This window comes from Phyllostomus hastatus, unplaced genomic scaffold (assembly GCF_019186645.2).
Source record: "Phyllostomus hastatus isolate PE091 unplaced genomic scaffold, TTU_PhHast_1.1 phas_contig_1048, whole genome shotgun sequence".
Taxonomy (NCBI): domain Eukaryota; kingdom Metazoa; phylum Chordata; class Mammalia; order Chiroptera; family Phyllostomidae; genus Phyllostomus; species Phyllostomus hastatus.
In genome coordinates, this window is record NW_025333513.1 from 2,181,774 (window position 1) to 2,319,570 (window position 137,797).

Below are 137,797 nucleotides of genomic sequence, written 5' to 3' on the forward strand. Positions count from 1 at the left end.
GCTGGTCTGTGATGCTGTATGTGGGGAAGGGGTTGAGAGGGAACAATGTTGCTTGCTCTGCTCTCAGCTGGATTTCAGTCACTTCCCCACTACCCACAAACAAAATGGGCTTTTCTGGTGCTGATTCCTGTGTGGGTGGGTTTGTGTACATTCTAGGATGCTGTGGGTCTCTCCAATGAACTCTCCTGTGAGGCTGGGAGTTCCTCCCACCACTGCCTCAACCCCCACAGGTGTTTTCAATCAGTAGTTTGAGGCTTTATTTCCCCACCCTGGGACCCCAGGTTGTGCAATCTGTTTTGTTCCCCAGGTGTTCCTCCCAATTTATCCGCACATGAATGTGGGACCTCCGCTGCCTTGCTGGTCCACCAGCTGCTGCCTTACCGGCCACCTGCAGCTTTGAATGCCCCACTCCACAATCCACTGCTTCACTGGGTCCACCAGCCGCCACCTTGCTGGCTTTGGTCCTCCACTGCCGCTTTGCTGCGAGTCCTCTCTACCCAGCTGCCTGTCTCTGCACCTCCTATGGATCTGGATGGATGTTTCTTCTTTAACTCCTTGGTTGTCAGACTTCCATACAGTTTGATTTTCTATCAGTTCTGTTTCTTTTTTAATTGTTGTTGTCCTTCTTTTCGTTGTGTGAGGAGGCACCGTGTGTATGTTTATGCCACCATCTTGGCCGGAAGTCCTGATTTTTTTGTATTGGTAAGTGGGTGGACATTGAATATTAGATTATGAATAATTTGATTTCTATAAAAATATTTTATAAAAAATTAAAAGTTAGCAAACCACCCAGATTTATTTAACTTTGATTAGTTTTAAATATAAATATTTATTAAGTATAATTTGTATTTACTTTTTCAATAGACAATTTTGAATACTTTAGAAGAAAATAAATTTGGTAAACATATCTAAATTTTTTTACATGTATATGTACCTACTTTGGTGGAACTACATTTAAATTTTATAAACTTTGGGTAAAGTTATATTTTATTTTTAATCCTTGATTGTTGAGAATGAGCACACATTGAGATCATGACAGAAACAGAAATTATGAGGGGGAATTCAAAGAAACAAGACTGAAAATAAAAAAGAAATAGAATATTTTCAAGGAAGTAGTCTACTTAAATTTTTAAAAACTGGGAAAAGAATACATATCAGAGCTCCATATATCTTCATTATTTTGATCAGTAATTAAACTGATAAAGGATATGAAATTATAACTTCCAGCCAAGATGAAGGCATAGGTAGATATACTTGCCTCCTTGCATAACCAAAAGAAGGACAACAACAAATTTAAAAACAAAAAACAACCAGAACTGCCAGAAAACCGAACTGTATTGAAATCCAACAACCAAGGAAATAAAGAAGAAACATTCATCCAGACTGCACCACAACACAGCAAAGTGGGTTGTTCCACCCTGGAGAATACCTAAGGCTCCACCCCTTACAACATAACAGGTGCACCGAGACAAAGAAAAATGGTCCAAATGAAAGAACAGATCAAAACTCCAGGAAAAGAACTAAGTGATGAAGAGAGAGCCAACCTATCACATGCAGAGTTTAAAACACTGGTAATCAAGGTGCTCACAGAAATGAGTGAGTATGGTTGCAAAATTGAGGAAAAAGTGAAGGCTATGCAAAGTGAAATGAAGAAAAATATACATGGAACTGACAGTGAAGGGAAGGAAACTGGGATTCAAATCAAGAATTTGGAGCAGGAGAAAGAAATAAACATTTAACCAGAACAGAAAGAAGAAAGAATTAAAAAAAAAGGGCAGGCTTGGAAACCTCTGGGACAATTTTAAATGTTCCAATATCCTAATTAAAGGGGTGCCAGAAGGAGAAGAAAAAGATCAAGAAATTGAAAACTTATTTGAAAAAATAATGAAGGAGAACTTGCCCAATCTGGCAAAGAAAATAGACTTTCAGGAAGTCCAGGAAGCTCAGAGAGTCCCAAAGAAGTTGGACCCAAAGAAGCACACACCAAGGCCCTTCCTAATTACACTAATTAAGATCAAAATAAGGATAGTGTCTTAAAAGCAGCAAGAGGAAAGGAGACAGTTACCTACAAAGGAGTTCCCATCACACTATCAGCTGATTTCTCAAAAGAAACCTTGCAGGCAATAAGGGATTGGAAAGAAGTATTCCAAGCCATGAAAGGCAAGGACATACATCCAAGATTACTCTATCCAGCAAAGCTATCATTTAGAATGGAAGGGCAGATAAAGTGCTTCTCAGATAAGGTCAAGTTAAAGGAGTTCATCATCACCAAGCCCTTATTATATGAAATGTTAAAGAGATTTACCTAAAAAAAGATCAAAACTATGAACAGTAAAATGACAATAAACTCACAACTATCAACAACTCAACCTAAAAAAATCCCAAAACAAAAAGAGTAAGCAAACAACTAGAATAAGAAGAGAATCATAGAAGTGGAGATCACATGGAGAGTTATCAGTGGGGAGGTGGAGGGGGGAGAATGGGGATAAAGGTACAGGGAATAAGTAGCATAGATGGTAGGTATAAAATAGACAGGGGGAGGTTAAGAACAGTGTAAGAAATGGAGTGGCCAAAGAACTTATATATGTATGACCCATGGACATGAACTCTAAGGGTGGGGAATGCTGGTGGGAGGGGGGGTGCAGGGAGGAAGGGAATAAAGGGGAGAAAAAAATGGGACAACTATAATAGCATAATCAATACAATTTGCTTAAAAAAAAAAAAAAGAGCCCTGGCTAGTGTGGCTCAGTAGACTGAGCACCATCCTGTGAACCAAGAGGTTGCTGGTTTGATTCTGGTCAAGGCACAGGCCTGGGTTGCGGGCCAGGTTCCCAGTTGGGGATGTGCAGGAGGCAACCAATCAATATATCTCTTGCACATGATGTTCCTCTCCCTCTCTTTCTTTCCCTCTTTCCCTCTTTCTAAAAATAAATAAATAAAATCTTTCAAAAAAAGAAAAAAAAAGAAAATTAAAAATTCCCAATAAGTTACTGAAAAAAAAAAAGAATATGAAATTATATGGATTTTATGCGACCTGTTCAAGTTGTAGAATATACATTTCTGCTTGTTTTAGAAAATCTACAACCCAAGCATGCAGAATAAATCCCTGTCACTTCATATTCTTTATTTGTACTCTTGTCTTTGGCCCCTCAAATATCAGGGTTCTCTCTCTTCCCCTCAGGAGGCTGCCCCCCACAGGAACTCAGCCTTCATGTTTACAGGGGTAACAGCCTACAGTCTCAGTAAGGGCCCGCTGCAGACACTCAGGTGAAGAAGCTTTCAGGTGATTCCAGCTTTTAGCCATCGAGTCACTTCCAACTCAGTCCCCAGACACTGCCGAGCAGAGACAAGAGGTCCCAGCTGTGCCCTGCCCAAATACCTACTCCTCAGAGCTTGTGGGAGTTAATGTATACTTATTGCTGCTGTAAGCCACTAAGGTTTGGGGCAGTGTGTCCTACACAATGGGTAAGTAATGCACCTCCTCGTCCGCAGTCACCTCCCACTGCACCAGGTAACCTCAGCTGGACCTTCTCATTGCCAAATCGAATGGGCATTTTCATCTTCATTCTGTTTTTCTTCTCTGGAGCATTTGACCCTACTGACTATCCTTTGAAGTTCTTTGCTGGTTTTTGTGAAAGCACTCTTTCCTTCTCATCCTTCTTGCCTGCCCCTGTGGCTGATCTTTCCGAGGTCACTTTCCAAGGCTTACTTGCTGCAGGCTCCCTTCTCTCCTCATGCACATGCTTTTCTTGGGTTCTCTCATCCCATCACTATGCTGGTGACTCCCAAACATGTACTCTAGCCCAGATTTTTCTCCCGACCTTTACTGCCAGACACTTCTGCTGTGAATCTCTCTATCTCAATATCCATGCTGCTTTAAAAAGTGATGTTTCCATTTAAATTTACCAAGCAAACATTGAGTATTCCCAAATTTGAATTCATCTTTTCTCCTAAACCTTCTCCTTTTCTGTTGTTCCTGGTTTCAGTAAATAGAATTACCAACCACCCAGCTGCCCACACAGAAACCTGGAAGCTCCCCCAGGTCACACCCTTGCTATTCCCCCTGGGTCTATGACCAGTGTTGCAGTTTTACTCACCAGCTCATCACCACACCTGAATCTCCCCTCTCTACCTGCCTCTGGCCTCTTCCTCAGCCCTTGGCACCCTATGCCCACCTGCTTCACAGAGGTGAGTCACAGCACTCCCTGGAGCAGGGGTGTCAAACTTGTTTTCACTGGAGCCCACATCAGCCTTTTGGTTGCCTTCAAAGGGCCAAAATAACTTTGGGACTGTATAAATGCAATTACTTAACTGTTAAGGAGTTGAAATTACATTCGGCCCTTTGAAGGCAACTGCCAGGCTAATGTGGCTCCTGGTGAAAATGAGTTTGACACCCCTGCCCTAGAGTTTCCAGCCACTTCTCAGGACCTTTGTTGGTTCTTGGCCTACTCCCCTCATCCTGCCTCTTTCCAGCTCCTAACTTGGCCGTATGACCCCAGCCCAAGTCTCCTCTCTGGACTGTTGGACTCAGGGTTTGGACCCAGTTTTCCCTGCCACATTGTGACATGGCTTGCCGTGTTCATTGTGCCTCAGAGAGAACCTTTATCCTGGTTCTGCCCCGAACCTAACTCACAGTGTCAGCCACTTGGCCTGTGCCAATCCCCACGAGGGGCAGTGTAGCACTGCTCAGGTGTCCCCACCTAGACCTTCACAAATGTCTCCATACTTGCTTGTTTCTAGTTTTGTCAAGCTGCCAGAGGGATGTTTCTGATGTGAAAATCGGAACATCTCACTCCCCAACTTGCTCCTTAGTGGCTGCCTCTCCCCTTCAGGTACAATCCTCACCTGTTTACCTGGAGCACAGCCCCTCGGGATCTGACTCAATAGAAGAAGCTGTAGTGTCTCTATGATACAGTGGAAAGAACACAGGCTTTACAGAGCAGCTTCAAATCTCAGCTCTGCCATTTGTTGGCTGTGTGACCTTTGGCAAGTAACCTAAACTTTCTGGACCACAACTTTCTTGTGTATAAAATGAGACAGCTATGTTGTGAGGATTAGTGATTTATATGAATTTGCGAAGCATCTATCACAGTGCCTGGCACACAGTAAGTACTCAGGAAATGTTAGAATTTATTATCTCCCATCCCTCCATCTTGGTGCTTTATGCCCCAATTGGCAAAACTGATTTACTTGGGGAACCTTGGTTGCACTATACTTTTCGTTATCCACGCTATGTGCCTGCTTTCCCCTCCATTTGCAAAGTTAACTGCTTACCATCCACTCCCTCCTCCACACACACACACACACACACACACACACACACAAAGCCAAGGTATGTCTTTTCCAAGCATTACCTCAAATCTTAAAACCTGACTCTTCTAGGTAGAATAAAACCTCCTTTTTTTTTTCCCTAATGCTGCTTGTTTTGATTTTGTGTTGCTACTCAACAAGACACCCTAGCATTTGGTATCTTAAAAAGAAGTTTACTGTTTCTCACAATTCGGCAGGTTGACTGTGCAGGTCTGCATTTCCTGTTGCCTGGGGCTCTGGGGTGGCTGGATGTTCCACAGTGGCTTCACTCACTTGACAAGCAGTTGATATTGGCTGCCAGCCTCTGTTCTGCTTGTGTGGGTCTCTTCCTGTGGCGGCTTGAGCTTCCTCACAGCATGGTGGTTGGGTTTCAAGGAGGCATGTTCCACATGGAGAATGGGGAAGCTGCAGGCCTCATGAGACCCAACACAGTCCCTCCGGCCAGATGCTGTTCAAAACAGGTTAGGGCCAGCCTGGAATGTTGGAAGATGAGGTAGACTATACATCTCGGTGGGAGCAATGACAAAGAGCTTGCTGTCATCTTCAGTCCACCACACTCCCACTGCTGTCACTCACCATTGTGGTAGCTCTGATCACACTGCGTTGTCAAGGTCTGCTCTTGCAGCTGTCTCTGTGCCAGCTTCCGTCTTAGGGCTTGAAACCTGGCAAGCCACAAATATCTACTTTGTTCACAATATGTTTTTATTATTCTTTTGAATTAATTGCAACACAAAAATGGGGGAATTTTACAGAAAAATGGGACTTATAGTTTCTGTTGAAAAAATTTTTTTTAATGTGGCAGTGCTAACTCTGAATTCCAGCATGGCAACGCCAGACCAGGAGCTGCTGCTCCTCCAGACGGGAAAGCTGCCCTGTCATTACCACCTTCCACTGCTACTTTGCAGTTACCTTCCTGGCCTTTACAGGAACGTGAGTTTTTAACCCTTGATTCAACTCCTTGAAGGCAGAGTCTGGGTCTTCCCAGGTACTGGGCACTTTAATTGCCAAATGAGGCTCTTAGGAGATTTTAAAAGTTAAGATTTATAAAGAATTTATATGAGCCCTGGCTGGCGTAGCTCAGTGGATTGAGCGCAGGCTGGGAAACAAAGTGTTCCAGGTTCGATTCCCAGCCAGGGTACATGCCTGGGTTGCAGGCCATGACCCCCAGCAACCGCACATTAACGTTTCTCTCTCTCTTTGTCCCTCCCTTCCCTCTCTAAAAATAAATAAATAAAATTTTAAAAAAAGAATTTATGTGAAGCTAGAAGTGACACCTAGCAGCAGTAACAATCTTCTAGAGTAGTTACTCTAAGCTAGGTAGTACTGCTCTAAGCACTTTGAGTTTTTTAACTCTCACAGCAATGCTATGAGATAAGGCACTTTTAATATATGCATTTTATAGATGAGGAAATTGAGGCATGTAGCAGTTAAGTAACTCACCTAAGATTAACAGGCATTAACAGGAGAGTGAGATTTCACAGAGAGGGGACACAGACAGGGATGTCAGATCTCTCCACCTACAAAGCCACCGACATCGCAGCCTTCCAAAGAGATTAATGACAAGCCTTCACTGAGCGCTTGTGCGTTTACCGGCTCATTCAATCATCACAGCAATCCTATCGAGCAGCTCCTTGCTTTTGCATCAACTCTTTTTTCTTAAGATTTTATTTTTATTTATTTTTAGAGAGAGGGGGAGGGAGGGAGAAAGAGAGGGTGAGAAACATCAATGTGCAAGAGAAACATAAATTGGGCTGCCTCTCACATGCCCCTAACCAGGAACCTGGCCTGAAACTAAGGCATGTGCCTTGACCCGGTATCCAACCTTTCGGTTTGCAGGAGGACACCTAACCCACTGAGCCACACCAGTTAGGGCTGGATCACCTCTTTTGCTTTGTATCTTAAAAAAAATAAAAATAAAACAAAGCATTACCCATGTAGCTAAAGCCCATCATTTCTGGGTGATAATTACCATTCTGAAGTTGTTGGAATTATTCCCACACATATTTTGTACTTTTAACACATATTTGTGTTCCTACATAAATATATCATACAACATCCATTTTTGCAACCTCTTTTACTCATTGTGTTTTTAAAAAAAATTTTATTTATTTATTTTAGAGAAGATAAGGGAGGGAGAAAGAGAGAGAGAGAGAACCATCAATGTGCGGTTGCTTCTCATGTGCCCCTTGTTGGGGACCTGGCCTGCAGTACAAGCATGTGCCCTGACTGGGAATTGAACTGGCAACCGTTTGGTTTACAAGCCAGTGCTCAGTCCACTGAGCCACACCAGCCAGAACTCATTGTATGGATAAATATGGCCATAATTTATTTATTTTAACTGCTGCGTAGCAGTCCATTGTAAGAAAGAAACCATACTTTATCCATTCCTTTATCTTAAGGACAGATTAGCTTTGTATCCATTTTTTTTTCTTGCTGATCAAATGATACTGCAGTGCCCACTCATACCCTTGCCTCCTGTGCATATGTAGAAATGTTCTTCTGAGGAACACATCTAATAACAAGGTTTCTGGGTATTAGAGTGTGTGCATTTTCATCATTAAGTATTACTAAACTCCCTAAGTTGTCATAGCTGTTCATACTTCAACACAAAATGTACAAGTTCCTATTAGGGTTATCAGAGTGGTTTTTATTATGCTGATTCAGTTGTGTAAAGTAGTATCTCATGGTTTTGATTTGCATTCCTACATCCCTGTGAGGTTGGGAATCCTTTCAATGTTTATTGGTAACTTGGTGAATAGAAACAATAAAAACTCACATCCTTGTATTGACATTGGAGTTATTTACTATTCCTAGTCCTCTTTGTTGTCTTGAATGTCATAACTTTTGCTCATTTTCTCCTGTCTTGCCCTTTTCTTACTGATCTGCAGTCCTTTATAAATCTTGGATACTAGTTCTTCATTAGTCATGTAAGTTGTAAACATTTTCCAAGTCTGTGGCTTATCTTTTTATGTTGTTATGGTGTCTCTTGTCTTATAGATGCTTAAAAACTTAAAAAATATATAGTCATGCGTCAATCTTTTCTTTTATTGTTTGTGCTTTTTATATCTTGTTTAAGAAATCCTTCCCTATATTTTATGTCATCAATATATTTTCTTTGAATGGTTTTATGTTTTGTTTTTCACACATTTAAGCTACTTTTTTCCATTTGGATAGTCAATAATCCAAGACATTGAACAAGTAGTCCATCCTTCCCCACTGATTTTTGTGACATAGCAAGTTCTCATATCTTTAGGGGTCTGATTCCAAGAAGTTCTATTCCTTACCGGTGGTCCACTTATTTGCCCATGTGCCAAAACTACACTGTGTTAATTACTCTATCTTAAGGATATAGTTGTGACATATGATAAGGCAAGTACTCTGGTACTCATTCTCCCACTTCAAATTTATGTTATCTTTTCTTGGCCATTTACTTTTCCATAGGAATTTTGAGAACAGCTTGTCAAGTTCCATAAAATATCTTGGAGTTTTGATGAGAATTGTACTGAATTTGTAGACTTGAGAAAAATTACCAACTTTACATTGAATTTTCCTTTTCATGAGCATGGCATACCTCTCCATTCTGTTATGTCTTTTTTTTTCTCAAAATGTTCTCCAATAAAGTTATAATTTTCCCCATAAAGATCATGTCACATTTTGTTTTATTTATTCCTAAGTATCTTATAGTTCTTGTTGCTATTACAAATGGTATTTTCTGAAAACAAAATCTATTTGTTTATGTCTGGGTCATAGGCATATTGATGTTTGTATATTCCTCTTGCCTCCAGAAAGGGGTATATTAGTTCTGTTTGTAGGTTCTTGTGTATTTTCTTTGTAAGTAATCAACATCTATGTATAGTGAGGACTTTATTTCCTCTTATTCTAAATGTGCCAGCTCAGACATCCCCAATGGTGAATACAAACAGTAGAAACTAGTATTCTTGTATTGAAGTTAGAAATAATTTTGTATTCCTAATTAGCCACATTTTAAAAAATCAATAATTTGTGGTATATTGAATACTTTATCCAATGTACTCACTGTACTTACTGGGACAATGATACGTTCTGTTCTTTTTAAAATGTCAATGTCATAAATATCATTAATGGACTTTTAAAGTAGACCATCCTTGCATTCCTGGAATTCCCTTCTTTGTCACACACACACACAGCGCAAATGTGTGTACACACATGCACTAACTCTACTGGATTTGGCTTGCTGATGTTTTATTTAGGATTATTAGTCTTATAAGTGTGGTTGACCATCTTTTTCCATTTTCTGGGACAGTTTACATAAATAAATAAGCAGTTCCTTTAAGAGTTGGCAGAATACATCTATAAAAGTATCTAGGTACTGGATGTATGCATTTTTAGCTTCTAGCTCAATTTATTAGAATTTATAGATCTGTTGAGGGTCTATTTCTTTATCAGTTTTGACTGCCTTTCATCAAATTCCAAACCCCTCCCCCCCACTTTCGGGATCAAGACCTTCATCACCTGTCCCCAGGTGGCTAAAACTCAGGCCCTGAGTAACAGAACCAATTACCACCCAGGCCCCTTCTCATAACTTTAGATCTGGTCAGCTCATTCTCTGGTTTCAGTCTCCTCTTTTTACTTACTTTTTAGAGAGAGGGGAAGGGAGGGAGAAAGAGAGGGAAAGAAACATCGATGTGTGAGAGATACATTGCCTCTCACATGCCCCCAGCTGGGGACCTGGTCTGTAACCCAGGCACGTGCCCTGACCGGGAATTGAATCAGTAACATTTCCATTCGCTGGCTGGCACTCAATCCACTGAGCCACACCAGCCCCAGCTCCTCTTTGTTTCTAAGACACAGGATTTTACTTCCCTTTTAAGAACTCAGTCATATGTTTAATTTTTTTTTTCATATTTTATCTAGTATTTCTAGGTGATGTTGCTTTTGGATTTTCTAATTCTTCTATCTAGTTTGATTCTGAAGTTGTTCCTGTTTTATAGATAAGAAAGTTAGGGTTCAGAGTTCTTTCACAGCCTGCTAATAATTAGAGGTCACACCGCTAATAGTTTTAAACTAGTTATTGAACCCAGATATTCTGGTTCTCAATCCTGTGCTGTTGCCACGTTATTTCATGCTGCCTTCCAAAGCCTGAAAAATCTAGCCCCTGTCCCCAGGTTCTGGCACACATGCCTCCATTTGACCAATATTCCAGCTCACCACTTGTGTTCAGTTCTAGGTCCAGGGAATGGCAAGAGTGAGCAGTGCAGCCATGGCCCCTGCCCTCAGCAGCTTACTTTCCGTGGGGAGACAGACGTCGAATAATCACCAGCAAATGTGCACAGTAACTACACTGAGTTGACTGGGTGTACCTTGGTGTGGGGGCTCAGAAAGGGTCAATTTGACCCTGAAAGGGTACCTGATTAGGGTACCTCCCCTGAGTGGGGGTCAAGGAGGTGAGATCTGAAGGAGAGAAATGGAAGAAGAGCCTTTTGGGCGGAGGGTTCAGTCGTCACAACGGCTCTCTGCGGTAGGAAGCACTTGCTGACAGGAAGTGGAGCATTCAGGGGTGAGGGGAGAGTGTGGTGCGAGCTGAGGCTGGAGAGGCTGGCTGGACCACACCTGCAGGGTCTTAGAGGACAGGTTAAAGATTTGGGTCTTTAACCTGAGATGGATGGGAAGCCACTGAATGAGTTTAAGTAGAGTGCCTGAAACAATCAGATTTGCATTTCAAAAAGGCCTCTCTTTCTTGGCAGTGCAGTATGTATTAGGGAAGGCCATTCCCAGCCTCTCCAGCTATCCCAATGATTCAGAGGGGAGCCTATCAGTCACCGGGGAGGGAAAATTGGCCAGGTGGCAGTTATTTTTTTCTTGGTTTGTAGGTAGAGGAGACTTACTTAGGTCACCACTTCCGCGTATCTCCTCACAGCGTCACCTAAATAAACAGTCATGTCTGCAAAGTTCTCTGTCGTGGGGCCACAGGTAGGTGAGAGAGCACTCTTAGCAGAGAGGGGCAGGCGGAGAAATGTGAGAGGTTCGGTGGTGAGGGCGGCTGGGGACTGAGGAGGGATAGAAGGGCTGTGTGAGGAAAGACAGGTAGGTGCAAGGGGCCGCAGGCCGTTCCAGAGAGTCAAGAGGACGAGCAATAGAGACAGAAGAGGCTGTTGGATTGGTTAGGGCTGGGGCGAATGAGGAGTGTGAGGGGGCGACCCTCCTGGACCCAAAAGTAAAGCTCAGTGCATTCTGTACTCTTGGGCTTCCTCTCCTGGCTCCTCTGCATGTTTCTCTTCTTTGAAATTCCAGGAGCAACACCCAATTCCAGGAGCTCAACACTCCCCGGATACTTGGGGGTGGGGAGAATGGGGGTCATTATTAGGGTTCCCGAGAGGCGGGTTTAAATTGGGGCTCCTAAGAGGGTAAGAGTGGGTGTTGTCTGTTTCTGCAGGACAAGAGGTCTGGGGGTGATCACGAGAGATCATCAGGTCTGCAGTGCTCGCCCAGGCTGGAGGATTCCCACTGCGTCCTGTGGTACTGAGGGTAACTAGGAATGAGGGGAACATATGAGAAATTTCAAGTGTAGAGTGGGGTGCCCTGGGGCTCACAGCGAGGCTGACTCCTTTGCCAGCAGGGCAGAGAACCAAGCAAACCACAGGAATTTGGGGCAGATGAATGTGGGGCGCGAACGGCAACGTAAAAGGAAATGAGGGACAGAAAGACTGAAGCCAGGAGAGGGAGCATCAGTCCCTCCCGGGCAGGCGGTTGATTCCTCTTTCTGACTCGCTTCGCGCAGCCCCGCGCCCGAGTCCTCGGTCCTGCCCACCAAAATCAGATCGGTAGGAGCGATGGCTTCACTTGATACCCAACAGCTCTACTCCCAGCGCTGCCCGAACAGGCACCAAAGGACAGCCGGGGGTGGGGTGGGGAAAACTAGCTCCTTCGCCCGGGAATTATACACCCCGCCCACTCCTCTCCCAGCACGTCGAGCAGGGAGGTTCTTGCCTCCGCCCCCCACAGCCCTCCCTCTTTTCTTCCCAGCTATAGAAATTAGCTTCTTGCAGTCAGATTTATTCCCCTTGCAAACATCACGGCCCTGTTCCCCTGCCTTACTCCCTTTTAACCACTTTCCTTCATTCTTTTTAGTATTGAAACTTTTGGTTTCCGCCCGGGGGAATCAGGATTTAGCGGGCAAGTTTGGAACCTGACTTCACACACCCCTGGGCTGTTCCTCCTGTCTCTTCCAGCTTTCCTGATTGTTTCTCCCTACTTTTGTACTTATTTGCTGTTTTGGAGGTTCAGAAATATGGGAATTACTCACTTTGAATAAACTTTGACCTTTCTTCCCCATTTCCAAAGCTGATTTTACAAGATTTCTAGACCTCCCACCCTTTCCTTCTAGTACACCCCAGATAAAGAGACACACAAAACTGCAGGTTTCAAAGAGGAACAAAAGCAAATTTGTTGTTGGCAGAGGATGTGAAAGGAGGGTTATTCTGCTTACCCAACGTCTCATGTAGATGGGAGGTTTGGGGCAATAGAAAAGGCAGTGGATGGGGTACACGCCCTGCTCTGTACAATATAGAAGAATCTGATATACTTTGTAGAAAAGCCACATGTCCTCATTTGTGTCCTCTTGCTGGCTGGCCAGGCTGGGAGGGCACTGGGGGACAAAAGCTGGGTGGTGGACAGGACACAGGGATACCCCATGGTCTCCATCCTCCGACTGTCCCCTTGTGGGGTCACTTTGGATCCTTGGTGGGAGCATAGCAGAGTTCCAATGGCCGAGACACCTTCCAGAATTTCTCATTCACCAGCTCCAGGGTCAGAGAGCCATTTAGTGTCTACAGAGAGGGTGGGAGGAAGAAGCAGGTGAAGAGAAATAAAGTTGGAGAAGACAATAAAGGAAATGAATGAGAGGTGACCAAGGAAGGAGGCAAGAAAGAGGAATAAAAAGAGATGGGGCAAAGCAAGGGCACATGGAGTGATGGAGGAGAAAGGACAGAGAGGGAGATGCAGAGGAAGAGAGTGGGTCAGAAGTCAGGGTCATGGTTGTGTGTGGCACCCTGCCCCCCACTGCCCTCAAAGGCTCTCACCGTGAAAGCTCCACCCCCAGGGGCGATGTAGATGGTGTACTGCTTTTCACTGACACCCTCCAGACTGGGCAAGGCAGGCTCTTCCGGGCTGTCACCTCCTCCAGCACCCCCGCCCTCCCCGCTACCCCCATCAGGTCCCCCAGCATCAGAGGCGCCCCCTCCAGGCCCTCCTGGCTCCCCGGCCTCTTGCTGCTGCCTCCGCTCCAGGGCTATGCGCAGGGCCAGGTACTTGGAGAGATGGTCCACTGTGGCATTCCCAGTTGTCTTCACATACCTGGGGTAGGAAAGGGCACATTTAAGGTATGGGAAGCTTCAAATGCAAAAGGGAAGTAGGGGACTTTCCAAAAGGGCTTCTGGACTAGGGCTTCTTTCTTGGGTTAGGCAAAGCCAACTCATGATGAAAGTCTATGTGATCTTTGATTTCTCAGTGGTCTGGGGAAAGACAGCACTCTCACCTAGTCTGGCAGTATTCTCCCTTCTCCACGAGCAGTGGGTGGGGCCGGAACACGAGCTCAATTTCTCCACCTGGCTCGGGGGGACTAGGAGCCCCAGGAGGGCTTGGGGGGCCCAGGGTACCCCCTCCCAAGGTCCCTCCCCGGTCACCAGAGTCTTCAGAACCAGCACCCCCACCCACCCCACCAGTGCCTCCTCCCCCTGTCCCTACACTGCTCCCGCCTGCACCCCCTCCACGGGGTCGCTTGGGAGCAGGGCCTGGGGCAGAGTCAGGGGCAGAGTCTGAGCTCACATCCTCTCCATCCCCCTCTCCCTCCCCTGGTTCTCCTTCCCCTCCACTCATGGTGGTGGTCTGATCTGACCCAGGCATCGGCCGTCTCACACGCTGGGCCCTGTGGAAGCAAGTGGTTGAGGTTAGAAAGCATCAAGGATAAGGGGTTTAGGTTTTAAACTTAGGATTTAAGAGATCAGAGATATTTTAAGGATGACACCTAATATTTATTAACTACTAACTACGTATGTGCCAAGCACATTGCTAAGTGTTTTACATTAATCGCCTCCTATAATATAAGTCTTATGAGGCAGGTTATTATATCATCTCTCATGGCTAAGGAAACCGAGGCTTATAGAGGTTGAATAACTTGCTTGAGGCCACAGACCCTAGCCTTTCAAAGTGTAGTCCAAGACCAGCAGCCCAGGCTTATAGAATTTCAGGCCCAACTCCAAACCTAGAGAGTCAGAATTTCCATTTCTCAGAAGACCCTCAGGATACACATTAAAGATAGCAGTGCTGGCCTAGGGGGTGATTAATTCCCAGCAGTGTGACTCTGGAGCTTATACTCCAAATCACTCTACTGTTCTAATTTACAGAGAGTTAGAAGGTGAGCTATTTTCTTCTCAAAAATAGTAGTGCCATTTGCTAAGAAGGCATAATCTACATCCTTGACTTCCAGGTCTGACACTCAGGTCATAGTCAACTTTTAGGGTGCTAAGGCTTAGAAGATGGCAGGCAGCCAAGTCAGTACCAGGAATGTGACCCATGGATCTGTCCCACCAGCCCTGCCACCGCTTCTCTGCTGGCCCCGAACCTGTGCATGGCCTGCATGCGCAGCCCCTCCTCGATGCTGGAGCTCAGTGCCTGCTGGTTGTGCAGGCGGCTGAGACGGATGAGCACACGGTCCTGGTGGGCCTCATATTCCTCCCGGCTGGGATAGATTTTCGAGATCAGGGCATCAAAGTTAGGGTCTGGGCGTAAAGATCGTTTGGATACCAGCTTCTTGCGGCAGGTGGGGCACTCCTTGTTCCTGGGTGGGAGAGAAAAGGCCCTGAGCAGTCAGCAGCCAAGGCATTTGAGGCCTCAACTCTGAACCCTTTACCTCATTTCAAGTGTGTCCCTCCTATTACCCGCTCCGCAGGGCCGTGACAATGCAGTCAGAGCAGAATCGGTGGAGGCACTCCTTGGTGGTCATTGTATTCTTCAGCATGTCCAGGCAGATGGGACACATGAGTTCTGAGTGCAGTGACCGAGGGGAAACTGCAATCTCTGTGCCATCCATGATGGCTTCCTGGAAGCATCAGAGAGTAGAAAGGTGGGTGGGGGTGGGTTGGGGGAAAAGAGCTTTAGAAACAAGTGGCCCACCCTGGCCAGGCAGCTAATAGCTAAGTTGGTTAGAGTGCAGTCCGGATATGCCAAGGTTGCTGGTTAGATTCCTAGTCAGGAAACACACAAGAATCAACCAATTAATGCATAAATAAGTGGAACAATAAGTGAGTGTTTCTCTCTTTCCTCTCTCTCTAAAATCAATAAAGAAAAGAAGAAAGGAGTTATCCATGAAATGGAAACTTTCAGAAATACATCAAGATGGAAGAATCTGGGTACCCCGTGTTGGCCACTTGAGAAAGATGGGAATTCTGGGGTGAGGGAGCTACTGATTTGGAGGGAATAGAAAAAAGAAAGAATTAATGTCCCTTAATCAAGAGTTGGAGCTTCGCCCCAAGAGGATCTGAGGTTGAGAGAGACACCTGGGGTGGGGGTGGCACAGACTGGTGGTTTGGCGAAGACTTATTCAACAGAATTTCTTAAAGTGTGGCCCTGGTACTACTGCACCTATATCAGATTATGGGACCCCATCCCATTACTGTATCAGACTGCTGAGAAGGGGGGTGGTGGCAGGCTGGAAAGCTCCATTTTCAATAAACTCCCAAGGCGAGTCTTATAGGCATTGATCTGTGACACTGAACTGAAGAACAAGAGAAGGTGATTTCTGTTTACTACCTTTCAAAAGAAGGCAGTAATATTTGCTCTACTTCTTTGGCTGTTCTGAGGGTTAAATTAATGTGAAAGTGGTTTGAAAAGGTTAAGGTGATTCAAAGGTAGGACCAAGGGATTCTGTGAAATCGGGTGGGTTTCGTAGAAAAGGGCAAAAAATGGAAAAGAGGCTGTGAGAAGAGGTGTGAGGATTGAGTGGCTTGTGGAGAGGGAGTAAGCTGTGATGGGAGAGTGCTGTCACCTGCGGGGTTCGGTGGAGCTCATACAGGCTCAGTTCCCACGTTTTGCTGGCATTCTGGGCATTCGCCGGCGTCGTCATGGTGAGCTAGTACCGACCCCCTCCGGGGCTCCTCCGCGGAGGAGGAGAAGAGGTGGGCTGGGAAGAGGGGGAAGGGGGAAAGGGGAAGGGAAGGGACAGGGTTAGGGGACACCCCCCTCCCGCAGACCCCGCCCCTCCAGAGCCTTCCCCTCTGCTCCCTAGCTCCGGCGAGGCCCCTCACCAGGGTCCCGCAGTCGCTCAGCTACCGCTGCCGCAGCGCCGCGCCCGGGGTACCGACTCCGGGCCGAGTTCGCTCGGTCCACAGCCGCTGCTCAAACAGTAGCTCCTGCCGCCGCCGCTGCCGCCGCCGCCGCCGCCGCCGCCGCAAGACCCGGGAGCTGGGGCCCTACGTCACTTCCGCCTGCCCCTCCACTCCACTCCCCCCCCCGCCCCGCTGGCGGAGACGTCACCCCGCCACTCGCGGCGCGGGTGGGACGCGACGTGGACACTCGGGTTCCCCGGCCTTTGGAACGCACCCGCCCCCAGCCAGGAGCGGCGTCCCAGAGTCCCTCGCCACGTGGGGACCGCGGTCTCCGCCCCCGGCCCAGCACCGTCGTGCAGCCAACCTCCACCTTCGTTCCCTTCCCTCGGCCCCCGCCCGGTGCCTCTGGAGGGCGGGGCCTTGGAATCGCTGGGATCTCGGGAGGGGATGGATCGGTGGCGTTGCAAAAGGGCCACCTCCCCCACTCCGTGTCCCCTAGCGGCTCTAGGGAAAGGCTCTCTATCCCCACACACAACTTCTTCGTAACCTCAGCCCGGGATTCAGGGGGAAAAAGTTGCTAAGGATCCTCTGCCGCTTCTGTCCTCCAGTCCTGTGAATGCAACTTAAGTCCCGAAGTGCCCGGGATTCCCCTACCACCCTGGGGACTTGCTCTGCCCTCCTCTTGGCCTCTAGACCCTCCGACCTGCTCTCCCCTCGAGGTTTGGGGGCGGCGGCTCGGGACGTCCAGACTCAACTCTCGGCCGGAGCCAGAGACTCGAGAATTGCGTTTGGACAATCAGGAGCCGCGGCCCGGGGCGGGGGAGGGAGGCGCACGGGAGAAACGGGGTAACGGAGGCACCACGCGGAAGCAGGAACACGCACACAAGATGGAGCCCCTGTCGGGAAGGGGGTGTGCGCGTGTGGGTGGGGGGCACAAAGGGCCGAATGTCTGCAGTGGGAACCGGGCAGGACTTCGAAGTCAAGGAAGGGGACCGGGAGGCTAGAGGAAGAGGAAGGGGCAGAGCGACCCCCATTGAGGGCAGGGAATGAGAGAGATTCATGGGAAAAGAGACCGTGATAGGCGTCCCCGTCTCCTGCTGCCTGAGCTGGGGATCCCGGACCTGGGTTGCTGCGGCCAGGGGGTGGTCTGTGTCTGGGACAAGGAAGCAGTGGGTCCCCTCGCCCCCTCCCCCAGTTCCCCCCTACTTCCCTGTCCTCTCTCCTTCAGTCCGTGGCCAGTCCTTATGTGGGCTCCAGAGTCGATTAGCCAGACCCCCTCCCCTTCCTCCTCCTCCTTCCAGCCCCCTCCCTTCTACTCTCCAGCTCTTTTCATCGCTGGTCCATTCCCCTAATCCTGGCCCCCTCCTGTAATCCCCCCATCGGACCCCAGGCCGGCTGCAGCTATTGTAAGGTGGAAAGGGGAGGGGAAAACTCAGAGAAAGGAGAGGGGTGGGTGGGAGAGTGCCACCTGTTCCAAGACCCCCTCCTAGGGCCAGACTGGACACTGGGATGGGGCCATGAACAAATCACTCTTGGGGACCATAAGAACCCAGGGTATTGGGGGGAGGAAACTCAGGCTGCAGGACTAGTGGTAGGGGGTGGGGCAAAGACCCCTCCCTCCAAAAAGACCCAGAGTGTCAGGAATACACAGTAACACATACTCTTCTCACACCCGGCGGCAGGGGTTGCCCTGGGAGACAAGGCAGTGAAAGGGAACAATCCTTCGGGAGAGGGAAAGGAGGGGGAGGTGGGGAAGGGTCTGAGGGCTTGGACACAAGAACTGGAGGTGGCAGGGAAGAGGATTTGGAATTTATTAGGGTCACAAGCACCCCTGCCTCCCATATTCAGCATTCCTGAGCCATACATTGCCACCCTTTTTGTAGCCTGGGAACTCAGAGTTCTCATCAGCAGGAGGCCCGGCAGAGTGGTGGGGGAGTGAGCAGAGTCCAGGGTCCTTGAGGCAGTTACATGAAAAGACCTCCTGGGAGGGGCAGAAACATTTGGACAAATGCATAGGTGGAGACAAATGGGCCGGGGAGCACCCACCCTCTCCTGTCCCTGGCCTTTGAGAACTTCTGCCCTTCTTCAGTGGCTCCAGACTCCCCTCATATGCTTTCACATGTCATCTGGGTTCCACTTCTCTGCCCTCTCCCTGCCCAGGATGGCCTCATACCGGTGACTTCCACTGAGGCCCCGGTGATGTATCCACTGTCATCAGATGCCAAGAAGGCGACCACATCTGCCACATCTATGGGAATAATGAGGAGAGGGCAGAATCCTACTCACTCATAGACCCAAAGGAGCCCACCAATAACACCCCCACCTCCCAAAACATACACACCAACCATCCACCCCGGTGAGACCCTTTCAGATACCATAGACTTTGGCATCTGTTCATTCAGGATCCTCCCCAGGGCCTCCTCCTCCTCAGTGCTCACCTTCAGGGTTTCCCAGATGTCCCACTGGGATCATTGCAGTTATCTGTAACAAAACACTCATATGTGGCTGAAAGTTTCTTTTGTGGATTTTTTTGTAGATTGAATCTGTTACCCTTTTTCCTTCTGTCTTCAAACCTTGTGCACTTACTGATTACCTACTTCTTGCCAGGCACTGTGTCCAGCATTTACTTGCTCTCTCAAGCCCAGAGAAGCTGGGTCTCTAACGATTCTGCTCTCTGCCCTCCACCCATGGCCTCCTACCTTGTCCAGCACTTTCTGTGGCACTTTGTGTCATAGGTGTTGTAATGGAAGGACAGCGTTACAGCGGATCCCATATCTGTGGAAGGGAGAGTGGCTGCTGACTCCGGAGAAGACTGACCAGTGACCTCTCCCTCAGACCTCTGACATGCTGCAGCAAAGTCCCCTATACCGTCAGGTGTCTGACTAACCGTCCAAGCTCCTGAGCTACAGTCTGGGTCAGCCCAATCACTCCAGCCTTGGACACTGAGTAGTTTGTCTGTCCCATGTTCCCCACCTATAGGTGAGTTAGAGATTTGGGATGAATCAGGAGTCCAAAGGAGAGGCCCTCCTCTCTACACCCTGACCTCATCCCAACTCAACCTGACCTTCCCTATGATGCTACTGATGTTGATGATGGAGCCATGACAACCACTGGACACCAGGGCTTGGGCTGCTGCCTGAGTGACTAGAAAGATGCCCTGGGGGGAGGGGGGAGAAGAGTAACGAGGTAGAAAAAGAATCAGTTGTGGTGACAGTCATCCTCCAACTCCCTTCCCAGGCTAAAGGTGCCAGAAGTCACAGGTTCAGAGGTCGCCACCTTGAGGTTAACAGCTATGACTTTGTCCCAGTCATCCTCAGACATGTGAAGTCGAAACTCATCCCTGGTAATGCCCGCACAGGACACGACGACAGATGGTGGGCGAGTAAAGCAGGCCTATGGAAGAGGGAGGTTACACACCAAAAAAACACGAACAGCTAGGGGCAGTGGAGGCAGTGGAGCGCTTTAAAGGGAATGAGGTTGCTCGCGTTCACCTGCACTTGTTCCAGCAGGTGCCTGGCGGACCCGGCCTCAGACACGTCTGTCTGGAAGGCAGCGTGGGCCCTCTTCTCGCTCCCTGGCCCGCCCAGCAGCTGCACCGTCTCCCGTGCCGCTGCCCCGTCCAGGTCGCAAGCAGCCACTGCAGCCCCCTCTTGGGCCAGGCGCACACTGACTGCTCGGCGGATGCCGCTACCCGCACCTGTGACAGGAAAGAACACGAAGGGGTGGGGTATGGGGAGAAATGAGCAGGGGTCAGAGGTTAACAAGACGCAAAGTTAGTAAAACTTGTACCAGCGGCCAGAAGTCCCAGCGGCTGCACAGGCCAAGGGCACACCCCTGACAGCATTCTGGTACCCGACCCCTCCCTGAAAGTACACCCCCTCAACCTGTGACCAGGGCTACTGCAGAGCGGAGCCGGAGCTGAGTCGCCATGGCTGGCTGTGGATGAACGGGTAATCCAGCACAGAGCCAATCCAGGCACAGTGGGGGCGTGGCGATAGCAAAGCCAGGCCAATTGCAACCCCGTCAACGTAACATACCCAAGGCCTCCAGCTCCAGCCGACCTCCCACCGCGGAGGTGTGGCCACACACCAACACTCGGGGCCCTTAAGAATGGCAAGATTGAGGGGCCCTCATCCCCCCACAAAAAAGACAAAGGCTGCATTTGGGGTTGGAAGACTCGAGGACTTTATTTCCGGTCGCCACCCCATTCCCTCGATTCAAACAGCGATATAAAAATTAGAAACAAAATAAAAATCAGGCCATGAGATTAGTAACTAAAGCTCCCTGCCCGCCCCGGCAGAATCACTTCCAAATCAGGACACACGATTGATTGATGTTTAATAGATGTTTATCCCGAAAAGCCCCTCCCCTGGTTTGGGGCTCTGATCTTCCCTGGAGGGGAGGAAGAAGGAGGACCTTGGAGAGATCTGTGTGGCAGCTGGGAATAGGTGGGGTAGGAGACTTGGGGTAGGCGGCCATCACTGGTCTCTTCCAGCTTTCTACATGGACCCATTTAGCCCCCCAAATTCAACAACATGGTCAGCACGTGCCCAACACAATGGTCCCTCTGGCCGCTCATCCTCATCCCTACAGGCCCCATAAAACTGCCAAACCTTGTTGCCCTCATGCCAAAATCAGCACTTCCCCAGGATACAACTTTCTTCAGCAGATGCTTCTGGCCAGGGCCCCCCAACCTCCACAGACCCCTGACACAGACAGCTTACAGATTTGGGGCTGGGGTGGGGGCAGTTAGTCCCACCTCTCACTCCAGGTGGGCAATCAGCACCATCATGACAACTCCCCCCAGCAGCCCCAGCACCTCCAGAAGTGACTGCAATGGTGATGCCTCCCTCAGCAGCTCAGGCAACACAGACACGGTGGCTATGTAGATAAAGCCACCTGCAGTGAATGGCAGAATCCAGCCAGGACCTGAACCACCTGCAACTTCACTGCCCACTGCCCCTCCTTCAGTTAGGAGGGCACAGGCTGTGCCTGCGAGGGCCCCTATTGACGTCAGTAGTTGTAGACGCATCGCCTGGTGGGTAGAAAAGAGAGACACTCATCAATATCTAAAGTTTACAAGTGGCTTAGATGTGGCTAGTAGGGTATAGGTATATATGGTGGGATGTGTGTTTTTGGAAACAAAAGAATATGGCAAAAAAGGGCAGGGATCTAGAATAAACACTTTCTGAAAAACCTTAGATATCAAAAAGGTTCTTTTCAGCCCTGGCTGGGTGGCTCAATTGATTGGAGCATTGTCCTATACACCAAAGGTTTGCAGGTTTGATTCCCAGTCAGGGCACATCCAAGGTTGTGGGTTTGATCCCTGGTCAGAGCATGTACGGGAGCATGCAACCAATCAATATTTCTTTCTCACATCCATGTTTCTCTCTCTCTCTCTCTAAATATCTTTGGCTGAGGGTTTAAAATAAGAAAAAAGGTTCTTTCCACAGACCTTCTGATTCAGTAATCCAGGATAGGGAATGTGGTATGAAAGACCCCCATAAACCATTGAGATGCTCTATGGCCAACAGTTCAAGAAATAACTACAGGAAAAGGAAAGAGAATTCTCCAACATTTCTAGGCTTATTGTTAATAACAGTATGATTTGTTTGGCACTAAGGAGAAGCAGTCTTGGGTTTGGGGTGGCTGAGCAGAGGGTAAAGGGTCTGAAGCAATCACATTTAGTGCACATCATCACCAACCTGCTTTTTGCTGCAACCAGACTGGACTAAGATGGCAAAGTCCCCGACTTCATGGGGCACTTCATGTAGCAGGACAGTCATTGTGGTCAGGATCCCTAATCCCCAACCCCCTCGAAATGAAGCACCAATGGCCAGACCATCTGTGAAGTTGTGTGTCAGGTCAGCAGCCAGATTCAGGTACCCTGATACACGCAGATCTTATACAGGAGAAAAGGAAGACAAAACAATTAGATGCTCCGTCATCCCCATCCTGGCCCTGCTCAGCCATTATCACATTCCCCACACAGAAACCACATCACGCCCAGCCCCTCAGTGCTTTCCAGACACCTGCCATTACCCACTGCACATATTCCACGTGATTCATGATGATGCCCCTTGCCCAAGCTTCTTACCAACCCTGGACCTCACCTGAACCTGTTTTTTCCTCCTTAGAATTCTGCGGTCTCACTGGCCCATCCTTGGGCGCTGTGCTGCCTCCTCTCCGCTTCCTCAATCCCCCTACTTCCTTTTCTTCTTCTTCTGAGTTCTGTTTCTCCTTTGAAGAATGCTCTGAGAGAAGAAAAGGGTTGGTAAAGGTGGGGGACAGAGACCTCCTGGTATGTCCTCAGAAGGGAAGTCCCTTCCTAACAGGGGCCATAGGATGAAGGGATTCTGAGGCAAGCAAGGTGGCTTTCAGGAAAGTTGTTCCTGGACTTACCCTGTGTTCCATGTCCATGACTTCCGTGTGTGTGACCACGTCCATGACTGTGACTGTGTCCATGTTCTCCTTTAACATGTCTCACAAATTTCTCCACCACAAGAAAGGCGACAATTCCACTAAGGACCCATAGTCCCACAGACAGAATGGGGCCCTGGCCTGGGAAAGGAGGCAATGAGACAATAAGGGAGATAGGGATTTCAGACTCCTCCTCCTCAAGTATAGGAGAAGAACTGGGAGGGGTGGACCTTCCCCAGCACCCCAATCCCTGTCTCCATCCACCCCTTCCTCACCACTGTGGGAGTGTCCATGTCCCCGCTGCTCCTGAAGGTGGTGAGAATGAGGTTCTGGAAGAAGGGGGAAAAAGGCAAGATGAGAGAATGAATACCCGACCCCAGGGATATGAATTTGCAGAAATATTGGAAAGTCAGGGATCACAAAGGAGAAAGAACCCCTTTGCCCAAAGAATATGTTAAGATTTGAGGTAGAGACCTGAGATTACTTACCCAAGGCATGAGGGATGAGGTGCAGGAAGGCATCTCCCAGGAGTCCACCGGAAGCAAAACTGAGCAAGATCTGGAGCACAGAGCGGTGCCGTGGAGAGTTCGACTCCACGGGGATAAGGAAGAGGATGAGAAACGGAGCTGCGGAGATCAGCACTGTGGCGCCTAGTGCCTGGTGAGGGAAGGTCACGGGTCAGGTATACTGGGTTTCCTAACAATCCAGAACCAGTCCCTCTCTCCCCTATCTCCTTGGGACTCACATACGCCCAGAGAGTGACAGTGTCCAGGTCCTGCTTGATGCCTGGAGCCTCCCCATAGCTTCCATGGCTGTGCTCATGGTCATGTCCATGTTCTCTGTGGTAGAGGCTCTCATGGGAGTGGCTATGGCTATGATCATGGTTCAAATCCTCATGTGAATGTCCGTGGCCGTGACCGTGGGTATGCCCATGCCAGATGCTCTCATGAGTGTGGCCATGGACGTGGGCGTGGCTGTGTCCATGGTGAAAATCCTCATGTGAGTGGCTTTGGCCATGGAAATCCTCGTGCAGGTCCTCATGCAAGTCACCATGACCCCTGTGTCCGGCCACTAGCAGCCCCAAGGCCGCCCAGGTCAGCAGTCCCACGGCCACCCAGAGGGGGGGCCCCAGGCCTCTGGCCATCACGCTGACAAGAAGGACAGAGACAGTGACTCCACTTGATCCTCAACTCTGTACCTATGCAGGGTCCGCTTTACTCCGCTCGCGCCCTCCATCCACTTCTATAAGCCGCTTTCCCATTCCATTCTGCCCCCACCCGCATTGTTCCCAGGACTCGTTCTTTTTATTCTGAACCTCCTTCCGATGTAGGGCCCCCGGGACACCACTCTAAGCTTTGAGCAACCACTTTATGGACTCTCTGGGCCCTAGTCTGTACGACAAGGTGGGGGGAAAAAACCTGGAAAGGACGGTAGGGGGAAGCGAGAAATTCTTACCGGCTCCAGGATCCTCTCCTTTCCCTGTTTCCTCGGACGTGGCAGTCCTAGCTCCCGCGAGAACAGAAAGTTCCGTTCTACCTCGGTCCCAATGCCTTTACCAATGTGGCGGCACTCCGGTAGCGGCGAAGCCAACCTGCCCTGGCGCGCATGCGTGAGGAGGTTATTTGAGGGGAGGGTGAGTGAGGCCAGCTAACAGGCCGGAGGAGACCGCTTCCTCCGTTTTAATCTCTACGAGGGGGAGGGAACTAGCTCAGAGACTTCCCGTCTATACCAAGATGGCTGCTACATAGGTGCTGTTGTTTTGGTGCAGAGCAGATCGAAGCGCTTAATTTGATCCGGTTCAGACCAGAGTCTTTTTCTTTGGGGTTTCTTCGTGCTCAGCTAGCCCCTCAATCAACCCCTGGGAATCTTTGGTACCTCTTGATATCTTTACACTCAGCCAAGAATCATGTCTTGGGCTGCTCGCCCGCCCTTCCTCCCCCAGCGGCATGCCGCAGGGCAGTGTGGGCCGGTGGGGGTGCGAAAAGAAATGCATTGTGGGGTCGCGTCCCGGTGGCGGCGGCGACGGCCCTGGCTCGATCCCGCAGCGGCGGCGGCAGCCGGAGAACAGCAAACCCCGGAGCCGGAGTCGGAGCTGGGGGAGACTGGACGGGACGGGATGGGCGACTGCGGGCGGGGTGAGTGTCCTAGCGAACCGACTTGTTAGGCAGTGACCGAGTTAGGTGCAACCTCTCCCCCCTCCCTTAGAGCTCTTCCCTGGCGCTCCCGCCCCCTTGTTTGTAAACACGTGTCCCCTGCCTCTGGAGGGCCTTAGCGCCCTGCCCCCGGGGCGGGGCGGTGTGTTTGTGTGTTTGGCTGGGGGGAGCTTCCGCGCTATAGCCCTGGCTGCTTCATGGCCTACACACCGCCCCTCCCTGGCATGGGTGAGGAATCCCCGAGTTGGAGGGCTCCGGACGTTTGAATACAGGACCTCCGTCCTAGAAGGGGTTTCGTCCGCTTATCTCTATTTCTTGCACGCCTGGGCTGTAAGCTGGGAATGGAGGATTTCCACGTGTTGCCCCACCCACACAAGTCTGGCTTGGGCCTCTGGCTTGCAGTGACCAGATACATTGCTTGGAGTTCTTTCTTACCTGAGTTATCCTCCTTTTCTTTGTGAACCCTCCTCCTTGTCGCCACAATTAGGAGTTACACTGTTGTGTGACAACAGGGTGTCTCAACTTGGGGATGGGGGTGAGTTCAGGGAATGGGGGTGAGAGGGGTAGGGGTGGATGTAGGGGATGGGTCAGGGAGTAGTAGAGGATGTGAACAAGTCTTCAGGTGCATGATCAAAGACTCATTTTCCTTTTTTTGTCTCTCCTGTCTGTGTGTCTTTGTGCCTCTGTGTACCCCTCCCTCAGACTCCCGAAGCCCAGACAGTTCCTCCCAAAATCCCCTTCCCCAAGGTGCCCCTCCCCATTCTCCTCCTGGGCCACCTCTACCATCTTCAGCAACCCAGTCTCTTGGAGGCTCTGGGGCTCCACCCCCACCCCCAATGCCTCCACCCCCACTGGGCTCCCCCTTCCCAGTCATCAGTTCTTCCATGGGGTCCCCTGGTCTGCCCCCTCCAGCTCCCCCAGGATTTTCCGGGCCTGTCAGCAGTCCTCAGGTGAGAGGTCGTGATCCACATTCTACCTTTCCACATTCATTTCCTTGTTTTCCTTGTGACCCCAGATTCTTGTGTGAACTTCCCCATGATCCACTGACCTCCAGACCTCTAACTCTGGCAGGCCCATGGTCCCTGTGAGACCCTGTGTCCTTCCCGAGGTGAAATTGCAATGCATGCTTCCTACCCAACCCTATAAAGGAGCCCTAATATCCTGAATGTCCCTTTCATCTATCAGTGATTTTCTGCCCCTTTGGTCCCATCTGCCCTTCTGAGATACATGCCTTTCAGGGTGACTGTGTTGCACAGTTTCAGGGGACATTGTATGTCTAATCTCGGGGTTGTGCTCTAGGGTTGGCCCTTCACATGGATGCAGTGTAATAATGTCCTTTGAGATAGACGTTCAGTGCAGGGCCCTGCCTAGGTGTTAGGGCATGATTTCCATCACCTTTGAGAGATTCTCTTTCCCAGTGAGTCTCCCCATGACTTCCCTATTTCCCCTATCCCAGATTAACTCAACAGTGTCGCTCCCTGGGGGTGGGTCTGGCACCCCTGAAGATGTGAAGCCACCAGTCTTAGGGGTCCGGGGCCTGCACTGTCCACCTCCACCAGGTGGCCCTGGAGCTGGCAAACGACTGTGTGCAATCTGTGGGGACCGAAGCTCAGGTATGGGGCTCAGAGGACCACCAGAAAGGAAGAAAGAGAGAGAGCCTGCCATTTATCATCCCCCATGGGATTCCCAGGGCCTCATGGGGTTTCTTTGGAGCAAGTGAGCAGGGGGAGGCCCAATGAGAGCTAAAGAACCTGAAGCTGAGGTTTGGGGCGGGGGTGGTCAGAGGGAAGAGTGGGACTGGACTGCCTCTCGTGCCCTCATTCTCCAGCTCTGTATTTGGCAAATGCAGAGTAGACTCAAGTTTGCTGAATGCAGGTTGGCAAAAGACTTAATGGTGAGGGATTTACCTGCAGCCTTGTTATTGCTGTTTTCCTCCACCTATAGGCAAACACTATGGGGTTTACAGTTGCGAGGGTTGCAAAGGCTTCTTCAAGCGTACCATTCGTAAGGACCTGACCTACTCATGCCGGGACAACAAGGACTGCACGGTGGACAAGCGCCAGCGGAACCGTTGTCAGTATTGCCGCTATCAGAAGTGCTTGGCCACTGGCATGAAGAGGGAAGGTAAGGTCCTGTCCTACCCAGGCTTCCCGGTCTACCCTGTGGGAGAGGGGTGGGGAGGAAGACAGATTTCAGGAAACCTCTAACCTCTCTGGAAGGCTGGACTGGTTTCTCTGTCCTCCAGAGGGCGTTATTTGATTTCTCTCCCGTCCTCATCAGCTCTTCTCCCTGATACCTTGATCTGGTCCCTTGAGTTTTCTTCTTAATGGTTCTGCCTCTGGCCTGCACCTGTGACCCCTGCCTAGTTTGGTGTGAGGGTAGGATAACTTTCCTTACCCATGATGGGCTTCTCTCTGTCCCCTTTCTAACCTGAGTAGCTCTTCCTCTCTTTGACACAGTGTTCCCTCTCTTATCTCTGTCTCCCTATTACTGTGGTCTCTCCTTCAACTCTGGCATTCTACTCTCTTAAGCTATAGACTATACTGAAGACCTCAGGGCTGCCTTCCCTCTTCTTTACCTTATTTTCTTCAGTCTGCTTCTAGAATTCTGAGAGAGATACTTTAGAGGATATTTTGATCAAATTCTTCATTTTAGAGATGAGCACGAGGCCTAGTGTTCCAAGATCATGCAATAAAAGAGTGGCAGAGCTGGGATCAGAACTCACATCTCTGAAGACTCAGGGCAGTGCTCCTTATACTGCCTCTCTGTTGAGTCAGAAGAGCTCAAGATTTGCAGTCAGGCACACTTGTATTCAGATATGTGACTTACCATGTATTGTGTGAACTTGGGCAAGCTATTTGACTTCTCCAAGCCCGAAATTCTTCATCTTTAAAAATGTAGACAAGGCCCCAGCTGGGTAGCTCAGTTGGTTGTCTCCTACACCAGAAGGCTGGGGGTTTGATTCCTAGTCAGGGCATGTACCTAGGTTGCAGGTTCAGTCCCTGGTTGGGGTGGGTATGGGGGGCAGCCAGTTGATGTTTCTCTCTCACATTGATGTTTCTCTGTCTCTGACTCTCTAAAATTAATAGACATATTTAAAAAAATAAAATGAGGACCAGGGCCCACAAGGTTGTTGTAATAGAGTGAATGTTAAAATGTGTTTGACACATTCCTTAGTATGTAATAGGCCCTCAGTTTAAATGTTACCTTTTCTCTAATTCCTTTACACTCTGCTTCCCTTTTTTTTCTTGGTTTATGTGACCTTTATAACCCCTGCTTCTAGACTGCCCCCAGTCCATCGTAATTTGTAGTGACTTCCCCACTTCCTATAAATATCTCCTAAGGGCCATAAGACCCTGGTAAGGCCCTAAGGACATTTCAGAACCTCATCATGGCTGGCTGCTGACTTTCCACTTTTTCTTCCTCCCTCCCCCCACAGCGGTACAGGAGGAGCGTCAGCGGGGGAAGGACAAGGACGGGGATGGGGAGGGGGCTGGGGGAGCCCCTGAGGAGATGCCTGTGGACAGGATCCTGGAGGCAGAGCTTGCTGTGGAGCAGAAGAGTGACCAGGGCGTTGAGGGTCCTGGGGGAACTGGGGGTAGCAGCAGCAGCGTGAGTGATGGGGTCAATCCACTCTTCTTCGTGATGGGGGGTGGGAGCCTAGGTCTGTTCTGTCTCCCCCTCCCCTCCCCTCACAACCCTCCTAACACTATCTGGGACTGGAGGTGCTGCCAAACAAGGTCTCTTAAGTACCTGAGGTGGGCGTGATAGTATCCTCCATCCCCACCTCCAAAATAACCCAGTGGCTGGCAGAACCATAGGCAAGTCCCAAATAAATGTTTTCACGAATTCCAGAAGAAAAGCCTATTTTGTAGGGATTGGTTTAGATGGGGCTTGAAGAAATACTATGTTGTAGAAGGGGGTGCCAAAAGTCTCTTACAAGGGGGGACTCCCAGTATACTTCCAAACCTCCCATAACTCTTGCCCCCCATCCCCTGCAGCCAAATGACCCTGTGACTAACATCTGTCAGGCAGCTGACAAACAGCTATTTACGCTTGTTGAGTGGGCGAAGAGGATCCCGCACTTTTCCTCCTTACCACTGGATGACCAGGTCATATTGCTACGGGCAGGTCAGTGATCTTGTATCCCTTTGACCCCTCTTTGACATGACCATCAGTGAACCTGGTGCACACTTAACTACTCAGGGAGCGAAGCTCACTGACATCACCACCTCTTCTCTTTCACTGGTGTGCTTTGAATCCCATGGCCTGATCTCTGGCTCCTGACCCTTGCTGCGCCCCCACCCAGGCTGGAACGAACTCCTTATTGCCTCCTTCTCCCATCGATCCATTGATGTCCGAGATGGCATCCTCCTTGCCACAGGTCTTCACGTGCACCGCAACTCAGCCCATTCTGCAGGCGTGGGAGCCATCTTCGATCGGTCAGTGGCCCTCCACTGGGCTGGCCTATAAGTAGAGGGGGTGGGGCTATAGGCTGGTCCGTGTCCAAGGCTGGCTGAGCTGTGACCTTTGAGTGACCTGCAGGTCCCTCTCCAGGGTGCTGACAGAACTAGTGTCCAAAATGCGTGACATGAGGATGGACAAGACAGAGCTTGGCTGCCTGAGGGCAATCATTCTCTTCAATCCAGGTAAGAGGATGTCATCCCATCTTTCAAGAAGAGGCAACCTTGGAGCCTTCTCTTTGGAGACTTTTAAGTTAGCCAGCTATCCCCTCAGCCTGGATATCTCCTAGTTGACCCAAGAACAACCCACATCCACTGCTGCATTCCCCTTGTGACCCCATCCCATATCCCATGTGCCCTGCTTCCCTTGCTAGGCATCTGGAGAAGGGCAATTAGATGGAGCCTGAAAGGGATATGTGGGCCGCGTCTCCCCATTTGTCTTGATTTGATTTTGCTGCTTTCCTCCTCTGTCTTCCCTGCTGTTCCAGATGCCAAGGGCCTCTCCAACCCCAGTGAGGTGGAGGTCCTCCGGGAGAAGGTATACGCATCCTTGGAGACCTACTGCAAACAGAAGTATCCTGAGCAGCAGGGACGGTGAGAAAGAGCTGTGGGGGTGAGAAATTGTGGGGACCGAGGCTCCCACAGGGGTGGAGGTTAGTGGGCTGCGAGAGTGTGTTCAGGGCCCATGTGATTCCAGTTCTCACTTCGCTTCTCTCACCCTCTCCTCAGGTTTGCCAAGCTGCTGCTACGTCTTCCTGCCCTCAGGTCCATTGGCCTTAAGTGTCTAGAGCATCTGTTTTTCTTCAAGCTCATTGGTGACACCCCCATTGACACCTTCCTCATGGAGATGCTCGAGGCGCCCCACCAGCTGGCCTGAGCCCAGACACAAATGTGGTGCTGCCCACACTTGAGGAGTACACGTCCAAAGGGACTCCAAGCCTCGGGGAAGGGTGGGGAGGAGCCATGTTTTTAGAGTCCTGGTGGAGTGAGACTGTAGGGCAGAACTGAGACCTCCAAGGGTCCATCAGTGCTCTAAGGGGACCCCAGATCCTTATGAGGGCTGGACCTCTCCCGTCAGTGGCCTTGAGTCTCTGAATTTGTCTGGGTTTGCCATAATTTGGGGTGAATTCTCACCCCCTGCCTGGAATAATCTTCCCCCAGCACAAGCACTGGCCTGGCTCCCAGGACTTCGCATCCTTCTTGTCTTGCCTCGCTTAGTTCCCCATCTGGATATGCAGTGCCCCCAGAAATGGATATTTGGGGGGCAGGCCCCTCCAAACTGATGGACATGGGAGTAGGGCTCTGACAGGCCTTCCTCTAACCAAGCCTGGCAGATGGGGGCTACTCTGGAAGAGCAAGGGGGCCCTGTCACTGTCTCCTGTCCGGAGTCACCTCTTACACTTCATTTCCCTCTGAAGCCAGACTGAAAAACAAGGTGGTGGCGTGGTGGTTAAGGGGCGGGTGGAGATGCAGGAATCCATCTGCTATTTTTAATTTCCTCTGAGGATAGAGACTTACAGTTAGACTCAAAGAAGTACTGTATTTTCCCAGGTTGACTAAGAAATGCCAGTGGTGGAGGTGGTATTTGGGAAAGGCAGGGCCTCAAGATGGTATGTCCCTGGGGCTCTCGAAGCACTGGCCTTCCGGACCCCCTCCTCCCATCTCTTCCTGTCTAACTTGGGGAAGGGGCCTGGGCTGTTATGGAAGGGCGCTCCCCCAGCCCTGGGTGCACACGATGTAGGCTGGGGACACAGGACACAGAATTTAGGGGAAATGGCTAGCCTACAGAGATGGGGTGCTGGGGCTGCATGACTTTTGCCCTGCAGTTTTTCTCTGGGTTTCTTTACTTCTTTCACACATAAAATTGCTTTTCAAATTGGAGTCTCTGTTTTCTGGACTGAGGTGACTGTTGGGGGTAGACAACTGGTTGGGTGTGTTTGGGGGCGGTATCCGGTTGGTGGGGACCTCTGGACTGCTCCCTTGATGCCGACACTGCGGCTGAGGTGCCTTGGGGCTGAGGGGCAGCCGCAGGGTGGGGGGGGGGGGGGACACAAGGCACGCTTTGTCGGGGAGAGGGACGAGGGGGTGCCAGACTGGGGGCGGAGCGGCAGATTCTCAAAGGCGCCTTGTTCGCTAGCGCCCTCCTAGCGACAGCGGGCTGCGGCGCCTCGCGTCGCCAGCATCTCACCGACCGGCCGCTGAGGGCTCCGGCCAGACCCGGCGTCGTGCCCATTCCTGGGGCTCACTTGGGTACTGGGCGCTGCTGCAGCCTTCTCAGCAGTTGCCCACCTGGAGGTGGCCTCTTGTCCTTGAGTGACCTCTTTTCCCCAGACTCTTCCAACTAGCGTAGACTGTCCCCGCGTCTCTCCACTAGGTCCGTTTTCACCTGGGTTCCGGGACTTCTTTACCTCATCCCCCCATTTTCACCTCTTGAGACATGATTAACCTGTTTTTCCAGTCTCTGTGCCCCACACAGGCTCTCTCCACCTCTCTGTCCTTCCTGCCCTCCACCCCCATCCCCTGCAGTCTTTGCCTTCCAGCCCCAGGTCTCCAGCCACTATCTATAGCCCTGTCTATAAATACCCCTGCCCCGGCTGCTCTGTAATTATATGGGGCAGGGCAGGGGAAGTAATTGTGGAGATGTGTTGGGGGGGTGGTAGCGACCCCCAGGCCCGCCTCTCCCCTCCCACTGTACTCTTAAGTCCCGCCCAGGACTCTGCTGAAAGGGGGCTGTGGGCCCCCAAGGGGGAGGGAACCGAGGGGAGGGGGCTGTGACTGGACGTCTGGGTCCTAGAAAAGGAAGGGGCTGGGGAAGAGATTGGGGTTCCTGAAAAGAGAATCTTCTGGTCTAGGCCATTGAGTTCTTGCAAGGCGCAGGGCAGAACAGTCAGAGGATCAGCGAGGGAGCATTCCTGTGCGCTCCCCCGCCCCAGGTGGAGACCGAGGTGGGGCGGGGGTTCTTGGCGGTTGTGGGCGGGCTGCTGGAGTCTTGGGGGCGGGGTGGGGGCTCTGGGCCACAGGGGTGGCCGAGGACACACACAGGAGACAGGAGCTGCAGCCACTGAGGAGGGAGCAGTGCCTGGAGGCTGTCAGCGCCTTGCTGCATGGAGCTGGGCTGCTGAGGGCAGTTGCCACCCAAGAGCCTCTGACCTCCCTGGGACCCACTCGTCCAAGGCTCACAGTCCCATTGTTCTCTCCTGTCAGCCTGGGACGTTCATTGCCTCCGGCGCCCTTGGGTCCCTGGGACCCGGTGTCCTGGTCATCAGCCATGCAGCGGTTCAGCCGCTGCCATCGCCTCCTCCTGCTTGTACCTCTGGTGCTGGGGCTAAGCTGGGCCCCAGCCTGGGCAGGTAAGAGGAGTCCCTACGCCTGAGTCCTTGGAGTCAGTCTAGGGCTCTGAGTACTCCGGGCAGGGGGCAGCTGATGCCTGGGGCGGAGCTTCTGAGTCCAACAAGGGGATCAAAGGTCCAGGGTAGAGGACAGGACACTGGGTCCCTTGGAGCCAGGGTAGGAATCTCCCTCCTCGAATTGACTGGGGGAGGGCAGCTAAGGCTAAAGGGCAGTCTCACCTTAGAGAGCCGTGAGTGGGGCTGGATGCTGGGGTCGTGGGGAGAGCAGAAGATGGCCAGGGCGGGTGTGGTCCAGCCGGTAATGGGGTGAAAGGGTAGATGTCAATGCAGATGGGTGAGGAGTGTGTGTATGTCTTCCGGCTTTCTGTCTGTATCTTGGGGCTGAAGGGGAGCATCTGTGGATCAGAGCACAGTCTAGTAAATAGAGAAAGAAGGGATGCCTGAACTACTTGTTCCATTGGCTTCCCAGACAGGAACCCCTTCCCCCTCCCTGTGCCCTCGATGCTGCCACGCGGCTGGCTCTGGGGAATACTGGGGCTGGCTGCCAACAGGACGGCCGCTGGACAGGCCGGGATCAGGTGTCTGAGGTGGGAGCCAAGTCTTTGCATTCCTGCCCCACTCCGCCTCCTCTGGCCAATGGGGGCTCTCCTGGGACCCTGGTGTTCACAATTCCAATCTTTTCCTTCTTTTTCCCAGGGTCCAGAATCCCTGGCTCCTAGGAAAGGGGCTTTGATGTCAGAGGGGAGAGAGCTGAGAACACCTGGGTCCTAGGCAGGCTGGAGCAAGCCCACCCCCGCCCCGCCCCTCCTGAAAACCCTGGAAACTGATTTGCATATAACTTGACTATTCATTGCTTTTCTGCTTTGGAGAGAAAATGGTCAGAATAGCAACATAAAGGATTCAGATTAGATTACAGAAGGAAGAACTTCCAAGTTGTGAGCAGTGGGAGTCTCAGGGACAAGTGTGCAACGTCTAGACTCTAGGAGTCTTTCTTAGGGGAAAAGGGACCCTGTAGCATGGAGGCAGGGAGATGGCCGAGGTGACTGCCTCTTATTTTGGAACTGAGTTGTTAGAGGTGGGGCTCTATAGGAAATGGGTTAACGCAGAATTCAAAAGAGTAATGAATGAGGCATTTTGGGGCTCAGTGGTAGAATAGTAGTGGTAGTGGGATGATGGGGCTGCCAGTGGGGAGCCTGCGGGGCAAATTGAGGCCAGGGACAGTGGGGCACATGTGTGGCCTTCGGTGGGAAGACAGGTGGGTAGCCTGTGGGTGGGTCATGTATAGGATGGAACTGTACTTTCCCGGGGGTTGGTGGAGGGTGGGTGCCTCTGAGGTCTCTTTAGCCTGGGGTCTCTGTGAGTCTCTGTGTCTCTGTCTCACATACCATCTGTCTCTCAAAGCAGCCCTTGTGTGTTGTGTTTGTGGAGCTGCCACACTCGGGGGGCCAGGCTAGGGCGGGGGTGGGATGGAGGGGGCAAGGCTGTGGTTTCCTGGCTCCTGGACTCAAAGGGCCTTTTCTCTGCCTGCTCTCCCCACCCCGCCCACACCTTACCCACCCTACCCAGCTCTGCTCTCCTGATAGCTCTGGCCCCTGCCCTGCCCCATGCTTCTGTGAAAGTTTTGCAGGAACTTTCTTTGGACTTTTTCCAGTGTGGAGCTGACAGTGTGAGGAGTGTATATAGCAGGGAGCAAGAAATGGAGAGGTGACCTTTGTCTCGCTGGGAGTTTGAGCCCTAGGAAAACACATTCTAGGTAGATAGGGCTGGTGGCCTGGGTCTTGAAACTGTGGATGCTGAACGGTAGTGGTGGTGGGGCAAGGTTGAAATTTCAGGCATGGGGAACTTGCCCAGGTTTTGGGCAAGGACTCTGATGGGATCCACAGATGTGTGGCTCGGGGCCTTGGACTTGCTCTGGCTCCACGTGGCAGCTTCAGGCTCTCCCCCTACCCTGCCCCTCCACCCTTCTCCCAAGGTAGGGGCACAGGCTCCTGGGTGGCTCTTTCTTGTATCTCCTTCCTCTTTATGGTCAGAATTATCCCCACCTCTGCAAACTTGGGAACTGCAGCAGTTTGAAGCCCCCTCCCGGTAGAGGTATCTCTCTGCTCCCCCTGGGCCCCTCTGCACCTCTGGTGCCCAGGATAATCGATTGCCCAGATGTTGTTTGTGCTGGAGACGTGGGACAGATGCCAGAGACCCAGCAACCAAGAAAGACAGAAAGGGAGTTGGAAGGTGGGAGAAAGACAAGGAAAGAGAAAGGTGGGCAGAGTGTGAGGGAAATGGAAAAAGAAGAGGCAGGGAGAAAAAGACTAACAGATATGGAGACAATGAGAGGAAGAGAGACAGTGAGAGAAAGAAGAGATGGGTGGAGAGTGGAGAGAGATATTAAGAGAAAATAGAGAGCTCTGGCCAACCAGTGTGGCTGGGTGGGCTGGGTGGGCTGGGCGTCCTCCTGTGAACCAGAGGGTCCCTGGTTTCATTCCAGATTGGGGCATGTGCCTAGATTTCTGGTTCCATCCCCAGGGACACTAACGAAAGGTGGTAGCAGATATTTCTCTCTCATATTGATGTTTCTTGCCCTTTCTTCCTCCCTTCTCTCTCTAAAATAAATAAAAAAATATATTTTTGAAAAGAATAGAGAGATTCATAGGCTGTAAGACAGAGGTAGGGAGAGAGTAAGCATGACAGGGTGCTGGGAGGGAGAGGGGCAAGAGTGAGCATGAATACCTGTGACTGGTTGCCCATTCGTTACAGAGCAAGGAAAGGAAAGGCAACCTTTGCCTTCCAGGGAGCACGAACCCCAGGAAGCTGAGTTCTAGACTGCAAATGCCCCCCTCTCTAGGCCCTCCTGAGGGTATGCCCCATCCCCTGACCCTCATGGACTCCCCCAGGTACACCCTCTGTGGATGTGCTCCGGGCCCTGAGGTTTCCTTCCCTGCCTGATGGTGTCCGCAAGACAAGAGGCATCTGCCCAGCTGATGTGGCCTACCGAGTGTCCCGACCTGCTCAGCTCAGCGCACCCACTCGCCAGCTCTTCCCAGGTGGGTGATGTGGTGGAGTAGGGAGAGCTGGGTTAGGTCATGGGTGCGATTTGAGATCAGAAACCTGAAGGGAATGAGTTTATGGTTCTCCTTGCTTTTCGTGTCACCTGTGTGTGTCTCTTTTGGGTCCCAGGAGGTTTTCCCAAAGATTTCTCCCTGTTGACTGTTGTCCGGACTCGCCCTGGCCTCCAGGCTCCCCTCCTGACCCTTTATAGTGCCCAGGGCATCCGGCAGCTGGGCCTGGAGCTTGGCCGACATGTCCGCTTCCTGTATGAGGATCAGACTGGCCGACCTCGACATCCAGCTCAGCCAGTCTTCAGAGGCCTCAACCTAGCAGATGGCAAGTAAGTTAGTGTGCTCCTCCGGTGTGTCTGACCGGCAGTGCCCCAGAACCCCCACTCCCTAAACTAGGAAACCCTGCCTACCATTTAGGCCATACCTCACCTACCACTGCTCTAACTTCAGTCACTTGTAGCTTAGAGTTTGGGCTTTGGAGTTTAAATCCTTGCATTGTAGTACTAGCCTGTACTTTGTGCAAGTTACTTAGCTTGTTGAACTCCTATTTCTGTGTTTGTAAAATAGGGTTAATAGAATCATGAGAATCAAAAGAGAAACGTATTTCCTGGTGCCTGGTACATTGTAAGCACTCAGTGAATGATAGCTACTGTGGTTACTACTATTACTAGTATTGGCCTTACCCCTTTCATCAACTGCTTCCCAGCTCTGTTGACTTTCTTCCTTCAGTCAGTCACTTGAACCTCTCCCGCCATGACCAGGTGGCACCGTGTGGGTGTGGCTGTGAAGGGCCAGTCTGTCACCCTCATTGTTGACTGTAAGAAGCGAGTCACCCGGCCCCTCCCCCGAAGTGCTCGTCCAGTGTTGGACACGCGTGGAGTGATCATCTTTGGTGCCCGTATCCTGGATGAAGAAGTCTTTGAGGTAACCAGAGCAATCAGAGAATAGAGTTATTTCTTGCCCCCTATCTTATATCTGTTCCTCTTGTGGCCCTAACATGCCATCTTCCTATACTCTAACCCTCATTTTTCCTCTCATGAATGTATATTCCAATTTCCTATCCCCAGGGCTAATTTTCTCTGATGGGAACTAGGTGTCCACTTACATGGTGGTCACTTATATGGCAGGACTGTCCACAGCCACTTATTCTGTTATTCAGTCTTTATCATTTTGCCCATTCGTCCATCCATTCAGCCAATCTCTTTGTCTCCTCACTCATCCATTCACCCACTCACCCCTCCATTTACCCTTCCATCCAGTTACATACTCACCCACCACTCAAGCATTCAGGTTTGTATCTATCCATATGACCATTCTTCCCCTGCTCAGCCATTTCTTCCTCCAAACCACTTATGTATCAATCTGTCCTTCTACTCATCTATTCTCTTTAACCCATCCATCCATTCATTCACTCATCCACCTACTCACTCCATCTACCCATGTGTATAAGGATGCATACAGCCATTCATCCACCACTCACACACCCATTTCCTCACCTACCCACTCTCTATCCAACCATTCATTCATCTATCTATTCACTTCCACCCATCTACCTACCCACTATTTCCACCTGCTCTGTACCTCCCATTTATCTACCCACCAATTCATTCATTCATTCACTTCACCATTCATCACACTTCCCATTAAGTCATGCATTTGGACCCTCATTCACTCACTCATCCACCCACCCACCCAACAAGTTAACATTTTCTGAGTATCTGCTTACTTAACTCCAAAGGGAAAACAGAAGAATAATATAAGGTTTCTATCATTCCAAGGAGCTCCCCATACTGTTCTGGAGATGAGGCAATACCCTAAACTACAATGCAAGGCAGGGTTTGTTAAGCATCACATATGGGCACAAATAAAAGCCATTGGAATTCTGAAGTGGCTTCCCCTTCCCCCATTTCTAGAGGTCCTGGGAATTCTCGTCATTACTGCCAGTAGGAGGTCAGAACAACTAAGGCTAGGCCACTGTCTCCAGGAGTCCCTGTGAAGAGGCTCAATCAAGCATTACCCCAGGGGCAGGGGGTAGGCAAAGGGTATTGCATTTAGAGTTGGACAGTATGAATTCTAGTCCTTATTCTACCACTGTTAGTGACCTTGGGCCAGTCCTTTCCTGTGAACTTTTCTGAATGGAATGTATCTGAACAGTGGGCATAAAGATCCTTGCACTACTGACTTCCCCAGTTGTTGCGAAGGTCCAATGGGGACTGAAAAGGGCTGTGCACATGGAGGGTTGACGATGACCTTCTCCCGTTATATAGTTATGCCTAGGATTGGCCTCCTACCCTCTGTCCCAAACTATACCCTTTGTCTCTCTCTGAAGCCCTCTCTGCCTCCCTCCATTGGCGTTCCTTCCTCATGTTTGCAGGGTGATGTCCAGGAGCTTGTCATTGTTCCGGGGGTGCAAGCTGCCTATGGATCCTGTGAACAGAAGGAGCTGGAGTGTGAGGGGAACTGGAAGGAGAGACCTCAGAAACAACACTCTTACAGAGCCCAGAGATCTCCAAAGCAGCAACCATCAAGACTTCATAGGCCCCAAAACCAGGAGCCCCAGAGACAGGTGAGGGAGCTAGGTGGACCCCAAACTAAAGCACACCCCAGGGAGGGAAGACACTCCAACATCACCCCAAGAGAATTCCTCCAATGTCCAGAGCACCCCATCCTATTTTGGGCCTCCTGTTCTCCCCTCCCTAATGCCCTTCCCCAGCCATACCTCCCTATTCCCATCACTCACCCCCCAGTCCTCATTCATCAACCTTTTTATTTTCATTTCAAAATAAAAAGAATCATTATGAAGAATTTGTGGCTGGGAACTGTGTCCCCTCCTCGTGTCTCCTTCTCTGCCAGTCTTCCTGGAACTATGTCCTTGGGTTTCCCATTCCTTCATTGAATTAAGAGATTAGGAGAGAGGGTGAGGGGCTGAGACTTTAGGACAGAGGATAGGAGAGCAGACTAGGGGAGAGATAGAGACAGGGAGAAAGAAGTTGAAATGGCGAGACCTAGGAGGAGAAATGGGGAAGGAGTAGAAGATAGAGGGAATCCTGAAAGAGTCTCTGGAAGGTGGAGGTGGGGCCATATCTGGCCCCTGTACACGGAGGCGCAGGATAAGGGGCAGTGTGGGGAGAAGGGTGGGGAGACTCTGGATCTGGTAGAGCTCCGAAGGTTAGGGTGACAGATTTGACCTGGGGTCATTGGTCTCAGATCAGAGTGCCAATCTCTTAATTGTGTCTGCTTCTGTCCTACATGCGGGATCCATCCCCCTTTTCCTGCCTCTCCCCATCTCTCTCCTGTCCCCCAACCTCTCTTTTCATCTCCAACTCTGTTTCTCAACTTCATGCCTATCCTGTTCCCCAATCCCGAACCATCTCACCTCCCTCATTCTACCCTCCCCTGACCCCCCCTTCCTACCTATCCCGCTGCCCCTTCCCTACCCCCAGCCCACTGAGTCTCTCCACTATGACTACGAGCCCCTCTATTACGATGTGATGACTGCGAGGACGACCCCTGATTACCAGGTAAACTTGAGAGACCTCTTCCTTTCTTTTATTTCTCCCACCACCCTGTGCAGATATCTATGACACCAAGTGTGAGGAAAGACGCCATGTATTTAGATAATGGGAGTTTCCTCACTGCCCCCTCCTATGTCTCTCTGCTGCAGAGGCCTGGGAGCCCCAACCATAGGGGTCCCCCTTCCCCCAGGTGGTGCCACACCCCACGCCAAAAGTCTATCCCACCTGCCAAGAGGTCAGCAGCCTGGCAAGCATCCCCCTCACCAGGCTGGAGACCCCCTTGAATTGGAGGTTCTGGGCCAACATGGGGCCAGCCTCCCCACTCCCAACACCCAGCTCGGCAGACAGCCCTCCCCACTGTCGGGGCCCCCTCAGGACCAGAGGCAGTGGTTACTGGCGGGTAGAGCCAGGGCATCCAGATCTCTGCTTCCAAACCTCTGTGATCACAGAGTCACTCTCCCTAAACTGTCCCCCTCCAAAGGGGCTGTAAGATCTGAGATTCCCCCCACCCTCAGCACAAGCAGACACTACCCTCGGGGAGGGGGACATGGTGCTGCTTTGGTTGCTTTGCTGCCCTTCTCGCTAACCTCTCTTTGTCCCTTTCCATCCCACCCCCATGCTATTCTCCTCCCCCTCCTCCTTGGGATTAGTACCCCACCCCAGGTGAAGAGGAAGGAGTCCTGGAGTCAAGCCCCTTGCCACCCCCTGAGGAGGTAATTCCATCCCCCACATTCATCCCAGCTGGGGGCAGTGGGTGGCTGTGACCCACCCCTCAGGCCCCATGCCATCTTGATGAATCAGCCCCTCCTCTGGCCAGAGGGCTCTTTGTCATACTCATTCATGGTCTTCTGTCTCCTGGTCATTCCAGACCAATGTGTCTGCTTGTTTCTCTCAGAACCATTTTTCTTTAGTGTCTATGTCTCCTTCCATTGTTCTTTGATTTCGGAGTAGCTTCTTCTCCACATTGCTGTCAAATAGTTTTACTTCCTGTGTCATATTTCTGTTCCTAAGAGCCATTTTCTGTCCAGTGCTATCCTTTGTTCTCTTCTTCCCTTCTTTCCACCCATTTCTTTGGTCATCCCCTAAACTCCATTGTCTGTCATGTCCATGGACTGTCCACACTGAGTCCAGCCCTCTGGCCACCCTTCTTGTTATTCACCATTTCTTCCTACCAAGCCCATTTTCTGGACATCCCTCCTGATTTAGGGTCTTGATGGCTATCACCTTTCTGTACAACTTCTCCCCTTGCTCTTCTTGGGAGAAAAACTCCAGTACCAATTACCTTCATAATCCTTTGGGCTAGAAGTTTTCACACCTGGGGTCCAGGGAAAACTCCTTTCAGCCCTAATGCCCCTGTCTACCCCTCTCCCTCCCCATCCCCGGGAAGGAGCAGACAGATCTCCAGGTCCCCTCCACAGCCAACAGGTTCCTGACAGAGGAATATGGGGAGGGTGGCACAGACCCCCCAGCAGGGCCCTACGATTACACCTATGGCTATGGGGACGATTATCGTGAGGAGACGGAGCTCGGCCCTGCCCTCTCTGCAGAGACAGCCCACTCAGGAGCCGTAAGTGAAAGGAGCTCCTCTTCTGTTCTTGACCTCCAGTGGGAGCTGCAAGAATTGCTTCCTGTTGTTTTTAATTATTGTCTGTTGGCTGTGAGCTACTTCACATTGGTGGTTTGCCATTTTCTGTCTACATAAGGTGTATCTGTTGCTTGAATGTATAACTTCCTGCCTTCCCCTGCCAAACGTCTTACCCTGTGACTCTTTATGGATTCTTCTGCTCTGGGCAATGGGATTTTTAAAAAGTCTTATGGCAACTTCCTGTCTTTTTTGGCCACTTCCTGTCTCAATCAAGATGAATTTCATAAAGGTTTTGGTCAATAAGCCCTTACCTTCTGTCCATTTTCAGTCTGTCTCCATCATTTCTTCTTGGTCAAAACAGTTTTATCCATGTTGCTGCCAAATGATCTTGTTTCCTGTGTCACACTTTCTAACCTATGGGCCACTGCCCGTCTGTCCCTTCCTGTCTTCTCCAGTCATGCCATCCATCTTGGTGACTGTCCCATATTAGACTGAAAGGGGCCTTATTTGTACTTTGACTAGTTTGTCATGTTGTCTGTGACAATGTCATTTGATAACGAGTTACTTTCTGTGTGTCTCAGGTCATCCAATCATAAAGTTTTCATGTGGCCCTGGACATTTATCGTGGTCATTTCCTGTGTGTACTTGATTTCATGTTTGTGTTTTCTGGGAGAATTGTCTTTCATTGTCATCAACCCCTATCCAGGAGTCACTTTCTGTCTGCTTTGTGAATGTCTTCTTCCTCTTGGTTATTGTAGTTAGGTGGTTGTTGAAAGTCTGCTTCCTAGATTTTCTTTTCTTGGCGGCTTATTATTATTATTTTTAACAAGAGGGAGAGAAACATCAATGTGTGGTTGCCTCTTGCACACCCTCAAGTGAGGTCCTGGCTTGCAACCCAGGAATGTGCCCCAACTAGGAAGCGACCATTTGGTTCACAGACCAGTACTCAATCCACTGAGCCACACCAGCCAAGGCTCTTGGCTACTTCTCGTTTGTCCACCTATTTCCTGTTTGTCCAGTTCATTTTCTGACCATCTTGGCCATGTTTATTTTTTCTTGGCCCTGGCATCATTCTTGCTTCCAAGTGTTTGTCCCTTCATTCTGTTTCCCTCAGTTGTTTCCCATGTCTTCAACCACTATCTGTTGGTTGGGATGTTCCCTGTCTACTTGCTTCATCTTTTGCCTGCCTTGCAGCTAGAGCTACCTTCTCTACCTGCTGCCTCATGCCATACCAGCCTTCTCTAATATTGCCACCCTTTACCCTCTATTGCCTTCTTTTTAATGCTGCTTTCTGGAAATTTGAAGTTGATCTGTGATGTGGGAGAGTTTGGAAATTGATCATTACTGTTTGGTCAGGATGGAGGTGGAAGGGGCATTCTGGAGATCTTTGCTGGAAGAGTTGGGTGGTGGTGGTTAATATCCTCCATTCTTCCTGCCCTCATCTTGGTCCTGGCCCCAGAGTTGGGGGTGGGCATCTGAGTGGAAGTGTGGAAGGGAGGCAGTTGGTGGGCTTGGAGTACAAATAAGGGCCAGAGGGAGGGTGTAGTGTCCTTGCTGGGAGAGGAACGGTGGAGACTTGAGGGGATCTGCTCAGAGGCTTGAGCAACTTAGCCCAAGAGCTGTATTTTTTTCAAAAACCAGCTATGGGGTCTGAGTTTAGGATATCAGTGGGGACTGCCCTCCAAATTTACTTAGAGTATGGATGTTTAACCTCCAGGGAATTTTAAACTTGTGAACTCCTTAAAATTCTAAGAAGAAAAAAATCTGTGCATAAGAGCATACATTTTTTCTTTTCTCAAGACTCTGTAGGCTACATTAGATTCTCATATGAGTTCGTGCTCTTCCCCCAAACCCTAATACCTATCTGCCCATAATCTTGGAGAAATTCTAATTTGGTGGGTTGGAGTTAGGATGAGGAAGTCAATGATTTCTTAAGGTTCTAAGGATTCCTGGGGTCAGAGAGGTTTGGGGGATAAGGAGGGTCCTCCAGAAGAGGCTTTTGGAAGGTTGGGGGGTTTGGGTTCCCTTGAAGGTTGTGAGGATCTTCCTGAAGGAGGTTCTCAGGGAGATGAGGAGGTTGTTTTTGCTGAAGTGGGGCTGGGAATTGGGGTGTGGGGAGCCCTGCGTTCTCCTTCGCAGGCCTGGAGGTCTGTGAAGAGTCTTGGGGGAGGGGATTTTGGGTTAGGGTCAAGGTCTCAAGAAGACCTGAAAATGAAGGTGGGGGTTGGGATGGGAGAAGCCCCAGGTTCATGGGTGCTCTCAGGCCTCACTGGGGGTTACGTGTGTGTCTCCCTCAGGCTGCCCGTGGACCTCGGGGGCTAAAGGGAGAGAAGGGGGAACCTGCAGTGCTGGAACCTGTAAGTCACTCTGGTCATTGAGCTGAGGACAGTGGGAAGAAGGTAAGAAATTAGGGGTGCTAGTCCTGTAGCCTCTGACTTTTAAACTTTGACTCCGCAGGGTATGCTAGTTGAGGGGCCACCCGGCCCAGAAGGCCCTGCGGTAAGTAACCCACAAGTCTCTATTCTTTTCTCAGAAATCCTTCTATACACTCATTTGTGTCTTCCCCACATAAGCCCAGGCCTCCTTCTCAGAACTCCAGAGCGTTCTTCCAACCGAAGCCCCCAGACCCACAGATCTCTTCTGTAAAGACCACTCCCCAGCCACGTACCCATCTTCTCTCTGAATGTCCACACCTGGCCCCCTCCTCTTTTGTTCCTTAGGGGTTGACTGGTCCCCCTGGCATCCAGGGCAACCCAGGCCCAGTTGGTGACCCTGGCGAGAGGGTAAGAGAGTGTCCTGTATTGGTGAGGGGTAGGGAGAGAGGCCTGCAGAGAAGCCACTAATACCCAGTGGGGCACCATGCTTAGTAGTTTCTCATTAGCTGGCTGATCATTGAACAAGGGACTGGTGTGCTCCACAGTGCTCACAAAGGAGGGCGGACTGGTTGGGGAGGAGGACAGTAGTTTTCCCCTCATTTTTCTCCATAGGGTTGGGGGTTACATGTGTGTCTCCCTCTGGCTGCCCATGAACCTTGGGGGGCTAATCCTGGGGTTCAGGAAAGATCTAGAGAAGTCTGCATTTATCCTATTGGTGGGGGGGCTTCCAAATGATGCTCGGACTCTAATATCCCCCTATCTGTCACCTATCCTCCTCATTCTCTCCCTACTCCAGGGCCCCCCTGGCCGAGCAGGGCTCCCTGGATCAGATGGGGCCCCTGGCCCTCCCGGCACATCCCTCATGCTTCCAGTGAGTTGTCTTCTGAGCTTTGGAACCGGCTGATGGGGAGGGCAGGGGGATTGTATTGTACCATCAAGAAACAAAGGTCAGGGAAAGCTGGGGAGTATCTAAAGACCATTAACCAAAAGCGATTGATCATTGGGTTGGAAGAAGCAGGGCCTCATTAGATGAGCTAGAACCCAACATGGATCTTCTAGAATCAAACTTGGATCATCTAGAACTGAGCAGAAAATTATATATTTCAGGGGTCTAGAACCAAAGGAGAGTCTTTTTGGGGGGAAGAGGGTAGAGACTGGGGGAAGAGGACAGGAGCTGAGTTTCTGAAAACCTCTAAGTGGTCATCTGAAACACCCTGTGGAAGATGCAGGAGGAGGGGACAGTGGGTGTCCCTGAGCCTGGGAGTTGGGGCAGGAATGCTGGATGACACCTCTGGCTGGGAAGGTCACAGGATTTCCGGAAAGAGAACCTGGGTCTTGTCTCCCTGCCCATCAGTTCCGGTTTGGCAGTGGTGGGGGTGACAAGGGCCCTGTGGTGGCTGCCCAGGAGGCTCAGGCCCAGGCGATTCTGCAGCAGGCACGGGTGAGTAGGGCTGAGAGCATCTTGGTGGAGGGAGGTGTATGGGAGGAAAGGCAAGACTCTAGGAAGGGCTGGAAGGGTAGGTTGGAGGGAATGTAAGGCAGGGGAAGGTTGGTTGGTTTTGGGCTGAGAGAAAGGTTGGGGAACACATAGGACAGTGAAACAAGGGTTAGGAGTGGAAGGGCGAATTTGGAGGGAGTACTGGGGTTGGGAGGTCTCCAAGCGCCTCTTCTCAGCAATGCTGTGTCCCCTGCTCCTCTAGCTGGCACTCCGTGGACCCCCTGGACCCATGGGATACACAGGTCGCCCTGGACCCTTGGTAAGTGAGTAGAGGGTGGGGTAGGAGAGTCTTTATTTGTGTGTTGGGGTATGGATAGTTCGGGAAAGGAAACACATCGAAAGTTATTTTTCTTCTTTTGGGGGGGTTTGAGGTCACTGTTGGGTGTGTCCTTCAGGATAGCCAACCTTTCTTCTCTCTCACAGGGACAACCTGGGAGCCCTGGTCTGAAAGGAGAATCTGGAGATCTAGGACCTCAGGTGACACCCCCACATGTTTGATCCCCAACTGAGCACCCCTCCCCCCTCTGATGCCCATTGACCCTGGCCCTGACTTTCCCTCCCTAGGGTCCCAGAGGACCTCAGGGCCTCACAGGCCCTCCTGGCAAGGCTGGGCGAAGGGTAAGTGACTGAGTGTGAGATGGGTGTGGGTGGGAGATGGGGCACAGAGTGTGGGGGACTGTCCCCTGCTTGCTCTGACACCTCCCTTGCATCTGCAGGGCCGAGCAGGTGCTGATGGAGCTCGAGGGATGCCGGGAGAACCTGGAGTAAAGGTGACAGACTGGGCCCCTCTCTGACGCTTAGCTCACAGCTCCATCTGAGCTCATTAGTTTTCTGAGGATAACTGAGTTCCCCAGGTTCCTTTATGAAGTGGCACCTCCCCTTGCAGGACACAGTAGGGAGGGGTGGGGTGGGGTGGGAAAGGGACTGGGACTTCACATGGGCTACCCTCTTTTCCCTTAGGGTGACCGAGGCTTTGATGGACTCCCAGGGCTTCCTGGGGAGAAGGGACATAGGGTGAGTATATTAGGGGGTAGGAATCTCAAGGCAAGGGAGGGAGGCTGAGGGTCCCAGCAGGAGCGCAGTGGCTGAAATTGGTGGCTAATTGGAGAAGGTCAGTGTCTGCTATGTTGGGAATTCTGAGGCCCCTCTTACCTGTCTGTCCATTTTCCAGGGTGATACTGGTGTCCAGGGCCTTCTTGGGCCCCCTGGCGAGGATGGAGAGCGGGTAAGTGTTGTGGCCAGGGCAGGGGCTCAGTATGGGAGAGGGCTGGAAGGTGAGGCCACTTCACCATGTCCTCCTCCTCCAGGGAGATGATGGGGAGATTGGGCCTCGGGGGTTGCCTGGAGAGTCGGTGAGTGTTCAGGGGGTCAGGTTGCGGGGGGAAGTGGGGGAGGCAGAGGAATGGTGGGGACAGGGAAGGTTCTGGGGATGCCAGAGGATGGCCATGGATACGAAAGGGACACTTTTTCTCTCACCCATGCATGCCATATCTTCCCCTCACCTGAGCGCAGGGACCTCGGGGTCTCCTTGGCCCTAAAGGCCCACCTGGTATTCCTGGACCACCGGTAAGTGACTGCCCCTGCCTCCCTTCCAGTTCCACCTCACTAGCCCCCATGCAGCCCCACTTCCGCCTCCACCCCCAGGTGCCCTTTCAGGGCCTTTTGGTACAGGACACGGAAGGCTCTGAACATAGCAAAAAAAAAAAAAATCCTCAAGAAAAAACAAATAAACCCCACAGACCCACGCCCTGTGGATCTGGGCTGGGTGTGTTTGCTTGGGTCTGGGACGAACTGGAGGACTGACAGATGCGGCTCTGCCTGTCCCACCCTCTGGAAAGGCCAGGCCTCTCAGAAACCACAGGTCTCCAGGGTTGGGCTGCCTTCCAGCCTGCTGATACCCGTCTCGTGTTTCAGGGAGTCCGAGGCATGGATGGTCCCCATGGTCCCAAAGGGAGCTTGGTAAGTGATGGGCAGGAGACTCCACCTGACCCTTAGCCCCCAAGTTCCCTGCCAAGGTTTTGTTCCCTTTTTGCCACCACCCTGCTGCCCTGCCACCCTGCCGCCCTGCCACCCTGCCGCCCTGCCTGCTGTGGTTCTCGCCCTCTGGCTATTCCTGCTGTGACTCAGCTGCACCCTAAGTTTGTCACCATCTCATTCTGACCCATGCCTGGTTGCCTGTTTCTAGGGACCACAAGGAGAGCCAGGACCCCCTGGACAACAGGGCACTCCTGGGACCCAGGTGAGGAGTCCTGTCCACCCCTTCTCTAGCGTTGGTGACTTCCCCTGGGCTTCCACCGTGGGTCAGACCTGGGTGGGGACAAGAAATTAAGGGTCTCAGGTCTTCACTGTTCATGCCTTGAATGGGGGATGCCAGCTGGAAGAGAGAGCGCCCACTCCTGTGGGGCCCCTGTGACTTCTCTCTCCCCATGTACAGGGTCTCCCTGGGCCTCAGGGTGCCGTTGGCCCCCATGGAGAGAAGGTGAGTGACTGAGTAATGTGGGGAACAGCATATGGGCTGGTGGGGGGCTGTCAAGAAGGCCTTAAATGTCTGGCTGGGACTTTAGCCATGTTCAGACCTGACCCTTCTGGTGACCTTGAACATCCTCATCTTGCTGCAGGGTCCTAGAGGTAAACCAGGGCTCCCTGGCATGCCTGGCTCAGATGGATCCCCGGTGAGTGGGCCCCCACTTATTCCAAATGCCCTTTTCTCCTCCACCCCACTGAATGACCTCCAAGGACCTTCAGCGACTATTCATACCATGTGCCCCTTGCAGTGGGAGGTCGCTGAGGGTGCCTTCCTGAGGTCAGTCAGCTTCATCAGGTCGCAGGAGAATTGGGGCTGAAGAAGCATGGAGAGGGGTACAGGGAATGTGACAGAGGCTAATGGTCACATTTTTCTTTCCTACCCCCAGGGTCACCCTGGGAAGGAAGGTCCCCCTGGAACCAAAGGAAACCAGGTGAGATCTTCCCTGCCCTCTTCCATCCCCCGAAGGGGTTTCCACCCAGACTCTGCACTCTCAGAGTCCTTGGGATTTGTCTCCTCATTCGCTGGGCTCTGATACTTTTCTCCAGTGTCACTTCCATTTTTCTAAACCCCTGAGGCCCCACCCTATGACCCCTTTAGAGATACCTCTCTCTCTTTCTCCAGGGTCCATCCGGACCTCAGGGTCCTCTAGGATACCCTGGACCTCGAGGTGTCAAGGTACAGACCACCAGACTGGGAGAAACAGGACTGTGTTTGGGGGAGCCAGTTGGGGTCTTCAGAGCTCGGTCGTTTGAACCTAACCTCCGTCCCTGATTTCTGTCTCTGTCTTCCTGTCTAACTTTAGGGTGTGGATGGAATTCGGGGTCTGAAGGGTCATAAGGGTGAAAAGGTGAGCATGGTGCCCTAACTTTCCAACACCTCCATCCCGCCCCCACCAACCTCTTTATCTGTCGCTTCCTTGCCTCCATCCCTCTTGCCCACCCCATGCTGCCCTTCAGCCCCTGGAATCTACCCATCTACCCATGTTCTCCAAATCCTCTATTTTAACCTCCTGACCCTGTATCATCTAGGGTGCCTTCTCATTCCCAATTTTTTCAGGGTGACGATGGCTTTCCCGGGTTCAAAGGTGACATGGGTGTGAAAGGTGACAGGGTGAGTAGAAACCTCTACACTGCCCCCCAACCCTAAGTCCTAATGATCCTCCACTTCGGACCACCCAGCCGGTTCCATTGGTACCTGGAGTCCCCATCCCTGGTGCTCTGCACTCTTCAGGGCCCGATCCCGGCAGTACAACAACCCCTGTGGTCACAGTGGTCTCCTGCCCCGTGCGGCTCCCTGCCCTGCAAAAGCTTCTGGGACCCCTGCCAACCCTGCTTGGCCTTACTGGGGCCCGCCTCTCCCCTTGAGGCCCAGCCCCCACCCCTGGTCCCTGACACCCACCTCTCCGACCCTCTCACTCAGGGTGAAGTTGGAGTCCCTGGTTCTAGAGGAGAGGATGGTCCTGAGGGGCCGAAGGGACGTACTGGGCCCACTGGAGACCCTGGGCCCCTTGGGCTCATGGGCGAGAAGGTGACAGGGGATGAGGGAATCTGTGTCTGTGTGTTCTAGGGACATGGAGGGAATGAGGGCCTGGCCACTGGGATCAGGGTGGGCATGGGGTTGCCAGCAGCTGGAGTCAGTGAGCCAATTAGATATGACCATGCATTAATTATGCTCCTCTCTTTATGTGGCACCTCCTGAACACTGATGGGTTGAGGGGCAATGGATAAGAAGTCAAGGGAAAGTCCCTGTCCTGCAGAGTTTACAACAGATTGGTGGGAACAGGGCATAGAGGCTGTCACAGGGTAACTGTAGGTGCAAGGCAGACTGCGTGTGTGTCTGTGTCCAGACTCACAGCAGCAGGAGTTCTGAGAAGGGAGGGAGGGAGTCAAGAGCTGGTGGGCTCTGGATCTTCAGAGCTAACTCCCAAGGAACACTTACTGTATGCCGGCACCGTGCTAACTTGTCATATCCACCCCGGGCTGTAGGCACTATCACAGTCCCGCTTCGCAGAGGCACTGGGAGGTTAAGATGTTTGTTAGTCACATAGTCAGGGAGGGGCAGAGCCAGGGTATGAGCCCAGGCAGCCAGGTGGCAGAATCCCTGCTCCCAACCTCCGCTCCACCGCTGCCTGGGCAGGATGGGCCTGCAGCAGCAGGAGGCAGGGGTGCATGCTCAGGGAGCTGGGGCGGTGCAGAGCATGAGCAGAGGGCAGAGGCGGTCCCCAGCTGTGTGGAGGCCTGCAAGGGACAGGCACGTGTGCTGAGGAAGGTGGGACTGAGGAAGGTGGAGCCGAGGACAACAGGTAGGCAGGGACTAGATCACAGCCCCCAGGGACTTGCTGGAGCGACAGACTTTAGTCCCCAGACACAGGGGAGACAAGATCCCAGCACTGGACTTGGGGAAAATTCACTCTTGGGGAGGAGAGCTTACAAAAGCCAGGCAGCCCATGAGGTGGGAGCTGAATGGCTGGAGGTCTGGTGGGGCATGTTGCTGGGTGGGGGCTGGCTCCTGTCTCTTAGGGTTGGGTTTTCCAGGGACGGACTGGTATCGTGGCTCCTTGTGCTCCTAATTGCTCGCTGTCCCTCCACAGGGCAAGCTGGGTGTTCCTGGTCTGCCTGGCTATCCTGGACGCCAAGGCCCCAAGGTGACATGATGCCCCATTTGTACCCCTCATCCTTCTCCCTTCCCTGACACCTAATTGCAGGAAATGCAGGCCGACAAAGCGGTGGGGTTGTAGAGAGGATTTAGCCACCCGGTCTCTAGAGGAGGGCACAGAGGCCCAGCGAGCAGCAGGGGTTTGATGGCCAGAGCCCAGGTCTCCCACACCAGGCCTCTACCACCTCTTCTGACTCCCTTTGGCCCTTCCTAGGCCCTTCCCTTTTCTGACTGTTCAATTTTTTTTCTTCTCCATTTTCACCAGGGGTCCCTAGGATTCCCTGGTTTTCCTGGAGCCGGAGGAGAGAAGGGGGCCCGGGTAAGCTGGTGGAAGGAAGGGTGCAGAGGGAAGGGCTGCTCCATGGGGAGCCCAGCACTGGGTGACGTCGTCTCTGCTTCCTTCCCACCAGGGCCTGTCGGGGAAACCAGGGCCTCGGGGAGAGCGGGGCCCCACGGTGAGTGCAGCAGGGAGAGACACCTGAGGCTCAAGATCCAAAGGGGTGTGTTGGTTTCTCTAACACTCCTCTCTCCTCTTCCAGGGTCCACGGGGTCAGCGGGGACCCCGAGGAGCCACTGGAAAGTCTGGAGCTAAGGTTAGTGGCCTTGAAAGGGCCCCGTGGGCAGTCTGTCCCTTAGCCCAGCTCCCCTGCAGCTCCTCTGACCTGGGGGGAGCTGGGAAGCAGCTCCTCTGACTCTGCTTTCTGGCAGGGAACATCGGGTGGTGATGGCCCCCACGGGCCCCCTGGAGAAAGGGTGAGTATGACTGGACTGTCCCTGTCCCCGTGCTCCCCAGGGAGCCTGACTGGAGCAGCTCCCTCTTACCTCAGGGAGGAAGCTGTGTCCCATGTGTGGCATCCGATTCCATTTGCCCTGCTCAACCCAGCTCTGTCTCTAGGGTCTTCCAGGGCCTCAGGGCCCCAACGGATTTCCTGGTCCCAAGGGACCTCCGGTAAGCTGACCTCTGATCTCTGGCCTACCTTGGTTCTCTGAGTCCTTCTTTCCAATTCCCTTCCCCACCTAAAATTCACCTGACACCTGAACCCCTTCCAGGGCCCCCCTGGGAAGGACGGGCTGCCAGGGCACCCAGGCCAGAGAGGAGAAGTGGTAAGTGATGCCCTGGCCCCCTCCGACCCTCACACTCCAGGGCTATCTGGAAGGCCCACCAGGCCAGGGAGGCTCTCCTGGAAGAGTGGAGAGCATCATGGTGTTCACCACTCAGACCCATGGCCAAGGACGTGATAGTGACCCCGCCCTTCCTCCGGGCACTGGGGCTCCACCCCCTGGTGTCCATACCTGACTGTCCTCACTGCTCTCGCCTCTCTTCCTCTCTCAGGGATTCCAAGGGAAGACCGGCCCCCCTGGCCCCCCAGGGGTGGTGGGACCTCAGGTACGTCTGCCCTCTGGAGTTAGTCTACCTGCCTTCTCCTCCCCTTTCCCCATCACAAGGCCCTGCCCTGGACCCCAGGCTGGGGTAAAGGCGGGGTTGCGGTCAGTGGCGGGGATGGGGTCTGGAGCTCTGATGCCCAACTTCAGCCTGTTTCCTGGGTCAGTTCTCATTTTCTCAGCTCAGAGAATGGCAGTTCCCCAATGAGGACATGAGGTGGCTCAGGAGAGCCCCCAGGAATTTCCCAGAAGCTTTGGGGCAGGGATAAAGGGGTTCTAGAGGGGCATTTTAGGGATGCCAGGGTGGCCGCTTTGGGTACATAGTGGGGTGAAGGGTCTGAGACTGGAGTCTCTCTGACTCTTTCCCAGGGAGCTGCAGGAGAAACCGGGCCCATGGGGGAGAGAGGTCATCCAGGTCCCCCAGGACCCCCTGGAGAGCAAGGACTGACGGGAACAGCTGGAAAAGAAGGAACAAAGGTCAGTAAGGGGCTGGGCAGAGGGAACTTGGGGACTAGGGTTGGGGATTTGAGGGGGGTCAGAGATCTCTCTGCATGATTTGGGAGTGTGGCTGTGGCTTACCACCCTTCCTTTCCTTTTAGGGTGACCCTGGTCCTCCTGGGACCCCAGGGAAAGATGGTCCCGCCGGGCTGAGGGGCTTCCCAGGAGAGAGAGGCCTCCCGGGCACTGCTGTGAGTGTGACGCTAGCAGACTGCCTATAAGAAGTCACTGCAAGTCCTGGTGCCCCTCAGAGTCACCCTACTCCCATCTCTCTGAGCCTGTCCCCCTCCCCTAACCCTGCATATCTCCTGGACCCCTGTTCCTATGATGCCCCCCCTTCCTGTCTCACAGCTGTTGCCCCAAATCTCTGGCTCATAGGGCGGACCTGGTCTGAAGGGAAGTGAAGGTCCGGCTGGCCCCCCTGGCCCCGCAGTGAGTCTGGGGTCCCTGGGGGCGGTGGGGAGGAGCCAGAGAAGGGAGTGAAGAGTGCAGAGCGGCATCTGGATCTAGGCCAGCCTTGTCTGGGCGCAGGGACTGTAGGGCCAGCCATTGTGCATCTGATGCTGGGCTGTTCTGGGAACCGTGGTCAGGGGTCCTCTGGTGTGGGTAGGCGGTGGTCTCTTCCTTGGGGGTCTGACTCCATTTTCTCCCTTAGGGATCCCCTGGGGAACGAGGCACAGCAGGATCTGGAGGACCCATTGGCCCCCCAGGGCGCCCAGGACCTCAGGGTCCCCCTGGAGCAGCAGGAGAGAAAGGTGTCCCGGTGAGTGTTGGGGCCCGGGAGGGGTCTGTGAGCTCCGGGGTTGCAGAGGGTTTCCTGTGGGGGTGTTTGAGGGTTAGGGTTGTCTTCAGGTCATGACTCTTCTCTTTACTTCCCACAGGGTGAGAAGGGCCCCATTGGTCCTACTGGCCGAGATGGGGTGCAGGGTCCCGTGGGGCTTCCTGGTCCTGCTGGCCCCCCGGGTGTGGCAGGAGAGGATGGAGACAAGGTGAGGGAACCCACAGCCCCTGGACCCAGATCCTTTCCAGATGAGACTGCAGATCTGGGTGTGGCCCCCATCCCTGTCTCATTACTGTCCCCACTCAACCCCGCCTCCTTTCTCTGAAGACTCATTTGTCTTCTCCCAGGGTGAGGTGGGAGACCCTGGACAGAAGGGCATTAAAGGGAACAAAGGTGAACATGTAAGTGTTTATGACCTTTGACCCCTAGCCTTCAACCTCATTCCCACTTGGTCTTCCTCCCTGTCTTGGTGTCTCTGACTCTTTTTTCTCCCCTAGGGCCCTCCTGGACCCCCTGGACCCATCGGTCCCGTGGGGCAGCCTGGAGCAGCGGTGAGTGACTGATGCCTGGCCCACTCCACCAGTGGCCCCAGCAGTCCCCTCCGCCGCTGGGGTTGGGGATGGGAGGAGGGGGCTCTGGGCCTGCCACCCAGCTCTGTATGGGGTTTGTGGATGGAGAACATCTGACTGTGACCACCTCTGTGTCCTCATCCCTGCCCTCCCCCTACCTTAGGGAGCAGATGGGGAGCCCGGACCCCGGGGACCCCAGGGACACTTTGGAGCCAAAGGTGATGAGGGAACAAGAGGATTCAATGGGCCCCCAGGACCCATTGGCCTACAGGTGAGTTGCGGGGTGGAGATGGGCTGCGAGTTGGGGTCAGGAGCTGATGATGTGTGTCTGCTTCAGACCCTGCCAGCCTCATTCTGATAAGGAAAGGGGAGGTGGGAGTGAGGAACGAGGGCAGGCACGTGGGACCCCACAGAGGGAACTGGGGGCCTAGGGTGGGTTGCTCACCTGGGGCTGTGCCGCGTATACCACCTGCACAGGGTTTGCCAGGCCCCTCTGGAGAGAAGGGAGAAACAGGAGACGTGGGCCCTATGGTGAGTGTGAACCCACTGATGGTGTGTGAGCCTAACTGGCCCCAGCCCCTCCTTGTAGTCACTCCCCACCCATTCAGCCCACCCCAGCACTCCACTGCTACTGCCCCCCCCCATGCCCCCAGGCCTGGCTGCCCCTCCTCCCTGCTCAGGATCTCTGCTTGGCCCAACCTCCCACAATTCATGTGCACCCAGTGCTGTGTCCCTCACTTCCTTGCCTTATCTGTTTCTCCCCAGGGACCACCTGGCCCCCCAGGACCACGAGGCCCAGCTGGACCCAATGGAGCTGATGTGAGTCCTCTCAGTCCCTTGTCCCTTTAGATCAATGTGGCCAGTCCTTTGCTTCTAGTAAGTCCTATTTCTAGTCTCACCTCAGATGCCACTAGCAGCCACTGGCCTCTGGGAAGGCCTCCTGTTGTCTCACTGCTGTGACCTTGGGGGCCCTCATCCAGGCCCTGCCTCTGGAATGGTACCTCCTCTCCTGAACTATGATCCCTATTTCTGTTCCTCTTCCAGGGTCCACAAGGTCCCCCAGGAGGTGTTGGGAACCTGGGTCCCCCTGGAGAGAAGGTAACTAGGAAGGGGTTGAATGGCCTGGTCTCAGGAGGGTGTGGGGTTGGACTTCTGTCAGTTTTGGTTGGGGATCAAAAGAGAATGAGGCATAGGTAATATCAGGATATTTTTGGGGGGAAGGAGGATTTTGACCCCAATCTCCTTACAGGGGGAGCCAGGAGAGTCAGGATCTCCCGGGGTCCAGGGGGAGCCGGGTGTCAAGGTGAGTGATGGCTTTGAGGCACCCCTCCCCAATCCCTTTCACCCCTTAATGCCACCCTACTTTTGCCATGACCTCGTGGAGCTGGCCCTTCTCCACTGCCCGGGAGTCTGTGCCCCAGCCACTCGCTCTGGGACCTGGTCCCTGAGTCTGAGTGGGCCCTGCCACCCTCTCCACCAAGGGAAGAGAGGGCAGGGGACCTGCCATGGGCTTGCCTTTCTGTGTGCATCCTACTGTCGCTGAGGGGACTGGGGGAGGCTGAAGGTGTCTTGGAAGCAGGGGCTGCATCGTTGATCTTCAAGACCCCCTCGGGACCATCTCTATCCTCTACTCGTTCTCCAGGGCCCACGTGGGGAGCGTGGGGAGAAAGGAGAGTCAGGGCAGCCGGGAGAGGCGGGACCACCAGGGCCTAAAGGCCCCACCGGGGACGATGGCCCCAAAGGGAACCCTGTGAGTATGGGGGGAGGGGCTCAGAGGAGAGTCTTGTGAATGGGAGACCTGGGAATGAGTGTGCAAGGGTCTTGGAGTGTGGGGAGACCAAGAATGAGGGGTACCTGGGGGGCAGACTCTGGGAATAGGGTCTTCTGGGGAGGCTATACAGTCTACGATCCAGAGAGAGAAAACACGAGAGACAGCCTCGAGCTAATACCCGAACGTGTTAGAAGGCATGTAGGCATGGGGGCGGGGTGCAGGAGTGGTGGTGCGGCTGGGCACTGCTGGCAGAGAGGGAGTGTGGCGTGTGCCCACAGGGACCTGTGTTGGCCCTGGGTGGGCTTGGGGGTTGTGAGCCTGACCTTTGTTTTCCTTCTGCATTAGGGTCCTGTTGGTTTTCCTGGTGACCCTGGTCCTCCTGGAGAAGGTGGCCCTCGAGTGAGTCTTACCCAGTGGGGGGAAGGGGCAGTGGCAGTGGGCCTCTGTGTAGCTGGTGGGCCTGGCCGTTGGAAGCCAGGGGTATGTCAGGGCAGCTGGAGGGATGGGAGAATCAGCAATTTTCTGGTAGTACCAGCCAGGTTGGGGCCCTCTGACCTTCCTTCATCCCTGCAGGGCCAAGATGGTGCAAAGGGTGATCGTGGAGAGGACGGCGAGCCAGGGCAACCTGTGAGTGACCAGGGAACCCCTCTCCCCACCGCTGAGCCCAGGCCTTCAGACCCATTGCTCCTCTTTGCCCCACCCCTGATGGGTCCCTTGGCTGGAGGCTAAACACTCACTCACCCTCCCTAGGGATCCCCTGGCCCCACCGGGGAGAATGGACCCCCTGGACCACCTGGAAAGCGTGTAAGTGAGGTGGACACCTGGGATCTTCAGGGGCAGTCCTTGGGTGGGGTGGACAGAGGATGGGCAAGAGCAGGTGGGATGCCTGGCATCTGGGCTGTCCTGGGGTGGCGGGGTGCCCGAGCACATGTGTTTGTAAGTACTCCGTGCATGTTTAGGTACATTTGTTCCTCGGGTTGGTAGGCAAGTGCTTGCCAGGGGTGGTGGTGTGTGTCTCCCCGTCAGAACAGGCCCTGGAGGAAGGGCCCCTGCTGGGCCAGGGGTTCACCCTTTAGTTGCTGGGGTAGGAGGTGGGACACTAAGTGGCTCCTCACCAGATGCTTAGAACTACTAAGTATTTTAACGACTAGTCCAGCTCTCCCTGCTCTCACCACCTGTGCATGGGCCTCTGCACCCGCATCCACTATTCCTTTCTCCACCCCCCGTGCAGGGTCCTGCTGGCACACCTGGTCCTGAGGGGCGGCAAGGAGAGAAGGGAGCCAAGGTGAGGGAGAGGCTGCTCTGGATGCTGGAATGTTCCCTTCATCTTCCCGCCCCTTTGCCCCTCAGATTCCTCTGTCTACCTCCCCCATGCTGAGCCCCTGTGGGACTGTGGTTCCCTACACTTGCTTCTGCCCCGCGGGGCTTCTGAGGTTTCAGCCCTACTTTCTGCCTCAGTCTACTTTGGACTCCCTGCCCCCATGCGCACTCCCTGCCTCTGCCCCTTAGGACACATTCCTTGTATGTGTTTCAGGGGGATCCTGGTGCTGTGGGTGCCCCGGGAAAGACAGGCCCCGTGGGTCCTGCAGGCCCATCAGGAAAACCTGGCCCCGATGGTCTGAGGGGGCTCCCGGGCCCAGTGGTGAGTCATGGAGGGGAGAGGCCGGGTGGGGGTGGTGAGGAGCCCATGGTAGGGGACACTCCTTCCGACCTCTGGGATTTCCTCCAATCTGTAGGGCCAGCAGGGTCGTCCTGGAGCCACAGGTCAGGCTGGGCCTCCAGGTCCTGTGGTGAGTGATTGTGGATTGGGCGGGGTGAGTGGGGGTGATGGGACACCTTGGGACAAGTGGGCATCAGCTGAAGCCCTGGAGGAAGTGGGAGGTGGTGGGCGGAGAGCTTGGTTTCACCTCTCCCTGGAAAGAGTAACTTCCAGTCTCCCCACAGGGACCTCCAGGGCTTCCTGGCCTCCGTGGTGACGCTGGGGCCAAGGGAGAGAAGGTGAGTGACAGAGACAAGTAACCAGGTGCTGCTCTCCTCACCCTCATACTTACCTCCTGGGACGTGCGGGACCTGCTCCAGGCCTCCAGCACCAAGTCTCCGGGGTCCTTACTCAGTGAGGACAGTTCACAGCCCCAGTGCCCACGTCTCTCTTATCTTCTGGGCTCTGACCCTCACGGTCTCCTCCAGCATCCGTGTGTCTCCTCTCTGCATCCCCCTGACCACCTGTCCTCTTCTCCAGGGTCACCCAGGTCTCATCGGATTGATTGGGCCCCCTGGGGAGCAGGGAGAGAAGGGTGATAGGGGACTTCCTGGCCCTCAGGGCTCCACTGGACAGAAGGGAGAGACGGTGAGTAAAGAGTGTGGTCCCGGAAGGTCTGGGTGGGATGGGGGTGGAGATTCCCCTTGGGGGTGGGAGGGGTTGTGAGTGGGGACTCAGGGTGGCATGCAGGAGGGAGTGAGAAGGGGGACTCAGTTGAAGGAGGCCCTCCGTTTCCTAGGGTATCCCAGGAGCCTCTGGCCCCATTGGTCCTGGAGGGCCCCCTGGCCTCACTGTGAGTATCCCTCTGTTCTTCCACTAAAACCTCACCTCTCCTCCTTCTGTAATTTCCCAGTGGGTTCCATGGCAACTGCCATTCCATCAAGCGTAGGCCTCAGTTTCTCTTGTATGTTCTTACACCTGCAGTGTTTCCTTCCTTCCAGGGTCCCCTGAATGTCCCCACGTCCCCATGCCTGCCCCTCCTGTGATAATCCCACTGTCCTGTGGCCTCAAAACTTTGCCTCTCCATTCCACTGTGCCACAGCCTTTTTTTGTGGCGACCATCTCTTTCTTGTTTTTCATTTCACAGGGACCTGCTGGCCCCAAGGGAGCCAAAGGAGCCACAGTGAGTAAACCCCAGCCAGCCTTGACCTCTGCCCCTTCCCCAGGCTGGACTTCCCCAGGCTGGACTTGGAACTGTCTCTCCAGAGCAAACATGCACCCCCAGTGCAGCCCTTCATTCCCTGCCTGGATACTGAGTTGGCCCTTCTGTGACATTGACCTCTCTGTGACCTGGACCCCTCCATGACCTCATTTACTCTTTTGGCAGGGCCCAGCCGGACCCAAGGGAGAGAAGGGCATCCAGGGCCCTCCGGGACACCCGGTGAGTGGGGAGTCATGGCCTGCTTCTTTGACAGTCCCTCTCTGTCCTGGTGTTTCTCTGCCCACCCTCACCCTCTCCATTTGTCCCTCCATCCAGGGACCCCCGGGTGAGGTGATCCAGCCCCTGCCCATCCAGATGCCCAAGAAGACTCGGCGCTCAGTGGATGGGAGCCGCCTGATGCAGGAAGATGAGGCTGCACGAACTGGGGGGGCCGCGGGCAGTCCTGGGGGGCTGGAGGAGATCTTTGGCTCACTTGACTCCCTGCGGGAGGAGATAGAGCAGATGAGGCGGCCCACAGGGACCCAGGACAGCCCTGCTCGCACCTGCCAGGATCTGAAGCTCTGCCGCCCAGAGCTCCCGGATGGTCAGTGAGGCCTCAGGGGACGCAAAGCTATTCACAGCAGGGCGGGCGTGCACCAGCAGAATGGCTGTTGTGTGAATCTTGGGGAAGGTGTTGTGGGGGTGAGGGTTGAGGGACTGGAACAGCAGCTACTCACCAGCCAGGTCAGAAGTGTTTCAGCACCAGTGTGCACCAGCCCGATGTCCGCATACATGTGTGTGCACACAGACATGTGTGCAAACCCACAGCCACACATCCAATCAGAAGCCTGGGGGTGCTGCTGGGGTCCAGGTGTCATGGATGGGGCAGGTGGACAGGTGATGAGGGAGACTGAAGTGGGGGGCTGTGTTAGGGGCCCTGAGTCCCAGGACTGGGAGGTGGCGGCATTGTGGGGAGAGCTGGGAGAGTGGGAACCGTGGGGCAAAGTGCATCTTGGGTCCAAGTGCTCAGGACCCAGAACCTCCCCTCCCCCTCACCCCACAGGAGAGTACTGGGTTGACCCCAACCAGGGCTGTGCTCGGGACGCCTTCAGGGTGTTCTGCAACTTCACAGCGGGAGGGGAGACCTGTGTGCTGCCGCGGGATGATGTCACACAGGTGAGAGCTGGCCTGGGTCTGCCCCCTCCCTGTCAGGGGGAGTGGGTTGTGGGTTTATGTGTGACACGCCCCCTGGCCTTCTCCTTTCCTCCGCTGCTGCCTTTCCTTCTCACCAGCCCTCCAGTGTTCACTACATCTCCTTCCCTTGGCGACCCAAGACGCACCCTCTCCTGCTCTTTACCCCCAGACTCCTGGCTCCTGCTGGGCCCTCTTTTCTCCCCCGCCCTTTCCTCCCACCCGTTCCCTGCTCACGCCCCTGGCCCAACCACCCTCTTCTGGCTGCGCTGCCGGCCTGACCCAGCCCCCTCTCCTGCCAGTTCTCCTACGTGGACTCAGAGGGCTCCCCGGTAGGCGTGGTCCAGCTCACCTTCCTGCGGCTGCTCAGCGTCTCCGCCCACCAGGACGTCTCCTACCCCTGCTCTGGGGTGGCCCCTGAAGGCCAGCTGAAGCTCAAGGGAGCCAATGAGGATGAGCTGAGCCCGGACACCAGCCCTTATGTCAAGGAATTCAGACAGGGCTGTCAGGTGGGAAGCAGGAAGAGCCTGGGAGGGGCGGGTCCCAGGCTGGGCTGCAGGAAGACCCCTGGGCAGGGGCACCTGGGAGAGCAGGAGGCCAGTTTCCTGGTCAGGTATGGCTGAGGGAGCTCAGAAGGGGGAGAGGGGGTGGGGAGGATGGAAGTGGGGTTCACCTGTGTGCAGGCAGCAGTCACCCGAGCACACACGTTTACACAGGAGCCCAGCAGAGGCTCATGGATGGGGCAGAGGGGCAGCACCCCCATGGAGGCTCAGGGACACAGACCCCCCAACCTGCACATACCTCCCCACATACATGTGGGATCATGCCGGCTAATATCACGCAGCGCCCCCCCCCCAACGCATGTGCACACACACACCCCTGAGCAGTCACACAGACTCACACCCCACCACAGGCAGGCAATCTCAAAGACAAACCCAAAGCCGCACACACTGGGTCATGAGTGTGTGTGCACACTCACCACACACACGGGCACAGACAGCCTCCTGGCTCTCCCGGCCTGACTCCCTGGAGGAAAATTCAGCCAGTCTGAACATGTGACGCTGTGGGCAGAGCTGCTAAGGGTGCTCAGAGGAGAGGTCCACCAGCCCTGAGGGCGGGGCACCCATGGGTGTGGCCCCTCCCCCAGGCTCACTCCCCTTTCTCCTGTGTCCTCCTGCAGACACAGCAAGGCCGGACGGTGCTGGAGGTGCGGACACCTGTGCTGGAGCAGCTGCCAGTGCTGGACGCCTCCTTCTCAGACCTGGGAGCCCCCCCGAGGCGGGGTGGGGTGCTGCTGGGGCCTGTCTGCTTCATGGGCTAGGGCCTTCTCTGTCTGGTCCTGTCCCTCGAAACCAGGCCCACCTGGAGCCCCACAGCATCAGCTCTGGGCCGCCTCCAGAGGGGGCTCCTCACCACCTGGGGACCTTGGGTCAGGGCACTGAGAGCCCCTGGTATGGGGCAGACCGGGGGAGGGTGAAGTGGGGTGCCGGGACACCCCAGGGGTGGGGAGGGGCTGGGGTTCGTGGGCCTCCCACCTGGAGCCCATGACCTGCTAGACAGCTGACGCACTCATTTACAACTGGCCTCCCACTCTCCCCAAACAAGAGGAGAAGAGAAAGAACACCGAGTATTTTGTATTTAAAAGTAATTATAATAATTATTTAAAGAGTGGAAAACTAAGTAGCTACAAAGATAAAGAGAAATGCCAACAAAAATCAGTGGACCTTGGAGACAGGGCCCTCCAGGGTGCGCCCTGGCAGCCTTGTCCTGGCCTCAGGGCCTTTCCTCAGTGACTGCGGGGAGGGGTTCGGGTGGAACCCCAACTCCCTCCCCCCGGCCTGTGGCACCTGCTATGAACACTGGAACATGCGGTCCCCTTGGGCTCGGGGCTCTGACTCCTCATCCCCACGGACCTGCTGTCGGGCTCCCCGCCCACAGCCTGCTGTCCTGCACTTGGTCTGGGCCTCGCAGGAACGCCTGCTACCTGGGGCCAGGCCACTGCCCTGGGGACACATGGGACAGTGAGGGCCGTGTGCGGGGCCTGTATTCAGGGGGTCATCAAGACATTGAAATCTCCTGTAATAGCGGGAAGTCACCACGGCCCTGAGCCCCCTGAGTATCCCACTGCCATCCTGTCCCCCTAGTCTGTGCCTGGGCACCCCCTCCCTCCCCCTGACCTGGCCGTTGAAGGGAAAATGCCTATGGATGGAAGGGACTCCCAGAACCCTGTCTGGCCCTATGACCAGCGTCCAATCTGACTGACGGTTAAAACATGTGATTGTTTCCTCCTAGGGTGTATGTCTGTGATGCTTGTGTTGTTGTTTGTCCCCACCAAACCTCTATGCACCCCCCCTTTCTTCCCAATGGGCTGCAGCCAGAAGAGGATGGCTTCATCCCTGTTCTCTGAGGGGCCTGTCCAGCTGGGGTGCCATAAAGTCTGGCTCACGTGCAGAATCTCACACGGATCCCCCAGTTCTGCCTGGCACCGCTGCTGGGCTGGTTCTGGGGAAGGGTGTGCCTCAAACACCCCCTCCCCATCTTTCGGGGCTAAAAGCCTGGAGGGAGCCTCAGATGGCCCAGCCTGAACTCTTTGCAGATGGGGAGACTGAGGCTCCCTTCCACAGCAACTTCCTGCGCCTGTAGCTCTGGTTTTCTCCTCCCTCCCCCTCAGGCTGGAGACAGGGCCCTGTCACAATGAGGCAGGGCTGTGGCAGCCCAGGCTGTGCCCCTGCGGGTGTCAGATTCTAAGTCGTTCCAGGCTTTGTGTTGGGTTGAGATGCACAGTGTCTGCCTGGCTCCTCCCGCTCTGTGTTGTTGCCCCTCCCTCCAACCCCAGCGGCTCCTTCCAGGGCTTATATTTCGTGAACGTCACTGTGGTCCCGGGCGTGGTCCCAGTCTGTCTCTTCTGTTCAGGGTGGCCACACACTCCACGGCATCCCCAGCTGGCCTCCCTGCCTCTCCTGGGACTTCCCATCCTTCCAAACAATACTTCTGGCTCCCACCAGTCCTGCCAGGGGATTAAAATTTATTCCAGGGCTTCATCCCAGTCAAAACGCCCCTTGTTTTGCCGGATGCCTGGCTGTGGCGGGTAAAAGGGGGACGGGTGTATGTGCGTGCACACTGGTGTGTGTTCCGATTTCGTGTCTGTAAAACCCACAGTTGCCTTGCACGCCCCCCGCCCCCCAACTGGATGGAGTAGGCACTCCCACCCCCACACTCCTACTTCCTAACGTGGGTCTCTGACGGCACCCCCTTGATTGTCGGATCCCAAGGACAAAACCCCAATCTTTGAAACCCCGGAGTGTGGGAGCTACTCCGTGGAGGGAGCTCACCTAAGGGCGTCTAAAAGCCTAGCCGGAAATCAGATCCAAGTGAAACCCCTCGCACCCTTTGGCTTCGAGCATCTCTCAGCCTCTGCTGCCCCCTGGGGACCGTGTGGATGCCGCCACCCGCTAAGCTGCCCACAGAAAGACTCTGACCCCTAAGACTTCCCGAGAAAGTGCTGCCCCTCCTTCGTCGCCACTGAACTCTCACTCTCTCATCCTGCCCAACCTAGGAGGAGGCCTAATGGGAGGGAAACTCCCGATCTCATCTATTTGGGATCAGCAGACAATCGGCGTTTTGGGGTCCGTCCACACTCTCCGTCTCAATGTCCAAGTCCTGAGGGCTTCAAACAACCTTCCAACCAACCTACCTTCCTTCCTTCCTTCCTTCCTTCCTTCCTTCCTTCCTTCCTTCCTTCCTCCCTCCCTCCCTCCCTCCCAGGCTTCCACTGTGGAGATGATCAGTTGTAAACAAATGCTCCCCACTCTCCTGCACCCGCTCCCAGGCAAGACCTGCCAGAGCTGAGGTCTCTCAACGTGCTCTCTGCTTTGGAGCCAAGCCCACAGAGGTGGCCTTTGAGCACAAACGGAGGGTCACGGTTTGTCACTTTCAGTCTGATGCTCTGTGAGCCCAGAGGGCTTTTCTCCCTGGAAACAAGGCCCTACTGTCACTCAGACAACATTTATACATGGCGGTTAGGTCCCCTGGCCAACCCACAAAAGCCTATTTTACAGCTATTCTGTGCCAAGTTGCAGCTTGAGGATGCCAGAACCGCAGCCCTCTTTGCAGTGGGACCTCTTCATCCTGAGCATAAGCTGTGCCAGAGCTCCAAGAAAAGATGGGAGGAGTTTAAGGGGGTCTCCAGAGCTGGGGGCTTGGGGCGGGGCTGGGTGTGTTAGTGCAGAGGCCTGGGCATTTGGATATGTGGGTGCTGGCAGTGGCTCCAGTGGCTTGTGGGCAGTGGAGGCTTCTGGGGAGGATATCAAGGAGAGAGAGGCAGAGACTTTGGGGGCTTCGGGTTTGCTGGGGCCAGAATATAAACTCTTGTAGGAGGGGCTGGGTTCTGAAATATCTTCACCGCCTTCCAAAGGAGCTTGATTGGAACCCAGTAAGAAAGAGGGAGGTACTGAAGGCGTTTGAAAAGGTAAGTGATAGGATGGTGTTGTGTGGTACCAAGGCCCCACCCAGGGTGGATGGGGGTGTGAAGGAACTGGAGGAAGGCACCTAGCCAACAGCTGGAGGTTTAGGAGAGGAGGACTTGGAGTGGAAGAATTCACATCATCAAAATGCCCATACTACCCAAGGCAATGTATAGATTCAATGTAATCCCTATTAAAGTAAAAAGACACATTTCACAGATACAGAACAAACATTACAAAAATTTATATGGAACCATAAATGACCCTGAATAGCTGCAGCAATTTTGAGAAAGAAGACCAAAGCAGGAGGGATCACAGTACCTGATATCAAACTGTATTACAAGGCCACTGTAATCAAAACAGTCTGGCACTGGCATAAGAACAGACACATAGACCAATGGAACAGAATAGAGAGCCCAGAAATAAACCCAAGTCTCTATGGTCAATTAATATTTGACAAAAGGGGCAGAAGCATAACATGCAGTAAACATAGCCTCTTCAAGGAATGGTGTTGGGAGACCCGGTCAGCTGCACGCAAAAAACAAACTCAATCATCAACTTACACCATACACAAAAGTAAATTCAAGGTGGATAAAAGAGTTAAATATAAGTTGTGACATAATAAAAGTCCTAGAGGAAAATATAGGCAGAAAAATCTCAGATATTCCATGCAGCAATATTTTCATTGATATATCCTCTAGACCAAGTGACATAAAGGAAAGAATAAACAAATGGGACCTCATCAAATTAAAAAACTTCTGCCTGGCTAAAGAAAATAGCATGAAAAGAGAGCCAACTGTATGGGAAAACATATTTGCCAATAACACGTCAGACAAGGATTTGATCTTCAAAATATATAAAGAACTTACATGAGTCCACTCCAGGAAGACAAACAACCCAAACAAATAATGGGCAAAAGACTTGAACAGACACTTCTCCAAGGAGGACACACAGAGGGCCCAGAGACACATGAAAAGATGCTCAGCATCACTAGCCATCAGAGAGATGCAAATTAAAACCACAATAAGATACCACTTCACACCGGTGAGAATGGTCATCATAAACAAATCAATAAATAATTGTTGGAGAGGGTGTGGAGAAAAGGGAACCCGAGTGCAGTGTTGGTGGGAATGCAGACTGGTGCAGCCACTGTGAAAAACAATATGGAATTTCCTCAGAAAACTAAAAATAGAACTGCCTTTGACTCAGCAATTCCACTGCTGGGATTATATCCTAAGAACCCTGAAACACCAATCCATAAGAACCTATGCACCCCAGTGTTCATAGCAGCACAATTTACAATAGCCAAGGGTTGGGAGCAACCTAGGTGCCCATCAGTAAATGAATGGATCAAAAAACTATGGTACATTTACACAATGGAATACTAAACAGCAGAAAGAAAGAAGGAGCTCCTACCCTTTGCCACAGCATGGATGGAACTGGAGAGCATTATGCTAAGTGAAATAAGCCAGGCGGTGAAAGATAAATACCATATGATCTCACCTTTGAGTGGAAACCAATCAATAATATGAACAAGCAAGCAAAATATAACCCGAGACACTGAAATTAAGGACAAACTGACAGTAACCAGAGGGGAGGTGGGAGGGGATAATGAGGGGAAGGGTTTACAGGAACAACTATAAAGGACACATGGACAAAACCAAGGAGGCCTAGAATCAGGGGAGGGAGGTGGGGGTGGCTGGGTGGTGGGGGCATGGTGGAGGAAAATGCAGATAACTATACTTGAACAACAATAAAATAATAAAAAAAAAAAAGGAGAGCTGGACTTGGAGTGGGGAGAACAGTGAGATTACAGTGGGAAGGCTGCGGGGACAGGTCCTCTACCTGTTACTCCCTTGGATCTGCTTCTCAGACTTGGACTGATAGTTTTGGACTTGTGGTCAAAAAACAACTTGTAAAATTTGAATCAGTTAGATCACTCACTGTACTTGGGAACACTACATATCCCAGGGGGACAGGAGTATATATTTTCCCTCCCTTGGCCATGTTGCATGCTGGGATTTGTAGTTTCAGCATGGACAGGGCAGGTGTGGGTAGAGATGAGTAGGAAAGGAAGTGGGTCAAAGCAAGGCTGGGGATGCCTCAGAAAGAAGTTCCTGTGCAGTGGGGGTGGTGCCCTATTTTTGTGGTTGGGTAGCCCCTATTCCTGCAAGTTTGGTGTGGTCAGCAGGGATGTTAGGGCCATGCCCTGGCTTCTTCCTGGGAAGGTGTGCACAGCAGTTCACAGGGCGCGATCAAGTCTCTCCACGCAAACTGGCTGAAGGGAGCAGTCACCCCTGGGCGCTTGTACTCGGCTTTCTGTTACCTTTTCCCATCTGCAGGGCGGTTCTGTGACACTGGCACTGCCAGCAGAGCACCATCTCAGCAGGGAAGACCTGTCCTGGGTCATCCTTGAATGAAGACCAGCCACATCTGTGAGGGCATCTCCTTCAGAGCCACCATCCCCAAACAGCTTGGGACGGTGGAGTCGGCCTCAGTGAGAGCCAGCACACCAGGCTGCCTCCCCTCAGCTGGTGGGGCCGTGGCAATCCATTTCCTTTGCTTTGTTCTGGCTTCTCGTTCTGTTAGTAACATCTTGCTTCCAGACTGATATGTTTTGATTCCCAAGAAACAGATGGGCTGTTTTTCAAAGCATAACAGGTAAAAGCCAGGTTGGACACTGGCAGCTGGTGCAAAGGTCACGTTCCAGGTGTCGCCACGTCATCTGTCAGAGCTGGGATTCCGCAGAGACTCGGCCCGAGCGTGCAGGTCACGGCTGTGTTCCCATTGTGTCCGTTGTGTCCAGTCTCCCAGGGCCTGGGCTGTGTTGCTGGGTCAGGTGGTGGGTTAATGTTCTCCCTGAATAAGGTGCACCTGTGTTACCAGTGCAGTAGGGGTTTCTTCTACCTCTGCGACTTTCCACTGGGGGCTATTTTTATCAACAACTCAAGACTTTCCATAATTTTCAAAACTGAAAATCTGCACAAACAAATAAAAACAGAAAACTAAGAAACATGTTCCAGGGATATTCAGGCTAGGGAGAAGACAGGGAAGGGCCCTTGTTTAATGGGGACCCTAGAACAGAAAAGGCTGCGGCGGCAGAGGGCCTGGCTGAGCAGACCTGGGCCCACGGTGGCCCTGACGGTGGCTGGCAGAGACCTCTCTTCATTCCTTGTCAGGCTCCTCCTTCATTTAGTTTCTGGGGGTGCTTGGCTTCTTACTGCGCTGCTCCTTTAACCTGAGCCCCAGTTTTCTCATCTGCAGAGTGGCACAGCGCCTGCTCTGTGAGGGGGTCATCCCCCTTAGTGACACCTGTGCCCTGGGAAGACCAGGGAGGGGACTGCCACGTTGCCCTGCTCCCGTGTGCCTGCCCTGGTTCCTGCTGACCCACTGGCGTCTGTGGCACGGAGGCCCCCTTTGCCTTCCGCCTTCTGATCTCAGTGCTGTCACAGCCTCACACTTCTTATGTTTCTTTTTGTTATGAACAGCTGTTTGTAGTCTGTTTTGTTACAAACAGATATTATTACAAAAATCTGATTCAGAACAGCTTAAGCCCCGAAGGGAATTGATTATGAAATATTGGGGTGCTCAGGATTTGAAGGAAGGGTGATTCAGGTGGGAAGAGCAAAGGCAGTTCTGGGACCTCTTGGGTTCCTCACGGACTCTGTCCCAGGAGCAGGGCCACAGCCGCCACCCAGCTGCCGGCTCTCAGTCTCTGTGCCTCCGGGCGCTGAGGCTCAGATTCCCCGAGTGCCAGTCTGCCTGGCCCAGCTGCTGGGTCAGCTGTCTCCCCTAGACCCCAGGAACCAACTTCCTATGGCCGGGGGCCCAGGGACACATATATGGACAATACATATGAAATACCTACGAAGCACAGGGGTGGGCGTAGAGAAGTGTTGGGGGCACTCTTCCCACATCAGGTGGAAAACTGAGACACCCCAAGAAGTGTCCGCTGTCTTTCTCCTTTCTGTGCATCTGACCAGGATGATCCAACCAGCTGTTTCGTGACCACACTTGCCCTCCTCCCTCCCCCTCTCCCCAGGGGAACCCAAAGTCATGTTCAGCTGTTGCAGCCACAATGTCATGAGCTGTCTATCCTTGGGGTCCAGCATCTCTACTAGTTTGCATTTTGCTGCTTTGGTCTTCGGTCTGTAAGTGTTCATGACCACCATGTCCAGGGCCGCGTTCTGAGTGCTGTGGGCCCTGGGCACTGCTGTCCTTTCTGGACTCTTCCTGCCAAAAATAATAATAATGACAATATTAATAATTATTATTCAAAATTATATTTGATGGCTTTGTTGGTATGGATTATTATATTAATGTCATACAGATAAATTAATATCATATTAAGATATTTTCTTCAACCAAAAAGTTTATTTTGTGTTATACAAGAAATGTAAACATTTTCCTGGACCCAGAAAAGACTGGGTCCTCCGCTCTGTGTCTGCTATGCCCAGCAGGTACAGAGCCCAACTGTGTCTTTGTTTAAGATTTTATACTTCACTGCAGTTCATTATACTTTATTAATTTAAAAAATCCCTTTTCCTGTTTGCTGGATTTGTCTTGGTCAGCGATTTTCAACTGGTACCACAAGAATTTTTAAAACATGCAGTACCTGACCATTCAGTCAGGGGCACTGACCTCTTTTCCCTTATGATGTCAAATGAAAAATGACAACAGCCATCACAACAATAGCAGCACTGTGTGAATGAATCAAAATTGTACCTGTTTTTGTTAGATTGGCAAAAAATACAATTTTTGGTGTGGTGCAGAATTTTAGTATTAGTTTATGTGTGCCATGAAATGAAAAAGGATGAAAATTGCTGGCCTTGATTAATATACTTTCTCTGTGTTTTTTTAAAAACCTGCTTTTTTTCTTTATCTGGTTTATATATGCATATCATCTATTTTAAAACTTTTTATTATGCAAAATTCCAGAAATGCAAACATGTAGAGAATAGCTCTCCATCAGCCATGAGTTGATAAAAATTTTTAGCTCATGGCCAATCTCATTTCATTTCTACCTCATTTACTCCTTCCTTGTCCACTGGATTATTCTGAAGCAGTCCCAAATATCATATAATTTCATCTGTGTGTGGCCCTGAAAAATAAAGACTCTTAAAATATAATCACAATTTTATATCACATCTAAAAATTTATAATTATTCCTATTGTCATCCAATATTTACTCAGTGTTCAGATTTCCTAGATTGTTTTGTGGGTTTGTGTGTGTGTTTGTTTGAATAATGATCCAAGCAGAGTTGATAAAAGTCCTTTTTTAAGTATACTTTATTGATCATGCTATTACAGTTGTCCCATTTTTTCTCCCCTTTATCCCCCTCTGCCTTGGACCCCCTCTCCACTCTCCAACATCCCCCCACTTAGTTCATGTCCATGGGTTGTACATATAAGTTCTTTGGCTTTTCCATTTCCTATACTATTCTTAACCTCCCCTGTGTATCATGTACCTACCGTTTATGCTTCTTATTCTGTGTACCTTTTCCCTCATTCTCCTCCCTCCCTCTCCCCATGATAACCCTCCATGTGATCTCCATTTCTGTGATTCTGTTCCTGTTTTAGTATTGTGCTTAGTTTTGGGGTTTTTTTTTCCCCATTCAGTTGTTGATAGTTGTTTGTTGTCATTTTACTGTTCATAGTTTTGATCTTCTATTTCTTAAATAAGTCCCTTTAACATTTCATATAATAAGGGCTTGGTGAGGATGAACTCCTTTAACTTGAGCTTACCTGGGAAACACTTTATCTTCCCTTCCATTCTACATGATAGCTTTGCTGGATAGAGCAATCTTGGAGGTAGGTCTTTGCCTTTCATGACTTTGAATACTTCTTTCCAGTGCCTTAGTGTCTGCGAGGTTTCTTTTGAGAAATCAGCTGACAGTCGTATGAGAACTCCTTTGTAGGTAACAGTCTCTCCTTACCTTGATCTTAAGTAGTGTAATTATGATGTGCCTTGCTGTGTGGTTCCTTGGGTCCAACATCTTTGGGACTCTCTGAGCTTCCTGGACTTCCTGGAAGTCTATTTCCTGTGCCAGATTGGGGATGATTTCCTTCATTATTTTTTCAAATAAGTTTTCATTTTCATAATCTTCCTCTTCTCCTTATGGCACCTCTATGATTTAGATGTTGGAACATTTAAAGTTGTCCCAGAAGTTTCTAAACCTTTCCTCATTTTTAAAATTCTTGTTTCTTCATTCTGTTCCGGTTAAATTTTTATTTCTTCCTTCTGCTCCAAATCGTTGATTTGAGTCCAGGTTTCTTTCTCCTCACTGCTGGTTCCCTGTATATTTTTCTATCTTTCACTTTGTATAGCCTTCACTTCTTCCTTTATTTTCCTACCTAACTCAATCATTTCTGTGAGCATCCTGATTACCAGTGTTTTGAACTCTGCATCTGAGAGGTTGGCTATCTCCTAGTCCCTTAGTTCTTTTCCCAGAGTTTTAATCTGTTCTTTTATTTGGGCTGTATTTCTTTGTCTGGGTGCAGCTGTTACATTGTAAGGGGTGGAGCCTTAGGTATTCACCAGGGTGGGGCAACCCACTTCGCTGAGTTGTCTTGCTGTCTGTGGGGAAGGGGTCAGAGAGGGAACAATGTTGCTTACTTGGCTCTTGCCCCACTTTCCATCACATCTCTTGCTTCCCACAGTGGATTGTATCATTTCAGGTGCTGATTCCCAGGTGGGTGGGTTTGTGTACATTCTAGGGCCCCATGGGCCTCTCCAATGGACTCTCCTGTGAGACTGGGAATTTCTTCCCTCTTCACAAGCCCCACAGGATTTTACAACCAGAAGTTTTGAGTTTTTAGTTTCTTGAGCCGAAGCCCTGGATTTCAAGGTCTTCCTCCCAACTTATCCAGTTCTTCCCAGTTCTTCCTCCTGGCTTATCCACATGCAAATGTGGTAGCGCCTGATCCACCAGCCCCCACCTTGCTGCGCGCACTCTCCACTGGGCTGCCTGTCTCCTACCAGTGTGGATGAATATTTTTTTACCTCTTTGGTTGTCACAGTTCCATGCAGTTTGATTTTCTGGCACTTCTGGTTGTATATTGTTTTTAAATTGGTTGTTATGCTTCTTTTGGTTGTGTGAGGTAGTGAAGCATTTCTGTCTACACCTCCATGTTGGACGGAACTTGATAAAAGTCCTTTAAGTCTTTAAAGATATTTTTCTTTTTTTGTTAGCTTTTGTGTTTAAAAATTTTTTATGAATTTATTTGAGCCAAACTGATGACATATGCAGGGGAGCAAGATCTCAAATGCTCAGGAGAATAACAATTTTATAGCTTCTTTTATGCATTTGAAATTAAGGAGGAAACATAAGGAAGACTACATGGAGATGGGAGAACACAAAGCAGGATTGGGTTAAAGAATAGCTAATAAGATTATGTGCTCTCTTCTGTGTGGTTATTGCTTCAAAGTTGTAACCTAGATGGACAGGGCTGGCTTAAGGCAAAGATAAACCTTTTAGTAAAAAGTTGTAGGCCTGGGATGTGATTACTCACCATGACCTGTCCAGTAAGGAATTCATGATCAGATCACCCTGTGAAGTTACTTTCCATGGAACCCTTGTTTTTCCTCCGTCCACAGTTTCCCCTTTTAGTCATAAATCACTCTGAAGGATGCATTGATGACTAACCTTTTGGACTCTATAGAAAAACCCAAAGAATAAGTATAACATTGTTATAACTAGTATCATCAGCAGACAATCAAACAAAATGGGTTCTGAGTTCAGTCCACAGGTACACAGGCCTGCAGGTGACATGGGACACCTGCATCCCTCTGGGGTTGGCTTCTCATCCTAGAGGAGCCTTTGATGTTTGGAGATCGGGGTAGCTGTCCATTCATGGCTGGGTGCCCGATAAGTCCCCTCCCGATCAGGTTGGAAAGTGTCTTTTATTTGATATCTTTTCCAAAAAACAATATATAAAGTCTTATCTCTGGGAGCTTACTGTAAAAGGAAGTCATTACCAACTTGGCATTTTTCTTGAAGTGACTATCAAACCTTGGCAATTGTGTAAGATTTCTCTTTTTAATAATGTCATCTCATAAATTCCTTCATCCAAGTTCAGCTTAAATGCACTGCGATGCATGAAGGAATGCAAAACCAGAAAAATGGGGAGTCAGGGAGCAGGGAAGAACCCAGTGTCCCTCTTGGGTTCCCCACAACCCTGACTACTTGTTCGATTTACAATGTCTTGTTTTTCCATACAATGTACCTTAGAAGTTTTCTTCACTCATTTTATAATTTCAAATTTTTCTAGGTGTTCCAGGGGCCCTTGTGATACACTGCAAAGTTATTCCTACATATGATGACATTTTAACCCTTAAAGCCTCGGTGCCTAATGAAAACTAAGTAATTGATCAGCATTCTTTTTTTTTAGTTCTCACCTTGCAATATGTTTCATTGATTTTAGAGAGAGGGAGAGAGAGAGAGAGAGAGAGAGAGAGAGGGAGAGAGAAACATTGATGTGAAAGGGAAACATTGATTGGTTGCCTCTGGTATGTGCCCCAATTGGGGATCAAACCTGCCTAGGTAAGTGCCCTGACCGGGATTGCACCTACAGCCTTTTGGTGTGTGGTACTACCCTCCAACCAACTGAGACACCCAGCTAGGGCCAATTAGCATTCTTTAGCTTGGACATTTTATAACTTCTAGAAACATTTTACATAGACATAGAAGTCAATTATTAACATGGACTTATTTTTGTAAAACCCAGATAAAATAAAGATGTACCCTTTTTACTTAAACAAATACACATAAGGTAGCTTTTTTTTACTAAGAGTTAATCTTCAATCATATGAACTTGAAAAGCACTTGAGTTTGTTTCTATATTTCTGAGAATTTTAGAATACCCAATTCTTACAAGTGCTTGCCTTGAAATTAATTATTATTTTTAAATCCTCACCTGAGTACACGTTTTCTTTGCTTTTTAGACAAAGAAGAAGGGAGAGAAGAAGGGAGAGAGAAAAACAATGTGAAAAAGATACTTGGAACAACTGCCTCCAGTATGCCTCTGAACAGGGGATCAAACTGGCAATGCAGGCCTGTGCCCCAACTGGGAATTGAACCCTCAACCTTTCATCTACAGGACAATATTCCACCCAACTGAGTCACACCTGCCAGGGTGCCTTGAAATTAATTTTAACAATACTATCCTGAGGTAGAAAATTATTTCGCATTGCAGGATACATACATGTAGACATTCATACAGACAGAAACAAATAGACACCTTTTAGCCATGAGAAAAACTCACTAGTTCATAAAAGAACAATTGCATTCAAATTTTTCCCTGGAGGTGTTTATAATTCATTTCTGTCCTTGACAAGTCAAGTTGCAAATGATCTTCCCCCTTTTAAAGTACAGACAGCTATTTGTTTTTGAAAAGTCTCACAAGGGTTTATTTGAGCCAAAATTTTGAGGACATGCCTAGAAGCAAAATCTCAATGGATCGAAGAAATGCTTTGTTTAGTAGTTTATTTTATACATTAGAATCAAAGGAGGAGATGTAAGGGATATATGAAATCCACTGGTGGTAGATTAAGGGGGTGGTAGAAAGCAAACTGGGGAAATCTCTGGGATTGGATAAAAAAATGGAGAAAGTTCTTTCACCTTGGTGGGTACAGGATAGTTAGTATTTACTTGTACAGTACCTAGAGAAGGGCAGCCATTTTTAACACCTGGAAGAATTGGGTTGACGCCTAAATGACCTCATAGGTTGATCCGTTTATCCACATTCGTTTACATTGTTTCGTGTTAGCATAGGAGAGAAGGCTGTTTTCAATTCCGGGACAGTCTCCAGTAGTTTTTCTTTCTCACTCACTTGCCTAATATTATAGATAACTTTTATAATTGTGCTTGCAAAAGTTAATTTAGAAGTGTAAAGGGATCATCATCTTGGCCATCTTTCATCAACAGGACGAGACACTCCTGGGGCTTGTTGGCCTCAAAGGCATGATTTCCATGTTAACTGTGAGATCTATAGGATCTGAACAAACTTCTAGGAAAAACCAGTCTTCCACGTGCATGTCTCCAGGTGGGTCAAATGCCACAGATATAGGACCACTTTACTCTTTAGAGAAAAATCTTCCCTCTGGCGACTTCATGAAGATAGTAGTCACCCAAGAATACCTGAGCGGGGGCCAACGAGAGCTTCCTGGATGTGGCAGGAACCTGGCCACTTTCCAAGGCACAAGCCCCTCTCTCGAGCCCCTCCCCTGAGGTGACCAGTTCCAGGGCACCCTGCTCTCCTCCCTGGGCTCCTGCCCGTCTCTCTGGGATCCCACTGCTGCTCTGGATGACTCCCTGTGCCCATCTCTGCCACACCAGATTCAGGGATCTGAACAACTATTGTCACCCCATTGGCTATTCAGGTTTGGAAAAAAGTGTCCTTTTTCTTTCAGAGCTAAAGAGGGTTCAGTCTCTCATTTAGCCAGCAAGGATTTTGTACTCTACTAAGCAATCCAATTAAAAGCCAAAATTAAAAGCATCAACAGGGACTTCCTGACAAGGAGGAGGCGTAGGTAGACAAACTGTGCCTCCTTGAACAACCAAAAGAAGGGACAACAGCAATTTAAAAATAAAAAACAACCAGAACTGACAGAAAATCAAACTGTATAGAGGTTCAACAACCAAGGAGTTAAAGGAGACACACTCATCCAGACTGGTAGGAGGGGAGGAGACAGGGACGAAGAGAGGACTCGTGGCAAGGTGGCAGCTGGCAGGCCCAGCACCAGATTGTGGAGTGGGGCACACAAGACTGCAGCTGGCCAGCAAGGCTGTGGTGGCAGTGGCTGGTGGAGCGGGTGGTCCCACATTTGCCTGCAGATAAACTGGGAGGAACAATTGGGGAGCAAGATGGACCATACAACCGAGAGCTCCAGCGCAGGGAAATAAAGCCTCAAACCTCTGATTGAAAACACCTGTGGGGCTTGAGGTGCCGGGAAAAACTCCAAGCCTCATAGGAGAGTCAGTTGGAGAGACCCACAGGGTCCTAGAATGTACACAAGCCAACCCACACATGAATTAGCACCAGAAGGGCCCAATTTGCTTGTGGGAAGCGGGGAAAGTGACTAAAAACCAACAGAGAGCAGAAGAAGTGCCATTGTTCCCTCTCAGACTCCTTCCCCACATACAGCATCACAACACAGTGTGGGTTACCCTGTCCTGGTGAATACCTAAGGCTCTGCCCCTCGCTACATAACAGGTGCCTCAAAACAAAAACAAACAAAAAAAAATGGCCCAAATGAAAGAACAGATCAAAGCACCAGAAAAAATATAACTAAGTGACGAAAAGGTAGCCAACCTATCAGATGCACAGTTCAAAACACGGGTAATCAGGATGCTCACAGGATTGGTTGAATTTGGTCACAAATCAGATGAAAAAATGAAGGCTACACTAAGTGAAAAGGAAAATGTACAGGGAACCAATAGTGATGGGAAGGAAACTGGGACTCAAATCAATGATTTGGAGCAGAAGGAAGAAATAAACATTCAACCAGAAAAGAATGAAGAAACAAGAATTCAAAAAAAATGAAGAGACACTTAGGAACCTCCAAGACATCTTTAAACATTCCAACATCTGAATTATAGGGGTACCAGAAGGAGAAGAGGAAGAGCAACAAGTGGAAAAGTTATTTGAACAAATTAAATACAGAACTTCCCCAATCTGGCAAAGGAAATTGACTTCCAGGAAGTCCAGGAAGCTCAGAGAGTCCCAAAGAAGTTGGACCCAAAGAAGCACACACCAAGGCACATCATAATTACCTTAGCCAAGATTAAAGATAAGGAGAGACTCTTAAAAGCAGCAAGACAAAAGGAGAGAGTTACCTACAAAGGAGTTCCCATCAGACTGTCAGCTGATTTCTCAAAAGAGACCTTACAGGCAAGAATGGGCTGGAAGGAAGTATTCCAAGTCATGAAAGGCAAGGACCTACATCCCAGATTGCTCTATCCAGCAAAGCTTTCATTTAGAATGGAAGGGAAGATAAAGTGCTTCTCAAATAAGGTCAAGTTAAAGGACTTCATCATCACCAAGTCCTTATTATATGAAATGTAAAAGGGACTTATCTAAGAAAAAGAAGATAAAAAATGTGTACAGTGAAACAACTGCAAACTCACAATTATTAACAACCACACCTAAAATAAAACCAAAAACAAACTAAGCAAACAACTAGAACAGGAACAGAACCACAGAAATGGAGATCCCATGGAGGGTTATCAACAGGGGAGTGGGAGGGGGAGAGAGGGGGGCAAGGTACAGAGAATAAATAGCATAGATGGTAGGTAGAAAACAGACAGGGGGAGGGTAAGAATAGTATAGGAAATACAGTAACCAAAGAACTTACATGTACAAGTGATGGACATGAACTAAAAAAGGGGAATGTGGGTGGGAGGGGGTGAGCAGGACAGAGCGAAGTGGAGGGGGGAAAATGGGACAACCATAATAGCATAATCAATAAAATATATTAAAAAAATAAAGGCAGCAACAAATTACATCCCTGTTCCTGGGTTATTTCAACACTTATCCACCTCTAGGATTATCCAAGAGCCTCTCTGATAAAGTCATGGCCTACTACTACTTAAAGCAAAGAGGACCACAATTCCGAGAGAAACTCACCAAATTCACCTGGTATGAAATAGGGAGCTGGTGGGGCAGAATGGGCCCTTGTGGATACCTAGCACAGGGTCTGTGCCGGCAGGGTGCTCCTGGGTGGGCTTCTTTGAAATCCTGCCAATTACACCAAGTAAATGTCAATAGAAGAAACACCCTAACCTGTAGAGAATTTTTATGAATTTGTTTGAGCCAAACTGAATGCATATGCCAGGAAGCAAGACCTCAAATACAACCTAATAATCTATTTCATTAGCCAAACAATTTTTGTTTACCCTTACTTCCCTCATACTGGTCACCCCTTGTCCTCCAAGTGGCAGCTAAACTCTAGACATCACTTCAACATTCAAGACAGAAGAGGTAAATAATAGTGGCAGTCACCTTTGGGCCTTCAAACTGCTGCTTCTGGGTCACATAGCCACCCCTAATTGCCAGGAAGGTTTGGGAAGGGAAAGGGGGGTCAGGATGGGTGTGGGGTCAGCCAGACCACAGTGTCTGCTGCACACTGGGGAACCAGCATGTGGAAAGTCAATGTCCAACTTTCTGTCCTGGGTGGGACGTGCCAAGGCGAACCATGGTGTTAAATTCATTCATTTGTTTGTTTATGCATTTATTTTCACCCCTCTTCTCCATTCCCTTCCCTTTTGGCAACCACTAACTTGTTCTCTATATCTGTGGACTGTTTGTTTTGTTTTGCTTATTCATATGTTTCAATTTTTTAGAGTCCACATATTATAGAAATGATACAGTGTTTGTCTTTCACTTAGCATAATACCCTCTGGGCCCCTCATGTGTCCCAAATGGCAAGATTTCATTCTTCATGGTGTTAACTTTAGACTGAGTTGACTACCAAGTCAGTGTGGTATGGCACCACTGGGTGAATTCTTATTTTCTTTGGCCATATTCAATCCTCAGATTGTTAAACTCCAGCGGTCTATAAACCTGTTTGAGCTTTTTAGCAGCAATGCATAGTGCTTCCTGTGATGATAGAAATATTCCACATCTGTGCAGTCCAATGCTAACCACGTGAAGCTACAGAGCACTTGAAATATGGTTTGTGCACCATAGGAACTTGATTTTTACTTGTAATTAAATTAATTGAAATAACCACATGTGGTGGTTTCTGTATTATCATAGTCTTAAGGCATCCTGCTGATGAAGAACCTAGATGAATTTGGAGCCATTTTCAGTTACTTGATGAAAAGACCAAAGTTTAATACAGATGAGGGATATGCAGTCTTCAGAATTCAAACATGTCAATTATTTTTTAATTAAAATTTAAGAAATATTTATTTATTTTTAGAGAGAGGGGAAGGGAGGGAGAAAGAGAGGGAGAAACATCAATGTGCAAAGGAAAAATCTATTGGTTGCCTCCCACATGCCCCTAACCAGGGACTTTTCCTGCAACCCCGGCATGTGCCCTGACAGGAAATCGAACCAATTGCCTTTTGGTTTTTAGGAGGACATTAAACCCATTGAGCCACACCAGTCAGGGCTGTCAATTAATTTTTCTTTTTGGGTCAGGACTTTCAAGGAAAGGTTTTTGCTTGATCTTGGACAGAATTTTTCTCCCCGAAAATTTACTGAAATTTTTGTGGCTCTCTGGTTCATTTCCTAGTAATCATAAAATCAGTAAGGGAAGACAAATGTACAGGGAACCAACAGTGAAGGGAAGGAAACCAGGACTCAAATCAATGATTTGGAGCAGAAGGAAGAAATAAACATTCAGCCAGGACAGAATGAAGAAACAAGAATTCAAAAAAATGAAGAAAGGCTGAGGAATCTCCAGGACAACTTTAAACGTTCTAATGTCCAAAACATAGGGGTGCCAGAAGGAGAACAGGAAGAGCAAGAAATTGAAAATTTGCCCTGGATGGTGTGGCTTAGTGGATTGAGCATGGGCTGTGATCCAGAGAGTCACTGGTATGATTCGCAGTCAAGACACACGCCTGGGTCATGGGCTGGGTCTCCAGTGGGGGGCTCATGAGAGTCAACCACACATTGATATTTCTCTCCCTCTCTTTCTCCTTCCCTTCCCCTCTTTCTAAAAATAAAAAATAAAAATAAAAATAAACAATAAAATAAATTTAAAATTTATTTGAAGAAATAATGAAGGAAATCTTCCCCAATCTGGCAAAGGAAATAGACTTCCAGGAAGTCCAGGAAGCCCAAAGAGTCCCAAGGAAGTTGGACCCAAGGAAGCACACATCAAGGCACATCACAATTACATTACTCAAGATGAAAGGTAAGAAGAGAATCTTAAAAGTAGCAAGAGAAGAGGAGAAAGTTACCTACAAAGGAGTTCCCATAAGAATGTCAGCTGATTTCTCAAAAGAAACCTTACAGGCAGGAAGGGGCTGGAAAGAAATATTCAAAGTCATGAAAGGCAAGGACCTACATCCAAGATTACTCTACTCAGCAAAGCTATCATGTAGAATGGAAGATCAGATAAAGTGCTTCCCAGGTAAGCTCAAGTTGAAGGAGTTCATCCTCACCAAGCCCTTATTATATGAAATGTTAAAGGGACTTATTTAAGAAATAGAAGATCAAAACTATGAACAGTAAAATGACAACAAACTTACAACTATCAACAACTGAATGGGAAAAAATAACCCAGAAACTAAGCACACTACTAGAATAGGAACAGAATCACAGAAATGGAGATCACATGGAGGGTTATCAATGGGAAAGGGGAGGGTAGAGAATAGGGGAAAAGGTACAGGGAATAAGAAGCATGAATGGTAAGTACAAAATAGACAAGGGATGGTTGAGAATAGTATAGGAAATGGAAAAGCCAAAGAACTTATATGTACAACCCATGGACAAGAAGTAAGGGGCGGGGATGCTGGTGGGGGGAGGTACAGGGTGGAGGGGGATAAAAGGGAGAAAGAAAATGGAACAACTGTAATGCCATAATCAATAAAATATACTTAAAAATCAATAAGGGAAGACAGAGTTTGGATTCAATTGCTTATTTACTTGTGAATTTTATTTTTCCCATTACCATATATACTTCCTACACCTTCTTCCACCTCTCCCTTCCCCCTGCCCCCAGAAACCACCATATTGTTGTTCAGGTCCATTAGTTCTGTCTTTTTTCTTTTTTGCTCAGTCCCTCCACTTCTAAGCCCCTTCCCCCCAGAGCTGTCAGCATGTTCTCTATCTATGAGTCTGTCTCTGTCTTGCTTGTTAGTTCAGTTTGTTCATTTGATTCCACATATAAGTGAAATCATATGGGTAATTGTCTTTTTCTTACTGGTTTATTTCACTTGGTATAATTCCAAGTCTATCCATGCTTCAATTGCTTTTTTAAAAAACAGGTATACTGAGATATAATTTACCTACAGTAAAATCTATCCTCCTAAGCTATATAGTTCTATGCATTTTGACAAACCAACTTATTGTGTAATCACCAACACAATCATGATAAAGGATATTTTTACCTCCCCTGCAAAATTTCCTTATGAGACAATTCTTTTCAAGTTACCCCTAGTTAATGTGCTATTATTGTAATGAACAATTTTGATACTTGAATTGGATTTAGGTCGTCTGTTTCAATTCTGCTTTATTGGATTACCCTCAAAATGGGAGAAGTCTCTGTGGTGATATAACAAACATGACTCATTGGGGCAGCAAAGTGCAAGCAAACTACTGGTGGTGAACAGATGTGATCGACGTTGACAAGAATACAGCTGCCAAAAACTGAAACTCAGGGCCAAGATGGAGGCACAGGCAGGTACACTTTGCTTCTTCACACAACCAAAAGAAGGACAACACATTTAAAAACAAAAAATAACCAGAACTACCAGAAAATCGAACTGTATGGAAGTCTGACAACCAAGGAATTAAAGAAGAAACATTCATTCAGACTGGTAGGAGAGGCACAGATGGGCAGCTGGGGTGGAGAGGATGTGTGGCAAGCAGTGGCTGGAGGACCAGGCAGGCAAGGCCATGGCTGGTGGACTAAGTAGTCCCACATTTGAGTGTGGATAAAGCAGGAGGAACAACTGAGGAGCAAGACAGACCACAAAACCCAGGTTTCCAGCACAGGAAAAGAAAGCCTCAAAACCTATGACTGAAAACACCTGTGGGGGTTGTGGTGTCAGGAGAAACTCAGCCTCACAGGAGAGTCTGTTGGAGAGACCCACAGGGTCCTAGAATATACGCAAACCCACCCATCTGGGAATCAGTACCATAAGAGCCCAATTTGTGGGTAGTGGGAAAAGTGACTGCAAAGCCAGCCAAGAGCCTAGCAAGTGGCATTGTTCCCTCTTAGACCCCTCCCCCACATAAAGTGCCACAACCCAACAATGTGGGTTGCCCTGCCCTGGTGAATACTTAAGGCTCCACCCCTTACAAGCTACACTGAGACCAAAAAAAAATATGGCCCGAATGAAAGATCAGATCAAAGTCCCCAAAATAGAACTAAGTAATGGAGAGCTAGCCAACCTATCACATACAGAGTTCAAAACACTGGTAATCAGGATGCTCACAGAAATGGTTGAGCATGGTCACAAAATAAAGGAAAAAGTGGAGGTTATGCAACGTGTAATGAAGAAAAATGTACAGGGAACCCACAGTGAGGGAAGGAAACTGGGACTCAAATCAACGATTTGGAGCAGAAGGAAGAAATAAACATTCAACCAGAACAGAATAAAGAAAGAAGAATTCAGAAAAATGAGGAGAGGCTTAGAAACCTCTGGGACAACTTTAAATGTTCCAACATCTGAATCATAAAGGTGCCAGAAGGAGAAGAGGAAGACCAAGAAATTGAAAACTTATTTGAAAAAATAATGAAGGAGAACTTCCCCAATCTGGTAAAGGAAATAGACTTCCAGGAAGTCCAGGAAGCTCAGAGAGTCCCAAAGATGTTGGACCCAAAGATGATGGACCCAAGGAAGCACACACCAAGGCACATCCTAATTACACTACTTAAGATCAAAATAAGGATAGAATCTTAAAAGCAGCAAGAGAAAAGGAGACAGTTATCTACAAAGGTGTTTCCATAAGACTATCAGCTGATTTCTCAAAGGAAACCTTACAGGAAAAAGGGGCTGGAAAGAAGTATTCCAAGTCATGAAAAGCAAGGACCTACATCCAAGATTACTCTATCCAGCAAAGCTATTATTTAGAATGGAAGGGCAGATCAGGTGCTTTCTAGATAAGGCCAAATTAAAGGAGTTCATCATCACCAAGCCCTTATTATATGGAATGTAAAAGGGACTTATCTAAGAAAAAGAAGAAGGTAAAAAAATAAACAGCAAAATGACAAGAAACTCATAACTATCAGCAACTGAACCTAAAAAAAAGAACAAAAACAAACTCAGCAGACAACTATAACAGGAACAGAATCACAGAAACGGAGATTACATGGAGGGTTGTCAGTGGGGAGGTGGACAGAGAAGATTGGGGGAAAGGTACAGGGAATAGGAAGCATAACTGGTAGGCACAAAATAGACAGGGAGCAGTACAGAATAGTATGGGAAATGTAGAAGCCAAAGAACTTATATGTATGACCCATGCACATAAACTAAGGAAGGGCAATACTGGTGAAAGGGGGTGCTGCAGGGCGGAGGGGAATAAAGGGAAGACAGAAATGGGACATCTGTAATAGCATAATCAGTAAAATATATTGAGAAGAAAAGAATACACCAGCCAGACGGATGCATGTGTACTAACCAAAGGTTGGGTTAGCAGCATCTTTTACTAAGAAAATGGTATCAGGTACACTAGCCACATCTGTTTATTTATTTTATAATTAGGTGAATTAAATACATGTGAAGTACTTAGAATAGCCCCTGGTATTTAGTAAGTTCTAGAAGAGTTATATTGGTGGAATGGATTATCTAAAGTTCCTCCAACTATTTTTACCATAATTGTATTTTACATACTTGTTCTAGAGACTTGGCATAGTTTCATATTAACATTTTTTCTTTGGTCTTGAAATGAAATTCCAGAGATTCAAAATGCAAGATTTTCCATTTCCCACAATTACAGCAGCAAATTCAAATAACGTCTGCAGGGCAAGTCACATCAGCATAGAAACTCTTCGGGTTTTCTGTAACCTCCATGTTATCACAGCCTGTCATCCAATATTCAAAATAGCCCCTTTTATTAGGTTAGGTTTTCATAATTAAAAGTGGCTTTTGATCCTGTGTCCCAAATGTCCTAGAATTCTTCAACATTCCCCATTGTCCAAGGTGTTTTAATGGCAGCCAGAGTGTCTCCAGACAGCCCTCCCATTGCGGTGGATCTGGAGGGAGACACGGGGGCTGTCTGTCTGTCCCGTGACAGGCTCTGGCCTGATCTTGAGGGCAAAGCTCCTCACACGCAGAGGGTGAATTGGAGGAGGAGGCGTGTTGAAGTGCCCCCTTTCTGTGAGTTCTGAGGGACATGTGTTCTTCACACTTAGAAGCTCTTTGTCCTGGTGATTTCCTCGGGCTTGGTTCCCAGCACTTTTAAACTGCGTGGGCTGAGGGCTGGAGCTTCTGTATCTGCTAGAACTGGACTGTTTGTGATACTTCCTTAAACTCTTGTAATTTTATTAACTTGCTAGCAGGACTAGTATGTTCAGGATTCTGACGTCCCCAAATCTAATGAGTCATGACCAGACAAGACAGTGTGTTTCCATCCTCCTTGACTTTTTGAATTCTCTTCATTTTCAGTTCTAGCAGTTTCTCCTGCAGATGGTTCTGCCTCCATTAAAAGCAACTGAGAGAGCATGTACACTTCTTCAGAGAAAGACTGTAAGCTCTATTCTTCCTGTCCACTATGGTAGCCACTAGTCACATGTAACTATAATAATTCAAATTTAAATAATTTAAAATTAAATGAAAATTTCAAGCCCTTTAGTTATACTGGCCACTAGAGTTTCAGTGGTCAAGGGTCAAACGTGGCTCATGGCTACTCTACTGGGCAGCTCACTAGGGGATGTTTCCACTCACAGGGAGTCCCACTGGGCAGCCCTCCCCAGGGGCTCTCTGATGAGCCCACTCTCTTTGCAGACACTCAGACTCTCTGCTAATGCCGGCCTCTTCTTCCAAGGCTGATGATATTGAAGGGTTGCCTGCTGTGGGTAGGCTTTGTTTATAGTTAATTGTTTAAAAGTATAATTACGTTTTGTTTGGCCACAGAGCAATGGTGAGCATATTTTCACGGCTGCTGCTAAAGGCACAGCTCAGCCTCAGAAGTGTGCCGCTGCCAAAGCCTCCACATCCGGCCGTGTGTGTTTTGCCTCCTGCCCTTGTATGTGCCTAACTTCTACTCTAACGTTTTCATTAAGAAAGTTGAAATATTGCCAAATTGTTGACAAATTCCCTTATTTCTTATTCCAAGTCTAGATCCCACTGTTGGCCTCTAGGTGGAGCTAGGATCCTAATTAATATTCTCCTGCTTTGAAGAACACCATTTTAAATTCACATTATGTGCAGAGGGTCATCTGGCTTTTGCCTCAAAACTTAGGACATTTCCCATGAGAATGAAAAACACCCCACACTTTTAATTCTCTACAGCTGTCCAATCAAAAAGGGAAGGGAAAGAAGTCCTGGATATTTACCTACCACGTTTCCCTAAGACAACACTCCACCCCCAAGAAACCCACCCCAGTGGTTCAGTTTCTGAGTTAACGCACAACTTCACGACTGTTCTCTGCTGATGCCGTGTTGGAGGAATTCTTGATGGAAGAGAAAATCAGGGAGACCTCCTTTTCCTTATCAACCCTAAATTAATCTATTGGTTCTGCTTTATAAGTAGAGGATGAAGTGTTCAGGATTCTGAGATAACAGTCAAAATATGTTTTTTTTAAGCACCATAAAAAGGCAGCTTTGTTGTCGTGATGCCCATGGGAGGGCGGATGAGCAGCCTGCCTGACTCCAGGCTGCAGCTCTCTGGGGCCCAGTGGCCCAGGGAGCTGAGGTGGCTCTCACTACAAGCACCAGCCCCTGAGGGCTGCCCAGGCCACACCTGCAGAGTGGGGTGCAGGACATCTCCCCAGTCAGCCCAGCTGGCCGGGTTCCCCTCTCACTGGGGCCCCAGCCACTCCCTCAACTCCACGTGGGTCTTGTCACAAAGGCCTTTTGCTCTTACTCACGGGCCTTGGCTTCTGGGCCCATCACATCCCAGTCCAGTCCTCAGAGGGGCAGCCGCACTCCACACGGAATCAGGCCCAGCCCTGGGCTCCGTTATTTCCTCTCCAGTGGACACGGCCCCTCAGCCCTCCAGTCTCGGCTCTCTCTCGCTCACAGAGGCGGCAGCTCCCAGGGTAAGACTTGGAAGCCAAGTCAAAGACTCCTTGTCCCCACACCTCAGAGCGCAGGCCAGCAGGAGAGCTGCTTCCCATTCTTCCTATGCTTCCCATCCTTTCCCTTCCCTCTCCTTCCTCCCCACCCCCACCCTCCATCTCTGACTCCCCCCACCCACCTGCTTCCCAGCCCTCACTGGGGGGCTTCACCTTCATCAGGCTTCCTGAAGGAGCTGCCAGCCCCCAGGGCAGGTGCACAAAACAAAAATAATTGGCAAGCACGAGATGGGAGAAAACCCACCAAATCAAGGTTGCCTTTGTCTACAAATCATGGAGGTTCCCAGCAGGGGAGAGTCTGCTCAGCTCGGTAGCTCGACATTCTCTGGAGCTGAGGACAATCCTGTTCGCCTCCTTTTCAGGTCAACTTCCCTGTCCCCAAGAACCCCCACTGAGAGAGCCCTGGAGGGGTGTGCAAGGTATGTGCACCTACACTGCCTGGGCTGGTGTTGCACACACGTGCACACAACTGAAGGGGTGCCCCTGCTCCTCAGGGGCTTCTCTCTAGTAACACAATCCTGTGCTCTCGCGCACACATGAAGACAGGTGCGCACACATACTAGATTCTCAGGAAGAGTAGGGGGTGGGGTCCCCTGAGGCTCACTGGACCTGGGCTGGGTGGAGGGCTGCCTGGAATGCAGTGGGCTCCCATCTGGGTGGGCCAGACGGTGGCTGGGAGCAGAGGGTTGTAGATGCGCTTGCTGTCAGCCTAGCGAGTGCCACGAGACAGCATGACAATAAAGCAACTGGATGGTGATCCAGCTGTCTAGAATCTTCTTGTTCCAGTCCTTCATAGTTTTGCAGTGGCTCAAGGCAATGATGTGGAGCTCAGCCTTGCTGTCGCAGTTTGTTGCTCCCTCAGGCCCGGCAGCTGACTCTGTATTGGACACTCACGCTGCTCCTGCAGCTCCCAGGCCGGATCAGGTGCTGCCTTCCCTTCTCCTTCCTCCAGGAGCCGCCTATTCTCATCTTGCTCCTTGAATCGTCCTCGGTGGTCCTGCCACTGTGTTTCGCCTGGATCTTCAGTGCTGGGACTCTTTGGAGGTGATCATGCCCAGGCTGCTTGGCCACATAGCAGGTTCCATCACTGCGTACCCTGACTGTCCACTTGGTGCGTGGCGGTCTGCCCACCCGAGGGCCAATGGCTAAACTCAAGTGGCCATGACCCAGATCCTCTAGGCCATGGCCCTGCCCGCTGCACACAGCTGTGGCAGTGCTTGTTCTCCTGGCCCTGGTCTCTGTGGTGCCTAGAGAGGTAAGGGCTGACCTTGGGGCCAGGGTCACCCCTGTCTTGGGGCCATGGTCACAGTCCTCTGAATGCTGTTTCCAGCCCACCTCGGGATCCAGGAAGAGGGATCAGAACTTGGTGGAGCTCCCCTGTGGAGGAGCTGCCTCGTGGTGTGTGGCGACAGGGGGCTGGAGGGGGTGTGGTTAAAACTGGAGTTGCCAGCAGCGGCAGCCTCAGGGGGCTCTGTGGCAGGGCCTTGGTGAGCAGTGGGGTGCTGAGGCAGCTCTCCGCCGTGTTGTGGGCATTGGTGCTGTCCATGTCAGACTTCTCAGGCAGCTCAGAGATGTCGGACAGCTCATGCTTCTTGGGCTTGCCACCCACTCACCCCTTTGGCCTCCACCCCTCCCGCTTACAGAGGCTCTCCTCCTCAGGTAGTCAGGCCTTCAGGTAGCATTCCTGCAGCTGCAGCGTGTTCTCCTCTTCTCCAGCGGTAGGAGGTTGTGGCACTGGAATTCCAGCTGCCTTAGCTCCTGCTCCAGTGTGGCCATCTCATGGCGCAGGCTCTCATTGCGGGTGCGTCCTGGGCGCTGTTGCCATAGGAGGCACAGGGGGAAGAGAAGGCCTGACTGGACTGGTTGCAGTTCTCCAGGTGGCACTTGATCTCCAGCAGCTCCCAGTAGTGCTGGTACTCCTGGTAGGTGAGGCCAGGGCGTTCCCTACCCCCAGCCCCGCCCTCCCAGCCAGCAGGGAGTCCAGGCTGAAGTGGGAGTCCCTACTCTGCAGGGTGTTCCCTTGCAGGCCAAAGTTGTGCAGGGTCCCAAGTGTGTTGGTGGCTCTCTGGGGCTCGTCCCCCAGCAGGTCATGCTCAGAGCTCTCCCCTTGCGGATGCTCTCCCTCAGTCAGGCCCACCCCACTGTCTGGCTCCTGGCTGTTGGTGATTCCTGGGCTTGCATTGGAGGGGGCCCTTTCTTCTGTTCATTTCTGAGCTGCTGGGCAGGGGTGACTTCAAATTCCAAACATGCAGGTCTCCCTCACTCTCTCAGTTCAAATCATCCAGGAAGTCATCCGGTCACTGTCCTTCCATCACTTTGCCACCTGGCTCTCAGGCCGGGCCACCAGCAGGGAGATGTTGGTGTTCTCCCCCTGGCTCAGCAAGGCCATGGCCTCCTCCCGGTTCTGGGTGTCCACATGGTGTACCTGGATGATTCCGTCTCTCTCTCCGATGTTGTCTTTGGCAGCAGTGCTGCCAGGATTCACCTCCCAGCACCGATGCCCAGGTCCTCCGCACTGTCTGTGTGGCAGCAAACCATGGGGACCAGCCCATCCAGGTGGCTGGCTTTGTGCAGCTCCCTCCTCATACTCCTGCTGGTACTCAGTCTTCCTCCTGCTGGCCGCTCTCGCTGAACTCCGCTGGGTCCTAACACTCACGGCTGAAGGGGTAGCTCAGACAGGACGGAGGCTCCAGGGTGACCCTGGGCGTGGTGGGCGGGCACAGCTTGAAGGTGACGTCAGTCTGAGTGCCAATGTCCACAGGCTGCAGGCTGTGACAGGAACTGTCTCCCCAGAGGTGGGGGCAGCACCTCAGCACCTGGATCTCCCGGGACTCCTTGGAGGAGCTTGGGGCCTCCACCGTCTGCTCCTGAGACAGCTTGGGGCGCTCCTTCCCGTTCCCCTGGGGCGTGGCTTTGGGCTGCTCCTCAGTTTCTGGACTACTACGCACACAGCCCCTCCCATTGCGCCAGCCGGCGAGGGGAGAGGGGGGAACGTGGAAACGTCTTTCACTGGCCCTTGTGCAGGACTTCAAAATGGTTTTTAATCTGAGTCCCTTTTGCTTATTACTCAAGATAATATTACATTAACTATCGGGCATTATAAACTCTGGCTTCTCAGCCCTCTGCTGACGGGTTTGTTTACTTCTCAAACCCCAAACCCCGAGCCGCTCTCATTGCAGACAGCTCCCACAGTGCGGCTCCTTCACAGTCAGAGTCCGGGCGGGAGATTCTCTGGGCAGAGGGACTGCCCCTCTCCTTTCACCAAGATGATTGACAGTGGACACGTCAAATTCCACCTTCTCTTCCTCATTTGGGGCACTGGTTCTCAACTACAAATATCACAGAAGAGAAAGCACGTTTGGTTTCTCGTCGCAGAGAGCAAAAAACAAAAATTTCATACAATAGAATACTTTCATCTGCATCCTTGGTTTGTAACTTCAGCTTTTCAAAAACTGCTTAAATGCTAATAGGATTCATAAAACATTTGTAATAATAATTTCACATAATATAATAATAACAAATTATGTGAATTTAGCTCTGTCCTCTGTAATAACCAATGTTTCCAGAAAACTAGGATTTAAGAGTGTTTTCTGTATCAATATGTGACTTGCTTTGATAACAATAGATGTTCACATTATCTTGAAAATTGTCAACAACATGGATGGTTTGCGCACGCGCAGAAAAGCATGAACCTGGCCGGTCTGAGTGCCGTCCCGTGAGAGACCTGCTTACAAGGTTGGCCCCTGGCTGGCAGCCAGGAACTTGGACTTGGAGAGGGTTCCCATCATTTGCAGGACTGGTGAGAATGTCCCTAAACTGTGTGTACAAACGTTATGGTTTATGCTGACACCTCTGGGCATCTGGAATTCTCATCTGTGCCAGCAGAGGGCGCCCACGTGACCAGCCCCCAAGAAATCCCCTTGGAGCCCAGTCTTTGCTGAGCTTTCCCAGGGTCAGTGCTTCCTGTGTGGCCACAACTCACCGCTGGGGGAGTTCAGTGCGTCCTGTGGCTCCAATGGGAGAGAGACCCTTGGGAGCTCAGGTCGGTTTTCCGGGCTTCACCCCACGTGCCTTTTCCCCTCGCTGACTTCGCCCTGTAACCTTTTGTTCTAATAATCAGAGCTGTGAGTACAACTGTGTGATGGGGCCTGTGAGTCCCAGTGAACCATCTGACCTGGGTGACTTTGGAGACACCAACATAGCCCCTTATGGGATCTGGTACCTCATAATATTTAAAATGACCAAATCCAACTTCTAGTCGTAATGTATAAACATATCTCATTAGAGTGATCTACCATAAGTCAATGCAAGAAACTCAGTGAAGAAAGGAAACCTGAAACTTGGTCAAGGCCGACCTCTGTGTGACAGGTGACGGTGATGTGTGCACTGCAGGGACTGAAGGCTCTCTGACCCCTGCTGTGTGGAGTTTGGATTGAGGCGGCCATGACATGAAATGGCTAAAGTAAATAGTACTTCTGCTTGGTCTCAAACATCCATTAACATGATTTACAAACATCCTAGTGAACTGTGTTCTAAACCGGACCTGTGTAGAAAGACTGAGATGCACGTGCCTTTGGCCCTGTGGAAACTGGAGATGGACTCTCCTCCGACTGAGGCAGAAGGGAGGGAGGTCAGGGCAATCCGTTGGACCCAGAGTCATGGGGTGAGGCCGCCACCACAGTCGGTTCAAACAGCAGCATAAAGAGTGTGACCTGCGACGCTCTCGTGCCTGTTACCTGTCACCCTGATCTTCTGATGATTGTTACACGTGGAAAAATCTCAGCACATTCTTAGTGACTGACATGCTTCTCTGTCCTGTGTGAATTTCAGTGGCAAATTCATGCTCAGTGTGGGTTCATCTGGGACTGCAAGAGTGACAGTTCCCCTCCTCCCAGGTAAGGCTGCAACATGAACTTGGGCAACCACAATGAGAGAAAGCACATTTTAGGAGGTCTTCTACCAGCTGTCCTCCTCTTCAATACGGAGAAGTGATCGCCATCAGGAAGTTTACTTCCCCAGGCCTGGCTAAAATAACAACGACATCCCCAGGCTCTTCACTGGTCGCCAAACCCTCCAAGCCTAAACATGGCCACGTGACTGTGTCCCTCCTGTCGGGAAGAGAGGAGAACCATGATGTTGAATTCAGGTGGTCTTGTCCCTCAGGAAAGGGCATCTGTAGATTGGAGAGCTTGAGAAAAAGGAAGTGCACTGAATTAAAATGCAGAAAAATGCTCTAAAATGGGTGTCAAGGGCACAATTCTGTCATAATGCCCTTTTTGGAGGTAGGAGGTTGCTGGGCAGCAGAAGGACCAGGAACGCTTGTTCCGAGGCTGCAGGTGATGTTGGTGGTCAGTTCGGCAGCCCCGTGAGGAAGAAGAATGAAGACAACCCAAGCTCAGAGGCTCCACTTCCTTTCCCTCTGGAGTCCCAGGAGAGAACAAATTGTAGGCAGAGGCTGCGTGTTGGTCTGATGAACGATGGAAGAGAGTTTCTGGCGTTTCTTTGAGCAATGGGGTGAAGCTCACTGCTTAGACCCACCCGAAGGGGGAGATGGACCATTGGCTCAACCCGAGCAAGAGGGTCAGCCTCTGAGAGTTTCCCCTGCTCCCCAGGGCACTTCCCATGGTGCACCCTGAACACAGAGTACTCATTCAGTGCTCCCAATGCATGCTGCGGTGAAACGAACCGCACCCCAGAAGGGAGAAGGGAGCAGATATACCACCTGTTGGCTGAGGACCTTGTCGTCCTGAAATGAAAGTGAAAGAGAAGTTGGATTTAGTAATTGAGGGAGTGAGGAGCAGCATCATCTTGGAAAGTTATACAAACCTTTGCATCCGATGCCCACACACTGGGAATGAAAGCAGAAACCAATGAAAGCAGAGACAAGCTTAGACTTAAGCTGACCCCAGGCTTAAAAGGACACCCTGCAGCCTGGGGTCCCTGCTCACAGTCTCAGGTATGTCTCTGGGCCAAGGTCTCAGTCTAGGCATCTTCTTCCCTCCACAGCTGCCATCGCCTGACCAGAATCTCATCTCTGTGGCCTCATTTGCTCTGTCACTTTGCTTTTCTGTCTCAACTTCATCACTGAGTGAGACAGTGGAAAGGCAATATTTACCACTTTCCAGAAGTTTCTTACCTTGCCGGCCTCTGACATGGAGAATGAAACTCACCATGAAGGTGATGAGCCCCAGCACTGAGCCCCCGATTCCCGTCAGCATCTTGCTCCGGGCAGAATCTGACTGAGCCCCTGGAAGGACAGACCCAGGGTCAGTCCCACCCCCACCTGCTGCAGTCCCTGGCTCTGCCCGACACCTGGAGCCTGAGCTGGTGCACCGTGGAGACAAAGGGGAGGGCAGTGCCAAGCGTGGAACCACTGTGGGGGAGGAGCAGGTGTGGACGCACCCAGTGTTCTGGGTCTCAGACTGATGACACCCACAAGAGGCAAATGCTGGTTTCAGGTCAACCCATTGAGTCCCAGCACAAGGGACTGGAGGAAGGCAGAAGGGAGAGGCCAGGTCCCAGTGTGAGGGCCAGTCATGAAGGTGATTGCTTTTCTGGGATTTTCTGACAAGGAGAGATAGTTTAGGGTCCCCCAGAGCAGGGATAAGTGCACCCTAGAGTCACCAGATCCCTGCTGCTCCCAGCCTAGACCACAGGGAGTTGATGAGGACACACGGGGTGGTGTGGCCCCGAGGGGTAGTGAGTGGATTCTGAGCCTGGAGCACAGAGGGTCATCGGGAGATAACTTACTCCACTGCACAGTGACACGTCTGTCCAAGCTGGTGTGCTCCACTAGGCAGGTGTAGACGTCTCCCCTCTGTGGGGTCATCTCCAGCATCACCAGGATCTGGAAGGTCCAGTCTCCATTATGGATCGGGTTGGTGGTCACAACCCCAGCTGTTTCCTCCTGTCCATTTAGGAACCAGTGGACTTGAATGATCCCAGGATAGAAATCCATCACGTGGCAGACAAGCAGGTTGGGGTGCTGTAGGGGCGCCTTCTTAGAGGGGGACACATTCACTTTAGACTGGACTAGGAGTAGGAAGGAGAATCTTATTAGGAGAACTGAGACAGTTAATGCAGTGCATTTAGTGACTTTCTTGCCAATTTGACTTCTAGATGTTAGAGATGGATATATTGTCTGTTAAACCATTCAGAGGCAGAAGCTGGGGAATAGTTCAGGAAAAGCAGAATAAAATGTTCAGATGTTCCAAGAATGACCTTGCCATAAACAGTGCAGAGAGAGCAGGAAGAACAGGAGAGGGTCACAGCTGGCATTCCGTAACACTTCCACCAGAAATGGTCGAGGTAGTCACTAATGTTCTTTGAACAGAAATGTTGAACCAGCTATGAAATTACCTAAATGTACATTTTCCTGTCTTGTTCAAAAGGATGCATAATCCTTCCAAATATTATCTTGGAATCGGAATGTATTTGATAGTCAGTAGCATTCCTTTGGTCTCTCAGTCTGACGTCCTTGTCAAAAAGGGTGAAGAACAGAGCCCCCTGATTCGTTCTTCATTTTACCTGCATGTCTCCTGGTCATCTCCACCAAAAAAAGTTTGCAGCAAGATCTACAAACCCAATGTCCTCAGCTCTTTTGTGCTGGGTTAGCAGGGAGTCTGGGTCTTTCCCAGGTGGTCTGGCCCCTGCGTACCATGAAGCCCTTGGGTCCAGGCCCCCCAGCCTGGGACCCTCTGGGGCCTGGAGATGGGAGGAGGCCCCTCCCCTCCTCTGCTGCCCAAGCCCAGCCCTTCCGGGGTCTCCTCTTTCCCACCTGCCACTCACCTCTGCACGTCAGGGTGAAACCCTCGTCCAGCTCGAAGTTGTGTCTGCACACTGTGTCCACGGCGCTCTTCCTCAGCTCCAGGAACTCCCCTGGAGGTTCCAATTCCTGGCAGTTGTGCGCCCGAGCTCAGTCACAGCCACAGACACCCCCACGGCTCTGTCAAACTGGATGCACACATCTCTGTTGTAAATGTGTCGCTCTGAGAAGCAGTGCATCCCATTGAACGCACAGCAGTCGCTCCTCCTCTGGCTCGCACAGCAATCGCTCCTCCTCTGGCTCACACAGCTCTGTGTGCGGGTAACAGACCAGGCAGGGCTGAGCTGGAGAGGCCACAACGCCTTCGGGACCCACTGCCCAGGTCCCTGTGTGGGCCCTTCACTGTTTGCTGAGCAGCGCAGCCAGGGCCCCGCATTCCTGTCTTTGCCATTTCTCCTGGGTCCCCATTGTCCTTCCGGCAGAGTGTCCACTACAGAACTCAGAGGGTCACTCTGCCCTCAGACCCAGGGCCTGGAGCTTGGCTGAAATAGATGCCGTGTGTTCATCACACCCTCAGTGTTTTCTCTGTCTCTCCATGTCACCTCTGATCTCTTTGTAACCCTCAATAAATCAACACACTACTACAATATCATCTTTTGGCTGCTGATGTAAACATATTTTCTTTACTCCTGTCACCTGACATGGTTAAATGAGAAAATACACATTTTTCTCACACCCAATCATTAGATATTAGATAAATCATGACCCTCCTTGGACCAAAGTTTTCTTCCCCAATAAATGGGGGATTTAACTAAACAATCTCTGAGGTTGTCTCCAGCATTGGTAATAAAGAGCCCTGCCTCAGGGGACACACTGTGGCCGCAGAGACAGGCGGGTTCTTGGAGGCCTGGGAGCCGGTGCAGGGGCACAGGAGGTGGGTCTGCAGTTGGCTGAGCACTGGAGGCCCAGGCAGATGTGCAGGGAGCAGCCGAGCATCTGGGTCTAGCGAGGAGCAGAGGGCGAGAGCGCTCTGGCAGAGGTGCCCAGAGACAGGAAGGAGCCCCAGGGAAGGGAAGAGGGGTGACTGAGGTGACAGCGACAGGGCAGGCGGGCAGTGGTGCTGCCGGCTGTCTGTGCTGAGGGGTCCAGGGGTTTTTCCTGCAGGGACTAGGCGTCATCTGACCTGTGCAGCAGGAATGTCCAGGGGGAGTGTGGGGCGTGGGCTGGGTGTTTCCACAACAGGCAAGAAGTCGTGAGGGGTGAGGGCACAGACTGGAACAAAGAAAAGGAGATTATGAAGCAAAGTCTATCTGAACTAGGGAGGGGAAGGACGGCTTCTTCCCACTTACAGTGCCGAGACCAGTAAGTGTGCTGTTGAAGGTCATGGCCTCTGGGTGGAGAGGGCCCCGCTCCTCTTCCACCTCAGTGACATAGCAGCTGTGTGACCTCAGTGAGACACAGGGTCCTTGTACTAAAATGGGGACAGTGATGTTTCCCTGACAACACCGTGTGGGTTAACAGACCAGAAGGGAAGCTGTGACATTGGCCTACAGCACAGCACGGGCTCAGGTGACAACAGCTGTGATCACGTCCAGGCGTTTATTCACGAACCAGGAGTGAGGACTCGGAACGAGAGCGTTCTGTCCCACTGCATTCTGGTCCGCTGCCGCCCACTGCTCGGGCATCTGCCAGGTCCACTCCCTCCCTGACCCTTCCCTTCCCAAACTCACACAATTTAAAGTGCTCACTCCCCACCCCTCACTGTCCCCAAACTGGAACAAGGGCCAATGCCGAGCACATCTTATGACCTGCCTACACTCCCCTGAAACATCGGTGTGTCCTGGTGCCATGTTCCTGACTCTGTTCCGGATGTCCTCAATGAGGGTTATTCCCCTCATGTCATTCCCTAATGGTCACCGTGATTAGTAGCCCCCACGGGCACACTTCCACCCTGTCCTCTCTTCTGAGTCCTGCATGCGTCTCCCACACGGCCCCTGGATGCCTCCAGATGGACACCCCACAGGAGCCTCAACATCAGCCCGTGTGGACGAAACCCACGCTCCCTCCCTCCACCTGTTTCCCTCCCAGGCCTTGGTGAGTGGTGTTGCCAACCACCTGTCCTCCAGCTGAGAATTCTCAGTCACCCGGAACCCACTCTCCTCCTCACTCTCCACCTCTGATCAGATAATGAGACTGTTATTGGTCTCCTGTCCCTCCTGCCCCCTGGGACAGTTAACTCAGACTGCCCTCACTCCCAACCTGGATTAATTTGGTGGCCCCTTAACCCTTCTCCCGGCCTCATTGTTGCCTCCTCCAGTTTGCCCTCGGACTTAAAGTCACACGTGCCTCAGTGTGATGACCTGTCTTCCAACGTGACCAGCAAGGGTCTTTATGATCTGACTGTGCTCACCTGACCCGGTTCCACTCCTGCCCCTCTGCCGTTCCACCCAGTCATTTTATGGTTTTACCAGGGTGAACAACCCCCTCCCCAAAGTGGAGTTTTCTTCTGGAGGGTGGGCCCCTGTAGTATAGGCTTTTCATGGTAGGTGAATGTTCTAGGAACCCATCTGTATCATGTACCAGCTGGTGTTGTTGTGAGAGGCTGCATTTGGCTTCAGTGAATTGTTTTGGAAGACTCAATACACTTGCCCGTTTCATGATGGGTGATTTACAAGTGCACCTGCCCACACTGTGCTGAGTGTTCAGCAGTTTATGACCAAAAAGGGCATGACCCCCATGCCCCACCCTCCGTATTCACCTGACCTGAGCAACGTTTTTTTGTTTCCTCTATGAAAAAAGTCCTCAAAGGGAAGCGTTTTGCTGACATGGACGAGGTGAAACAAAAATCAGCACAGGCACTAAAAGGCATCAAAATCAATGAGTTTAAAAACTGACTTGAGTAGTAGGAAAAACATCTCCATAGGTGCATTGCATCAAATGTAGAGTACTTGGAAGTAAATGCAGTTTACATGTAAGAATAAATACATAATTTTTTATATATAAATTCTGGTTTTTTGGGTCCCCCCTCTTATTTTTGTGATTTGTTTGCCTTTTTGTGTTGCTTACTTCACATTGCATAATATTTGCATATTATCCAAATAGAAATAAATGAAAGTGCAAAGTAAAAATACATTGTGGTCCTGATGCTCAAACCAAAAATGCCCAGCTCCATCTTACCCTTCAGCACCAGGCCGGGCATCACGTTCTCTGGGAAACGTTCCCAAGTTCTCTCTCCCCACCCCTGTCACTCCTCGTCTGCCTGCGGCGCTCTCTGTGCGCAGCCGCACACCCTGCTTCCCATCTGCTTGCAGACTGAGCTCGAGCTCCTTACCCTCCCCCTGCATTTGTTCTGTTCCAGGGCTCCCTGGCTGAGCGAGCACCGCCACCCGTCAGGTTCAGCAAACTGGAAATGGAGGCGCTCACTTGAACTCTTCCACTTTTCCCGCTCTGACCAGGGCCTGGAGCTGATGTGCCGTGGCGCCTCCTATGACGTGACCTCTCGGAAAGCCCGCACAGTGAGGTCAGGAAGGATCGGCACAGAGTAGGGGGTTCAGTTTGTGGATCCACGGGACCTGACCACAACAAAGAAGCCCCTCAGCCGATGGGGAGAGAAAGTTAGTTAGCAGATGGGTTGGAAACACTGGCTTAGATGTGGAGGGAAAAATACCTAGATCTGTACCTAACATAAACACCTGGACCCTGGAAGGATTAAAGATGTAAATAGGAATCGTAAATTGTAAGATAAATGTAAGGATATATAAGAGAATATAATTATGAACATGGGCGCAAGGAATCATTTCTTAAGCAAATATAAGAACACAAGACATAAAAAATATATTAAAATGTTGAAAAGAACACAAGGCAAAGATATAACAAAATGGATGACATTAAAATTTAATAAGAGGGGGAAGGGTTTTCAGGAACATGTATAAAGGACACATGGACAAAACCAAAAGGGGGTAAGGATCAAGGGTGGGAGGTCAGGATGGCTGGGGTGGGGGGAGTGGTGGGGGAAAATGGAGACAACTCTACTTGAACAACAATAAAAATAATAATAATTTCAAAAACAATAAAAATGAATAAAAAATAAAATTTTTGACAAAAAATACTTTGTTAAGCAAAGGGTATCACTAATAAGTCAATAGGGAATAGAAGTAGACTCACAGTATCTAAAATGGAGATGGGACTAACATCTAAAACATACAAGCAGCTCTTTAATGAACAAACAAAATAAAGAACTGTAACAGGAAAGTGGATCAAGTGCGGGAACGGGAATGAACGGGAGAGTAAACGTGCAAGACTAACTTCCATTCCCCGGTGGAGAGAAAACCGCACGGTAAGGAGGTAGAGAGACGGAGATCTGTGAGACTCTGAGGAGTTAGAGCGCCGGGCGGGAGGGGAAACCTCCCTGAGCTGCTGGTGGAGTGCGGACCACCGCGCACGGGCAGGACGCGCGCAGGGGACACTTGGTCAGGTGGAGTAGGTGGACGTGTGTGACCCAGCACCTGCACACCTTGTCACACAGCAAAAGTGTGCACACGGGTCCGGAAAGGGGCAGGTCGGGGCTGCCGCTGGCTGTGGCGTTACTTTTAAACTGAGGAGTTGGCGGTGACCATCGATTTGATCGCCACCGGGATGGTAAGTACCTGCACCGCAGTCGGCGTGCGCGGTGGGCGGTTAGGCAGCCTCAGGAGGAACCGGGTGACTGTGCTCCTCACCACGTGGTCAGACCTTAAACACGTTACGCTGAGCAGGACAGAAAGGAAACTGTATACTTCACAACGTTACTAGTCACACTAAAAATGCAGGCAAATGAAAAATACGTATCCTGAAAGAGTGCATACAGGCAAAAACTATGCGGGAAACCATTAGAATGGGTGGGTGTGTTCTCTGTCTGGGCGCCTTTAAACCTCATCACAGTGGGGACACTGGGGACATGGAGACAATGTGACTTTTCCCATGTCTGTCTTATTCTCTGCACTTGGACATTTTAAGGCAAGTTATTTTTTAATTTTTATTCTTTTACAGCACCTAACATAAGCCTTAGTCTTATGAATCAAAGAGTGAGCAGAGAACTGATTTTACTTTTTAAAAAATGTTTCCAGCTTTCCGAGGTGTGTCTGACAACCAGAAACTGCACATGTTTACGGTGTGCAACCGGACGGCCTGACACCCGGCGCGTTGTGAGGTGTGTGGTGCTACAGTCTCTCAGCACAGCCAAGACCGTCAGCGCGTCCCTCCCTTCACACAGCTGTTTCCTTCTTGTCTCTGCCTGTGTGTGCTGAGAGCGCCCACAGTCCACTCTTAACTTTTAAGTGCACAGCACAGTCCTGTCGGTACAGCCGCGCTGCTGTGCACGGTGCTCCAGGACCCACTCGTGTGCGGGAGGTAACCTTCCTCCTCCTGGACCAGTACCTCCCGTCCCCCTCCCACCGGCCTCAGCCGTCACCACTCCCCCCTGCTCGCTATTTCTGTCAGTTCCACTGGGTCAGAGTTCGTGCTGTGTTTGTCCTTCTACATCTGGCTGACTTTACTGAACATAACGTCCTCCACGATTATCCACATTCTCACAAACGGCAGGATTCCCCTCTTTTAAAAGGCTGAATAGTATTTCACTGTGTAATGCACATTTTCTTTACCTGTCCAGCAGTCTGTGGACATTTAGGTTGTGTGTGTATGCTGACTATCGTGAAGAACGTTGAAACGAGCACAGAAGTGCAGGTATCTCTTCAAACCCAGACTTCGTTTCCTTTGATGCACACACTCAGGAGTGGGGCTACCGGATTGTATGGCAGCTCCGTTGTTACTTTTTGAGGAATCTCTACTGGTTTCCACAAGGGCCCTGCTAATATACATTCCCACCAACAGCGCACGAGGGTTCCCTTTCTCTACGTCCTCACGACCACTTGCTGTCCTCCGTCTTTTGATAACAGCCATTCAGCCATTCAGTGGTCTCTCACTGTGGTTTTCAGTTGCATTTCCATGGTAACTAGGAAAGTTGAACACCTTTGCATATACCTGTTGGCCATTTGTATTTCTTCTTTGGAAAATGTCTATTTGGGTCCTTTGCTGATATTTATTATTTTGTTGTTGTTGTTATTGAGTTGTACGAGCTCCTTCTATATTTTGGATATCAATCTCTTATCCAATATATGACTTGCAAATATATTTTCTCCTGTTTCCATAGCATTCCTTTTCACTATGTTGATTGTTTTTTTTCTAGATTGATGCAGTTCCATTTGTCTATTTTTTCTTTTGTTGCATATGTTTTTGGTGTACTATCCAAACAGTCACAGCCAGATCAGTGTCAAAGAGCTATTTCTCTGAGATTTCTTCTAGGAGTTTTATGGCTTCATCTCATTCCTCTTACTCACTGGAACCCACAAGTCTCCCCCATGTCCACCCACCACACTGCTCACTCTTCACCCCAAAGAAGCCTCATGCCTGATATCAATGAACTCACATCAACGGCCACCACCGCCTCGGCTCGGCTCCCAGAAGAGCTTCTCCTGGGCTGGCCCGCCGTGCACCCCCTCTCCTCTCGCCTCCTGCTGGGTGTCGTCCCATCTCACCAGCTGCTCCCACAGGCCGTCCTGCCCTCTGAGACTCCAGCGCCTCCACTTCTTCCCTCACCGGCCGGCACAGGCTGCACAGCTGAGCTGCCCTGGTCCAGTTCTGTGCCCACCTGAGTGATGAACATCAGAAAACCTTCCCCTTCCCTCTATCTGAGACATGGGTACAATGGGATGGAGTTTGGGCAGATGGATTGTGAAGTTTCAAAGGCTATTAATCCTGCAAACTGGGGAAGAAGCCTGGGGGAACCTGATTCTCAGGAAGAGGTGGGGCTGGCTTCATGGGTGGAGATGGAGAGGCTGGGAATTTTAACATGAGCGCCTTCACCATTCTGTTCCCTGTTCTATCAAGCATGGGCTTGGTGGAAAATTGGAACTAAAAGAGGCCACTTCCTGTTTCTCACTTCCTCTCTGGCCCTGTCCTGATATGCCCTGATCTGCTTCCTGACATGGTGACTGTCAGCTGCAGTAGGTGTCCTGTCGGCTTCAACCTCAGTTCGTCCTCACTGGCCCCTCTGGACTGGTCGTGGGATGAGCCCCGCCCAGTTCTGTGGAAGGGCCTCCGCCTGGAGCCCTGGCTGCATAGCACAGTCCTGGGACCTTGGACACAGCCGAGTGACTGTGGCTTCCCCTTTCTGATCTCTGATATTGAGATATCATCTTGATGCCTCTGTAAGAACCTTGTCCCTCCAAAATGCATCCAGACCACCAGGTACCCTTGTGTCCAACAGACACAATCTCCTTCTCTCTCTGGTGGGAATCATGGCCCTGGACAATGTCAGACCCCCAGGGCCTCTCTGTGGGTGGGGCCCACGTGGGAAAGCCCCAGGGGTCATTCCCCTGAGCCAGGACTCGAAGAGCAGCAGCTCTGCCCTTACCTGGGGAGTCTCTGCCCTGAGCCAAAGGGGAGCTCAGCATCACCAAGGACATCATCAGAGCTGCCATCCAGGGTCCCCCAGGGACCTGCGGGACCACCATTCTGGAGCCTGGGAAAGGCCAGGGCCCCGAGAATCTCAGTCAGAGCAGCTCTCACTCCACGGGCCTCCCCTGAAACAGTAGAGATGATGAGCCAGGGCAGCCTCCTGCACCCCTGGGTGTGGCCGGGTTCCAAACAGGAACCAATTAGTAGGAGATGTCGTCACTCTCCAGGCAGAGGGTTGGTGTAAAGCGTGTGATCCTTCAAGGTGTAAGATTCACTGACAGCAGTGTGAGAAAGGGGATCCTGGTTTTGATGGACTGGGTGAGTCATGAGGGTCTGTGTTCTATGTTTTCCTCACTGTGGTGCAGACACCAGGCACGTCACCCACCTCCATGGTGAGTGCCTCCCCCACCACCATGGCCGCGTCCTGGGAATGAGCGAGTCCTGCACACTGTGTTAAAGGGCCATGGGGTGCCCTGGCTGGTGCGGCTCAATTGGTTGGAGCGTCGTCATGTGGTCAAAAGGTCATGGGTTCAATCCCTGGTTTGGGTGGGAGGCTGCCAGTGGATGTTTCTCTTTTTCTTCAATGTTTCTCCCTCTCCCTTTTTTTTTCTCCCATCACCACTCTCTAAAAAGCAATGAAAAAAAGTCCTCAGATTAAAAAAAAACCTGGGGGGTTAGACTGCCCACCACAGAACTCTGACCACCCTGGGGCTGCACGCAGTCGTGCAGAGTGAGGGGTGCCCGCCTTCTCCCCTCCAGTGCTCCGTTGGATCTTAGAGCTCTACGGACATAAATGATAAGGTCTCTGCCTTTCAATACCAGAAAAGGCATGGAACCAAGTGTGCAACTTTCAGCAAATTCCTTGTCCTTTCTGGTCCATGGTTTCTTCATTTCTGAAATGGGGATGGTAGCCCCTGCCCTCTCAGTAACTCTGTCAGGGTGAAGTGAGGGTGTCCATATGAAATGACTCAGAAACGTAAAGTCCTAAGAGTTTTTGAACAGACCAGTGAAGTCACCAAGGACCATCTCTTTTTGCAGTTCAGTATATTTTGGGGGTAACTTTTTAATGCCAAATAACCTCCAACAAACAAATTTACAGATAGTTCCTGAAAAGAGGTAAATATACTCTCCTGAATACAAACTTAAGAGGAAAAATGAGAAAAGAATATCATTTCCAACAAGTTTTTAAATACTTAAGTGAAACATTGATGCATGAATAAAAGCATACACAATCATTTAACCTGGGTTTTCTATTAGGAACAAGGCTGTGTTCTGGTAAAGTGGTCAGACACGGGTTTAGAGTGACATTTCTCAGCCGTGAAGCCTGCTGCTTCCTGGCTTCCTGACCTCGGACAGGTCATTTCACCATCTATGCCTTTCCTCTTGTGCAGAATGGAGATTACTGAGGAGCCCATGGCACTGGTTAATTGGGGAAACTCATTGGGATCATTCTCAGTATTTGTGAATCTCTGAAACAGAGCTTTGCACATAGCAAGGTATAAAGAAATGTTAATTATTATAATGCAAAGCTAGTCCAGAACACCAAAAAGCTCTTTATTCAAAATGACACATTATTTAATCCAACAATATATGTTCTAGTATTTTTACAATAAACACCAGAGAAACTTACTGTAGTTCTTATTCCCCTTTACTATAGTTTCAAACCCCTCTGTAATAAAACAGAGATGATAAAAGAAAGAGCCACTTAATGTGAAATGATTAGAGAAATTGTTGTTAAAATAAGATTTAAATTAAGGTGCCTTATATTAGCATATTCTTATATGAAGAAGAAATAAAAAGAGCAATAATTAGAAATGAAACAACGAAATATTTGCCTTCTGTTTACCTGTTTGTAAGCATCAAAGAATTCCTCTAAAATTATCAAAGGTATAAAATAAATATAATATTATTTGACAATGATAAAGTGAATTCCTTCAGATACTAAGAATCAACATGAGATTATAAAGATAATTATCCATTCAGAAAAGTCACTACAGATAAAACTACTCGAGGACAGATTTCCCAGCATCCCCACTAAGGAAGGCGATCACGACCTCTCCTCCTCTTACCCCCACCCACGTGCGGGTCCTGACGGCTCTCCCACCTCCGCTCCCGGTGAGGCCCACACCTCCTTTCCCCTGAGATGCCCCTCCCCATGTTGTCTGGTTGGCTGAGCGCATCCAGCTGTCCCGCCTCCCTCTCCCCTTTCCACAGGGGAGGGAGGTGAGCCCAGGAGTCAGGTCCTCACCGCCCCACACTGCCTCCCGTCCTCCTCCCTGCCTGGCTCCCTGGCCCCTGCAGATGCACCTTGAACAGACAAGGAAATGAAGACAAAATCGTGCCCTTGCCCCTGAGTGATGAGGACTGAACGAAGCCATGAGTGCACTTGGTTACACAGATCCGGGTTGATTTGCTCCGGGACGCGCTCACTTTCCGCAGACCCCGCGGTGATTATTTCTGGGTCAGTGACACGGAATCTGGGTCTTCAGCCTCCACCCGCCCTGGAAATGGGGGGGCTGTCCCAGATGCAGGACACGATTTGGGGGGGAGTTGTGTGAGGGGAGCACGGGAACTGACGGGGGCAGGGGCCCGAAGGAGCGGGGACACAGGGGCACCTTTGGGTGTCGGATGTGCTGAGCGCTCAGCCTGTGCCTGGGGAGGGAACACTCCAAGCCAGCGATCTTCAACCTTTTTCATCTCACGGCACACATACACTAATTTTTAAAATTCTGTGGCACACCAAAGAGTATGTTCTGTTTTTGCCAATCTGACAAAAAATGAGTATAATTTTGATTCGCTCACACCAGATGGCTAGTGTTGTGTCGGCTGGTGTCACTTTTAATTTGACAGCCCAAGGGAACAGAGGTCAGTGTCCTGACTGAACAGTCAGCTGTCACATGTTTTAAAAACTCTTGCCGCACACTGGGTAAAACCGCCCTCTCGGAGCCCCCTGTGCGGGTCAGCCTCCTCTCAGTCCTGCTTGATTGGTCTTCTCTGTGGTTCAAGCTGCTCCCAGAGATCTGTGCCCGCAGCGTGGAGAGGAAAGCTTTACTTGCCCTGCACCTGAACTCTTCCTCCTCCCTGGAATCCTTTCCAGGTAGGCATTTCTTCAAAAGATTCCTGAATTGCTTCACATTCTGAGTTCAATGTTTGCTCTTTCCTTTTACAAATTTGACGTATTTCTCAGAAACATCAATGGCCCACTGTGTGTTTTTCTAATTGTCAGTGTGCCCCAGCTCATGGTTCAGGAGCGGAATGGGTCCCCCCCACAGCGATCCCTGCCCCCCTCAGTCCCCGTGATCCTGGCTCTTCGAGTCCTCGCTGTCCCCCTCCCAGGGGCTCCTCAGCAAAGTGGCCCCAGGAAGCTGCAGCTGCAGAGCTGGAGAGTGAACGGATGGGGAGAGCATAATGTTTTGAAATGTAGATTTATCTTGCTGTTGATTTTTAAATGATTTGTGCATTTCACTCTGGGTTTGTGGCAGCCAGCCACCTGGAGTCAACCGTGGAATTAAGGTCAGTGAGTACAGGTGTGGTTCTCCGGGAATTACTGCTAACACCGCCTTCGGTTGTACCAACCCCGAGTCCAGTCACTGCCCACACCCCATCTGGGCACCATCCTCTCACAACAGGAAACAGGTAGCCTTCCAGCTGGGCTCCTGCTGCCCCTCATGCCCGTTACCCACGTGACAGACACAGTGACCTCCCCGTTGTGAATCAGGGCCTGTCCTCACCGCCACCTCCCACAGAACACCCCAGTGTCCCCCTCCTTGGGCAGAGTGAGCTCCCCGCCCTCACTGCTGCCTGCCAGCCCCTCGGGACAGGGGCCTCTGACTATCCCGGCCTCTTCCCACGGCTTTCAGCCCGGCTCACTGGTCTCTCCTCACCCGGCCCCTGGACACTCCCCGTCCTCACTCAGGCGCCTGCCCTGCTGTGACCCCTGTGGGCCCCTCCTCCCCCGGGACCACGTGGCTGCTCCTCACACCACTCAGGTCCCTGCTCAAGTGTTTGGTGCCAAGTCCCCAGAGACGTCCTGTCCAACAAGCTGAGAAGAACATGCTCTGCCGTCCCGCACCCCCACTGCACCCCCACTCCAGCCCACACATGTTTTTCTCCACAGCAGTTAGCACTGATCTTGGAACAAATTTGTTTACAGTCAGTGAGGATCACTGAAATGCTAGTTCAGTGAGCAAGGGGCCTTGTCTGGGTCCTCCCCACTGCATCCCCAGCACAGGCGCCAGCCCACAGCGGGGCTCAATGAATCCGTGTTGAATGAATGGATATGTCAGTGCAGCGATTTAGAGAAGCAATTTGACCCTATGTGTGAGGAGACGTAAAAATGTCTAAATGCTTTGACCTAATACTGGCCATGTGAGTAGCCTATCAATTTAAATATTCCAAGTGGCAAAGAATATTTATGTATAGTGACACTCATCCAATCATTAGTTACAGGAAGAACAGGTGAAAGCAGGTGGATGAAGAAAGGGTCTGACTGTGTTCTGTTGTCTGAAATTATATGCAGTTTGGAAAGTGGTATAAAATCATGCAGAGTTTACAACATGGAAAACTACTTGTGTCATAACACACTTTAGACATAACATTCAAAGTAACTCATAAGATACAAATGCAAATGCAACTTTCTGAAATGAACACACACATGCATATACACGTATATAATATAATAATATTTATACAGAATTATTGAATATGTAACCTTTTAATATTTATTTTTAATTTTACTTTTCAATTGAAGTTGATGTTCAATATTACTTGTCTTTGTTACAGGTGTACAGCGTGGCGATTGGACAATCACATAACTTCCCCGGCGTTCCCCTCAGTATTTCGAGTCCCACCGGCCCCGTGCATGGTCATCACGGTGTTGCTGACGGTGTTCCCTGGGCTGCACTTCGTACACAGGAAACCCCAGGGTGAGAACCAGGGCCTCACACAGGGAACTCCCCACTGCGTGGGAAGCAGTGGTCGTTGAGGGGAGGCCGTATTTCTATAGTTCATCTGTGCATTTTAAAGTTTTCTGTAGTGGAAAGGGTTTTCATTTTTCTTATATGAAAAATACTTTAAATTTAAAAATAAAACATTTGAAGTAAATATTTTGTGCCAATCTCACTCGAAATCTCTCAGCTGGACTCCAGAGAACAGAAATCCCTGCTGGTGGCCCCTCGGAAGAAGAAACGAACTCTTCGTCCGCAACCCAGGACCCCCCTTTGGGGGACGGGGCGCAGAGGAGCAGCAGAGGCAGCGCTGAGGATGCTATCCGTGTGCGGGCTGCTGACTGCGCGGCCTGGGTTCACGCAGGAAGTGTTGGCCTTGAGACTTCAAGGGGCCCGTGGAGCCCGCCTTGGCGTGGGCCGTGTGCACGGAGGCCCCACAATGTGCGAGAAGCAGCTGGGGTCCCAGGATGGGTCCCACTCGCAGTGCGTCCTCGTCAGTGGAACCTGGTGAAGGACGGGCCCGGGAAGAGTTCCCACCTTTCTCTGGTTGTGGGGGGAGGTGGGTGAGTCTTCAGGGACCAGCGAGGTGCAGGTGCCTGGCATTCCTGGAGCCATCTCTAGTTCCTCTGCTGAGGGCCCTCCTGCACGACCCAAAACTACACGTTCATTTCTGGGCAGGTTTTCTTCATGAATGCAAACACCCCTGGCATTAGGGCTAATCATGTCATTCCCAGTGAATCCTGGTAATAGGATAAGCTCCTAATTCCCACCAAAAATTAGCCTCAGACTTGCATCGCAGTGTTTGGATTAGAGGCAGGAGGTCATTTTGGGGTTTAGACCTGGTGGATCTAGAGGATGTTCTGACAGACAGCTTTCTCCGGGGGCGGGGGGGAGGGGGCGAGGGGAGCTCTGAGGGGCAGATGGAGTCCTGGTGGGAGCAGCCGGGTGGGCAGACTCTAAAGCAGCCCTGAGTTTACCCCTCAAAGGGTTTTGAGGTATATTTCCAAGCCTTTTAAAAAATTAATAGGCAAAACACATCACTTAAAACTTACTGTTTTAAAGTATAAAACTCAACAATACTTAGAACATACACAGTGTTGTGCAAACATCACCATGACACAGGTCCAGAGCAACTCCATCCCCAGGAAGGAAACCACTCACCCGCTGATCAGTCGCTCCCCCCCCCACCCCAACCCGTGGAATCGCTGACGGGCTTCCTGTCTCCATTTGCCTCTTCTGGATACTTGATGTGAATGGAGTCACACAATATATAGCCTCTTTTATTTATTTATTTTTTAAAATATATTTTATTGATTATGCTATTACAGTTGTCCCATTTTCCCCCCTTCACTCCCCTCCACCCTGCACACCCTCTCCCACCCATATCCCCCCTTTAGTTCATGTCCATGTGTCATACTTATAAGTTCTTTAGCTTCTATATTTCCCATACTATTCTTACCCTCCCCCTGTCTATTTTCTACCTACCATCTATGCTACTTATTCTCTGTACCTTTTCCCCGCTCTCCTCCTCTCACTCCCCTGTTGCTAACCTTCCATGTGATCTCCATTTCTGTGGTCTGTTCCTGTTCTAGTTGTTTGCTTAGTTTCTTTTGTTTTTGCTTTAGGTGTGGTTGTTAATAATTGTGAGTTTGCTGTCCTTCTACTATACATATTTTTTCTTTATCTTCTTTTCTTAGATAAGTCCCTTTAACATTTCATAAAATAAGGGCTTGGTGATGATGAGCTCCTTTAACTTGACCTTATCTGAGAAGCACTTTATCTGCCCTTCCATTCTAAATGAAAGCTTTGCTGGATAGAGCAATCTGGGATATAGGTCCTTGTCTTTTGTGACTTGGAATACTTCTTTCCAGCCCCTTCTTGCCTGTATGGTCTCTTTTGAGAAATCAGCTGACAGTCTGATGGGAACTCCTTTGTAGGTTACTGTCCCCTTATCTCTTGCTGCTTCTTGTGTGGCTTCTTTCATTTATCAAAATGTTTCAAGGTTTGTCTGTATCATAGTATGGTGAGTACTTTATTTTTTAATCACCAAATAATATTCCCTGGGGATTGTTTTTATTGTTCATTGTGGGTTACAGTTGGTTGTTTAATGACTTTTCTAAACCATTTTTGTGTAGACTGTTTGCTTTGTCTGTGGTCGCTGAAGTCTCTGTTCTGTTAGCTTGGGATGGTCAGCTAGTGACCTGACGGACGTTTCTTTAAGTGTCTGGAGACAAAAGAAAAAGAGAAAACCCCTCTCAGTGTCTGGAGCTGGGCTGTGTGTGTGGGAGGCGCGGGGGAGACACTCCTTCAACACCCATCTCTGCAGTTTGCAGCCCTTGCCTTTGCCATTACTTCCTGCTCCTGCAGAGACTGAAGAGCAGCCAGAGGTCTGACCTCATGGTCTTCTTGGGTTTCTCTGACCATATGCCCCAACTGGGTGTGAACATGGCCTTTAGGTTCCCAGGAAGATGTGAAAGTTTTCACAGCCCTTATGGCCCATGGCCCCTCACTGCCCAGCTCTTTCTCCCACATTTTTCTCCAGGTCCATTATTTACCCCATGACCCCTGCCGGTTCATTGGCACTGAGGCAGTTCTGGGAAGTGGTCTTTGCCTCAGTTCATTCTCTACCCCGAGAGGGTTCTGAGTTAGAGGAAATAAAGATGAGCCGTTTACGTTCAGCCAGCAAGGAGCCCCCGACAGATCACCGCAGAAAACCCCAGGGCTCTGACAGCGTCCACGCGGACTCCTCTGCACCCAGAGTCCACCCAGCAGAGCAGCACTGCCTTCAAGGTCATGGCTCTGCTGAGGAGGGCGGGGCCAAGGGCAACCAGACAACACAGAGCTGTCCTGTTCAGTTCTGTTGTCTTGTCTGTTTTAGGCATTTTCTTGGTGACTATAAACACTCCGTGTTTTTCCAGAGTTCTGATGAGGTTGATTCTGACAGTTTTTGATCATTCTGTGTAAGGATGGACCTTTGAAGCTCCCTACGCCATCATTTCCTCTGAAGCAACTACACTTACCCTCTTTTACATGGTACTTATGCATCACAGCTCCTGGTCTTCTGAGGACCAGGAAACTCATCCATTTAGTGACGTTGGTAAATACCTACCTTGTCCCGGGTGCTGTGTATAAGAAGCGGCATCTGAATGAAAGCAGCCAAGCTCTCTCAGCCGCCAGGGATGGCACAGCCTCAGTGTGGGTGCAAATGCAGGTAGAGAAACGATAACACATCATGGTAAGTATTTTATGTATTTTTTTCTGTGTTTTGAACTGAACATTGTTTTAATATTAAAACCGAACACCGGTTTTAATATTCTATAAAGATAGTACCCTGGCTGGTGTAGCTCAGTGGATTGAGTACAGGCTTCGAACCAAAGCATTGCAGGTTCGATTCCCAGTCAGGGCATATGCCTGGGTTGCAGGCCATGGCCCCCAGCAACTGCACATTGATGTTTCTCTCTCTTTCTCTCTTTCTCCCTCCCTTCCCTCTCTAAATAAATAAATAAATAAATAAATAAATAAATAAATAGAAAGACAAATCAGATTTTAAAAAGATAGTATTAATTTATTTGGACATATCATTAGCCATTAATTTTTCTAGTTTCCTTCTTATATATTTCTTTGATATTGTAAATATATTTAGAATAGGTATTTTGCTAATAAATCAAGCTGTACTTATATTAAAATGCCTTTTTTTCACTTTCACACTTGAAAGATCGATTTCCCTGTTCCAAATTCGTAGCCTGATACTGGTTTTTCCTCAGTCTTCGATGATGACACGTCACCGCCCTCTGGTGGCCATTCCTGACAAGGAGACATGACCACTTTCTAACACAGTTCCTTTCTAGATGATCTGTTTTTCTTCTGCAGCTGCTTTAAGATAATGATCTGTCTTTCTGTCTGCTCTCCCAGTGAAATGTGAATCCACGTGGATCTCTGCAAACACGTGCTTCATCCTCACCATCATCCCCACGCGGCCTCCTCCACGTCCTCTCTCGTCCCCTGACCAGATTCACGTTTAACTTCTTCGTTCATCACCGTGTGTGTGTGCTGTGCTCGGCAGAACAATGGTGCACCAACATGTCCCAGCCCTGATCCCGGGGACCTGTGAACGCGTTCCCACGCACAGCAGAAGGGACCTTGCAGGTGTGATTCCGGGCACCGGACTTGGAATAAAGAGATTATCCTGATAATGGGGGAGGGGCTAATCCAATAACCCGGGTCCTAAAAGTGAAGGAGACGGGAAAGTGTGGGTCAGAGGGAGCACTGATTCCATCTGGAGAGATTTCTGCAAAGTAAGATATGACCACTCCTGTCTTTGTTATTCTTCCAGTGGTGGCCTTCGCTGAAAGATTTAAAGTGCAAACACTCCTGCATTCTTCACATGCCTAACATGGAATTTAATGGCCCTCAGTGCATCGATAAGTACAGTTACTATATTTCCTCAGCTTTCCACATCTGCTTTCCTAATGTTTCTTTTCTAATTGTTCCCTAACTGGCTTTAATGTCTCACAAATGAGTTGTTGGCTTTCCCTATATTTTTCATTCTCTTGAGTATTTTACAGATGATCAGGAGTCTTCTTTGAAAGTTTAGTAGAACTTACCTGTAAAAGATTCCAGGTATGGCTGATGGAAAGCAGAAATTTTAAACTGCCTTACCTTCTTTCTTTGCAGTCTTTCCCGTTGACATAATTTCTTCATAGTTTTAGGGTTGTTTAAATCCCTCCTGTACCTGCAGTGATGTATTTGTCTAAGACACCTCTGCTTTGTTCTTAATTAATTTCACTGGTTTTATTTCTCTTTTCGCAGAACAAGCTGCTCCAGCAGGCGGGGCCATCAGCAGGCAGCCACCAGATCGGCCTCGGTGAGTGGGAGCCCCGGTGCTGAGCCCATGCGGCTCCGCCCGGTGGGCACAGTGTGCAGGGACCCCATGAGCAGCCCCATGCCGCTGGGGAGAGGCTAAGTGACCCCATTTGTCCAGGCCGCTCCCCAGCCGAGTACAAGCAGCGCCCCCGCCCCAGACGCCCTCTGCTGGCAGCGCCTCCCACTCCAGTACCTCCACCCCCTCCGCCCACGGCAAGGGGTCCACGAGCACATCTCTCCTCCACCTCTCAGCTCCCAGGTCGTTTTCCTCAGGTTCCTGACCGTCCAGCCAGCCCACTAGCCACTGTCCACGGGTCGCTCATGCACTGCTCAAGGGCATCTCTCACACCCCCTCCCTCCAGGGGCTGCTGGGGTGTGATTCCCGGTCCTGTCCTGACCGCCGTTCCCGAGGCCGTCTGGGCGTCAGCTCCCAGGCTCATGCTCTCCCACTGGACTCTCTCCTTCTGTCTCCATCACGGAAATTTGTCTCCTTGGATTTTAATAACTTGCGGTGGGTATTTCAATTCAGCATTTCTAAAAGTTTTCAGTAACACTCATTCTATGTTCGCTTAGACAGAATTAATTCAAAAACCCAGAAAAGCATCCTTTCATGAAGGACCACACCCGCGGAGAGAGGGGACAAGTCACAAGAGTGCAGTGGGTTCCCATGAAGGGAGCGCTGGGATAAACGCCCAGGGACACTCCCAGCGCCCAGGGGGTCCTCTTGGGTCTTACTCAGTCACAAACCTCCCCCGTCCCGAGGGGCTGCTCTCCGGGTGTCTGACACGGTGGGTGAGCTCTGTCCGCTGTTCGTAGGATGGGACATCCCAGCGGACTCCGCTCTGCACCGAGCTCCCACCAGCGTCCTGTCCCGGGTCCCGTCCCCACGGCCTGTGCGGTTGTGGTTTGTTCACACTCACGGCTGCACGGGGTGCGATTGTGTGAACAGCCCACACTTGTCCTCTGCTGCTCAAGGGCATTTTTTACACCCAGATTGTACAAATCGCACTGCTATGAGTAATTTCTTCGCACTACTCAGCACACACATGTGTGCACGTCCCCGGGGTGTTCAACTAGAAATGACGTGCTGGGTCCTGGGGTGAGTGAACGTTTGGCTGCAGTAAGTCCCGCCATAGCATTTTCCGAGTATTTGAATCAATGTGGACTCTCATGCCAGCAATAACGACAGAATTAGTCTCATTTTGTCTGAGATTAATTTTCGCCGTGCTGGGAGTTGTGCAGTGATGTCATATTATGGCTTACTCTGAACCTCCCTCTGACGCAAACTGTTGGGCAATTTCCATAAACGTCCGGGCCGTGTGAACACGCTCACGCGGGGGACGGACTGGGCTCGTCGTCAGGACTGAAGGGGCTCTGGCCGGGAGCCCGAGTCTCTCCCTGTTACGATGCCCTTTCCTGCTCACGGGTCTGCGGTCAGAGACCTGCGATGTGATACAGAAATGCAGCAAAACCTTGCTTCTCCAGCTTAATTCATTCCAGAATTCTGTTTGAGAAGCGGTTTGTTTGAGATCCCCGTCATACAGGTGACCGATCATACAGGTGTCAGCCTGAAAGGGTTGTCCGGTGAAGAATCAAAACTTTATTCAAAAACTGAGGCATATTTTCCATAAGCATTTTTGTTGTGAATTAAATTGTTCCAGATGGGAGACATTTGAGAACTGAGGTCTGACTGTGTTTGGTCTTTGTCCCTGGTTTCCGGCACAGAGCTCCTAAAACTCTTGGAGCTCCTGAGTGACAAGAATGCTAATAAGATGGCACTTGGCCGAGGGTCCTGGACAGTTTCAGGATGGGGGCTGGTCACCAGAAAGAGCAGTTTGATCAGAGGGTCAGAACTTTCAGCCTCACTGCCTAGCCTCTGGGAGAGGGGCTGGGGTTCAAGTTCAATCACCAATGGCCAAGGATTCAGTCAAATCTGCCTACATGGTGACACCTCCACAAACCCCCTAATAATGGGGTTCAGAGAGCTTCAAGTAGGGAACCCCTCCCCACGCTGGGAGTTGGGGGTGACAGAGGCTGGGCACTTGGGACCCTTCCCCACCTCGCCCCATGTCCCTCATCATCTGGCTGCTCACTTGTATTGTTTACAATAAAATGTACAGTAAACACAGCATTTTCCTGAGTTCTGTGAGTTGATCCAGCAAATTAATGAACTTGGTGGGGAGCCCCTACCTTTTGGAGCCAAGCCAGACAGATGAGCAGGTAACACAGGGGCCTGAACTTGAGACTTGCTCTGAGGGGAGGGCAGTCTTGTGGGACAGACCCTGACCGTGTGGGGTCTGAGGCTGACTCCAGGGAGTTCACGTTGGAGTTGAGCTGAACTGTAGGAAACACAGCTGGTGTCCGAGAGTCAGAGAAGTGGGTGAATGGAGGAAAACACCCCTCACCATCCCACAGAGTAACTCAGAGTAAGAGCGAGCAAGAGACCCTCTGCTTGGGATGTCATTTATTGGTCACGTGTTCCTCCAGCCAAACCTGGGTGCCTGTAATGCACCAGAAAGTTCCAGCCTCAGACCTTTGCTCCAAGGACTGAAATGTGTCTTTCTTTTCCACCCCCTACCCCAGCCCCTGAGCTCTGTTCCTACAGGGGAAGGTTCCGCACGTAGGGTCCTGGTGGGCACACTCTCCCTCCCTGGAGCATGACTGTGCTCTCCCTTCCCCCTCCCTCCCCCACAGGTGGGCGTGTCCTAAACTGGAAGGGACCCCAGGAGACTTGCAGCCAGGGGAGCGCTGGGCAGCAGCAGCTCATCCCAGGCTGACCCCTGACTGCCACCAAGGGCCCCGTTTCCCTGACTCCCCAGTGAGCTGACAGCAGCCCTACCTGGTCTCCTGTTGCTTCTTCTGTTCTAGGCCCTTCCTTGCTTCACTGTCCACAGTGAACGTTAATAACCGTGCTCTCCAAAAAAGAAGAGTGTCAGTGGGAGGCAGAGACCATGTCCCTCCATGAAAGAGGGAAACCCATGTCCCCAACATTCCTGCATCTGGACACGGCACGAGGCTCCACCCATCAGGTGACCACATGCCAGACTCTGACTCAGGACGTGGTGACACAGAGATGCTGGGACGGCGCAGAGGGCACTCGGCCAGGGTGGTGAAAGTGGCAGCAACAATGTCCAGGCGCTGGAGCAGCAGAGACAGCAGCCCGAGCTGCAGGGCCCAGGGTCTCGCCTCAGGGGAGTCAGTGGGGTGAGTGGTGACATCTGTGCCCGGCAGCAGGGCCTGCGTGAGACCCGACCCAGGCTGGGCTGTGGGCTGTTCCTGGTTGTGCAACTTGTGGTGTGTTTTGCAGCTTTCCCCAAAACAGCATTAGAACCCACTATACTGCTTTATATCTAAATTAGAAAAAATTAGGATTTCATTATTTGCTCCAAGAAATACACCTGGGGAACAGTTTCACTCAGAGATATTATTATGCTGACCTGGGGCCACCTCCTAAACCTCCCACCTGACTCCACCCTGTGGTGGAGAGAAAAACTGTAACTCCCAACATCACGTCTCATCAATGACAATATATGTCCTCCCTTTTCTTTCTGAGGAAAAACCCCCCACTAAATGTGTATTGAAGACCCCTCCCTACCCTGAGCTCCGTCACTGACCTCAGTGGTCCCGGTCTGGCTGAGCCCCAGGAGGGCTCGTGGTGCTTCTTACCAACCCCTGGCCTCTCCCAGACCCACGTCTCAGGGGAACAGGCCCCAGGCTGGGATCACTGCTGTGACAAGCCCTGCAGGCGAGGCTGATGCACAGCCGTGTGGGGTCCTGTCTGGGTTCCTGCTGCTGAATGTGTGACCTGAAGGCCAGCAGCACCCGCACCAGCCTCGTTATGAATCCAGAATCCCACTCTCTGCTCCAGACTCTCTGAGTCTTAACAACTTAACAAAGTGTGCAGGTAATTTGTGGGCACAAGAAAGTTTGGGACTCAGTGCTCAACAGTCTTCTAGATGCAGAGACAGACTGTGCAGGCGGCTCTGGCGTGCGGTCCACTCAGATCACTCAGCACTGGGGCCCTGGGTTCCCTCCTTCTTCCTTCATCTTCTGTAGCTGTCACCCCCTTGGTGATCTCGCCCACGCTCATGGCTTTAAATAGCACTATGTGTGTGGCCTCCCGAGTCTATCTGTGCAGCCCGCACATCCTCCATCTCCAGACTCAGCGGTCCACCTGCCAGTCGGACGACTCCCTGGGATCTCTCACTGACGTCTCAGCTCCACTGTCCCTGACAATGAACATCTGTGACGTCCCCTCAGATACGCTGCTTCCAGAGTCTCCCCATCTCTGCTGATGCAAGTCCATCTCTCTGCTCGTGTCCTCTGAGATGTTTGCTGACCTGGACTCCTCTCCCTCGTTCCCCACATTAAGCATCAGGAACACCGTCAGGTCCCCCTCAGAAGGCATCCAGGATCCCCCCATGCCCACTACTCCCACCGCTCACCCCGGGAAGCATCCCCAGCCTGGAGCCCAGCACAGACCCCTCCTGCGTCCACACTGCCTCCCTCGGCTCCCAAGTCTGCTCTCAGCACAGCAGCCACTGGGACCCACTAAAGGGGTGTCAGGCCATGTCCCCCTCCTGCTCTACACTGTCCCCTGACCCCGCCTCACTCAGAGCACAGTCGTGCCCTTCCAATGTCCTCCAGGCCCACGTGGTCTGGCCGGGCCTCTCTCCCATCTCCCTCACTCCCTGCTCCATTCCCACACTGACCCCCACCCCTCCCCCTCCTTCCCAGACTCCAGACACACCACTGCCCTGGGGCATTCGCACTGGAGGGTCCCCTGCCTGGACAGAACTTCCTCCAGACATCCTGGTGTGCAATGTCCCATGTCCTTCAAATCTCCCCTCAAGGCCACCTGCCCAGTGAGGCCCACACTGACCACCCAAATCAAGCAGCCACCTTCCCTGTCCCCACAGTCCACACTGGGGACCGCCATTCCCCCTGTGTCTTCCCAGACCACTCCCCCTCCCACAGACTCCTCCCTGTGTGCTGTGCTCACACCCACTGTCTCCCCACACAGCACGGGCCCCACGAGGCCTGCAGCGATCCCGACTGTGCTTCACATGTCCCCACATGCAAACCCAGTGCCACATGTCTGTCACACAGCCACCACTGCTTCACAAATGGTCAGGGCAGGTCACCTCCCTGTGCTGCAGGCTGTGTCTGTATTAACGTGGCCTCAACCACAGCTGCTCCGTGGCAGCCACAACACCATGTGCACTCACACCGACATCAATGCCCCCGCACTTTCCCCACAGAGCTGCTCCCCCGAGTCCACAGCAGACCCCCCTCTGTGCATCCCGGAGTGCGCACCGCAGCCAGCACTGCAGCGAAGGGCAGGGGGAGGGTGTTGGTGAGCAGAGCAGAATTCCAATGGGGACTGATCTAGGATGGGAAATCATGGGGTCCCAGCTCTGTTCAACCCAGAACCTGGTTCCTTTGAGAGTTTAGGACAAGATGAAAGATTGGCCCAGCCCTAGAGGAGGCAACAGCAGGATGAGCCTGACAACTCATCTCTCTGTACCACAGACTCCTGTGTGCAGGGATCCCCTGGGCCTGGTGGGGACAGTGACAGGCAAAACACCCCTGCTGCTGGCAGACAGGGGACACCCAGACAAGAATGAGACCAGGACTCCTGACAAGGACAAACGCAGTCCTGCTGCTCTACAGAAACAAAGAAGCAACAAATAAAGACTCAGAAGATGGGGCCAATGACCTGACCCAGGCCTGAGCCTCGGCTGACCCGGCCTCACACAGCCCTCGCTGCCCGCAGTCCTGGAGACGGGCTTCACGGGGACAGTTTACAAGGCCCAGGGGATGCTGGTTCCTGTGATCCCAGGTCCTGCTGGGACACGGTTCCACTGAAGGGACAGGACAAAGGGGCAGAGGGCGACCCAGTGGAGGAGGGACCACGTCAAAGCCCACAATGCACTGAGCACTGACTGGGCACAGTCCTGACCATGCTTGGTCCTCACAGCCTCTCCTGTCCCTGCCAGACTCAGCACAGCACACACAGAAGGTTCTGGAAACTTCTCATTTATTTCTTTAAAAATTTAGTATCTTAAGCTTTTTAATGAACACACCGACCACTCAGGGCAAGAACTGAAAAAACAAAGTTACATCAAGAGCCTCATTTTAACGCGGGAGTGAGAAGCTGCAGCTCAGGCACCAGGAAGCACAGACATGGATGGGGAGGGGAGAGGAGGGGAGAGGAGGGGAGGGGAGGCCCCGCCCCCCCTCTGCTGGAGCAGGGGAGTGTGGGAAGAGGTTGGTGGGCGGGTGGGCCCGCCTCCCACCTCCTCAGTGATGCTGATGGGAACACAGACAGACATTCAGACGCCAGTTGCAGAAGCAGAAGTGAGATACCCCTGAAGTCACAAACAGGGGCTGGTGGGTGTGTGTGTGAGGAACCTTCCATCACTCATTCCCCGACAGGGCAGCTGTCTCACGCTGGAGAAGAAGATAATCGTGAACAAATGTCCATCAGTCGCTGTAGGTGGTGACCTTGTCCAACAGCCCACCCTGCGTTCCATAATCACATAGAGTCCCCCCATTACTCAGTCCCATGCCCTCTGCCCCAACCCTCCCCGTGTCAGGGCCTCACCTTTAGAAGCCGTGAGAGACACATCCGAGCCCTGGGCACTGTCACTGCCTGGGGGGGCACAAAACAGGATGTGGTCAGAGCCTCCAGGGTAAGAGACTAAAGGAGGAACTATGCGGGGAGGGGGAGGTCTCCGTGCGCTCCTGTTTGCACCAACACAGGGTCTCAGGGGTCCCCCCTCCATACTCACTGGCAGCCTGAGTGTAGCTCCCTCCTTTCCCACCTGCGGGAAGAAAACATCCTGTGAGACACCAGGGAGGAGGCAGGGACCTGAGGTCCTACAGGAAGCTCTAGTGCTGGACCGCAGGGAAGTTTCCAGAACTCTGACCACAGACCCAGGGCAGGATCGGGAAACCTGAGGGAAGTTCATGTGCAGGGACTGGACCCACCGCCCTCCTGCAGGTCTGTCCTCAGCAGGGACCCTCCCCTTGGACCTGGGACTGTTGGGAAGCAGGTCCCCATCCCCAGAGTCATCAGGGTGATGAATCTGTCCCTTATCTCACACGTGCCTTCCTAACCAGTCAGTGCAGCCAGTAGGGCCCCAGCCTGGCAAGCACATGAGTGAATATGATGCTTCCCTTTATTAAAGCAGACACACGTCTCCTGGGCTTGAGACCCCCGGTGGGACAGGAAATCAGACCCCACCCACCCTACCTGAGCGCCTCCTCCCCCACATCACAGCTGCAGCCGCCACAGCTCCAAGCAGGACCAGGCCACTAATGATGCCCACGATGATGATGATGGTGTTGGTCTGAGGAGGCGGCTCTGCAAAGGGACAGGAAGGTGAGGGCCCTGCCCCCCAGGTCCTGCCCCGACCCCACTGAAGTCCCTGAGGCCCCTCCTCACCCCATCGCAGCGTCAGGGGCTCCCGCAGCCCCTCGTGCCGCACGTGGCACGTGTATCTCTGCTCCTCCCCACGCGGCACCACCACCGCCGCCCACGTCTGGAAGGTCCCGTCCCCCGCGGGCCTGGTCTCCACCAGCTCCGTGTCCTGGGTCTGGTCCTCCCCGTCCCGCCGCCAGGTCAGGGCGATGTCCGCAGGGTAGAAGCCCCGCGCCCAGCACCTCAGGGTGGCCTCCCGCTCAGAGGTGGGGTGGCGGGTCACTCGCGCCTCTGGAGGGTCTGAGGAGAAAGGTCGGAAATTTGGGAACTTCTCACGGCCCCGGGGCAGTGCAGCAGCGCTCCCGTGGCCGTCCTGAGACTGGACAGGACAGTGTGGGCGCGGGGGCCGCAAACCCCAGACCCAGCCTGGAGAGAGGCACCTGGGGGAATCCCCTGGTCTGTAGAAAGTTCTAGAACCAGAGGGGCACAGCCCGGGTGGAGGCCACTCGGCGCGGAGAAAAGCGTTTCTGCTTCAGACCAAGGGTGCGGGGAGTCACAGGGCTACAGAGAGTGGGGGTCGGACCGAGGCCCGCGGGTGCGGGGCGGGAACGGGCCTGAGAGAGGAAGTCCCCGCGGGCGGGGGCGCCGCCAGGGTCAGAAGAGCCGCCGACCGGAGATCTCGGGGGCTGGTCCCTCCGTCCCCGGAGAGGCTGCCCCCCACAGCGTCCCTCAGAGAAGGCGGGGTCGCCCTCCGGTCCCGGGTCGGAAAGTCCGGGCGGACTCGGTCTCCCGACGCAGAGGGGGTTCTGACCCTGGTCCCGTGTCCCGTCTCCCTGTGGAGCCCAGCCCGAGGGAGGGGGGCGCCCCGAGAGCCCCGGTACCTGCGCGCTGCAGCGCCCCCTTCCCGCGCTCCAGGTACCGCAGGAGCGAGTCCCTGCACAGGCCGTGCACGTAGGTCCTCACGTCCACCGCCTCACCAGCCGCCTCTAACTTGCGCCGGGTGATCTGAGCCACCGCGTCGGCCGCGGTCCAGGAGCGCAGGTCCTCGTTCAGGGCGATGTAGTCGGCGCCGTCGTACGCGGACTGGAGATACCCGCGGAGGACGGTCCCGTCCGGCCCCACGTCGCAGCCGTACATCTCCTGGAAGGTGTGAGACCCTGACCCCGCCCCCCCCCCCCGAGGTCAGCAAAGCCCGCTGAGACACCCACCCTGCTCGCCCCCCCACCCCCGGCAGGGATCAAACCGAAACCGAAACCGAACCCGGGTCAGAGTCCCGCGGGCTCCTCTCGGGGTGAAGCTCGGACGTGGACACTCGGGGCGACCCCGCCCGTCCGCGGGGAGGGGGGTCGTGCCCGGCCCGGCCCCGCGCGCTCACCGTCCGCGCTCTGGTTGTAGTAGCCGCGCAGGGTGTTCAGGTTCCCTCGGAAAGTCTGTGCTTCTCCCTTCATGTCCCGCGTCTCCCTGTCCCAGTACTGCGGGTCCTCCTGCTCCTCCCACGGCCCCTCCATCCACGGCGCCCGCGGCTCCATCCTCGGGTTCGCGGCGTCGCTGTCGAACCGCACGAACTCCGTGCCGTCCACGTAGCCGACGGCGAAGAAGCGGGCCTCCCCGCGGCCGGGCCGGGACACGGCGGTGTAGAAATACCTCAGGGAGTGCGGACCTGCGGGCGGGGAGCGGTGAGACCGGCGGCCCTCCGCGCGGCGCGGGTCCCGGGTCCGCGGTCGAGGTCGAGGGGACGGAAATGGGGGCGGGATCCGGGGTCCGGGCCGGGGCGGTTGGGACGCGGCCTCCCTGCGGTCCCGCGCCCCCGCCGGCCCGCGTTCCTCCGTGCAGAGGCCGCTCCCTCCCGACCCCGCGCTCACCCGCCCCGGCCGAAGTCAGCGCCGGTGCACTCGAGAGCAGCAGCAGGAGGCTCGGGGACAGTAGGAACCCCATTCTCGGGGTTTAGGGAGAAGCCGAGTCCCACTGATCCAAGGAGACTTACTACCGGGACGGCGGCGACACTGATTGGCTTCTCTAGACACCGGCCACCAATAAGAGAGGCACCTGGGGTCGTGTCACGAGTATCTGGGAAGGAGGCCGCGGCGCAGGTTGTGAGATGCGGAAGTGAAACTGGGAGACGGGAACTCCCCTGCGCGGAGCTTCCCGGCCCGGACTCCGCCCTCGGGCCGAGACCCGGAGCGCCGGACCCAGCACCTGGGAGTTTGCCCTGATCCCCCCTCCTCCTGCTCTGAGAGCTCTTTGTCGCAAAGTGTCCCTCCTGTAGCTGGTGGGGCAGGTGCTGGGCAGGTGCGGGGCAGGTGGAGGTCGAGTCACCGGCTGTGCAGTTTTTCCAGGCAAGGCTGATAAAGCAAGGGGGAGCCAAGGGGCAGAGTGAAATGATGCCTCACGGAGGTTAAGAGGAGGGAGGAGAGGACCCCGAGGGGTGAGGGACAGTGAACAGACGGCAGGAGCACAGACTGGGACCTCAGTGGGCTCCAGGGGTTATTGGGGTGATGACTGGGGCCTGGAAACAGGCACCGCTGTGAGGAAGGTTTGCTGACCTCACATTACAGCCTGTGATCACATAATCGTGCTGGTGTTTGCGGAGCTTCGGCCACTCTGCTTTTAGGGTTCATGTGACCTGACTGGACCACCCAGATAATGCGGGGAGTCTCCCTGTACCATGGTCCTTAACCTCAGTGACATCACCCAGGTCCCTTTGCCACGTGAGGAAAGCTGTCACAGGCTCCAAGGACCAGGCTGGGCATCTCTGGGGACCACTGTACAGCCTCCCACCTCTGATGGTGTTGACGTCACTGAGGGTCAGGGAGGCAGCGCTCTGGGAGGGGACAGTGGGCCAGGAGCTAAAAGAAATGGGGGAGTGGCCTGGGGTCCACAGGGAATCCCTATGAGGGGGGAGTGGGGGCTCCAGTCTGATGGCACATTGGGGGTGCTAGGGAGGAGGGAGGGGAACAGGTCAAAGCAGAGGAGGAGCCAGGACCTCGCCCCCTCCCCCGCCCAGGGCACCAGGTCAGAGGGAGGGGGGGACACCTGTGGGAGGACTCCAGAGGGAGCCGTGGCCTCAGGGAGACCCGGGTTCTTGTCAGAGCTTCGAGGTGCAGGGACTTCATCCTGGGGGAGGGCTGTGCAGGTTCTGGTCCTGGGCTGAGCACTAGGGGGCGCAGTGGGCAGGTCTCAGGGGTTGGGGAGGAGGGGGTGTGCGAGGAGGACAGAGTGGGGGATGCAGAGCCTGTGGAGACGAGGTGCAGTGTGTTTGGGGACCAGGGGTGCCTGAGACAGACAGGGACAAGGACAGATGAGATTGGTCCTGGTGGCTTCAGGGAGGATGGTGGTGAGTGAGAGGATGGGGGAGGAGCAGGGGTTGGGCTCTCCCTGGGGCTCTGTGGGTGGGGGAGGAGGAGGTCAGGGGTGGGGGTCTCAGTCCCAGTCCTGACCCCTGACTGTGGGGTGGAGGGCCTGGGGAAGAGGCAGGGTCTTGGAGGACGTGCATGAGTTCACTCTGAACCCTGAGAGAGGGGCTGTGCTCACTCCAGATCTCAGTGTGACAGCTGCTGTTGGAGGTGTGACTTCTGGGGCATGGGGTGTGACCCTGGTGCCAGGGTCCCTTCTTGTCCTGCTGAGGGGACAGAAGGCCCAGGGCAGCTGCGGTCCTCATCCCAATTGTCCCGATGTTTGTACCCACACTGGGGAGGATTTAGACATTGAGGTGCTGTTCCCAAAAAGAGATGATTTCATTTCAAAAACTGAGTTTAAAAGACAGAAACAGGTAGTAGAGGAAAATGGCCTACTTTCAGTTTCCCTGGTGTCACTGTGGAGGGGAAGGAGGGAGGGGTACCGGGAGGGGGTGGGGGCATCAGGGATGGTCCGAGAGCCCCTGAGCCTCCTCCTCTCCAAATGGGGGACATTGGCAGGATAGTGTAGAGAAGTTTATATTATTTGACATTTTATAATATTAGGAAATTACAGTTATTTTCTTCAATGTAATAATAATATTGTTTGAAGAGAAAGCTTATTTTCTCAGAGGTGAATATTGAAATATTCAGGGGAGAGGGTCATGATGCTGGCAGGTGATTTTCAAATGTGTCAGCAATAATTACAGAAATACATTCCATCAGTAAAATAGGACAGAATATCAAATTGGCTAAACCTAGAGTGACCTCCATGTTGGTATTTCAAACTTCAGGTGTCTTTTAGGTAAGCTTTCACAGTCCTGTGGAGAAAATGTTAGAAATGATGATGCACGCTGACATAGGATGTTTGTTCACAGTCTGATGTTACATGGGAGTTAGGGTTTAAGTGTGAGTATGCATGTATGTGTGTCTGTGAGTGTGTGTGTGAGAATGTCAGTGTGTGTGGCTGTGTCCCTGTGGGCGCACTGTCTGTGTGTTGGTGTGCAGCAGGGCGTGTGCAGTCTGTGCGTTCACTCAGTCACTCACTCATTCACTGAAATGTTTTAAAATCAGGTTTCAGGGCAATTGAAATCCAGCTGTGAAAATGAAATCCCTGTCCTTGTCCTCATAAAGCTTGTGTTCTCAAGGAGGGACAGACAGTAAGCACTTAAATAAATATGTTGAAAATGTGTGTTAGTGAACTGGGTGTGAGCAAAAGCAAAGCAGGTGGGGTTGGAGGGAGGCTGGAGGGGCCCCGGCAGGGGCGGTGCAGGGAGGGCTGCTCAGCGAGGACAAGGACACTTGGGGACACTGCCAGGGAGGGAGAGGCTGCCTGGTGGCAGGTTTTCAGGCCCAGGACCAGCAGTGGGAGCTCTGAGGTGTGACAGCCTGGATTCCTGGGCTGGAGGAACACAGGGAGGACCCGGATTCCAGCCCCTCACACAGCCACAGCTGTGCCAAGGGGACCTGACCTGGAAAGGGCCTTGCAAATGTAACACATTTAGAAAAGCTCACTCCAGACAATCCATGAAGTCCACCTGGGGAACTCCTCCCTCCCCAGACCCCAGGCACCAGGATCCCTGCCAGGGAGGAGCATGTTACCAATTTTTTATGTATCCTTCCTGAGGAAAACTTCTGCAAATATTGTTACTGTTGCTACATCAGGAAGGAGTACTATGAAAAACAGAAAGTAGATAAAATGTTTCTTTTCAGTTGGGGGGGGAGGGGGTTGTCATCCCGGGGCTGGAGAGAGGGGTCTCAGTGGGGAGGTGGAAACCTCAGAAGTGGCCCAAGCCTCCTGAGCACTCCTCTATCAGTCCTTGTTCAGTCCCTGACCTTGACATTGTGGAGTCCAGGACTGCTCAGAAGCTACTTCATCCCTGACCGGTGCCCAGCCTCCAGGTCAACCAGCTCTGACCACTCACAGCACAGGCCTCCCAGGGCGCAGTCGGCCTCCGGGAGCAGCGAGGCAGCGCCCCCGTGTGGCCACAAGGCAGACGACAGAGGACCCTGCTCCCCTTTCTGTTGCTCAGTCAGGACCTCCCAGGGTCTCCCTCTGCTCCCAGCACCAGAACAGGGCTTTGAACACAATAGGGGATCCCCATCCAGTGTCAGGTTCGGAGTGCAAAGTGTTTCTAAAAAACCACACCGACTTAGGTGTTTCCTCCCCATTGAGTCACCGTGGACCCTCCCTCAGGGAAGGGTGAGGTCTCCTGGCCATGACCACAGGTTCCCAGGTCCAGGATGGATCCCACGAACCAAGTAAGTGCCCTTAGTCCCCCAGAATGGGACCCTGGACACCCATGTTCTGTCACTTATTCCTGCTGCTCAACTGGGAATCAGTCCAGCAGGTCTCAGAACATGGGGTGGGGGCAGGGGCTGGGGCATTAGGTCCGGGAAGGAGAGCATGGTCCTGAGGAAGTCAGGGTACACAGAAGTAGGCACATCAGAGGGGCAGGGGTTGCAGGCGGGAAAGAGGAAGGAGCCAGGAGGAGAGCAGCAAGGGGAGGGCTGGCCATGGGTACACCTGTCCCTGTTTGGAGACAGCAAAGGGCTGTGCTGTCCCTGCAGGGATGAGCCCTGGTCCCACATTCCTGGGGATCCCAGGGTCCCACTAACTGCACTAGCACCTCCCTGCCATGTCTGCGCCCAGTCCTGAGTAGCAGGTTGTCACAGCCTTCAGAGGTCCCTCCCTGCCCTAGGACAGGACAAGCCCTTGGGCCAGGCTGAGGGCCCCTGAGGACCTGGTGCTGAATGTGGGTGAGGGCTGCACCCACTGTGGGCTATGGGACCTCAGTGATGGGACCCAGGCTGCCCATTTCCCAGGGGTGGTCCCCACACCCTCTGCAGCTCACTCCCCGAGGACTCTGGGATCCCCTCTCTTTCCTCTGGGGTCACCCACGCACCACATCTGCAGACTGGACCCTCCAGGCCCTGCTCTCTGCTGCCCCCAGTCCCTGAATGAAGGAACCCTGCAGCCTCGGCCCCAAATCTCATTTCTACCCGGACAACTGGCCCACCACCCTGGGGGTGCTATGGACTGAATGTTTGTGTCCTCAGAGTTCACACTGAAACCTAACCCCAAAGTGCTGGTGTGTGGGGGTGGGGCCTTTGGGAGGTGATTAGGTCAGGAGGGCAGAGCCCAGATAAAGGAGACCCTGGGGAGCTCCCTCGCCCTGCCCACCCTGAGAGGACACAGTGAGAGGACACAGTGAGGGGACACAATGAGGGGACACTGTGAGGGGACACAGTGAGGGGACACTGTGAGGGGGCACAGCCGCCTGTGAACTAAGAAGTTGGCCCTCACCAGACCATGAATGTGCTGGCACATGATCTTGGGCTTTCGGCCTCGAGAACTGTGAGAAATACATTTCTGTTATTTATAGCCGCCAGTCTGTGGTGTTATTTTGATAGGGGTTTAAGACTTGGGAAAATTTAACTTAAGGTAAATAGTCATAAATCTAGCAAGTAATGTGTATGTTAAGTTTTTGTTTCAGCAACTACAGATAAGGCCCATCCTGGCGCCTAAATTTTAAGCAGTTGACCTCCTGGGGCATTGACTGGGGATTACCTGGTCTGGAGACATCTGTACCAGGAAGAAGCAAGCAACTACCCTTCCCCCTTGGAGGCAACTGTTGAATTTCAAAGGCTTTCGCTGACACCTTGTTTGCCCTCCCCCAGCTCCCTTATAAAAGATCTGGCTGGGAAGGAAAGAGCAAGATGGTTTGTTAGGGTATGAACCCGCCATCTGAATAAAGCACCTATAAAAGATTCAATCACTGTCATTGCTTATTCGATTTAGTAGTGACAGGCAGCCCGAACACCGGTGTCTTTTCCAGTTACAGTTTTAGCAGCCCAAACAAACAGGGGTTCTGAAAGCGGGGGAAGTGTCCCCCAGAGCCCTGCGTGCGGCAGCTGAGTCACAGCTGCAATCTGAGCATCAGTCACCCATGACCCTGTGACCTAGACGGACCCCAGCCCCAGGCCAGAAGACATGAGGGGTGGTTGGTGGCCAGGTGCCTCCCATCTGCTGCTCTTCGTGGTGAGACCAGAGCTTGGGGAGGCACCGAGCATCACACTTCATGAGGGGCTCAGGGAATGGAGACCAGCTGGTAGGCAGCAAATGCACACGTCATAGGGGACCCCTGTTGTGGACAGAGTTGAGTCCCCCACTATTCTATGTTGAACACCAGCCCCCTATGGGATTGTATTTAGACACAGAGCCTTTAAGGGGACCATTAAGGTTAACCGAGGTTATGGGGCGGGGCCCTGATCTGATAGGTCAGGCGGGCTTATAAAGAAAAAGACCTCAGATTCCTAAACCCAGCCCCGCCCTCCCCTCCCTCCTCACACAGGGGAGGGGCTGTGTAAGGGCTCAGTGAGAAGACAGCCGTGCACAAGCCAGGAAGAGGGCCCTGGAACAGAAGCCAAATTTCCCGGCACTTTGCTCTTGGACTTCCAGCCTCCAGAACTGTGAGAAAATGAACTTCTGTTGTTTAAGCTGCCCAGCCGGTGGTACGTGGTTACAGCAGCCCGAGCAGACTGGGGCAGCCCCCAAACCAAACCCGGCAGCCCCTCCCGGTCCCAGACTCAGCTGTGAGGAGCCGGTCCCAGCGCATGCGCACTCGCTCACTCACGGGCTCAGTGAGGCCCCTGCGCCAGGCTTCTCCTTAGTCCTGGGGGTCGTTCAATGCGAACAGACAGCACGCCTGCTCTCCTGGTGCCCACAGCCTGACCACAGCCAGGAACATGTTACCAATTTTTTATGTATCCTTCCTGAGGAAAACTTCTGCAAATATTGTTACTGTTGCTACATCAGGAAGGAGTACTATGAAAAACAGAAAGTAGATAAAATGTTTCTTTTCAGTTTGGGGGGGAGGGGGTTGTCATCTCGGGGCTGGAGAGAGGGGTCTCAGTGGGGAGGTGGAAACCTCCCAGTCCCAGACTCAGCTGTGAGGAGCTCAGACAGGGGAAGACAGACGGTGATGAGGACACACTGACGGTGGGGGATTACGTGGTCTGTGTTCCCGTTACCTGCCGCTGGGGAACAAACAGCCCACAATAAACTTTGTTCTCTCCTGTCTGTGGTTGACTGGGTCCGTGGGCGGCTCCTCTGCCCCGAGTGACAGGGGCTGGGGCTGCTGTCCCTGGAGGCCCGGCTGGTCCAGAACATTCCAGAGGGTCCCTGACGGGCTCATCAGGTGCTGGTTGTGCTGGGAGCTCCCTGGGGCTGCTCACCAGGTGGCCCGGGGCCCCTCCGCCCGCTCCTCCCCTTGGCTTGGCTGCTCCCAGCCGGGCCCCTGCTCCCAGGAGGGCGTGTTCCAAGTGCACAGTCAGAAACCACAGGCTCCTCCTGTCAGAGCCCCAGCCTCAGTCCCTGTCCCCTTCCTCGTGTCCCAGTCGTCAGAGCCACTCACGGGTCCGAGGGGAGGGTGTGGGGTCCCCTCCTCTAGACAGGGGACGGCCAGGTCCCATCACAGAGAGCCTGTGGGTGGGGGAAGCTGCTGAGGCCATCTCTAGGAAAAGAACCTTCACAGTGTGTTAGACAGTGGTAGAAGAGACAGAGAAAAAATAATTCACAGCAGACAATCAGGGCAAAGTGATGGGAGAGGTGGCACTTTTGTTTATTTTCACTTTTCAATTACAGTTGATAGTAGTATTTTATGTTAGTGTCAGGTGTACAGCGTAGTGGTCAGACATTTACATAATTTACAAAGTGGTCCCTGGTAGGTGTAGTACCACTGGGAACCATTCATAGCCATTCCAACATTATTGACTATATTCTCTATAGCAGGGGTGTCAAACTCATTTTCACTGGGGCTACATCAGCCTCGTGATTGCCTTCAAAGGGCTGAATGTAATTCTAGGATTGTATAAATGTAACTACCCCTTAACTGGGGCAAGGAGCTCAGCACTGCCACCGGGTAGAAACAAGGTGTGGGCTGGATAAAACAAGGCGGAGGCCAGATTCGGCCCCAGGCCTTGTGTTTGCCACCTGTGGGCTATACTGTACTTTATATCCATGTGACTATTTTGTGACTGCCAATTTGAAAAAATTTTAAGTTATATCATTGTTTTAAATAATGAAATAAGTCAAACATTTTAAATAACATTTTTGGCTGTTTGGATTATTTCTTTAGTGAATTGTTCATATTTTTTTGTTTGTTTGTTCAGACTTTATTCAGCCCCTACGAAGGTGGAGAATTTGAAATTCTTAATCCCTCCACCTTGTTCACCTGGCCTCCCCTCCCCTCCCCTCTGGCTACCACCAGATTGTTCTCTGTATCTGAGTCTGTCCCTATTTTGTTTGTTCATTTATTTTGTTTTTTGATTCCATATATAAATGAAATATTTCATTTAGCATGACACTCTCTAGGTCCATCCATGTTGTTGCAAATGGTAAGATTTCATTCCTTTTTGTCCTAGTAACATTCCACTGCATACATGGACCACATCTCTGCCTGATACCATTTTGGTCAGAGGAGATGCTTGATATGATTCCAATCTTGTTAAACTCACTGAGACTTGTTTGATGCCCTAACATGTGGTCCGTCCTGGGAAATGCTTCTGGTGCACTTGGAAAGATGTATGTTCTGCTGCGTTGGGGGAAATGCTGTAAAATACCCACAAGTCCCTCAGGTCTGATGTGCCATTGAAGGCTACCGTTTCCCTGTTGATGTCTGTCTGGAAGATCTCCCCACTGATGACAGTGGGGTGTGACAGTCCCTTCTGTAACTGTACCACTGCCACTCTCTCCCTCCATGTCCATCAGTATTGGCTTTACACACGTGTGTAGGGGTCCCTGTGTTGGGTGTGTGCATGTTACAAGGGTTACAGCCTTTTGTTGGGTTGATCCCGTCATCACTAGGAAATGTCCTTGGTCTCTTATCACAGCCTTTGTGTCAGAGTCCATTCCGTCTGAGAGCCCCCCCACCCCCCCGCCGCAGCTGTCTGCTGGTCTCTGTTCGCCTGAGACGTCCTTCCCGCCCCCTCACTCTCGGTCTGTGTTGTCCAGTCTGAGGTGGGTCCCGTGTGGACAGCACGTGTCTGGGTCCTGTTTTCTTATCCATTCACTGGTGGGAGCATTTAATCCATTTACATTAATAGTGATTATTGACAGGTATGGCATTGTTACCACTTTATTACTCATATTTATGTTTGTTCTTACAGTGTCCCCTGCCTGGGTGTGTGTGTCCCCCTGAGTTAGCTGAGCCGTGGTTGCTGCTGGTGCTTCTGTGGATGGGGCTGACCCCCAGGCCCACCGGCTGTGAGTCTGGCCACAAACATAGCACATGAGCTGCTGAGTGGGGACTGAGCCGGAGAAACAGGATTCACTCCAGCAGGGCCTGGGCCTGCAGATGTTTTGTATGTTTTGCTTGTGGTGCTAAGAAGGTGGAACTCTGCTGGGGTCTGAAGCCGGACACTGAGTGTGTCGGGTCTGGGGCCTCTTGGGAGGGCCTGTGGTGCAGGCCCAGGCCCATCACTCCCTGGTCGGAGCTGCAGAGGGAGCCTCGGTTGGCAGCTGTCTGTGCTGGGCCTGCAGGCAGGTGGGAGAGACCACACTGTGACCGAGGCCAGCTGCCCCCAGGGTCAGGCCTGGGGCCGGTCAGCAGAAGGCACAGGGCACCCCGAATCTTACTGCTGCCTGAGGCACCTGTGAGGCTCAGCCAGTGAAAAAGCCTCAGGTGGCACCTGAGCTGGATGAGGCTTAGGGAGTCACCAGGGTGGGGGGGGTGGTGTTCAGCAGGCCAATGCAGAATCGTGTTTGACCTTGTGCGGGGAGGGCCATCACAGGAAAGGGGCAGCTGTCCCTCCAGCCCTTGCCCTGAAGCTGCACAACTGTTTCTCCCTGTGTGTCCCTGGCAACACCTGAGCTGCTGTCCCTCCTCTGGAGCCTAGGGTGAGTGCCCGAGGGAGTCTGTGCTGGCCCTTTAAAAGGAACACCTGGGCCCTGAGAAGTGTAGCTCTCAGTGGCTTGGGCATTGTGTCTTAAAGGGACAGGTTGCCAGTTCCATTCCCAGTCAGGGCATATGCCTGGGAGTTGGGTTTGGTTCCCAGTTGGGGTGCAGATGAGAAGCAACTTATTGATGTTTCTTCCTCACATTGAAGTACCTCTCCCTCTTTCTCTTGCTCCCTTCTCCTCTATAAGCATGTCCTTGAGTGAGGATAAATACCAAAAAATTCTGCTGTTTAAAAAAAGAAATAAAAGGAAATTTTGGCATCCCTGCAGCCCTCTGTCTCCCCCAGTGAGATGGAGTCCCCGCTGGTTTCCACAGCCAGGTGCTGTGGGGCTCCTCTTCCCACCACTGACGCTCCAGGCTGGGGAGCCCCGTGTGGGGCTGGGACCCCTCGCTCCTCAGCTGCCTCAGATGTCTCTCCCAGTTCTCCACTGTCACCCGTGGGAGTGGGGCCATCCCGCTCCCTGTCTCGACCCCTGTTAGCAGTCTCAATGTGGCTTCTTTATACTGAGTTAAAGGACTCTGGTCCATAGGTTCTCCAGGCTGATTGTCCTGTAATTCAGTAGTAATTGGATGTGGTCATGGGAGGGACAAGCGTTTACTTTGCCATCTTGACTGGAACCCTGACATGGCAGTTTTAACTGGGGTGGTCAGAGTGGGCCCACAGAGGTGACAGGTGAGCAGACTGAAGCAGTGGAGACCCTGAGCCCCACAGGGATGTGGAGGAGGGACGTCCCTGGATCGCCCTCTGCGTGTGCCCAGGACCCTGATGGGGGGGGTAACTCTGCTGTGGGGACAGAGGGGGGCACACATGGCAGCCGTCTGGCAGGGGTGTCTCTCCCCACTGGATGGAGCTGGGGGAGGGAGGCGGCACTGCTGTGTGGGGGAGACTAGGGGAGGAGGGAGGAAGCAAAGATGGGGGAGAGGAGGTGGGAAGCCCACACTGTGTCTCTGCTGTCGCTCCTCTGCATCCAGTGTCCCCACGTTGAGGTGACTGAGGTGGGACGGTGACGCCGTCACACTGTGAGAGGCTGAGTGTTCATCTCTTCTCCTGCCAACCACAGGCTGCCCTGGCTGCAGGGAGGGACGTGCTGACTGTGGACCCAGGACTGAGGGGGACCAGACCTGGGGGGACAGGACACATCAGTGAGAGACAGCTGTGGGTCCCCCCCCCCGCCCCCAGAGAGGAGCTGAGACACACCTGCCTGGTGGGGCACCTGAAGGGTCCTCAGTGTGACCTGGGGTGAGGTGCTGTCAGAGCCCAGGGGTGAAGGTGAGGGAGGGTCTCAGCCACACTCTGCCCCAGCTCTCTGCCCCTGTACCCAAGGCCCTCCCTGCTCTCCCCAGTAAAGAGGCCAGGAACGTCCTCAGTCTCTCTGGTCACTCATTTGGAAGTCCTTCCTGCTCTCACCTCCTGCCTCCTGCTCTCACCTCCTTCATTCCTGCTGCACCTCATCCTACCGCCCTGGCTCAGACCTCACCCCTCTGCCCTCCAGTGTTGGGAACAGTTCACTTCCCACTGAGCAGTGGGCTCCAGGTGAGAGGCTGGGCTCTGCCTGAGGCTGAGAGAAGGAAAGGCTCCTGGCCAGGGGTTGGGGAGGGAGCACGGGCACAGCCAGAGGAAAAGCCGAGGGGGTGGAGGAGGTGATGGGGAAAGATGTTCTCACATCATCATCATCGTTTTTCTCTCACAATCTGAGGGAGCCACCCTCTCCCTAGGCCCAGGGCCATGACAAGAGCAGCAGGAGGAGAGAAAGATCCCACATGAAAGAAAAATATAACTGATTCCTCCTTCTCATTCTTGCCTGTTCTGGTCAATTTGGTAAGTGAAACTTGTTACTGAAACTTGAAATTATTCCTCTGAGGAAAATCTCCAAATACTGGGGAATATAATTATTAATGAGTAAGCCCCGCAGACGGGACAGCAGAGGCTGTAAGAACAAAGGCGTGTGCGGGGACCGGCCACCGAGTGCTGGGTCCTGAGGCTGCACTGACCGAGCTCTCAGGTGGCGCTGAAGTGAGGCCCCCTGTGAGCTGGGTGAGCTGGGGCAGCTCCTGGGACCTCTGTGTCCTCTTCAGAAAAGGGAGATGAGCCCCGATCCTGGTCTGAGATGTCATCCTCCGATAAAGGGAACCAGGCTCCTTAGAAGAGGAGCTGACTCCAGGGCTGAGACAGAAACACCAAGATGAGCCTGGAGCGCCCTGCACTGCCAGAAAGGCGGTGCCCCCCCCCCCCACGGGGCATGTCACAGGGACGTGGGGACAGCCTGGGGGGGCTCCCCACAGACACAGCTGGGACAGTGTGAGCTCCATGTGACACTGGTGGTGATTATAGCCCAAACTATAAAGTTAGTGCCCGTGAGCTCATACTCATGTAAATGATTGAAATTTTTTAAAATGACGGCAAATCTTCCTTCTAGATTTCCAAGTTACACATGAAGAGGATCCCCCTTCCAGGAGATGGAGCTGAATTCCTCTCCTTGAATTTTGGCTGGATGGGGCAACTTTCTTCCAAAACATAGAACATGGAGAGTGAAAGTTACCACTAACGGTAAAGTGACTAAGTGACCCTTGAACAACATGAGTATGAATGGTGCAGGTGCACTTGCACATGGATTTGCTTCAGTGATGTGTGCGGTGTTGTAAGTGTATTTCCTCTTCCTGATGACTTTCTTAATGTTTTCTTTCACATAGCTCCTCTGTGTCAGCATACAGAACAAAATACAAACAACACACAAACTATGTTAACCAACTGTTATTGGTAAGGCATCTGGTCTACAGTAGGCTGTTAGTAGTTAAGTTTTCAAAAGTTACATGCAGATGCTTACAGTCAAGATGACAGTATAGGTAAGTACAGCTCATCTCCTCATACAACCATATCAAAATTACACTAAAATATAGGACAACTATCACTCAGGACTATCAGAAATTGAGTTGAATGGAAGTCTGACAACTATGGAATTAAAGAAACCACATCCATCCAGACTGGTAGAAGGGGCAGAGACATGGAATGGGCTGGCCACACTTTCATGTGTTGTGGGTAAAAATTTTGGAGGGATAGCTTAGGAACGAGGAGTAAAAACCCCACACCAGGTCCCCCAGCCCAGGGTTCCAGTGCCAGGAAGATAAGTCCCCATAATTTCTGGCTATAAAAACTAGTGGGGATTGAGTTTGTGGAGGAAACTTCTGGAGTCCCAATCAGTTCTCCTTAAAGAACCCACATACAAACTTAGACTTACTTCTTCTGAGCTTCAGCACTGGAGTAACAGCTTGAAAGGTGCCAGTGGCAAACAGGGAAGAACTGAATGGTCTGACATCAATGTGGGAGCTGGGCAACAGCTTTATCCCAGACAGAAAGATGGGCAGGGGCCATTGTTTCTTTTCTGATTCCTCCCCTAACAGAGCCACAAAGCTGGCGGTAGTGGGGGGCATGATATCGGAAACTCCATAGACCTGGCTAACACTGTTTGCCCTGTCCTGGAGATCCCATGAGACTTCGTCTCACCCCACTTATGGGCCCACCTGAACTGTTAACTGTGACTTTTCCATATGAATGGCTGGTCTTGTCTCATGCTTCACAACTTCCTAAATCCCATCAAACAAGCAACCAGCTGGCCTCAGTAAGCCCCCAACCCCTGTACCTCTTGCTAAGTAGCTCCAGGCCTCAACTAGTGGCAGCCAACCTAGATTCATAGCTTGGCTTCACTTGGGAGTCTCCAAGACAATTACTAGTAGTAACCATCTCAGGTGGGTTTATAGCTTATGGAGGGAGGCCCCAGGCAGAGCACAGGTGGGGGCTGACTTTGGGCTACAACACCAGGGAAACCCAGAGCCTGTGCACTCAGTGGGCAGCTACAGACCATGTTGGAGCACCACCACCCTGCCCCTGCACAGCTGATCCTCTATGGAGGGCAGAGGATGATGGCCAGTGGTCACAGCCAGTACTTGTGATGAGGGAACTCAAGAGAGGGAAACTTTTAGTTTAAGGTAATAATTAATAATCCTAGTGGTTAATGCATATGAAAAGCTATTGTTTCAGGAACTGCAGGTATGGCCCACCCTGACTCCAAGAGACCATAAACAGTTCTACCTTTGTGCCTCAGGAGGACTGCAAGCATAACAAGATGGTATCTGAGCCATTGTGCTTCAGAGTGAGATGACCACCACCTGAGGCACAGCTAAAGACCACTGCCCAGGGTGAAAATGCTCCTGTTTTTTTAATCCAATTAACTTTCTCTGGATTTCCAAACCTCTTATCTACACTTCATTCTCCTTATTAAAGGGGCCATTTTTACACAGAATTTAAGACAAGCTGTTAGGATACAAACTTGCCATCTTCTCATATTGTCATCTTTCTGAATAAAGTGCCCATAAAGATTCAATCCCTGTCTCTGCTTCCTGGGTCTGGTAGGTAACAGGCAGCATGAGTGCAGGCTTTTCTGGTTTGACTTGCAGCTGACTGGCCTGTGTAAATCCCTCTCATTGATCTGCCAACAGCAATCAAGACTCAACTACAAGAGGAGGGTATACTCAGCACACATAAAGGGCACATCTTGAGTACCCAGACTGGGTGATAGGGGAGGTTGTGGTACTGAACCCTACAGGACATCTACTATATTAGGCCAAACTACCAAGATAGGGAGTCATAGCAGCTCTACCTAACACACAGAAACAAACACAGGGAGGCTGCTAAAATGAGGAGACAAAGAAACATGGCCCAAATGAAAGAACAGATCAAAACTCCAGAAAAAGAACTAAACAAAATAGAGATAAGCACTCTATTAGATGCAGAGTTCAAAAGACTGGTTATAAGGATGCTCAAGGAACTCAGCGAGAACCTCAGCAGCACACAAAAGACCCAGTGAGAAATGAAGGATATACTAATTGAAATAAAGAACAATTTGCAGGGAATCAACAGTAGAGTGGATGAAGCCAAGAATCAAACCAACAATTTGGAACATAAGGATGCAAAAGACATCAATCAGTACATCAAGAAGAAAAAGTAATTCAAAAACAAAAACAAAAACAAAATACAGGATAGTGTAAAGAGCCTCTGGGACAGCTTCATTGTGCCAACATGCATCAAAGGGTGCCACAATGAGAAGAGAAAAAACAAGAACTTGGAAATCTATTTGAAAAAAATAATGAAAGAAAACTTCCCTAATTTGTTGAGGGAAGTGGGCATGCAAATCCAGGAAGCACCAAGAGTCCCAAACAAGATGTATGCAAAGACAACCCCACCAAGAAACATCATAATTAAAATGCCAAAGGTAAAGGTAAAGAGAGAATCTTGAAGGCAGCAAGAGAAAAGCAGATAATTACCTACAGGGGAGTTCCCATAAGACTGTCAGCTGATTTCTCAAAAGAAATTTTGCAGGCTAGAAGGGATTGACAAGAAACATTCAAAGTGATGAAAAGCAAGGACCTACAACCTAGAATACTCTGTCCAACAAAGCTATTATTTAGAATGGAAGGGCAGATAAAGTGCTCCCCAGACAAGGTAAAGCTAAAGGAGTTCATCATCATCAACCATTATTACATGAAATGTCAAAGGGACTTGTTTAAGAAAAAGAAGATCAAATCTATAAACATCAAAAGGGCAACAAATTCACAATTATCAACAACTGAATCTAAAAACAAATTAAGCAAACAATCAGAACAGAAACAGAATCATAGATATGGAGAACATTGGGATGAAACAGTTGTGGGGGGTCTGGGAGAATGAGGGAAATGGTGAAGGGATTAGGAACTACAAATTGGAGTTACAGAATAGGCAGGGGGATGTTAAGAGCAAGCATAGGAAATGGAGTTGCCAAAGAACTTACATGCATGACCCATGGACATGAACAAAGGAAGAGGTATTGCTGGACAGAATGGGAGGTACCGGGTGGGGGGCAGGCAAAGAGAAATAAATTGGGACAACTATAATAGCATAATCAATAAAATATAATAGAATAAAAAATAGTTAAAAATAAGCCAGACACAGAAATACAAATACTGTATAATCTCACATATCTAAGATAGAAAAATTCACAGAAACAAAGAGTAGAATGGTGTTTATTAGGGGCTGGGCAGGTGGAAATGGGGAGATGTTGGCAAAGAGTACAAAGTTTCAGTTATATAAGACGAATAAGTTCTGGACATCTATGTACAGCATGGTGACTACAGTTAAAATGATATTGACATTTGTTAAAAGATTAGATGTTAAATGTTCTCACCATTCATAAACACACGCAGAGAAAATGGTTACTATGGCAGTGATGGATATGTTCATATTAATTAGTTCAATTGGCAATCATTTCACAACGTATATATATATATTCAAACATCAAGTTGTATACTTCTTAAAAAGACTTTATTTAGTTTTAAAAAGAGGGGAAGGGAGGGAGAAAGAGAGGGAGAGAAACATCAATGTGTGGTTGCCTCTCACACGTCTCATACTGGGGACCTGGCCCACAACCCAAGCATGTGCCCTGACTGGGAATCGAATTGGTGATCCTTTGGTTTGCAGGCCAGAGTTCAATCCATTGAGCCACACCAGCCAGGGCTCAAATTGTATACTTTAAATACATTTAATTCCTATTTGTCAATCATACCTTAATAAAGCTGGAAAAAAATCCCCAGGGTGCGCAAACACATGGAATCACCAGAGAGCTCATTGAAAACATACATTTCCAGATCTCACCACCCACTGGACCTGAGTCTCTGGGCAGTGGCTCTGGGGGAATCTGTGCTTTGGAGAAGACCTGCAGGAGGCCAGGCTGAGCAGAGCTGGTCTGGGACCTGCTGTCCTGGAGGACAAACCTGAACCCCTCTGGCTGGCCCCGGGGCTCCCTGCAGTCTGGCAGCTGACTGCTGCTGGAGAGGGTGGGGTCACAGCAAAGGTCTGTGGCTCTGCAGCATCCTGGAAAGGCCCTCCATGGTCCCCATCCAACTTCTGGTCTTGGGCATTTCTCTCACCTTAGCGACTTGCCTAAACTCACATCACTCTAATTCCTACCCTTTGTCCATTTTCCCAAGAAAAAATGAAGCAAAAGCTGTAACTCGCACAGCCTCTCACACTCCCACCCTTCATCCTTTCATTGTCTCTGTGATAGGGTCCTGTCTTCTCCACTCTGACAGGAAAAAGCCTTGAATGTCCTCTTGGTTCTGCACACACCTCACCTTTCTCCTTCCTGCTATACCCCGACTTCCTGAAAGAACAGCACAATCTACCTCCAACACTGCTCTGTTCTAGCGATGGCAACTGAAGACAAATAAAATGCCATCTCAAGGATCTTACACCCAACCCCCATCCCCACCCCCACCCTATTTTTCATCCAATGTTAGTGTGACTCTTGTTCCCCCTACTGCAGCCAACCTGCTCTCCCCAAGATCTCCCTGACGTCCAAACTCACACTTCAACCTGTCTTTACTTCCCTTTCCTAAGTCACTGCTACCACTGTTCACTGTGCCTTCAGTCACTCTCTCAGCCTCAGCCTCTATGCGGCGACTGTAACGGGTGTGGAATGAGGTCCAGAGCTGGGTGCAGGCTGAGAGGCTCTAAGGCCTCTACTGCTTGGGGGATGGAGAAGCGGCAGCATAGTGATTAAGAATTACTTTGCATGTAAATAACAGCTGACTAGTATTATAGAAATACTAATTGCTGTGCCACCAGAGATGAGGGAGATGGGTCAAATTTTAACTTATAGCTCATTGTGGGTGGCAGATCACCCTGTGCCCCTGCCCAGACTGATAAGGTAGTTGGGGAAAGCTTTATCTCACCTGTGCCAAAAGCATGAAATACTAAGAGATGTAGAAGATTCTGCAAGAGTATTTAAACTGGGCACTCATAGCGATTCTCTTTTTTTGGACACACCGTTCCAGATTAAGAGCTGGAGACCATGGAGACATGGCTGGTGGTGCTGGAAACTGCGGGAGCCTAGCTGAGCTCTGGCAACTGGGAGAAGCCTGAACACTGAATGGGAACCTGCCTAGGCAAGCTGCAGACTTCTTTGTTTTTGTTTTTCCTGAGAGATGGTACCTCTGACTGGCCTGGTTTGGCAAGAGGAGGCAGAACTGTGTGTGTTTATGGGTGTTTGGTTTTAAGAGACTTTGAGACTTTGATAGAGTGGTGCCGTCATTCTAAATCCATATAACTTTTACTAAATACTCCCTTTCCTTTTCACCTAACTCTGGCACTGGGAGTTACGTTTTTTGGTGATGGGCAATAGAATCCCAAATCTGTTCCAGAACCACATAGCCCAGCATTCTGTTACACCACTTCTCTGCCCAGACTCTCCTAACACCTTCTCTTTACTTTCTGGAACTTTCTTTTAGCCAATGTCAATCACAGTTGTCCACATTTCTAGGAGACAGTCGTGTTGCTCTCTTCTCATTGGATCTCCTTCCCTGGATGATCTCATCCAGTCCAGAACCTTCTCCTCAGCCCCACAACTTTCACTGTGACTGTGCATCAGACAGTGCACTGGTGTCCCTCAAGCATCTGAAACCCAACCGCCCTCCCACCCAGTGTTTCTTCTCAACAGCACCTGCTGCAGAGCCACCAGCCCCATTTCCCCCAGCACACACCTGGAAGCTATCCTATCTCCCTGTTCCCCTCAGCCCCACATCCAGCAGTTGCCAGAGCTGATAAACTCCTGAAGGTCTCATCTCATTTCATTCTCAGCCCCACTCTGGTCCTCAGACTATCTTCCTCCCCATCAGTGTCAGCCCAAAGTCCCCTTCATGCTTCATGCAACAGCCTGCAGTCGTTAGCTTGGGCCCACTGCCCCTGTTCTCTGGGCTGAGCACTGCCCCACGCAGCCCTCACTTGGGTGTGTAGGGCCTAAGCCTCCCCATAGCTTGTAGTTGTGTCTGCACCCCTGTCCCCTGTGTCCCATGTCCACTTGAGGACCTGCGTCTTTTCCAGGTCTCAGTGATGGACCATCCCAGCATGGTCACTGCCAGTGCCCCCATGTTGTAGTCCAAATGTAGACACTACTCCCAAGGGTGGGTGTGTCTGTGCATCAGGTGCTGTGTCCTGTTAGGTACCCGGCATTCAAAGTGCCTCTACAAAAACAAATATTCTCCACAGGAAGTCACATACCTGCTGAGCTCCCCAAGTGGCCCAAGGCTGAGCAGAGCACCATGGATGGCCCCGGCATCCTGCCCTGCCCCTCCTGGGCTCCTTCCCTTGCTCTCCCCAGGATTCAAATCCTGGGGGCTCCTGACCATCAGGCCAGAGAGCACTGGCCCAGCACCCTGTGCTCCTAGTGCTGCTGAACCTATCAGCCC

At 51.4% G+C, this 137,797-nt stretch overlaps 7 protein-coding genes, 1 long non-coding RNA gene and 1 pseudogene across 13 annotated transcripts; 3 read left to right on the forward strand and 6 right to left on the reverse strand.

The window, feature by feature from the left end:
• Nucleotides 1–12,708: 12,708 nt before the first annotated feature.
• On the reverse strand, nt 12,709–17,003 carry RING1 (ring finger protein 1). The gene is made up of 7 exons (XM_045835118.1): nt 16,590–17,003; nt 16,331–16,465; nt 15,225–15,385; nt 14,909–15,124; nt 13,823–14,212; nt 13,368–13,641; nt 12,709–13,115 (listed from the first exon to the last, which is right to left on the reverse strand). Exons 2-7 carry the CDS (start codon nt 16,406–16,408, stop codon nt 13,014–13,016), a joined length of 1,221 nt encoding a protein of 406 aa, XP_045691074.1. The 5' UTR covers nt 16,409–16,465; nt 16,590–17,003; the 3' UTR covers nt 12,709–13,013.
• Nucleotides 17,004–18,404: 1,401 nt separating this feature from the next.
• HSD17B8 (hydroxysteroid 17-beta dehydrogenase 8) lies at nt 18,405–20,772 on the reverse strand. Its single transcript, XM_045834515.1, has 9 exons — nt 20,400–20,772; nt 20,102–20,307; nt 19,887–20,003; nt 19,675–19,767; nt 19,498–19,583; nt 19,310–19,385; nt 19,049–19,091; nt 18,784–18,858; nt 18,405–18,591 (listed from the first exon to the last, which is right to left on the reverse strand). The coding sequence occupies exons 1-6, from the start codon at nt 20,770–20,772 to the stop codon at nt 19,340–19,342; spliced, it is 921 nt and encodes a 306-aa protein (XP_045690471.1). The 3' UTR covers nt 18,405–18,591; nt 18,784–18,858; nt 19,049–19,091; nt 19,310–19,339.
• On the reverse strand, nt 20,772–24,637 carry SLC39A7 (solute carrier family 39 member 7). The gene is made up of 8 exons (XM_045834500.1): nt 24,486–24,637; nt 23,776–24,178; nt 23,519–23,687; nt 23,306–23,359; nt 23,013–23,171; nt 22,724–22,864; nt 22,316–22,512; nt 20,772–21,645 (listed from the first exon to the last, which is right to left on the reverse strand). Exons 2-8 carry the CDS (start codon nt 24,172–24,174, stop codon nt 21,373–21,375), a joined length of 1,392 nt encoding a protein of 463 aa, XP_045690456.1. The 5' UTR covers nt 24,175–24,178; nt 24,486–24,637; the 3' UTR covers nt 20,772–21,372.
• Nucleotides 24,638–24,769: 132 nt separating this feature from the next.
• RXRB (retinoid X receptor beta) lies at nt 24,770–31,527 on the forward strand. 6 transcript variants are annotated; one of them, XM_045834445.1, is made up of 10 exons: nt 24,781–25,165; nt 25,886–26,133; nt 26,640–26,796; nt 27,128–27,307; nt 28,623–28,795; nt 29,185–29,314; nt 29,493–29,625; nt 29,729–29,832; nt 30,135–30,240; nt 30,376–31,527. In XM_045834445.1, exons 1-10 carry the CDS (start codon nt 24,937–24,939, stop codon nt 30,521–30,523), a joined length of 1,608 nt encoding a protein of 535 aa, XP_045690401.1. In that variant the 5' UTR covers nt 24,781–24,936; the 3' UTR covers nt 30,524–31,527. The 6 variants fall into 6 exon arrangements, with proteins under 6 accessions (XP_045690434.1, XP_045690401.1, XP_045690412.1 ...); XM_045834456.1 differs by having other exon boundaries at nt 29,741–29,832; XM_045834465.1 differs by having other exon boundaries at nt 30,135–30,259; nt 30,376–30,515.
• A 1,350-nt stretch (nt 31,528–32,877) lies between these two features.
• COL11A2 (collagen type XI alpha 2 chain) lies at nt 32,878–60,759 on the forward strand. The gene is made up of 66 exons (XM_045834960.1): nt 32,878–32,996; nt 35,885–36,034; nt 36,168–36,378; nt 36,811–36,973; nt 38,424–38,615; nt 39,493–39,570; nt 40,215–40,277; nt 40,952–41,131; nt 43,447–43,506; nt 43,607–43,648; nt 43,870–43,932; nt 44,321–44,395; nt 44,879–44,965; nt 45,225–45,281; nt 45,446–45,499; nt 45,587–45,640; nt 45,739–45,792; nt 45,983–46,036; nt 46,194–46,247; nt 46,330–46,374; nt 46,535–46,588; nt 46,937–46,981; nt 47,208–47,261; nt 47,457–47,501; nt 47,641–47,694; nt 47,935–47,979; nt 48,171–48,224; nt 48,352–48,396; nt 48,606–48,659; nt 48,969–49,076; nt 50,140–50,193; nt 50,470–50,523; nt 50,615–50,659; nt 50,744–50,797; nt 50,913–50,957; nt 51,100–51,153; nt 51,255–51,308; nt 51,538–51,591; nt 51,957–52,064; nt 52,187–52,276; nt 52,464–52,517; nt 52,741–52,848; nt 52,967–53,074; nt 53,214–53,267; nt 53,364–53,417; nt 53,599–53,706; nt 53,913–53,966; nt 54,201–54,254; nt 54,480–54,533; nt 54,685–54,738; nt 55,078–55,185; nt 55,552–55,605; nt 55,780–55,833; nt 55,957–56,010; nt 56,438–56,491; nt 56,741–56,848; nt 56,943–56,996; nt 57,151–57,204; nt 57,446–57,553; nt 57,705–57,758; nt 58,053–58,088; nt 58,293–58,346; nt 58,443–58,710; nt 59,170–59,282; nt 59,600–59,806; nt 60,478–60,759. The coding sequence occupies exons 1-66, from the start codon at nt 32,915–32,917 to the stop codon at nt 60,616–60,618; spliced, it is 5,211 nt and encodes a 1,736-aa protein (XP_045690916.1). The 5' UTR covers nt 32,878–32,914; the 3' UTR covers nt 60,619–60,759.
• Nucleotides 60,760–85,236: 24,477 nt separating this feature from the next.
• LOC123816123 lies at nt 85,237–88,462 on the reverse strand (annotated as a pseudogene).
• A 1,477-nt stretch (nt 88,463–89,939) lies between these two features.
• On the reverse strand, nt 89,940–99,992 carry LOC123816129 (HLA class II histocompatibility antigen, DP beta 1 chain-like). Its single transcript, XM_045834898.1, is given in 7 exon segments — nt 89,940–90,007; nt 90,814–90,924; nt 91,428–91,709; nt 92,466–92,555; nt 92,558–92,715; nt 97,977–97,989; nt 99,893–99,992. Coding segments are annotated over 7 exon segments (822 nt in total).
• Nucleotides 99,993–115,768: 15,776 nt separating this feature from the next.
• On the reverse strand, nt 115,769–119,191 carry LOC123816372 (popy Class I histocompatibility antigen, A-1 alpha chain-like). The gene is made up of 8 exons (XM_045835302.1): nt 119,034–119,191; nt 118,547–118,831; nt 118,053–118,328; nt 117,196–117,471; nt 117,004–117,114; nt 116,540–116,572; nt 116,353–116,400; nt 115,769–116,198 (listed from the first exon to the last, which is right to left on the reverse strand). Exons 1-8 carry the CDS (start codon nt 119,104–119,106, stop codon nt 116,194–116,196), a joined length of 1,107 nt encoding a protein of 368 aa, XP_045691258.1. The 5' UTR covers nt 119,107–119,191; the 3' UTR covers nt 115,769–116,193.
• A 5,761-nt stretch (nt 119,192–124,952) lies between these two features.
• On the forward strand, nt 124,953–136,903 carry LOC123816447. The gene is made up of 4 exons (XR_006785275.1): nt 124,953–125,078; nt 129,586–130,343; nt 130,942–131,072; nt 136,388–136,903. It is a non-coding gene; the product is annotated as an uncharacterized LOC123816447 (long non-coding RNA).
• The last annotated feature ends 894 nt before the right edge of the window (nt 136,904–137,797 follow it).

What these genes read in the sequence shown, in the direction of transcription:
- RXRB (XM_045834445.1), top strand. Translation starts at nt 24,937, where the DNA reads ATGTCTTGGGCTGCTCGCCCGCCCTTCCTCCCCCAGCGGCATGCCGCA. An exon ending in CTGTGGGGACCGAAGCTCAG is followed by an intron (nt 26,797 to 27,127) that starts GTATGGGGCTCA and finishes CTCCACCTATAG; the next exon opens with GCAAACACTATGGGGTTTAC. An exon ending in CACTGGCATGAAGAGGGAAG is followed by an intron (nt 27,308 to 28,622) that starts GTAAGGTCCTGT and finishes CTCCCCCCACAG; the next exon opens with CGGTACAGGAGGAGCGTCAG.
- SLC39A7 (XM_045834500.1), bottom strand. Translation starts at nt 24,174, where the DNA reads ATGGCCAGAGGCCTGGGGCCCCCCCTCTGGGTGGCCGTGGGACTGCTG. An exon ending in TCATGGACATGGAACACAGG is followed by an intron (nt 22,865 to 23,012) that starts GTAAGTCCAGGA and finishes TTCTTCTCTCAG; the next exon opens with AGCATTCTTCAAAGGAGAAA. An exon ending in GGAGGAAAAAACAGGTTCAG is followed by an intron (nt 22,513 to 22,723) that starts GTGAGGTCCAGG and finishes CTCCTGTATAAG; the next exon opens with ATCTGCGTGTATCAGGGTAC.
- RING1 (XM_045835118.1), bottom strand. Translation starts at nt 16,408, where the DNA reads ATGACGACGCCGGCGAATGCCCAGAATGCCAGCAAAACGTGGGAACTG. An exon ending in AGCTCCACCGAACCCCGCAG is followed by an intron (nt 15,386 to 16,330) that starts GTGACAGCACTC and finishes TGATGCTTCCAG; the next exon opens with GAAGCCATCATGGATGGCAC. An exon ending in GGAGAATACTGCCAGACTAG is followed by an intron (nt 13,642 to 13,822) that starts GTGAGAGTGCTG and finishes TTCCTACCCCAG; the next exon opens with GTATGTGAAGACAACTGGGA.
- LOC123816372 (XM_045835302.1), bottom strand. Translation starts at nt 119,106, where the DNA reads ATGGGGTTCCTACTGTCCCCGAGCCTCCTGCTGCTGCTCTCGAGTGCA. An exon ending in GGGGGCGCTGCAGCGCGCAG is followed by an intron (nt 117,472 to 118,052) that starts GTACCGGGGCTC and finishes CTTTCTCCTCAG; the next exon opens with ACCCTCCAGAGGCGCGAGTG. An exon ending in GAGCTACACTCAGGCTGCCA is followed by an intron (nt 116,401 to 116,539) that starts GTGAGTATGGAG and finishes GTGCCCCCCCAG; the next exon opens with GCAGTGACAGTGCCCAGGGC.
- HSD17B8 (XM_045834515.1), bottom strand. Translation starts at nt 20,772, where the DNA reads ATGCAGCCTTTGTCTTTTTTGTGGGGGGATGAGGGCCCCTCAATCTTG. An exon ending in GCTGGGACTTCTGGCCGCTG is followed by an intron (nt 20,308 to 20,399) that starts GTACAAGTTTTA and finishes TTCCTGTCACAG; the next exon opens with GTGCGGGTAGCGGCATCCGC. An exon ending in ACCTGCTGGAACAAGTGCAG is followed by an intron (nt 20,004 to 20,101) that starts GTGAACGCGAGC and finishes CCTCTTCCATAG; the next exon opens with GCCTGCTTTACTCGCCCACC.
- COL11A2 (XM_045834960.1), top strand. Translation starts at nt 32,915, where the DNA reads ATGCAGCGGTTCAGCCGCTGCCATCGCCTCCTCCTGCTTGTACCTCTG. An exon ending in GAGGGCCCCCTGGCCTCACT is followed by an intron (nt 57,759 to 58,052) that starts GTGAGTATCCCT and finishes TTCATTTCACAG; the next exon opens with GGACCTGCTGGCCCCAAGGG. An exon ending in AGGGAGCCAAAGGAGCCACA is followed by an intron (nt 58,089 to 58,292) that starts GTGAGTAAACCC and finishes CTCTTTTGGCAG; the next exon opens with GGCCCAGCCGGACCCAAGGG.